At 43.7% G+C, this 129,670-nt stretch overlaps 5 protein-coding genes and 1 pseudogene across 8 annotated transcripts in view; 1 reads left to right on the forward strand and 5 right to left on the reverse strand.

Annotated features, from left to right (window-relative positions):
* Positions 1-13,781, reverse strand: part of LOC118580462 (aldose reductase-related protein 2-like) — a 14,531-nt gene extending 750 nt beyond the window's left edge. The window contains exons 1-9 of the mRNA XM_036182199.1: positions 13,713-13,781; positions 10,953-11,120; positions 9,548-9,664; positions 8,509-8,586; positions 3,722-3,844; positions 3,363-3,469; positions 2,813-2,894; positions 2,253-2,336; positions 923-1,005 (exon numbers count right to left, since the gene is read on the reverse strand). Coding sequence (XP_036038092.1) covers positions 923-1,005; positions 2,253-2,336; positions 2,813-2,894; positions 3,363-3,469; positions 3,722-3,844; positions 8,509-8,586; positions 9,548-9,664; positions 10,953-11,120; positions 13,713-13,778 — 908 coding nt within the window. The 5' untranslated portion in view covers positions 13,779-13,781. The remainder of the gene's footprint in view (positions 1-922; positions 1,006-2,252; positions 2,337-2,812; positions 2,895-3,362; positions 3,470-3,721; positions 3,845-8,508; positions 8,587-9,547; positions 9,665-10,952; positions 11,121-13,712) is intronic.
* Positions 13,782-33,340: 19,559 nt separating this feature from the next.
* On the reverse strand, positions 33,341-37,044 carry LOC118580411 (aldo-keto reductase family 1 member B7-like). The gene is made up of 6 exons (XM_036182106.1): positions 36,840-37,044; positions 36,473-36,579; positions 36,031-36,112; positions 35,410-35,493; positions 34,740-34,822; positions 33,341-33,581 (listed from the first exon to the last, which is right to left on the reverse strand). Exons 1-6 carry the CDS (start codon positions 36,957-36,959, stop codon positions 33,539-33,541), a joined length of 519 nt encoding a protein of 172 aa, XP_036037999.1. The 5' UTR covers positions 36,960-37,044; the 3' UTR covers positions 33,341-33,538.
* A 4-nt stretch (positions 37,045-37,048) lies between these two features.
* Positions 37,049-66,846, reverse strand: LOC118580013. The gene is made up of 10 exons (XM_036181851.1): positions 66,777-66,846; positions 66,500-66,656; positions 64,433-64,618; positions 60,688-60,716; positions 54,597-54,666; positions 49,403-49,460; positions 42,805-42,972; positions 40,500-40,616; positions 39,082-39,159; positions 37,049-37,147 (listed from the first exon to the last, which is right to left on the reverse strand). Exons 1-10 carry the CDS (start codon positions 66,844-66,846, stop codon positions 37,052-37,054), a joined length of 1,029 nt encoding a protein of 342 aa, XP_036037744.1. The 3' UTR covers positions 37,049-37,051.
* A 2,165-nt stretch (positions 66,847-69,011) lies between these two features.
* On the reverse strand, positions 69,012-77,505 carry LOC118580607 (aldo-keto reductase family 1 member B7-like). Of its 4 annotated transcripts, none has more exons than XM_036182433.1 (10): positions 77,336-77,505; positions 74,661-74,828; positions 73,665-73,781; positions 72,976-73,053; positions 71,644-71,766; positions 71,274-71,380; positions 70,766-70,847; positions 70,248-70,331; positions 69,611-69,693; positions 69,012-69,295 (listed from the first exon to the last, which is right to left on the reverse strand). In XM_036182433.1, the coding sequence occupies exons 1-10, from the start codon at positions 77,438-77,440 to the stop codon at positions 69,253-69,255; spliced, it is 990 nt and encodes a 329-aa protein (XP_036038326.1). In that variant the 5' UTR covers positions 77,441-77,505; the 3' UTR covers positions 69,012-69,252. The 4 variants fall into 4 exon arrangements, with proteins under 4 accessions (XP_036038326.1, XP_036038328.1, XP_036038329.1 ...); XM_036182434.1 differs by having other exon boundaries at positions 69,233-69,295; positions 69,585-69,693; XM_036182435.1 differs by lacking the exon at positions 73,665-73,781.
* A 10,968-nt stretch (positions 77,506-88,473) lies between these two features.
* On the forward strand, positions 88,474-90,890 carry LOC118580014 (annotated as a pseudogene).
* A 10,403-nt stretch (positions 90,891-101,293) lies between these two features.
* Positions 101,294-116,366, reverse strand: LOC118580608 (aldose reductase-related protein 2). Its single transcript, XM_036182437.1, has 10 exons — positions 116,217-116,366; positions 114,180-114,347; positions 112,949-113,065; positions 112,164-112,241; positions 107,383-107,505; positions 107,011-107,117; positions 106,335-106,416; positions 105,290-105,373; positions 104,663-104,745; positions 101,294-101,633 (listed from the first exon to the last, which is right to left on the reverse strand). Exons 1-10 carry the CDS (start codon positions 116,280-116,282, stop codon positions 101,591-101,593), a joined length of 951 nt encoding a protein of 316 aa, XP_036038330.1. The 5' UTR covers positions 116,283-116,366; the 3' UTR covers positions 101,294-101,590.
* Between the last annotated feature and the right edge of the window lie 13,304 nt (positions 116,367-129,670).

The raw sequence follows: 129,670 nt of genomic DNA on the forward strand, positions 1-129,670 counted from the left end.
ATTGTTTTGTTATTGTTTTTGTTTTGTTAACAAATTCAATTCGCTCTGTTTTCCTATTCCTTCATAATGTGAAGTAGTTCCAATGACTGTAATCTCTTCCCTAGATTATCCTACTAGTCTCCCTGAAATTTCTAAGTGCAAAGAGTCAGTTTTCTCATTCCAACCTATGAGATATGCAAACCTCTACACAAAATCCTCTCCTGGCTTCTCAGCTCCTGAGGAGCTAGGGTCAAAGTCCTTCCCATGCTCTGGACCATCTGTGTGCCTTTAGCCCAAGGTTGTCTCTAACCTTATTTCTTCCTACAATATCCTTTGCCTATTTGGTTCTGGTTTCATTGGCCTCCTACTCAAGTGCTCTACCCTCAGCCCATACATACCTAGTATATTTGCATCTACTTGGCACTTGCTCTCAGCACCAAAAATCCTACTCTATTTATCGGCAAAACTGCCCCTTGGGTCATCACATATGAAGAAAGCATCCGTCCTAGCAGGACCTATTAATCCTCATGCCTTTTGCCCTACTTTATTTTTCTCTATATCACTTGTTACTCTCTAACATATGTGTGTGGTATTATTTCAACTATCTCTTTATATAATATAAGACTATGGGAACAGGAAGTCCATATAATGTGATATCTCAGACACCTAGAACATGCCTGGCACAGAGCATATTACCAGGAAATTATTGAGAAGATGAGCACCTCTGTCTCCTACAGTGGAATGGCGTGCCTTTTCTCTATGTGCAAAGTTGGGAAACAGATACCAACTAACAATACCTTTCCTCAAGTTTTAATTTTTCACAACTGCCTGAAAGTAGTATTTGAAGACAAAAGTCATCCCCCATGCCTTATTATTTCTTGAGCTAACCCTATACAACTTTAGTAAAACTCCTGATCATCCTCCGAAACTCAGCACCACTTACATAGGCAAGGAACAGACCCTCCAGTTCCTATTGAAGCTGAGAATGGTGGCCATCTCTTCATTACTCAACTTGAAGTCAAACACCTAGAGAAGCAAGAGTTCCAAGAGCATCATTAGCAAGTGAAGTGCTGGTGAGACCCGAGGTTCTAGTGTTTCTCCTATTAGGTCCACACTGCATACAAATTATTCTCTAAATTAATATTGGATTGTTTATGGGGCTTAGTACTTCAAAAGGAGGGAGACTGGGTTTTCAGAAATGCTTAGTGGACAAAGGCTGTGGTCTTTGAGGGACAACTGCACAGTAATCTTCCAGGAGACATTTCTTCAAATTTAGCCCATTCCTCTTCTCCTGCATGCAGGTGGGTTGTGTAGGCCAGAACAGTCTGTGCATGGCTAGGACAGTCTATGGCCCATGATTCAAGTGCACAATGGTAATCAGTTTTATTTGCAGTGCTAAAAGGTACAATTGTCCCTGCCCCAATGGTGATTCATCTCCATTCTGTTGTCTTAGTCAATGTTCTATTGTTGTGAAGGGACACCATGACCATGGCTGCTCTTCTTTTGTTGTTGTTGTTGTTTTATTTTGGTTTTTTGGTTTTTTTCAAGACGGGGTTTCTCTGTGTAGTTTTGGTGCCTGTCCTGGATCTTGCTCTGTAGACCAACCTGGCCTTGAACTCACAGAGATCCACCTGGCTCTGCCTCCCGAGTGCTGGGATTAAAGGCGTGTGCCACCACCATCACCCAGCTATGGCCACTCTTAATAATTTAATTGGGGCTGGCTGTGAACAGAAAGTCCAAGAATCTAGTAGTTGCTCAGTCCAAAGGGCTGGATGTCTCTTCTGGTCTTCAGTATGTGCTGGACTCCCAAAGAAGAAAGCTCCACTGCCAGTGAAGGAATGGATATGCCAGCAAAGTGAAGGCAAGCAGGCAAAGAAAGCAAGCTTCCTTCTTCCATGTCCTTATATAGGCTTCCAACAGGAAGGGTGGCCCAGATTAGTGCCTTGCCACCTCAAGATCCAAATCAAAGGCACGTGTCTTCCTGTCTCAAAGATCTGGACTAAAAGTGGATTCACCCACTTCAAAGCAAGTAAAAATAATCTCTCACAGGTGTGCCCTCCATTTCGGAACTGTAGTTCATTCTGATGTAGTCAAGCTGACAACCAAGAATAGCCTTCACAACTATTGAGACCAGCTTCCTGGGACAAGAGTTCACAAGAAGGACAGGAGAAGGAAGGACACATTGGCAAAACGGGTGGAAGGAGAAGCTTAAGGACAGGGCCCCCTGTCTTCTACATGGCCAAGGGACAGCAGATGACCATCTCAGATCTTACCTGAATGTTCTCCTGCATGCGGGAGGGTGTCACCGACTTGGGGATCACAGCCACATTCCTCTGGATGTGGAAGCGAATCAGAACCTGTGCACATTGAAGGGATAACAGGTGTCCCCTTACAGCCTCTCCAAGTGTAAGGGGAAGGTATGTGTAGCTACTTACAGCTTTAGCCATGACAGCTAAAAATTAACTAAGGATTTCACCATTAGGAACATGTGACAGCTCTACTCTCATGCCCTTGATCCTGGAAACAAAACCACAATTTCCCTGGTCAGGAATGGGGAGACTAGCGGACCAAGAATCGAGGCCCTGTACAGTTGGAACCCAAACCCAAAGGCATGCTTTCGTGGTACAGCCTAGGGACTTGGCAAGAAGCTGATGGCCACAGGCAGTCCTCACTTCACTGAGACCAGCAGTATCTCCTGGAGATCCCAACAGACCCACATTTTCCATTCCTTCTTCTCCAAGGGATTAAAAGCAGGCGACACCATAAAATAAGACTAGCAAGAAGGATTGCTGGAGAATAGGGAAAATACCCAACAATGACAACAGTATTTTACCTGGGCCGGGGTTTTCTTATGCTTTGCAGCAATCTTCTTAATTTGGGGGTCCTCTAGGAGTGAAGGGTCCCCTGGCTTAGCCCTAAGTGCAGAAAGTGCTGGAGTGAATAATAATCACAGTGGATATCACTGCCAGGACAGTGTCAAAGATGAACATCACAGCCTTTCCCATCTACAAGGGAACCAGGAGGACCTGAAACCTTTTTAATCTTTCCCATGGACCTGTCCAAAGGATCAGGAGCTTTACCAACTTAAGCTTTACCTGGTACTGGCTGGCAGAAATGGAGCATTGCCGGGATTAGATATGCAGGCTCTCTCTCCTGTTTCACTGTCTCTCCTTCTTCTCTCTCTCTCCCTCTCTTCCTCTTCCTCTCTCTCTCCCTCCCCTTTCCCCTACCCCACCACACAAAATATGTGCCCCTCCTGTGGCCAAACACATTGCTATAGACACATTTTTTTCAGGGGACTTAGAAATTTATAGCTGTATTAACCAATTATGAAACATGAACTTTGAGTGATAAAAGAAAGAGCCACCACTCAGAAACCTCACCAAGGTCTCTCTGGGGAGCCCAGGGGGCTGTAGGCCGTGACAGTGATGCCCTTGGAGTGGCAGTACTGGATCAGTTTCTCCTGGGTGAGGTATGGGTGACACTCGACCTGCAACGGAAAACACCTGTCACTAGGGAAGTGGGTCAGGTTTGATTGGCTCAGAAGGACTTTTCTGCAGGAGAAACGACAAACAAAGACCAAATGCAACCCACTGATAGATGTGCTACAGACCAGACCAGAGACCTGCCTCCCACCTCCCTGAGCATCCTGAACACAGACCCCTGAAAGACAGCTCGGTCCATTGGCCCTCAAATGTCGAAGCAGTCACGAAGTAAGACACTTTCACCAATGAGAATTTACCTGGTTGGTCACTGGCTTGTGTTTCAGCCCAGGCTTGTTCAGGAGCCTTTCAATCTGCAAGTGGTTGAAATTGGAGATGCCCAGGGCTTTCACCAGACCCTGGTCCACTAGTTCCTCCATGCCCTGTACAGTAAGGAAGACAGTTTAGAGGGTTGTAGGAGGATACAGGGATGCTGGCTCAGCTTTACAATGATACAGGATACTGGTAACTGCAATGAATCCACCATTACAAGTTTAGCAAAAGCACTAAAAGCGAGTTTCAATCCAGACCATGGTGCACTCTGGCTATTTCAAACTCCATTACTCTAGCTCAAATAATGTGAAATATGTGAAATATGTGAAGGGTTTGCATGCTTTCTGCTCTCTATTCATCCAAACCTAGGCCATTCGTGAAGGAGGCTCTAGTCTGGAATGGCATCACTTCTATGAGATAGCTTTTTAAATTAGTTGTTTTCTGCTAGTGAGGATTATTAAAGCTAGGGCCTCTCACATACTAGATGGACACTACCATTGAGCTACATTGCTGGTCCATTTCTAAATTTCGTGATTGAAGGGACCTCTGGCCAGCTCGAGCATGGTGAGCATGGCGAGCATGGCTCTGGCAGGCCTTGCCTTCTCCTTTCCCTCTTCCTTGCTAAAAAATATATTTCATTTTTAAAGCTAGCCACCAAGGTCTATTCCCTTATTGGGCCAGTTCCTCTTCCTGAGGTTGACTACGAAAGTCCAGCTATCAAAGTATTGAAATCCAGCAATCAAAAGCCCCCTTTGGCTCACCTAATTAACATGTCCAAACAAAATTAAACACCTCATCCTAACACAGGGTTTCCCCTTTTATCTTTATAAACTGCCATTTCCCTATGTGCTACATCTGTCTCCTCTGTACCCACAGGTGCAATCCTGTGTGTGTGTGTGTGTGTGTGTGTGTGTGTGTGTGTGTGTGTGTGTGTTGCCCACCTCTGGGACAAATAGCCCTGTCCCCTCTCCCTTATTCCCTTCTCCTGAACCCTCTATCTCCTGTCTTTGTCTCTTATTCCCTGCCCTCTGTCCCTCTGTGGCAAATAAATCGTTTTTGTGCCTGGAACTTTGTCTTGGGGGTCCTAAACTGATACTTTCTCTTTCAGTGATAGTGTCTCTCTACCCAAACTAGCCTTGACCTTGGTGATGGCTAGTTTGTGTCAACTTGACACAAACCAGAGTAATTTGGGAAAAGGGACTGAATGAAAAGACCTCCTCAATAAGATTCACCTATGGGCAAGTCTCTAGGGCATTTTCTTAATTACTAATTGAAGTGGGAGGGTCCAGCTCATTGTTGATGGTCTATTGGTGGTGGTGTGAGACCTGGGCTGAGCAAGCCAGTAAGAGCGCTCCGCTGCATGGCCTGTGTATGAGTTCCTGCCTCCAGGTTCCTGCCCTTAGCAATGGCATGTGGCCTGAGAGTTGTAAATGCTCCTGGTGTTTTCATCCCCACAATAGAAACCCTAAGCTAACTTACTCTGCAGTTCAGCCAGGATTTGAACTCGTGATCCTCCTGCCCCTGTCTCCAGCTTGTCTAGGGTTATATTCCTGAACCATCAGGACCAGCTGTTGGTCTAGGTTCTACGATCTTTGACAACAGTTTGGTGTGCAATGGGGAATACCATGCAGATGTATGGACCCTGGTAGGAGAACCTGACCTAGAGCTGAAGTGGGGTTGAAATTTGTCCCCTTGACCTCTTGTCCTACAAAAACTGCCCCAACCTCAAAGACCTAGAGTTTATTATTTTTTGCCTATAAAGAGCTTGTAGCACCCACAAATTGAACATACATTTATATTCCGTTTATTGTACATTCTTGTTGGGAGTTTCTAGAATGTAAAAGTAATCAATGTGCTTTTTGCTTGAGATTGCCGGGGGAGATATTAGGAATAGAGTACAAACTGGGTATAGAAAAATAACATGAAGAAAGATGGTAAAATCAGGAACAGATTGGGGAGACAGAGAAGCAAGGGCTTAGAGGTAGGGATGAACAAGGTGTGTTCAGCTGACACTGTCTATTGTTTCTCAATCTTGGACCCTCTAAAGATTCTAGACTCTATACCCAGGTCTTCTTGCTGATTTCCTTTAGGATGCAGCATGGACATTAGCATGTTCAAAATGCATTCTGCAGATCTGAATGTACCAGGTCGAGAAGCCCTAGAGTGAGTGGGGAATGAGGAGGACTTCACCAGACAAGACAGTTTAGCACTGGTGCTATCTGAAGGTCCCAGCATCTTCCCAGTGGGAAATAAGACTCTGTGACCCGGGTCAGGTTTGGTTTGGGTGTATGACCCATCTTTTCTTCTTTACACTCACTTCTCCTCCTCTGTTATAGATTGTGGCCAGTGAACTTTCTATTAGATTGGTTGTGGATCCATAAACTACCCTATCCAGACATATTCAATCCTGCCAAGATCAAATCAGAGCAGTAAGATATCTTTCATGTCTGTTAAGTTTTTATTTAGGAATCATTCTTGGATTTATTTGCAAGACAGCAAATTAGCCCCAGTATAAGAAAGATACTATGGCAGAATTGCCATCTTAGTATGACATCATTATAAGAGCTGTGGTGAAAATGTCATGGAATGAACTTCAGACACACTAGTGTCCATATCACACAATAAAATATTATGAGGGTACTGAGGAGGCCATCTTTTAATCCAGTAATATATACAGTCACCATCTTATCTAATTAGTACCCTCAACTCACTGCAAAATGAACAATGAAATCAGGCTACCCGTGAGTCTCAGTGTACACACTACAACATTGTTGATTCTGTGTGCATAAGCTATTCTATTACTTGTTAAGCGTCACTCACATGAGGTAATACGATAGAGTTTCCTTATTGTTACAGTTTGGGGGTAATTTTTTTTCTTTCACATCTAACACCAGAAGCCTCATCCAGTCTTGAAGACCCTTCATATGAACCCAGTGTTAAAAGAGTGTTTGGTTTGTTTAAACCCAGGGCCTTGTGCTTGCTCTACAAGCATTCTACCAAAGATAAAATCATAGCCTCCAGTCCCCCATCCCTCCACATTTCTTGTAACAGTTGTTCTGCTATGAGAGGGCAAATTTAATGATTCACTTGCTGAGAATAATTCCTTTAAATGCATTTCCATATGTTGTGTTAACTTTTCTTGGGGAGATGAAACAGATGAATAAACATCTGTTCACCCTAGATGGGGTACCAACAACAAATGGACTGAGCAATAATGCTACCCATCTAGTTCCTGAAACAGTGAGTCTAATTGGATTACTTAAGGAACATGGTCAACTTAGGAGTGATTATACCCACAGAGAGAAAGATTTTCTTTCCCCAGCAGTTTGTGAGGTAATATCATCAGAGATCTGGCTGTAAGGCATTTTCTTATTTAGTGATCAATGAGATTGGGTCCAGCCCATTGTTGGTGGTGTCTCCTTGAGCTAGTGGTCCTGGGTTCTATAAGAAAGCAGGCTGAGCAAGCCATGCAGAGTAAGCCAGTAAACAGCACCCCTTTGTGGCCTCTGCATCAGCACCTGCCTCCAGGTTCCTGCCCTACTTGAGTTCCTGTCCTGACTTCCTTTGCTGATGAACAGTGATGTGGAAGTGAAAGCCAACCAAAGTTGTTTTGGTCATAGTGTTTCATCAAAGCAATAATAACCCTAACTCATACAATGGTAAAAGTTATTAGATAATAACAACCATACTTTAATTCATTTTTAACATGATTATACAAGTCAAGGCCTCAATTGATCTAAAAAGTAAGCCACGTGTGTTCTCTGATGTCTGCATGTATATTCATAGCCAAGCAGGATGCTCAAAGTCTCAGTACCTGAATTTGAGTCACACAGATCTGGATCCTGTGGTCCTGATTATGCCACATGTTTTCTTTATGATTTGACAACTTCCCAGTCTCCTAGGAGAGAGACTATCTTCTGTACATGGGAAGCAACATTCCTTTTAGAGAGCTAATGACCAATGGGCTCTTTGAGTAAATTTCTGGATGTTAGCTATTTTAATCCTTGCCACACCCTAAGGATATGCATTATTATTATATACTATGATTTTTTTTTTTTTTAACAACAAGGACAGAGGCTTACAGGAGTTAAATTTTTACTCTAGGTTTGTACCTTGGCCCCCTGTTTTGGGTAGCTGTTGCCTTGCTTACTGACCTTGATGTTGATGTCCTCCCTATGCTGATCCCCTGTGGGGTTTCCTCCCTCCTGAATGCTTGCAGGAGGTTTCTTGTTTGTGTATCCTGCATATTGGATGTTAACAGCTAGGATGCAAGAATGTAAAACATCTGTCCCTCCAGGTTTCTCCCACTGTGCTGTAAGCCTGTATGTATTTAAGGCCTCCTCCCTCCTTCAAAAAAACGGCATTCAGCATTCTGCTGAGGTGAATGACAGCTGTTCTTGTCTCTGTTTTTTTGGTCCACAGCCCCTGGCTCGGACATGGTGAATGGGTAGCGCGGGCATTGCCGCTACACAGGTTGCCCGATTATTATGAGCCCCCAGTGAATCCCTCTGTTTCCTGTACAGCATGTTTATATCAAATTGTGATACATTATATTTCCTGCCTCACTTAGATCTCAATCTTATACTGAAAAAATGTAAATAGTGTCATACAGAACCCCAGTCCATCTGGTGGCAAGTAAAGTGTAATGAGAGAACTGGAGAACCCAGTGATGAGATCATATACAAGGCACGGGGGCTGTTATCCCAGGGTGGAGTCAATGGGTATCTGACAGTTTTTTTCTCTTTGAGCACACTTTAAAGAAACCAGAACTTACCTCCCAAGCATCCAAGAATGTGTATTTACTGGTGAGAATATTGCCTTTGTCATCTATGGGTAAAAACTCCTTCCCAGGCTGTAATGCAAAACAATAAACCCACTGGAGTCTGCTTGGAGATAACCATTCCTGTGGAGAGATGGCTCAGGACAGAGAAGAACTCCCCACCCCCACCCCCACCACCTGCACAGCATCTGCTCAAGCTCTGGAGAACACACTTCAAGACAGCCAAAGGACCATCTCTGCTCTGTTACCACAACACATAAATCCTTTATTTCTGATGCTGCTGGGTTGGCTTTACAATCTGCTCTTAGTATATTGCAGAAGCCATCATTATCAGCATGAAAATTAACCCAATTTCAGGGTAATTAGGCAAACACTAAATAGGAAGGGTATAGCTGCAGCCAGCCACCATCACCATAGCTGGTCTTGAGGGGAAAAGGCTAAGCATTCCATTTCCTCCAAGCTCTTGAGAGCAGACAGGAGGAGGCTCCTGGCACTGAGTGACAGTTTTCCAGGGTTGGCTGCCTCCCAGCTTCAACAGGCTGCCAACCCATGAGCACACTGGACTAGCAGGAGTGTTGAGCCCTAGGAACATTATTCCAGACTATCCTATAAGATTCCCTAGGAAAAGACCCCTGGGCCTAGAATCAATGGGAAGGGGACAGGACGGTCATATTTATCTGGGCTGGCCAGAATCACAGTTTCTCTAAAACAGAATTAAAGCAAGACCTGAGCATGTGCCATTCCCAAGCACCGCATGTTGACCCAGACAGACTCCCCTCCGGGTCAAAGTCCTTCTGCTCTGGGCAACAGTTCTGGCCTTGGCGTGCTCTCTCTCTCTGTCTGTCTCTGTCTGTCTCCGTCTCTGTTTCTCTCTCTGTCTCTGTCTCTCTCCTCCTCCATTTGTGCCCATGCTCCTCCTCTGCCCCCACCTCCACCCTCACCCTGGCTATCTCTCCTGCCCCCAGCTCAGCGGCAGCTGCTATTTTTTAACATTTGCTCAGCGGATACAGATGAGGCAAAGAGCAGCTCAGACCTGGAATCCCTGTGGCCAATGCACTAGATACAGGTCCAGATAATCCAGTTTCAGATCCGTGAGGGTTTTCTGAAAGGCTTTCTTCACCAGGCTTTTCTCAAAAAAGGTGGGCCACAGCTGCAGGTGACAAGGGAGTGGGGCGGGGTTAGGATTGGGAGGAGAAAGAGCCAACTCCACAGTTGCCCTCTCTGCTTTGAGTTTTGCAGCAGAGCTAACCCCAGGACAGGCCATTCATATATAGTAAAGTTGGTTAAGAAAGGCAACACATGCACGCCTTTAATCCCAGCACTCGGGAGGCAGAGCCAGGCGGATCTCTGTGAGTTCGAGCCCAGCCTGGTCTACAGAGTGAGATCCAGGAAAGGCGCAAAGCTACACGGAGAAATCCTGTCTCGAAAAACCAAAAAAAAAAAAAAGGGGGGGGGGGGGGGGGGGATTTAGCTCAGTGGTAGAGCGCTTGCCCCCTCAGCTCTGGGGGGAAAAAAAAAAGGCTACACAGTGGGCCACCAACACTCAGCAGTGTTGTGTGTGTGTGTGTGTGTGTGTGTGTGTGTGTGTGTGTGTGTGTGTGTTCTTCCATACCCTTGGTGTTCTGTTTCTTAAATCATTTTGTACATTTGGCCTCCAGTTAAATATGTTTGTTCCTGTGTTATCCCTTAACTTGGCCGCCAGCTCCCAGAGGGCAGGCATTGTGACTAGCCCTTAAATATCAAGCATTCTGATGCTACTGAGAAGTTGTCCCATTTTGTATCCCCACAGCCTGAAGCGTGTCCGGCTCAAGTAATGAAATACAAGTTTATCCAGATGTGGCCACTCCCCACAGTGGGTCTATGCATTACACCAGATACTGTTTCCAAGCACCTGGAACTAGACTGTTTGGGAGAGCTATGTCCAATACAGAGCCTAGGACCCCTCACACACCCACTCCTTTATTTTGAATAATATATTACAGTTCACCTTTTACTGAACTGAAATAAAGAGATCCCCATTTAACAATAAATAATGCTCCCACCATTTTCAAAGTGCCCATGTCTGAAAAAAACCTCAGGGCTGGCCCTGTTAAACACAGCACTAGACAGTGTGTTCTGAAATGCACCCTGAATGCACCCCTAGCCTCTGCCTACCACTTAGCGGATGGAGCCTAATTAAGAGAAGACCGAGAGGCCACAGATACCAGGAGGCTCACTGGAGCCATTCCCACCACAGGAAAAACCGCAAGGGCTGGAGGCCTGCAGCATCTTCTTACAATACTGACTTGGAGTGTGAATATTTACCTCCAGGGGTAACAAAAATCAAGGAAGAAGGAGGTTAGGAGAAATACAGCCACATAAGGAAGATGCACAGAGCTCTTGATGTGCTCCAGATCTTCCACCTGCCTTGACTGCATTCGCCAAATGTACCATTGTACCTTGCTGACGATGAAGAGGTCCTCCCGCTTCACAGCCTTCTCCTGGATCTTCTCTCGGATCCCTTCTCCTATCTCATTCTCATTCTCGTACAGATAGGCACAGTCAATGTGGCGATACCCAGCGTCAATGGCGGCCTTCACAGCTTCCTTGACTTTGCCTGGGGGAGACTGAAAGGCAAGAGAAAGGCCCATCAGATGCACTCGAGGCCCCCCCTTAAAGGCTCCATATGGACCAGATTCTCAAAACTATAGCCTTCTGGGGTCCCATTTCCAAGTGGACACTGGGGAGAAAAACATATACTTGGAAAACTTTCAAAGGAAAAGAAAATGTGAATTAATTTTTGTTTCACTGATTTTTTAGGTTTGCATAGGAAGTGAGGGGTTTCATCATGGCACCTTATGTCATTTGTAATGATTATCATCCACATCCTAGTCTACTAATAAATTATTACTTTTTCTCTAATCTAGGCTGATGTTGAAAGGTCTCTAGTTTCTGGGAGTGACAGGTGGCTCCCATTGCAACTTCCTGAACTCTGAAGTGACAAAGAGGAATTTTCAGACCCCAGACAGTTATAAGGACCTCAAAATGATCATCATAAGCTAAATCTGAACTCTACCATATATCAGTATTAGGCTGAACAGATTTCTCAATCTCTCTAAACATCAACTGACACATAAGAAGAGTAACAGCAGTGCCTTACGTTGTTTGCTTGCTGTAAAGATTTTATTACATCACCTGACTGTAAGCTGGGTGGTGGCGCATGCCTTTAATCCCAGCACTTGGGAGGCAGAGCCAGGAGGATCTCTGTGAGTTCAAGGCCAGCCTGGTCTACAGAGTGAGTTCCAGGAAAGGCTCCAAAACTACACAGAGAAACCTAGTCATGAAGAGAGAGAGAGAGAGACAGACAGACAGACAGACAGACATCATCTGACAGTAAGATCCATTGGAGAATCACTGTTTCATAAAAAAAAAAAAAAAAAAAAAGTAGAAAGACTTGAAAATGGACATGCTTTTTCATGGATTAAAACAGAAGAAGAAACTAGAACAAGGTCGTGTGAATACCATGGTCTGATCTCACCTAGCATCTGGAAACAAGGTTGGAAAAATAAAAACTCTCTGCAGAGTATAGTGGTGCATGCCTGAGTCCCAGCTCAAGGGAGGCAGAGACGAGAAGAGCATGAATTTGAGGCCTGCCTGTGTGGCACATCTCTCTCTCTCTCTCTCTCTCTCTCACACACACACACACACACACACACACACACACACCAGAACCCCCAAATATGATGTATGTTGGCTCATGGTAATGAATGATATTAGCATGTGGAAGGTTGGAAGATGGAGAGTTCAAGGCCAGTCTCAACCACATCATGAGTTGGAAACCAGCCTGAGCTCTGTGAGACCCTGTCTCAAAACAACAAATGAAACTTGAACAAATAAAAAACATTTCATAGACAAATCTAGAAATTCTTTCTGTAGTCATCAAATGTAGAGAAGCATATATAGCAGAGACAAACAGCTATACCATCATGGAGACAAGGAATTGCTGCCAGCTACTCAGAGGCACTGGGGTCCAGGCCCAAGCCCCACTCTCCTCACACACATTGATGAGCACCTTGTCCTCACCAGCAGACCCAGGTTCCTCCTGAAAATGACTCCTTTACAGTCTCTACATCGCTGTTGGGATTCTGAAAGTTCGTCTCAGTTGATATTTCCAGGTGAGTAGATTCCCTGGAGATCTGCAAGTGATTATTACTGTTCTGATGATGTGAAATTTCTGATTTGGAGCAAATCTTGCTATTCCAATAATATTTCAACCCAGTGTTGAAAGAAAAAGAGGTTCTACTTGTGTGAAAAGGAAAAGAAAAACAGAAGGCCCTCTGGAGATGAGCCATGAGGGACAGGAGAGCAGAAGGGCTTTAAAACCAGCTCCCAACAAGCATGATGGCTCCCACCTCTAATCCTAGCACTGGGGAGGCTGAGGCAGAGGATTGCTCCAAGTTCAAGGCCACTCTATTTCAAGGAACCATAACCAAAGACAGCTCCTGGGAGCAAACCAGCTACTGTCATGTTATCACTGAGGGGAAAGGCAAAGGAGGCAGAATTAGTAGATGGAACAGTGTCAGACCTGTCTCAAGAAAACCTACGAAATCCGCTTCCCTGGGCATTTGACTAGGCACCAGGACATTTTGCCAGGAGAGATTAACATAGCCAGGCAGAACCTGTGTGGCCAGCCCAGGCTTTCTATGGTTCTGGTGCTCTGCCTTTACTGTATACCAGAGCCAGGTGGAGTCTTGGTGAAGGGCAGGGGCCAGTTGGGTAGCCTGGGCTGGAGGTTCTGAGACTGCCTTTCCCACAGGCTCCAGGCCAGATGCTGCAGATGGACTCCTTCCCCATGGGCAGCAAAGGGAGCTGGTCATTCAGCAGTTTTTACCCCCTCTTTCAACCACCCATCCAGAAACAAAGTAACAGCAAAGATTTAGAACATGTGGGAAGTTGCTGAGTCCCAAGAAAAAAACTTTCTAAGAGAGTAATTGCCCAGAAACCATTTTCTGTTTTACATATAGCATCAATTTGATACTTGCTGTAGAAACTATCATCATTTCTATGAAATCTACTCCAGAAGCTTTGAATCCTAGAGCATCCCTGAGAAAGGAAAGCCAACTGGGTCCTGGCTCTGGAGTTCAAAACCCTGGGCAGATGCTGTGCAAAGAAGAAGAAATTCCAAAACGGCCCTCGAAGGCTCAAGCTTACACACTCACCTGCCAGGTGCCCAGGCCCACAATGGGCATCTTGGCTTTGGTACTGAGCTCCACGAAGGTGGCCATGGTTGCTGCGCAAATGGTTCTAAGTGAGCAGATACACACCTGTGCCCTGGTTAAGGAGGCAGGCAGTGGTTTTATGTCCTGGATCAGGAGGCCAGCTCTTACAGTATGGGCAGGCAGCCACAAGCCAGGGTCTGGCACAGCAACAGAAATTTTATTTTGGTCTTTTGTCAGATTGAGTAATGTGGATGAAGATTAAACACTACCAAATGCCAGGCTCCCTGATACAGAATGCATGAATTAGTTTTTGAGTGGTACTTACAAGTTTGCAAGCCAAAATAGCATATGCTGTAAGATCTTCCAGGAAGAACTGGTTAGATTATTTGAGAAAGGACATTGCCACAAGAGGAGGCATGCTGTAGTGAACTATGTGGTCATTAAGAAGGCTACAGGAAGCTCCCAGAGACAAAATGAGGAAGCCTACACAAATTATTTTGCAACAAACTATATTGGGACACATAGATCAATAAAAAGAGGCTGTCTGTCTGAGATCAAACAGACAGTTGGACAAGTGTCCTTGCAGAAAGACTTCTTATGTAAGGTTATGGTAACCTTCACACTGGCCTATGATTCCAGCAGTGTGCATAATTTAATTTGTACTTGTCTAATTGCTCTAAGATTGTAGTAACAGTTCTCAGAGTGAGAAATTACCTGCTAACCATTTGGCCAGGACTGTTCAATACTAAAATTATTTTAATACCTACTTTAAAAATCTTTGGTTATTATAAGATGTTATGTATTCAATACAGAAAGGATGACAAATAAAGATGACTGGGTGTGAGACTATAAATCACTTTTATTACCATCACTCAAGATGCCCTTGCACAGTGCTGTCTTCCTCTAATCTTTGCATATGTGTATGTGTGCTCTCGTCTATCTGCCTATGTTGTACATGTGCAACAGATGTTCTACATGTTCATAAAGGGTCATTTTTAAACTTCTATCATCCCAAACATTTAATGATAATAAAAGGTTTAATTTTATAATTATTTATGCTATTGTTCTGAAAATTCTTAGATGCTTGCTTTCTAATATGAATAAACAATACTTCAAGGTATATGAAGCCACCTAGTTTCTGCAGATTCTCCCAGGCTCTGCTTCCCATCTCACCATAGGAGTACCAAGATTACAGATGTCTTGGCTCTCATGGTCTGGAGATTTGAATTTAGCTGGTCACATTTGTACAGCAAGATTTATCCACAGGGCCAATCTCTCTCGCTCCCAGTAGTAGTATACATATATATGATTTTTTTGAAACTGATGAAAGATCAGCTAATAAGCAAAATGGTGATGATTATTCTGATTGAATTAAAGATGATGATGATGATGATGGTGATGGTGATGATGGTTGTGATGGTGATGATGATGATGATGATGATGATGATGGGTTTTGCTTCCATTCAGGATCTAAAGATAAGAAACTTTGTTCTTATTGTTAATTTTGAGAGCTTGATCCAAGGATGGACATAATTTAAATATTTTAATAAAATTTTGTAACTCATAAAAACACTCTTATATTATCTTTGGGATTGACAGAATATATTTCATTTACTTAAAATAAGAAAAAGGAGAGGGAGGTATGGATTTAAGCGAGGTGACCCCATTCATATCCATGATGGAAAAAGAGCACATGCAGACTGCCAGGAATGGATTCCCATTTCACAAACCATGAGCAAGCATTGTGAGTGCTTTCCAGCCTGTCCCATCTTTGCCCAAGCAGAGCAGAGCCTCTCTCCTGGGCATCCTACATCTCGAAGAGCATCAGCCTTCTTTGTTTCATTTGGTCCTATCCTTTGGTAGCCCATCTTCCCCCTATCTAGCCATTCCCTGTGTTTAGCTCCTCTACTCTTAGTCTCCCATCCAAATTAGAAAACACCATGTTATGTGTTCCTATTTGCTGCAGGAAGACATTTTTCTGATGATGGCAGAGCAAGGAACAATTTACGAGTTTAGCAGAATGTCATTAGGAGTCATTTTATTGCTATGTTCCTTGCAGGACAGTAATATTTGGTTTGTCTCTATCTAAGCTCAGGTTCTTGGCCACCAAGCAGTGTTGGGTATAGGTTCCATCCCACGAAGTGGGCCTTAAGTCAAATCAGATCAGAAACTTTCTGTGACAATTGCACCAGTGCATCTTGCTGGCAGGCCACCACTGTAGATCAAAGGGTTGGTAGCTGGTCATGTTTACCTTCCTCCTTGGTAGAGTACACAGTGCCTTCTAGTTACCATGAACTTTAGTCCATAAGGGTGAAGGCTCTAGGCAGGCACATCAGCTCAACTTCTCTTTGTTCAATGAGTTGTACAGGTGCTATCTTCAGGAATGGGGCCTTACAACAATGTGCAGAGAGTGAGATAACTTGGAACACTCAGCCCTAAATGGGATGCCTCCATCAAATCCCTACCCTTAGGGCTCAGGGAACCCTGCAGAAGAGGAGGCAGGAAGAGTGTAAGAGCCAAGGGGATGGAGAACACCAAGGGAATAAAGCCTTCTAAACACAGCAGACTAATGCACCTATGAACTAACTCACAGAGACTACAGCAGCATGCACAGGGCCTGGGATAGGTCTATATCAGATGGGGTCCTAGAGCTGAGAGAAGTGGAGACAGGTCCCCATTCATAACCCAGAAACTAGTTCCGATTGATAACCATTTGCAAAAGAAAAATCAGTTTTCTCCAAGGGAGTCTCACTGGGGAAGCAAACCACTCTAAAAGGCAGGCCACATGCCCAGCACTAGATGACCAACACAAACTCAAGAGCATCTTTGGAGGTAGTTCTTTGTCTCACATGATGTTTCAGGGCATTTTTTATACCTTACAGATCCTTTGCATATATACAATGGCTTCCAGTTTTGTGTTTTTATGGGATTCTTGTGTGTGCAAACGTGTGTCTGTGTCTGTATGTGTTTCTTGTGCTTTTTCTCTGGCTCGTTTCCTTCTTATTCTGTTTATTATTATTCCTTAGATGCCTGTTTGTTTTCTAATAAGTGATGGAAAGTGTGGATCCAGATGGAAGGGAAGATGGGGAGGAACTCAGAGGAGTCAAGAGAGGGGAGACTGTAATCAGAATATATTGTATGAAAAAACTATTTTCAATAAAAGAAAAAAAGAAGAAATCTATTTGTGGCTTTTCAAATACTGAACTATCTCTACTTTTCTACTTAGAAATTATTTTTAGTATACTCCTGGAATTAACTTCAAATGTTTTTCAAAATTTTTAACATTTCTATTCATAAGTAATATTAGACTTTTGGTTTTTTGTTCAACTTGGTATTATTTTAACCTCATAAAATGATCTGGATAGCTAGCTGTTAAGCTTTCATCCTGTTAGTAAAATATTAATAGGAATTGTGTGCTCTTAAGAGTTACAGAAACAAATTTTGTTTGTAATTTTCCCTAAAGTTAATTATTAATTTTTGCTTTGGTTAGTTTCAGGATTTGGGCCTATCTTGTATTATACATTTCTAAATTTTATTTTATTGGAAATTTTTTGGTTGTTGCCATCTTTTTTTGTTTGTTTTTTCAAGACAGGGTTTCTCTGTGTAGCCCTGGTTGTTCTAGAATCTGCTCTGTAGACCAGGCTGGTCTTGAACTTATCCTGATCCACCTGCCTTTGCCTCCCAAGTACTGGGATTAAATGCATGTGCCACTACCACCTGGCTATTATTGGAGTTATTGATATGGTCTTTTTAACAAAAACAGGTGGTCAATTTTGTGATGATCTATATGTAGTTAAATAGAGACCTTTCCTAAGTCTGGCACTTACCAAAATTTCATTTACACATGTCTATCAGATTGCTGCAACTATTGGTAGATGAGGAGTATTCTAAAGGATATTTGCGTCCTTCCCTTCAGCTGTCAAACTATTAAAACAATTGGCCATGAAGAAATGAAATTTCCCTAGAGATCCTATGCTGGGGGGAGGAAGAGCTGGAACCCTGGTGCCTGCCAGAGGAAACTGCCACCCAGGAAGAGCCCTAACAATTTACTGGACCACCTTCCAGGATAAGCTGAGGCTTGGACAATGACTAGTCATAATGGGCAGAACGACACCTTGACCAGGACTACTTGGCTATAAGTACCTCTTGCCTTCTGTTTAAACTTAAGCTTTTTTGGTTTTGTTTTGTTTTTCAAGACAAAGTTTCCCTGTGCAGGTTTGGAGCCTGTCCTGGAACTAGCTCTGTAGCACAGGCTGGCCTCGAACTCACAGAGATCCACCTGCCTCTGCCTCCTGAGTGCTGGGATTAAAGGGGTGTGCCACCACTGCCTGGCTAAACTTAAGCTTCTTATCAGTACCCCCAAAGACAAGCTGGGGCAAGGGGCAGTCACAGGACTCCTTTACTCCTCTTTCCAGTGTGGTCACTGTGAATAAATCTCCTCTCTCTGTTTTTCATGAAAAGCAAACATTCAAACAAACAAAAGCCCTGGTTTCTCCTTAGCCCCCATTCCTCCTCACAAAATTCTAATTTGCTCTTTCACTCTTCTGCAGTAGTCAACTTGCCCAAACTCCTCTAGCTGTTGGGTACTGTGGTCCCTCTCAATAAAATTCTAGCCATGGAGCAACGTGTGCTAAATTGGCTGGTGATGTGATTCACTGACACACAGCCCGGGCCACCTTAGGACTCTTATATGCTCTAAATGCTTTTGTCTCATGGGCTTTGCTACATACAGTGCTGCTCTAGAATGTCTCCTGTGGTGGTTGAGTAAGAATAGTGCCCATAGACTCATAGACTTCAAAGCTTATGCATTAGGGGGAAGTGTGTCACTAGGGGTGGACTTTGAGGTTTCATATGCTCAAGCCAGGCCCTCTTTTCCTGCAGCATGCTGATCTAGATATAGAATTCTGCTACTTCTCCAGCACCATGTCAGCCTGCATGGCACCATGCTTCCCATCATAATGATAATGAACTAAATCTCTGTGATAGTTTGAATGTAATTGGTTCATAGGGAGTAATACTATTAGGAGGTGTGGCCTTGTTGAAGTATTTGTGGCCTTGTTGGAGGAAGTGTGTCACTGTGGGGGTGGCCTTTGGGATCTCCTATGCTCAGGCTATGCTTAGTTCATATCATTTCCTGTTGCCTGCAGATAAATATTTGTTAACTCTTAGCTCATTTTCCAGGACCATAGCTGCCTGCATGCCACTATCTCCTACCGTGATGATAATGCACTAAATCTCTGAAACTGTAAGCCAGCCCCAATTAAATGGTTTCCTTTCTATAAGTTGCTGTGGTCACAGTGTCCATTCATAGCAATATAAACCCTAACTAAGACAGAAATTGGTACCAGGGACTGTGGTCTTGCTGTGATAGGCCTGACATTGCTTCTGTTTAAAGGAATATGGACCTTGGTATTGTGGATTAGAAAAACAGTTAAATGCTTTAAATGCTGCTTAATGGTCACTCCTAGTAGGAGCATGGAAGACAGTGGAGCTGAGCATCATTTGATGAACTATGGGGGCCTGGATCAAGAGGTTTCAGGGGAGAAAAATATTAATATGTGGCCTAGAGATCATTCTTGTAATATTTTGGTAAAGAATATGGCTGCTTTATGCACTTGTCCAAAGAGTCTGCCTGAAGCTAAAGTGAAGAGATTTGGATTAATTCCTGGGCAGGGGAAATTCCAAAACAGTCTAGTATAGATTTTGTCATGTGGTTACTAGTGTTCATGCTTATAAAGATTTATAATGAAAAGGAAAAAGCTGAACAAGGGAAAATACACAATGTACAATTTGAGGAGAAAAAGAACATCAGGAAGTGGAATGGAACTAAGTCCTGTGTTTAAGGAGAAAAACAAATTAAGAAATGGAAAAAAGGGAGTGGTGACCTCAGGGAAAGATCCTATCCAGCTAAGTTTTCAACTTGTAAAAAGGAATTAAATAAAATCTTAGAGCCAGGTATGGTTGTGCATGCCTTTAATCCCAGCACTGTGAGGGCAGAGGCTGGCAGATCTCTGAGTTTGAGCCCAGCATGATCTACAAAACAAGTTCCAGGACAGCCAAGCTTAGGTAGTGAAGGAAACCATGGAAAACAGAAAGGTGATAAAGAGGTAATTGAATGAGGAGGGCTATGTTCCAGCCCCAGCAAGCAACAGAACTTGGCAGCTTTGGCCACATGGTTATGGTTGTAGAGTCAAGGATAGAAAAAAGGGGCTATAGAATCTTCCTCCATGACTAAGGAAAGCTACTGAGGCAAAGCATGTGGAAGGGGTGTCTCTGCACAGAGGCCTAGAGAGGTCATTGCATGAAGCTGTGAAGGTGAAGCCTGAATTGCCTTAGAGAACCCAAAATGTTAGAGATGCCAGAGCCATGGGATACCTGCCAAGGAAAGCTGCTAACAGGGAAAGGAACCAGCCCAAGAGAAAGAAGTGTGTTGCAGTCAACAAAGCTGAAAGGAGTTGGAGATCTGAAGAGAGTTTTGACATCAGACATGGAGCTACAGAGTTTAGAGTTAGCCCTGCTGGTTTTCTGTCTTGCTTTGGTCCAATATTTCCCCATTATGTTCCCTTCCCTATGTTTTGGAATTGTAATGTCCATTCTGTGCCATTATATGTTGGAAGTATGTGATCTGCTTTTTTACTTTAATTTTATAGGGGATTACAGTTAATAATCTCAGAAGAGACTTTGAACGTTAGACTTTAAAACACTGTTGAGACTGTGACAGACTATGGAGACTTTTGAAATTGGACCAAATACATTTTGGATTATGATATGGTTATTAAGTTTATGGGTGCCAGGGAGTGGAATATGGTAGTTTAAACATAATTAGCCCCCATAAGCTCATAGGGAGTGGTACTATTAGGAGGTGTGGCTTTGTTGAAGTATTCATGGCCTTATTGGAGGAAGTGTGTCACTATGGGGTGGGCTTTGAGGTCTCCTATGCTAAAGTTATGCCTAGTTCAGTTCACTTCCTGTTGCCTGCATATCAATATGTATTAACTCTCAGCTCCTTCTCCAGCACCATGTCTGTTGGCCTGCCGCCATGTCCTACCATGATAACAGACTAAACTTCTGAAAGTGTAAGACACCCAATTAAATGTTTTCCTTTGTAAAAGTTGCTATGGTTATGGTGTCTCTTCACAGCAATGGAAACACTAAAATCTGAAACAGTAAGCCATCCCCAGTTAAATGTTTTCTTATATAAGAGTTGCCATGGTCATGGTATCTCTTCACAGCAAAAGAAACCTTAACTAAGACAGAAGTTGGTACCCAGGATTGATATTGCTGTGATAGGCCTGACCTTGCTTTGTTTGGTGGAATATGGACTTTGGGACTTAGGAATATAGTTGTCTAGGAATGTGACAGCCAGCCCAACCTGATGAAAGCATGTTACTACCTGTTCTTATCCCAGTCATTAGAGACACTTCCCCCAGAATGCTCAGACCTGTACAATAATTTACATGTAACTCCCTTGTGATGGCTAAAGAAACTCAGTAGGGTACCAGGCATCCCTTAAGGGCCATTGACCTTTGCTTTGGAATGTCTGTGAGATCCTAGTGGCCTACAGGTAAGATATGAATAGGATAATGGTGTTCCTGCTTTCTACTTTTGTAAACCTTGCTTATTGTTGTGATGCTGGGATGAGTGGTCTTTTTATTATTATACAGTGGGGAAGAGAAACAACTGAGGGGAGTAAAACAATTTCTTGCCCAGCTATGGATTCCATAAATAATTGTAATGTCCACCTTTGTTACCCACCTGAATAAACCCTTCCTTTAGTTCCCTTTAGCATGGCATGCTGTTTACTTCTAAGGTTGCCGTCCTTCTGTTTACAGCAAGAATAAATTCATTGCATCTAAATTTGAATTGAGTCTAAGTCTTTGGTCTTTCCCAGTGGATTTGAATGCCACAACAGCTGAGTACCTAGAAGGGCTTAATGGGCCATAGTAGTAGATGCATGGAAGACAGTGGTACTGAGGGTGATTTGAATTTGGGACCCCCAGCTCAAGAGGTTTCAGAAGAGAAGTAGATTAGTAGGTGGCCTAGAGACCATTCTTGTGATATTTTGGCAAAGAATGTGGCTGCTTTCTGTCCTTGTCAAAAAAAAAAAAAAATCTGCTTCAGGCTAAATTGAAAAGTTATTGATCAACAGTTTTGGCAAAGGAGATTTCCAGGCAGCCTGCTGTTGACTGTGTTGCCTGGTTATTTGTAGCTACTGTAATTAATGATGGAATGGAGCCATCTGAGCAAGAAAAAATACAAAATGAACAGTTTGAGGAGAAAAAGAGCACTAGGAAGTGTAATGGCATTAATTCTGGTGCTCAAAGACATTAAAAAAGTTTAAAGAAAAACCTGATGCTAAATGGAATGAAGAGAGTAGTGACCTCAGGGCAACACCCTGCCCAGCTAAGTTTCTAACTTGTGAAAAGGAATTAAAGAAAAGTTTAGGGCTGGGTATGGTGGGGCACACCTTTAATCCTAGCATGTAGAGTCATGTGGATCTCTGAGTTTGAGGCCAGTCTGGTCTACAGAGTGAGTTCCAGGTCAGTCAAGCTTAGGCAGTGAAGGAAACAATTGAAAACAGAAAGTTAGTGAAATATATTTGAACAAGGAGGTTATGTTCCAGCCTCAGCAAGTGGCAGAACTTGGCAATTTCAGCCACACCGTTCTGGCTTTAGAATCAAGGATAGAAGAAAGAGGTTACAGAATCTCCCTCTTGAGACTAAGGAAAGCCATTGAGGCCAAGTGTGTATCAGGGATGTCCATGCATAGAGGCCTAGAGAGATCTTTGTGTGAAGCTGCAAAGGTGAAGCCTATCCTCTCCTGCCTGGCTATTGACCATTCAGCTCTTTATTAAGCCAATCAGAAGGTGTCTTACACAGGTGAGATAAAACACAAACACATCATCACACAGTGTGAACAAATATCCCTCAACAACATCCTCTGAAGGCTTGTTGCATGACACTATTCCTATGTCTACTCACCCAAGGTAGGGAACCAACAACAGACCAAAGTACCAATACCACCAATGTCCAACTTGGTGAACCAATGAGTCTTATTGGGGTTATTTCCAGAAATGCGGGTAAGAGGGAACTTACAGGAGCAGAAATGACTCAAAGACAGCTATATCATTAAAAGCCCACTCCAGTAGGAGTGACAGCTCACAAAAGTGGGAACTGGAGCATGCTACACAGCTGCAGTCATCTTAACAGGTTGGAGAGTGTTCTTTGGAGAGTGGATCAGTTGTGCTAAGCCTCTTCCAGGTGGCTTGGCTGATGTCTGTCTCCACCAGACACTTAAACTGGTAGGGAGCTCAGCTTGTCTGAAAGTGTCTCTCAGCAATCCATAATAGCTTATATTGCTCGAGAGAGAGGGGAGCCTAGTGAATCTAGTCAGTTTCAGGGATTTCCTAAAGCTATTGAGTTGTTCCCTTCTTGAGATTAACAGCAGAATGGAATGTTTCCCCTGAGTATGCTCTGTTGTGTCCCACACACCCCTTTTCACAGCCTGCATCTTAACAAGCTTCCCTGGAAAACAGATGGTTTTATCTTGGAATATGCTGGGCCAGATGTTAAAGACTTTGTCTTTAGCTTTACTCTATTTTGGACAGCGATGGAAGAGGTAGTGTGTGGTGAAAAGTTCTAGGCAATATAGGGGTGTGCCCCTCAAAGAGATATTAAGTATCTCAGATAGGATTTCTATTGCTGTGAAGAGACACTAGGAGCACAACTTTTATAAAGGAAAACATTTAATTGAGAGGCTTGAAGTTCAGAGGTTTAGTCCATTATCCTCTTGGTGGGAAACATAGCGGCATGCAGGAAGACATGGTGCTGAAGAAGGAGCTGAGGATTCTGTATCTTAATCTACAGGCAATAGGTAGTGAAATGACGTGCGCTTTGGAAACCTCAAAGCCCACCCCCTAGAGACACACTCCTCCAACAAGCCACACCTACTCCAACAAGCCACACCTACTCCAACAAGCCACACCTACTCCAACAAGGCCATACTTCATAATAGGGCCATTCCCTATAGGCCTCTCAGGACCATTTTCTTTCAAACCACCACAATGGGCCTCTGGTCTTTTTTCTTCTCATTTGCTTCCTGACCTCCATGAGGTGAGGAACTTCATCTATCCCCTGTTCTTATAGTGATCTGCTTTGTCCACAAAGTTGAAATGATGGGCCAGTTGACCATGGATAGAAACTTCCAAGATAATGAGACAAAATAAAGCCTTTCATTTAAAAAAAAAAAAATATCTCAGATATTCTGTTACGGTAACCCCAAATGTGACAACATGTCCTCTCTCCTGCATTTGAAAAATTAGGTATATTTTAAGAGTGTATTAATGGAAAAACTGGTTTGTTGTGCACCTACCATTAGCATTTATGTTCAGGTTTTTCCCCTGAGTTTAAAATAAATTAAAATTTATATAATTTTTGCTGATTCCTAAGACTCCCCTGGACCTGAGACTCTGTACCCATTGGGCTTTGTAGAAATGTGGACTGTAAGCCTTGGCCATTCCTAGATGGCACAGCCCCTCCATTCTCCTCTCATTATTTTCTTGAGTCAAAAATCCCAATACATTGCCTGAATTGATGTGTAATTCCTGACCTCAGTCTATCTTCCCCACTTGGCCTTACAAGCCCTGAAATTACAGGCCTATGCTATTACAAGAACACTTGGCCAGGCTTCTCATGCATTTCTTACAATGAGAGGTGGTGGTGGTGGTGGTGGTGGTGGTGGTGGTAGTGGGTGTAAGAGAGAGACTTTGTTCTGAAAGGCTGTTTAGAGTTTACAGAAAGTATTCAGTATTGTCAAATAAAAGTCCACTGTTGGCATTAGCGATCACTCTCTATGTGTCTATCCTATGAGCACCGACAATTGTCTAATCATGTATGTCCACCCTCACAGTCTCACTGTCGAGAACTCCCTCTGCTCCCTTACTCATCTGTTCCTCTCTCCAGTTGATCCTTGACAACAACCATTCTGTTTCCTACTGGGAGTCTCATTCACCCAGTCCAACCTCAAGCTTACTATATAGTTGAGGATAACCTTGAACTCCTGATCCTCCTACCTCCACCCCTGGGGTACTGGGGTTAAAGGTATGTGCCATCACACTAAGTTTAGGCAGTGCTGGGGATCAAATCCAGGGCTTTGTGCATATGGAAGAGCAGGACTTGGAACTGAAGCATCAGGATTAATGTACAAAAGAAGCCAATCTGCAGAGAAAGCCTGGAAGTCCTTCCTTGTATTGAACAGAACACTCAGAGGAAAGCCCATGGTAAACAATTGGGAGAGGTGGGTACAATGCCAACGTTCTTTTAAAGGGATATACACCCTGTGGCCAATTTTTTCCTCTTTGCTCACTATCCTACTCCAGTGTTTGGAAGGGCTATTCTTTCTTAACAGAGTGTCTTTATTTCTGTTTCTAATTATGTGTCCCTGGTGGAGTTCTTTGTCTTGCATCACAAGAACTTGGAATCAGGTTCCCTCTGAAACCACATCCATGTCCTGGCACTAAGCATGTTTTTACTTTTTCTTTTCCTTTTCTTTATCCCTTTTTCAGATATTTCTTCAAAGCCTAAGCATGAACTCTGAACTTTCTGAATGTTCTGAAGCTCTGAACTTTCTCAGTGTTTCCCTGAAGACCCTTGCCCCTGAAAGCCCCCCCCCCCCCCCCCCACCACTTCCTACAGGTGCTTGATAAGCCAAAGGGCCAGTTTAAAAGGCATGGCTTTCTCCCTTCCTCCTCATCTCCCTCCTTCCAGCAGCTGCCAATACTTACAACTTCCCTGCCCTGATGTTTTTCTCTCTGACTCTAATAAAATTGTTCTTGAGTTTTCTTTTGAGTCAATCTTTTTGAAAAATAACTTTATTAATAAGTCTAAGAATCCAAATGGTAATACCAGATTCCCTGACAACACTTGGTAAAACACTCTACTAACTGAGCTACATTCCCAGGCTCTCACCTGTCCAGCCTTTTTTTTTTTTTTTACATTTCAAGCTGTAGCCAAGACATTCTTGGAATTCACTATGCAGCCAAAGTTGGCCTTGGTCCTCTGCCCCTCCTGCCTCCACCTTCTGTCTGGGAGTTTAGACACGAACCCTACCTCCTCCATTTCCTGTCTTTGTAATTTTTTTTCCCCAGAGTTCCCCACAGCTGGAATCAAAAAGTCTTTCTGGAATGGCATCCACAACTCAACCATGTCCTCCTCTTGCGCCGTTCTGCTTTCTTAGAATTCTTATTCCGGTATCTGCATACACCACAGCTCACTTGTCCATTTCCCTCTGGAAAGGCGTAGGCATTTCTTCCGGGTTTGTGGGCTCATGTGAATGAAGCCTTACAAGTTTTCTGTTGGTTCACCATGAGTCAGCAAATTCAGCATAGCTGACTTAGGAAACCTAGACTTTTTTAATATAGACAGGAACTCAGTCATTGGGGAAAGAAAAAAGTGCATGTATGAGGAGGGTCTCTTTTTTGGGGGGGGTCTCTTTTGCCAGTTTTACTGTGTGAAATGAGGTCCAGGGGAGATGGGAACAATAGTGTCTTAGTTTTAAAGGTTGTAATTCCAGATTCAGTTTAGGGGTGGACAAGACTTGATTGGAGTTTTCGATAACATTTGTAGCCAGTAACCCATGGTAAGGACATAGGCCTTCTTATGGTGAACAGTGTTTTGGGTTGACACACAGTGAGGTATTTCTATTTATTCCTATTTTATTTTGTTTCTCTATTAATTTATTTTATGTGTGTGGGCATTTTGCCTGCATGTATGTCTGTGCCTGGTGCGGAAGGAGGCCAGAGATGGAGTCAGATCCCCTGGAACTGGAATTACAAAGAGTTGGTGAACATGTGAACCACCATGTGGGTGCTAGGAACCAAACCCAACTTCTCCAGAAAACCATCCACAGCTATTAACTGTTGAGACATCTCCAGTTTCTTATTTTTTTTTAACTAATTCCACAGGTGTATATAATGTATTTGATGAGTTCACCTCTTTGTCACCTTCTCTTGTTTTCACACTCTCTTGCAGAATGTCTTTCTTCCCTATTGGTTCCCATTCTACTCTCACATTCTGTTTGTTTTGTTTTGTTTAGATTTATTTATTTGTTTTTTTTAGATAAATTATTATTTTTTAGAAGCATAAATATTTATTTGTAACAAAGGAGTTTGTGTACAGTGTTGAAAATCTACAACTTCTTGTTTTTTGTACTTCACCCTTTTAAACAAATATTTATAATCATTATTTTATACAGATATAAATATGTAAACACAATATCAAGTTCAGTGGTCCTTCAGCATTTTCCACTTAAATATTTTTTGTTTTTTTTTTTAACCGAAGCTGAGGACCGAACCCAGGGCCTTACGCTTGCTAGGCAAGTGCTCTACCACTGAGCTAAATCCCCAACCCTTGGTTTTTTTTTTTTTTTTTTTTTTTTTTTTTTTTTGTAAAACCAGGTTATAATTCTAAAGTCCAGAGTTATTTGAAAAATATTTTCTCGGGTTGGGGATTTAGCTCAAGGCCCTGGGTTCAATACTCAGCTCCAAACAAACAAAACCACAAACACAAACAAAAATATTTTCTATGTAGAAAATAGTAAAAATGATAACATATTTAATTTATGTATATAAGTTCTCTATCTGAATGTACACCTATGCACTAGAAAAGGGCATCAGATCCCACTATAGATGGCTGTGAGCCACCATGTGGTTGCTGGGAATTGAACTCAGGACCTCTGGAAGTACAGTCAATGTTCTTAACCGCTGAGTCATCTCTCTAGCCCCATTTTCTTAATTTTTGACCCACTGTGTTTGCCTAGATGAGCATGGGTGGGAGATGATTTTCCGAAAGATGGTCATCTTACCAGTAGATACAGCACTGCATAAAATGTCTCTCTCTTCTTTCTTTTGTTTTCTAGCCTTTCACATATTCTGGTTCATTTGTCAGTTGATTTTTGTTGAATCTCAACATAGATTTTAACCTCTTGACTGTATGATCATGCCATTCACGGGTGCTAAAAGGCACAATATTTTATAGCTACAGCTGGGAAACCTTAACACACATCTTTAATCCTTTGTTAAATGATTACCTCAACATTAATCATATACAAATATCTCATAATCAAGTGGCCACCAGACTGCAGTGCAAAGTCTCCTGAGTAGTGCCTGCATAGTGAGTGTGACATGATGGGGCAAGTAATCAGAACTCAGAAGTCCTTTGTGGTATACAGAGTAAAGACAAGATTTGTTCTGGGGCTGGAGAGATGGCTCAGAGGTTAAGAGCACTGGCTGCTCTTCCAAAGGTCCTGAGTTTGATTCCCAGCAACCACATGGTGGCTCCCAACCATCTGTAATGAGATCTGGTGCCCTCTTCTGGCCTGCAGTCATACATGCTGTATACATAATAAATACATTTTTTTTTTTTTTTTAAAGATTTGTTCTGGAACCAGGAAAACTGAGTCAGAGTAAAGACCTTTGTCAGGAACTTGGAGTTACTTATTTGCTGATGACTTTGTGGGGATGAAACTGGCTGGTCTGTCTGTCTCTGCTCAAGTTGGTGGCATCTGGTCTTGCTATCATCTTTGGGTGGAGTGGGATGAGAGGGGAGGCTGGAACCCCTCTTCTGAAGAGGTCTCCACTCACCTTGACTAAGCTTGTTCACAGGGTCACCAGGGGTAGCTTCCCAGTGACTCTGCTGGTGGTATATGTTTGCTGTTACATTATCTTGGCCAAAACAAATCACCAGGCCAAAAGGAGAGCTGAAGTGCAGAGAGACACCACTTTTTGATGGGAGGGAGTTACCGTTTAAAAAAAAAAAAAAAAAAGCCATGGTGGCTTTAAAGAAAAAATCCAGAAGGTTCAATAAGAACTTTGCTTTTGCTTAGATATTTTCTAATACCTAGCAATGCTAGCCTCATAAATCTCATCTTGGCTTGTATTTTTAAGAAATTTGTCTTTCTGACTTTCAGGTAAATATGTATAAATAATTAGCTTTACTTTGTTAGAAATACATGCTACGTTGAAAATAAAGAATTCAGATAAAGAATGAAATGAGAGTTGTGGTCTCATTTTATCCCTTTTAACATTCCCATTTCAACTTATCAAAGAAAAAAAAGATCATGTGGAAACAGACAGTAAAGAAGTTTCTCTATTGGGAGATACCATAGATATTAGTAGAGAGATAGCTAGATAGAGATAGATATATTATCATTTAAACTATTAACATTCTATTTTTAGAAGACACTATTTATAGCTGGAAGTTTTATACTGTGTCTTGCCTGGCCTGTAGCTGCTGAGACCCCAATAAACATACAAAGGCTTATATTAATTATAAACTGTATGGGCATTAGCTCAGGCTTATTACTGACTAGCTCTTACACTGAAATTAACCCATAATTCTTATTTTTGATTAGCCATGTGGCTTAGTACCTTTTCTCAGTTCTGCCTTGTTATCTTGCTTCCTCTGTGTCTGGCTGGTGACTCCTGACTCAGCCTTCCTCTTCCCAGAATTCTCCTTGTCTGCTTGTCCTGCCTATACTTCCTGCTAAGCTACTGGCCAATCAGCATTTTACTTATCAACCAATCAGAGCAACACACATTCATAGCATACAGAATGATATTCCATAGCAACTATTACCCCTTCATATATCTTTGTTTCTAATGAAACTACTTGTAGCCTAGTTAATTGTAAGTAAAGTTGGCTACTGTCAAGAAATATCCATCCAGGAGACAAGGAGCTAAATATGAGGGAACTGTGAAGACCACAGCTACACCTTGGTGGCTGAGATGTAGATAACACTCTGCAACGGTAAACCTAGAAGTTAATCATGGAAATGTGATAATCAAGAGAGCTCAGTATAATTGATGGCACCCAAGGAGCCTGCAAGGTCAAAGTGTAGTAACACCAGCCAAGTGATTAACAGCCAACACACAAGGTTAAAGATAGAGTCAGAGATGAATGGGGAGAGGCGTTGTGGGAGGGAGGCTTCAACCCTAACATGGCTAGCAGCACATGAACATTGCATAATCATCTCCCTGGTTGGATAAGGATGTCATGCATTCAGCACACAGACCCTCCATTGGCTTTGCCCATGGGAGTCCAGAGAGGATCTGTGCAGCTTCCCAGAGAATCAACCAATCCCAGTAGAGATTACCTGAGGATCTGTGCAGTTTCTGCTCTCTTTTTTGAGATCAGCTTCCTTACATGGAAGTCTGTCGAAATTAGTTGCAGAAGAAGAAATGATACATGAAAGGACAATTGTGCCTCACATCTGTTTCTATACATTGCCCTATAAAAACCCTGGATAAATGATATCCATGTCCTTTTTTCCATTGGAAACCCTTCTTCTCTCAGGAGTTTTAGTTTTCCTTAATTTTTAGTTTTCCTTGATTTCTCAATGTTCTGTAATGATTCTTTCAGAATTTTAAAGAGATTTATTTGTTTTCTGTGTGTGAATGTTTGCCCACATGTATGTCTGCTTGACTATGTGTGTGCAGTGCCAGAGGGGGACAGAAAAGGGTATGGATCACCAGGAGAAGAGTTACAGATGGTTATTACAGCTGCCATGTGAGTGCAGGGAATCAAGCCAAGGTCCTCTGGAAGAGCAGCTGGTGTTCTTCACTGCTGAGTCGTCACTCCAGTCTCCGGTAAAGCCTCCCTCCACTTGGTTCACTCCCAGGACATCCCCATCTTCACTCTCATTGCCCTACAACAACAAACGTGGAGTCACTGTTACAAATGGAACCTTGATGCTGTGAGGATCAGGTGACTTAGAACTCTGGGTCATCCTCATTTGGGTAAGATGGGGCTTGTCATTCACCAAAACCCCTGCACCAAGACCATAACTCAATAAATAAATAATAAAATAAAGTATAAAACACATATTTTGGCTCATGGTTCCAGATTTTTCCATCCGTGGATTCCTGAGTCAGCTGCCAGAGTGAAGCAGAATACTGTGGTTGTACAGCAGGAATAGAAAGCTGTTTCATAGCCGGGCGGTGGTGGCGCACGCCTGTAATCCCAGCACTCGGGAGGCAGAGGCAGGCGGATCTTTGTGAATTCAAGGCCAGCCCCTTGGCTGCTGGAGGTCAGCAGCGAACCCTAAAGACAGACTGAAGCCAACCTCCAGCTTCTCTCTGCAGGCTCCCATGACACCCCAGCTTCACATGTAAGCTGTCTCTCCAAGGCACAAAACTCCAGTAAAGTCCCCAGACAGGCAATTACTCACTTAAGAGGCACCAGATTGCTGGGAACCCATGTGCTCTCCTGTCTCCTTGTTCCCTCTAGGTTGGTGTCAGGAACTCCACAGAGAATCTGTATTCTCAATTGCTGGATGCCACCCACTGACTAAGTAAAGGGTCCCACGGGGCAGGGGACACCCCTCAAAACCTCCACATAGCACAACTGAATTAAAATGATAGTAGGTCATGGCATGTCAGAGTGGGATATGAAAAGAAAGATGGCACTTCATGAAAATAATAATTTTAAAACTAAAGCCATCCTTTATTACCTGACAGCCGAGGAACACAGGAAAGCTAGTTATTAGGGGAACTAAGGAAAACCCACTTTAAGCCACTTGTGAGATATTTGCTGTTACTTGAGATTTTCTCTTGCAGGGGTCTCTGGATTTGGACTGGGCAATAGCTAGTTACACACAGAGAAGCTATCTATGAGTTCTCCTCTTTTCACATGAGCCTTCTTTCTTGGAGAATGCATGAAGTAAAGGAGAATGTACCAGAACTACATTCTACCACTTTCCACAGGTAGGGCGAGTTTAGCATGATAACCTGAGGTCTTTGGATAAGGCAAAGTTGTTGACATTAGGGCTACCATGGAAACTGGTTTACTAGTCACTTTCTCATGCATGGACACGCCTATCCATGCACATCCACTCCAAATGAATGGCTTAGTGTCTTACAGTCTAGGACAGACACATTGCACACAGCAGCACAGGAAGTGGAGCAGGAAGGAGTGAGTCTCGGCTCTGTCAGTGTCTGTTGCAAACTTGCTATGAGCTTTGTAGTGAAATATCTGCTGGTTTGACTGTTTGCAGGGAGGCAAGGATGTGGAAAGGATTATTTTTCTGAGATCAATCTTTACCACTTGGAATTACCATTTTGTCGTTAATATATGAAATGAATGTGTACCATAGAAGCAGGTAGGCTTCTCCACACCAAACAGTAGGAAGTGCCCATTCTGCTGTTAGTGGGATGTGAGAGCTGGCAGGCTGAGATTGTTCTGAGTGTTTCCCATGATGCTCTATTGGGTTCACTCAAGTCTGGCCCATCTAGCTCTCCAGCACTGCTGGAGTTCTGCCCCGTCCTAGAAAGCCACAATTCTGTCTGTCGTCTGTCCTGTACTTGTGTTTTTGTAAAAACATCACGTGGGCCCTCTCACCCCCAATGTCTGCTGCTTGTCTTGAATATCCTGGTCACAAACAGAGATAGGTAACTAAAGGCTATTAAGGCTACTAACGGTGGCTCAAGATAATTTGACTCTAGACTTTTAACATTCTGATCTTTCAACATCATGGGGATTCAAATCGCTTAATCAGCTTTGCAGAAGATTCAGCTGAATATGTGACTCTTTCCAGGAACTTTTGTTCATACTGGTCACCACTTAGTTCTTAGTGGCCTCCCTCCCTCCCTCCCTCCCTCCCTCCCTCCCTTCCTTCCTTCCTTCCTTCCTTTTCTCTTTAAAGCACTCAAACCAAATGGTACAAGATGTGAGCTGTGTTAGGCTTGTAAGACACCAAGGATGCCACTCTTTCTCTCAATGAACAGAAACACCTTTGTGGATTTCCCAGGCTAGGTGCCAGCACCTGCAACTCAGGCATGATGGCATATTACAGACAGAGTGAGAAAACCACAAGACAAAGAATTGAGAAAGTCACAGGGAAGAGTGGAGGGGAGGAGCCAGGAGAAGGATTGGGAAGAGGAGGGCATCAAATTGCCTTGAGAGCTCCCTGAAAACACCTTTCCTTGAAAGTTGATTTAGGCACCTACTACCTGGGGCCTTCATCAAGTTCTTGGCTCCCTGATGCCTTGATTTCCTCTTCTGTAAAATGGGAATTGTGAGATTTTTGGATGCAGCGAGTTTACTCATTAAAAGCACTTCAAACTGTGTTGGACACTTCGGTGGCTGCTGGTGAGTTTTGTCAACTAGACACAAAGGGGACTCACCTAGGAAGAGGGAACCTCAATCAGATGGTCTGTGCACATATCTGTAGTGTAGGGCATTTTCTTGGTTAATGATTGATTGGTATAGGAGGGCCCAGGCCTCATCCACGGGCAGGTGGTGCTGGGTTTATAAGAAAGCAAGCTGAATAAACCATGGAGCAAGCCAGTGAGCAGCGCTCCTCCATGGTCTGTGCTTCAGTTCCTGCCTCCCACTTCCTGCTTCTGTTTCTGCCATGACTTCCATATATAATAGACTGTGCCTGGATTATGTCAGACAAATGAACCCTTTCCTTTACAAGTTGCTTTTGGTCATGGTGGTTATCATAGCAATAGACGGCACACCACAAGACTTAATAATATTACCCTTTATTTATTTATTTATTTTAAATATTCAGTGTTACCAGAGTCCCCGGTGTTTAACAAAGATTTGGTCAGATCTTCCTAGTGGAAACTATTGTCCTTTGTTTCTCTGAGTCACATTTCCCTGTGACAGTCTGCTCCTGGTTGAGCATAAGGATTTAAATTCAGCATTGCGTGATCAGGACCTACATCAAGGTTGATGTTGGACACACTTGGCTAAAATAGGACTCAGGAGTCACTGTCACACAATGAAGATGGAATCCACTAGGCAATCTCATCAAGTGAATCAGCTTCAGTATTCTTCGTGGAAAGGATAGTCCTTTTCATTAATTGCACTGCAACAACAAAGATGGAGAAGGAAATAGTCCACAGAAGCAAAGATGTGATAGGAGGCATTCTCATATGGTATAGTCAGCTATCTCTGTGCTCTTCAGTCTCCTCCCCAACTTGACACAGGACACGTGGGGAGGGCATACAACATGACCGTCCCCTTAAAGTATTAGAAGAGTATTAAGGAAGGAGGGTCTGCTAACAATTAATGACATGGTCACCAGTAGATTGTCATAATGAGGGATCATAAGCAAGATGATACACAGCTGAGGGCCTCAGAACTATTGTCTCAAATTCTCACAAAGGGGGAAGTCCTATTGAAATTGACAGATGGTTCATTAATATTAAATAAGATATAAATATTATCAAAGAGCTTAAAGTGTCTGCTCTGTCTAAACTAGTATTCAGTGAATGTTTGTTGTAATCAATACTGTTATCTCACTTTGTAGATAAGAAAGCGACTTTGTGACATTACCCAGACTACCCCAGCCTCATCTCTAGGTATCACGTGGTATTAGGACCCAGTTAGGTTCACTTCCAAGTCCACCAAATCCACTAGCTCCACAATCCTCCCAGTTAATACCCACTGGCATAGTAAACACATCTCAAAACCTCAACTTTCCTAAAATGATAATTCTGGACTTGAGCAAAAACAAAACAAAGAAATAAAAACATATTGAGCTGTTAAATGCTTTTGACAAATTTAATTGACTATGTGTTCCCATTTATCTAGATTTTGATCTTCCTCATTTCTTCCCTGACACCATGGTCCAGGTCCAATGACTATCACCTCTCCCATGGGTTATTATAATAGTCTCTCAATGCATAATCTAGACCATTCCTGGCCATAGCACAATGAAGTAAGTTACTGAGTGAATGAGGGAGGAATAAGAACTTTTGACTCCCACATAATAGTGACAACTCCTTCCTTTAAAATCCTAGCTCTGTGTGTAAGATTCAGAAAATGAGCATCAAATAACAACGTCTCTACTCCTGGTGATTCCCCTGGACTCAGACGTTAATTTTTCAGAAGAGCCTCGAAATAGTATTTGAAGACAAAAGTCATCCCCCAATCCCTCATGCCTTTGGTTCCTTCCCACTAACCCTTTACAACCTTTAGGTAAAGGCCTGCTCAGCCTCCTACTTAACCAGGTGCCACTTACGCAAACACACCACAGGCCCTCCAGTTTTTGTTGAAGCTGAGAATAGTGGCCATCTCCTCATCACTCAACTGGAAATCAAAGACCTAGAAAGTTCCAAAAACATCCTTAGCCAGGAAAGTGTTGGTGAGATGTGAGGTTCTAGGCATTTCCCCTAATATGTCCATGGCAAATACATTATTCTCTAAATTGAGATTAAATTATAGAATTTAGCGTTCTGAGCAGGAAGAGATTTGGCTGGTCGGTGTGCTAAGTGCGCACAATGACTATGATTCCTGAAGGTCACTTTAGAAGGACAGTTTTTCAATCCAGCACAGCTGTCTACAAGACGCGGGTGAGAGGACAAAGACAGCGCACAGTTGGCTAGGACGATGATCGGCCCGTGATCTAGGAGCTCGGTGGTTTGCAGTGGTCTGCTCAGTGGTGTAAGGCACAGCTGTGATCAGTCCTGACATGGCTTTGCTGGTACCTGCCCCAGTCCTTCTATGACCCACTAGTGACCATGCAGCCCTGTTGAGGTCAGCTCTGTGGCCTACGAGTTGATAAAGTGCTTGGAACAAGGGAAGACACACTGGCAATGAAGGAATGGGATGAGACGGTGAAGGACAGGGGCCCTCCTTCTCTCCCATCATCTGTCCCACTGAAAAATATCAGCTAATCAACCACATCTTACCTGAAAGTTCTCACGTATGCGCGAGGGTGTCACAGACTTGGGAATCACCACCACATTCCTTTGGATATGGAACCGAATTAGAACCTGTGCATGAGGAAGAGAAGGCATGTGTCCATTTATCCACAAGAACTCCTCCTTCTGGTGAAATGACAACAATTAATGTTAACAAGTCACTTCACTACTAGGGACATTTTCCGGTTCCCTCCCTATGTCCCTTGATCCAGGAAACAACATTATGATTTTCCTAGTTAGGAATGAGGAGGATAGGGGATTGGGGATTTAGCTCAGTGGTAGAGCACTTGCCTAGCAAGCACAAGGCCCTGGGTTCGATCCTCAGCTTAAAAAAAAAAAAAAAAAAAAAGGAATGAGGAGGATAGCCTGTGGTCATAAGGCTGAGACCCTATACAACTGGCACCTGAGCCGCAAACTCAAGGGCTTGGCAGGAAGTTGATGGACAGAGGCAGTCCTTGCTTCAAAGATACTGGTTTTGTTTTCTGAAACTTCCGATGGGCTTACAATTCCCACTTGTCCCTCTCCAAGGGATTAAAAGCAAGCAACACAGTTAAGTACATGACTACATGAATGGATTGCCGGGGAAAAGGAAAAAAGGCTCTGATTTACCTGAGCTGTTGTTTTCTTGTGCTTGGCAGCAATCTCCTTGATCTTGGGAATCTCCAGTACTACCGGGTCATCTGGCTTGGCACTAGAGGAAGAAAGATGGCTGGAGTGAAGACCACCATGGCTATCTGCCAGTGAGCATCAGTTCCAAGTCAGTGCCAAAGCTGAACATTGCAACCTTTTCCCTCTGCAAGGCAGGAGGCATGACCTGAAATGTTTGTGTCTTTCCCCTGGGTTCATACGTACGTCTAATGCTTAGTAATTTGAGACCACCCCAGAACTGGATGGCAGAAATGGGGTGTTTTGGGGGACCTGACATACTACCATTTAAAAAACACTTTGTCATCAATACATTTTCCCATGTGACTTGAAAATTTGTAGTATTAGCCAATTATGGAATCCTAATTTTAAGAGTAATAAACGAGCTACCACTCTGAAGCCTTACTAAGGTCTGTCTGGGGAGCCCAGCGGGCTGTATGCTGTGATGCCAATGCCCTTGGAGTGACAAAACTGGATCAGTTTCTCCTGGGTGAGGTATGGATGGCACTCAATCTGCAAGAGAAAACATCCCCATCATCAGAGGAGCAGTCCTGCTTTCTGGGTGGTCAAAAGCACTTTTCCACATAAGGAAAGACAAAGACCAAATGCAACTCATGGGTAGATGTGCTACAAACTGGACCCAGAAATCTGCCTCCCACCTCCCTGAGCATCCTGAACACAGACCTCAGAGATGAGACTCAGGAGATAGTACGGAAATTGCCTCCCAGTGTGGAAGCAGTCACAGAGCGGACCCTTCACCAAAGAGAATTTACCTGATTCATCACTGGCTTGTGTTTCAGCCCAGGCTTGCTCAGGAGTCTTTCAATCTGCACGTGGTTGAAGTTAGAGACGCCCAGGGCTTTCACCAGCCCCTGGTCCACCAGTTCCTCCATGCCCTGTTACAGTAAGGAAGACTGTTTGATGGCTGTAGGAGGATTCAGGGATGCTGGGTTTGCTTAGTCCTTGGATAGGAGGAATGGCTCCTTCATGGCAAGGTCAAGTGAAGCCCTAAAGAGGATTTCCGTCTAGACTGTGGTGTCCCCATGGCCGGTTCCAGCTGTTCTACCCATCCCCAGCACAGCTGTAACCAAGAAGGAAAAGTAAAGATCTTATTTGCTGTCTGCTCTTATGCCAGAGTGACCCAAACAGAGTGACATGAGTTATCCAGGAAATGGCCTAACATGTGAGGAAAAGAATTATTTTTATGATCTCTTTTGTTTTATTTTTTTATTTTTTTTTTATTTTGTGGTATAAGGAACTGAAGCCATGGTGCTGTGGGATGTTCTGTATGTCAAATGTGTTGCCCTGATTGGTTAAAATAAATAAAGTGCTGATTGGCCAGTAGCCAGGCAGGAAGGATAGGGTGGGCGGGACAAGGAAGAGGAGAAGGCTGGGAACAGGAAGGCTGGGGGAGAGACACTGCCAGCCGCGGCCATGAGAAGCAACATGTAAAGACACTGGTAAGCCACAAGCCATGTGGCAAAGTACAGACTAACAGAAATGGGTTACTTTAAGATAGAAGAAGTAGATAACAAGAAGCCTGCCATGGCCATACAGTTTGTAAGCAATATAAGTTTCTGTGTGTTTACTTGGTTGGGTCTGAGCGACTGTGGGACTGGCGGGTAAGAGAGATTTGGGCCAGGCAGGAAAACTCTAACTACACCATGGCCTCTCCTGTGTTAGACAGGCCATCTACCCTTGAGCTTCAAATCTCTAATTCCACCCCCTTTTCACTTTTCAGTTTTGAGATAGGATCTCTGTAAGCCTCTAACGTAGCTGTGATTATAAATGTGCAGTAAGAAATGCCTTGACGATATATGGGCCCTGACAAGGTACCCAGCCTGGACTTGATGGCCTGACATCTGTCCCAGTGGCCTTTTATCCAACCCAAATTACATCAACCTAAGGACATGAGGTTTATTTATTACCTAAATACAATGAGCTTGTTCTGAACTTTTCCTAAAATAATTATCCAGCTGATACTGGCAGCTATACATTTAAAATGAATATATAATTCATTCATTCTAAGTTCCTGTTTATAATCTGCTTCAGGAATGTAAACATGTACACTGAGCTTCCTGCTTGGGATTCTTCCAGCCCAGTTCAAGAGCTCGGGATCCAGTCACTGAGCCATCACCGCAGTACTGGGAACCTCAGCTTATTTGGCAGTTCAGATAGCATCAGGATGAGGAAGATAGGAAGAAATCATCTGATCCCAGGAGAGACATTAGGAAGAGAGTTTAAATTGGGGCCAAAAATGAAACGGCACATGAAGAAAGGTGGTAAAATCGTGAAGAGATTGGGGGAAGGAGGAGCAAGGGCTTAGAGGCTGGGACAAGCAGGGTGTGTTCAGGTGACACATGGTGTCTCATCTTTGCCTACAACTTGGAAAACTCTGAAAGCTCTACAAGAAATACATGACTAGTTTCCAAACTCTGGCTTCTGAGGATTTCTCTGGAATGCAACATGGGCATTAAGATGTTCTGAACTCCTCTGGAGATTTAGTGTACAGAATTGAAAACCAAAGCATGGGTGTGGACAGATTTTTCTAGGCAGGGCAGCTGAATATTGATGAGACAAGAAAGTCTAGTGGGTAGTGAGATATTGTGAATATTCTTCTGTGTCCTGGGTCAGGTTTGGGTCGGTTGTATGATCCATCTTGCCCTCCTTATATTCATTTCTCTTTCGAATTCAGTCCTGTTGGTTTCTATCAGAGCCTCTGACTGGCAGCAAGACAAGGACCAGGGAAATGTCTCGGTTGGTAAAGGTCCTTGGTTACAAGCTTGACAGTCTCTCTCTATCTCTGGAACCTACATCTTAGAAGGAAAGCAACCCACTTCTGTCCTCTGACTTCCACAAGTGCTTCCACACACATCACTTTAAAGTGGGGAGGGAGAACTGGAGAATAATAATCCTGAAGTTATATACAGAGCATCCGAGCCTCAGGGTGGAGTTTCAAGGGGCTCTGACAGGAGATTTTAACCCTGAGCACTCTTGAAACAAGTTAGAACCTACCTCCCAGGCATCCAGGAATGTGGATTTACTCATGAGAAGTTTGCCATTATTGTCTGTGGGGAGTACCTCACTCCCAGCCTGTAAATAAAAACAAAAGGCTCAACTGGAATCTGCATTTAGATACCTGGTCCTGTGAAGAGATGTCTCAGAATGATGCACTAAGAAATACCCATGCTGCCAGGCGTTGGTGGCACATGCCTTTAATCCCAGCACTGGGGAGGCAGAGCCAGGTAGATCTCTGTGAGTTCGAGGCCAGCTTGGGCTACCAAGTGAGTTCCAGGAAAGGCGCAAAGCTACACAAAAACCAAAAAAAGAAAAAGAAAAAAAAAAAGAAAGAAAGAAAGAAAGAAAGAAAAAACAAAACAAGAAATATCCATACCTGCACAACATTTGGTCAAACTCTGGAGAGCTCACATAAAAACTGTAATCCTCAATCAAATTTCTGTCTCAGTCCGCCATAGGATGTGAGCCCTCTATTTCTGGCAATACTGGATAGGCTCCAGATACATTAGTGTACTATAGAAGCCATTATTATCATCCCGTAAATTAACCAATATGAAGTTGGAGGAATTTCAATGTCAAGGTCACTAGGTTCTATCAGAAGGGTGTGGTTATCTGGGGAAGTGAGTAGCCAGCTTCTGCCTTTGCCACCTTCAGAAGGCTTGAGTATTGGAGACTAGGCCACTATCATCACCACAGCTATACCTGAGGGCAACAGAATGAGAACTCACAACCCTCCAATTCTTGAGAGCAGAGCCCCAGACACTATAGAGTAGTTCTTCAGGTTTGACTAACTGCTAATATCACCACACTTGGAGGTCACTCCCTGGGCATACTGTGATTTCTAGGGACTTATGCAAGATTATCCCAAGATGTCCTACCCAGGGCACTCACTCCTGGGCATGGATTCAAGAGGAAGGTGACTGGTCATTTTGAGCTCATCTGAGCTGGCCGAAATTACTGTTTCTTTCAAACACAGTTGCATAAAACCAAGCATGAGGCTCACCAAGTACCACCTGCTGTCTCAGCCTCACGCTACAATGGGGTCTTTTTTTTTGCTCTGTACATGATCTTCTGGGGACCGGAGAGATGGCTCAGAAGATAAGAGCATTTGTTAACTCTTGCAGGGGACCTGAGTTTGGTCCCCAGCACCCATGTGGTGGTTCACAACCATCCATAACTCCAGGTCCCAGGGATCCCAAGCTCTCTTCTGACCTCTATAGGCGCCCAGCATGCATGTGGTACACATTCATACATGCAGACAAAACATCCATATACTCATAATAAACACTCATGATAAAATTAAGTTTTTAAAAAAGATCTCCTGCTTCACCCCTCCCCAGAGTCACAGTCTTGGCACAGTAGCTACATTGTAGCATCTCCCAGAAAGTAGAGATGAGGCAAAGAGCAGCTCAGACCTGGAATCCCTGTGGCCAATGCACTAGATACAGGTCCAGATAGTCCAGTTTCAGATCCGTGAGGGTTTTCTGAAAGGCTTTCTTCACCAGACTTTTCTCAAAGAAGGTGGGCCACAGCTGCAGGGTGACAAGGGGGCATTAGGACTAGGGAGAGAAAGGGCCACTCCATAGTCACCTTCCCCGCTTTGAGATTTGTAAACCCCAAGACAGGCCATTCATTTATAATAAAATCAGTTAAGTAATGCAACCCAGTAGTGAATAGAAAAAAAAAGAAAAAGAAAGAAATGAAAAAGGAAAGTAAAGGACATGACTGCTCTTTCTTAAGAGAAAGTTTATTGTAGATAAAGGGGGAGCATAGGTAGAGGCAGGGGCGTCTGGAGTAGTCCAGAACGGACATGACCAGACTGAGCTGGGCCATGGGAGGTGGTGAGGGAAAGGGGGAATATGGTCCAGCAGCCTGGAGGCCAAAGATACAAAAGGGGCAGGTAACCAAAATGTCTGGATTATATAGGGAAGAGCCTCTGGGGAACGGGCAGCCCAGTCCCTGGGCTGGAGAGTTCAGCATAGAGGGTGCGGTATGCTAATCATACCCTGTAACAAGTAGGGACCTAGGGATGCTGGGAGAACCTGGTAGTTAGGCCCCTTTTGATATATTAAATATCAAGCACCTCAGCTGTTTGTCTGGGATTTGAAACTTATCAAGTAGGTCATCAGCTCCCATCAAGTCAAGGTCATTTCCTAAGGGATCTTCTATGCTCTTGATATTCTGTTTGTTTCTTTGGTCATTAAACACAGTTGGCCATTGGCTAAAATGTGTATTCTTATGTTATGCCCTGCCTTGGCTCTCATTTCTCAGAGGGCAGGAGTTGTTGTTTGCTCTTAAAATTCAAGCATTAGGATACAATTAGAAGCAGCTGGTCCTTTTAGTACTTCCTTGTCCCCAGGCTGGCCAGGCCCTGTGATGAATGGCAATGAGTACATATTAGTGTGGCCACTCCAAGAGTGGGTGTTTGTGTGTGTGGAAATCTGCCTAGAGCTATAAAGGAGGCAGGGGAAAAGGTCTAGCAGACATACAAGGGCATAGGATCAGCTGTTAAGCTCTTGAAGCCAGCCATACCCAGATACTTCTACCTGCCTTGAAGTTAAATCCACTAATGGAGGCTTTTAAGGGCCAGCCTTCAAGACCTCCTCTCAGGGTCCAAAGGAGACACTATAGTAAGTGAGGGAAAGACTAACGGCGAAGGAATGAATCCACTCACACTATGATCCTTCTGTGCCTGTCTCTTTATTCTTTTGCTCTTCTCCTAATTTTATTGGCCTAATTGTCTATATATATATATATATATATATATATATATATATATATATATATATATATATATATATATATTAGCTCTAATTCTCTATTCTAATCTTTCTGCTTCTTCTCATCTAGCCTAATTATTCTTCTTTCACAGGAGGTTCTAAACAAAAGGAAGAGTTACGAGAGTTAACTCTCATTGGTCAAAAGCACATTCCTAGGATAAGCAACAAGGAGCTGAGCCATTTACCATGGCAACACACATTTTTGAGGTTTTGGGAGTAAGAGAGGGGGCCATAGTGCCCAAATGAGACAAACTTTGAGACATACGTCTATTGTCAGCAGACTTGGCAATCAAAGAATTGGCATGCTTTTCTTAGATGCTTTGTGTTAGTAATCTTGGTAGACACCTGTGACTCTGACCTTTGCATAACTGTAAAGTTTTAAACTCATGGTCTGTTTACAAATGCCTTTAGTCTAGTTTGAATTTGCTCTGAGGTAAAAATGAGCTAAATGTGTGCAGTTTGTGTTAGACTGAGGTGAGATTGTTATTTTTGTTAGTGTGAGTAAAAGGAACAAGGCAGTCTTTAAGTGTCTCAGTCTCATGGAACAATAGATCTAGTTATGAAGCATATCCTAGTATATTTTCTACATATCAAAATTGTACAGTTAAATGAAAAGTCATCTTCCTGACCATCCACAGATATAAGTGTGCCTATAAGGTTGAGATGCAATTATGTGATTATATATAGACATTTCATAAAAATGTTTGGTAATGAGAAGAAGATATCTTTGTTGTAATTGCACAAGAAATCTACAAGAAACAGCCAATTCATTCAAAAGGCAATAATTTCAAAATGCTCTGTGTTTTGCTTTAATCCTCCATCAGAATCCTTGATTCTTGTGGGTTGACCTTGTAAATGACAGTTGAATTCTCACTGCATAAGCCTATGACCTGTAATAGCTCATGGTAAGGGCCTGGCCATCCACCATGGGCCACTGTACCTTGCTGACGATGAAGAGGTCCTCCCGCTTCACAGCCTTCTCCTGGATCTTCTCTCGGAGGGCTTCTCCTATCTCATTCTCATTCTTATAGACATAGGCACAGTCAATGTGGCGATACCCAGCGTCAATGGCGGCCTTCACAGCTTCCTTGACTTTGCCTGGGGGAGACTGAAAGGCAAGAGAAAGGCCCATCAGATGCACTCGAGGCCCCCCCTTAAAGGCTCCCCATAGACCAGATTCTCAAAACCATAGCCTTGCTGGGATCTTTAATCCAAGTAGACGTGGGAGAGGAAAACGTACATTGGGAAACTTTTCAAAGCAAAAGAAAAAATGAATTAAATTTTTTATTTCCTTCAATTTGGGGGTTATCCTATAAGTGATGGGCTTTATCATGGCATCTTAATACACATGTCATTGTAATATTATCACCCATGTCCTAGTCTAGTCAACAATTAGTTGTCCTTTAATTCAGGTTGATCTTGAAGTCTCTCCAGTATCTGAGAGTAAAAAGATGGCTCTCCTTGCAACTTGCTGAAGGTCAGTCTGAAAACAAGGTTTCCAGACTTCGGAGAGAAGGATCTCAAAATGGTCATTACCAGCTAATTTGCTCTGCCATGGTGGAGTATGAGGCTGAGCAGATTCCTCAATTTCTCTGAACCTTGACAACAAATTATAACAACAATAACAGCTCTGCCTCATGAGATGTGTGTGTTGCTTGTTTGCCACAAGAATGTGAAGTTTTCAGCACATCACCTGCACTTAGTAAGGCTCGGTGGATGCAATATGTGCTCAATGTTTCAGAAAAGGAACACACAGGGAACTATAATAACTGATTTTTCCTCACACACAACAATAAGAAAAAGAAGAGAAAAGAACATGTGAAATGTCACCTTGTGATCTAACCTAGCCAAGCCAGACATCAGTGTAGGAAAAGTAGCACTGAGCGCTCATCTACCTGCAGAGTATAGGGCGACATGCCTGTGATCCCATCATGAGAGGCACAGAGGCAGCAGGGTCCTGACCCTGAGGCCAGCCCAGGGCACATTACCATCTCACTCCAAAAAAAAGAACATCTGCTGGATGTGGAAGCCCATGTTTGTAATATTATTTGGGAGGTGGAGGGTAAGAGAATCATGAGTTCGAGGCCGGTCTCAGCTACATAATGAGCAAGAGGCCAACCTGGGATACGTAACACACTCTCAAACAATAAAAATAACACTTTATCTCTCACAAAACCTAAAAATTCTTTTTAAAGTATCAAACTTTGAGAAGCACATTACGCAGAGAAGAACAGCTATACCATCACATGAACAAGGAATTGCCAGAAACTCAAAAGCTCTGGGGTCCGGCCCAAGGCCCCATCCTCCTGCATGTCCACTGATGAGCGTGGAGTCCTTACAGCAGCACCATCTTGTAGGTGGAAGATTCTGTCCCATCAGCTGCTCCCAAACAACCACATAGGAAGGTTTTATTAATAGTAAGTTACTAATAATAAGCTTGGCCGATATCTTAGGCTTGTCTCCAGGCAGCTCTTACAACTTAAATTAACAAATTTCTCTTTTTCTTTCTTCCAGCATTCTCTCTGCCTCGAAATTTCTGCCTAGCCATCTGCCAATGAGCTTTTTATTAACAGTAACAGCAATACATCGTCACAGTGTGCAGAAATATTGTCCCACAGCACCATCTCCTTACCTTGAAAACAACTCCTTTACAATATTTACATCTGCTTTTGAAATTCTGAAAGTTGAACTGTTGTGAATTTATCCAGGGTGAGTAGATTCCCTGGAGATTTATGGTTGTTTGTTACCTTAATGGAATGTGAAATTTCTAATTTGGTTGCAAATCTCACTGTTCTAGGAAGATTTCAATCCAACACCAAAACAAAGAGGGATCCTACCCTCTGTGCAAAGAAGGAAAGAGAAACTGAGGAGGAAGACTGGAGATGAGTCTCTGAGACAGGAGAGGAGGGTTCCCAAAGAGCTCATGATCTAGGAATGAAGGTTTACACCTGTAATCCCAGTGTTCATGAAGCTGAGGCAGGAGGATTACTCCAAGTTCCTCAAGGCCAGTCAGACTGAGACCCTGTCTTAAGAAATCAAACTGTAAATTGAAAACAGTCCTGTAAACAAGCTGGCTATTGTCATGTTACCACTGAGCAGAAAGGCAGAGTTAGAAGATGGAACAATGCCAGACTTGTCCCAAGAGAGACTGGGAAATCTGCTTCACTGAGCACTGAAATCTGAGCACTGGGATGGGCCATGGAGCAACTTGCCAGGAGAGATTAACACACCAGGGCAGACCTGAGCTGACTCCAGCCCAGGTTCTGTAGCCCTCATGCTGCTCAGAGTTTACTGTGTCAGGGAACCACAGGGAGTCTCAGTAAAGGGTTGGGGTTCAGTAGCCTGGGCTGGGGTCTGAGACTCTGCCTTTCCCCCAGACCCCCAGGCCACTGAGATGCTAGCATAGAGCCTTACATCATGAGCAGGAGAGGGAGAAGGGTCATTCAGAACTCTCTCCTCTCTCCCAGTCACTCAGCCAGTAGCAACCCAACAGAGAGTCTGAGAAGGAGAAGCTTCTAAGAAAACAATGGCTCTGAAAACAGTTTTCTTCCCAAGTATACAAAGCAGGGAAGCTAGCCTCATTTCAGAGAAAGGCTCGTCTTGGAACTTTGCAACCCAAAGAAGCCCCAAATGAAAGGACACGTGGGGCCATCTCTGGGCTTCCTTCATTGTATAGCAGATGCTGGGCAATGAGGGAAAATGCCAAGGTCCCCCCTCAAGAGAGAAGCAGGTGGCCCAAGACTGCACACTCACCTTCCAGGTACCCAGGCCCACAATGGGTATCTTGGCTTTGGTACTGAGCTCCACGAAGGTGGCCATGGTTGCTGAAAGACTTTTTTGAGAGAGCAGATGAATGCCTGCTTCCTCTATAAGGAGACTGGAGGAGTTTTTATGCTCTGGATAAGGAGGCGGGCTCTTACTGCATTGGCAAGCAGCCACAGTCAAGGGGTGGGACACTCAAATAGGATATTCATTCAGATCTTTGTAGGACTGATTACCGTGAACAAAGATTAAACTTTGTCCTTTGCAAAGTCTCCCTGGCGCAGCATGCATGATTTACTGTGGAATGCAGCTCAGAGGTTTGTGAACCCAAACAACATGGGTGGAAGGTCCTCCAGGATGAATTGGCAAGTTTATTAGGAAAGAGGAACTGCCACGGGAGTGGATATAACTCTAGTGAATTGAGTGGGTGTTCCAACCATTTGAGGCAAGGAAAAATGTCAAGGCAAATTGAGATATCTTACAGTAACTATTTTGAAACAACTGTCATGGGCCACAAAAGAATGTCTGTTCTAGAGTAAAGTGACAGATGATGTTGTGGAAAGATTACTTTTAGTGTTAGGTCATAGTGGCCTTTGTGCCAGGCTCTTGTTCTGCAAATGCCAGTAATTTAATTTGTATTCTTGCAATTCTGCCATATTGTTAAGCAAAAATTTCTGTAAGTGAAAATTGAGAATCAATCTACCTCAAGCTCCAGCTATACCACTCCTGGGCATATACCTTGTGGTATACTCCATCCTCTACAAGGACACTTGCTCAATTATATTCCCTGCAGCTTCATTCATAATAGCCAGAAATTGGAAATAATCTAGATGTCCCTCAACTGAAGAATGGATCAAAAAAATGTGGTGCACAAGGGATTATTACTCAGCTATTAAAAATAACGACATCATGAAATTTTCAGGCAAATGGATGGAACTAGAAAAAATTATCCTGAGTGAAGTAACTCAGACCCAGAAAGACAAACATGATATGTACTCAGTTATAAGTGGACTTAGCTGCTAAGTAAAGGATAATCATGCTACAATCCACAGACCCAGAGAGGCTAAGCAATTAGGAGGGCTCAAGGGTAGACACACGGATCTTCCTGGGAAGGGGAAATAGAATAGGTTTTGTGGGTGTATTGGGGGTGAGGGAGGATGAGAACATGAGGGATCAGGCCTGTTGGGGTGGGAGGTGATGGAAGGAGAGAGTACTGGGAGAGATGACTGGAATTGGGGGGCATGTGGAAACCTATTGCAACAGAAACTCTCTGAGATATTTGAGAGTAACCCTAGTGAAGACACCTAGTAATGGGGGGGACGGGGCCTCAACTGGCCATCTTCTACAACCAGGCAAGTCTTCGAGCAGTGAAACTGGGATACCAACACAGCTACAAAACCTATAATCTGTCCTGCCGCCAAGACGTGCTGGGGTAATGGTGGCACAGAACTTGTGGGAGTGGTCAACCAAGGACTGGTCCAACTTGAGTCCCACACCAGGAGAGGGGACCCATGTCTGACACTGCTTGGATGGCCAGAAACCAGAGGCTGGACAGCTCGGAGACCAATGATAGAATGAAACACAACTGGGGAAAAATTCTATGAAATGAGAAGTAATGATATTCTGCTATACTCATAGGTCAGTGTTGTTTTAAAAAATGATAAGCGATGCTGGTTACTGTGCAGAAAGGTCATGAGGCACGAGCCACGACAAAACCCAGTATCAGAGCTTTATTAGGAGGAAGGGAGAGACAAAAGAACCAGGCCTGGGGAAGAAGCACATGCAGAGAGAAGAGGGAGGGGGGGAGAGCAGAGGAGAGAGAGGAGGAGTCAGTGTCCAGCTTTTAAGAATTCCTGTGCACATGCGCAGGTAGGCTTACAGAGGTATGCCACACATGCGCTGATTGTGTGACCTTTGCGTGCATCTGCGCAATCACGTAGCACACAATAACATAAGACACAAGACACTCCCCCACCCTAACCCCCTGCACGTACTCTGACTACTCAAGGTTCAGCCAGTTGTTTACTGTCTGGGACCCTTTACCAACTTAGAGCTATATGCATGGGTCAATGTGAATGTGCTAGGCCAGCCAGCCTCCATGGCAGCTCAAGGACAAAGCCTGGCACTTGTCCAGGCATGCTCAAAAATGATAACTGTAACCCCCAACCAGTAAATTCAAAGGTTACACACCCTCACCCAATCATATGATGTACCACCCTGCTTGTAGTTTTTCCCTTAAAAAACCCCTCACCCTGAGAGTTCAGGGTCATCCTCCTCCACCTGCTATGTCAAGTGTTGGACATGGACCAAGCCCAGGCTTGCTTGTTATCAATAAACCCCTGTGTGTTTTACATCAGATATCAGCTCTGCGGTTCTCTTGCTCGGGGTCTCGCAACAAGACCAGGTTGCTGTAATTCTCCAACATCACATCAATATACAAAGCACTTTGAGCAGAGTCCAGGCATCCCCACTCCTCTTTTGAGAAGTCCACAGCTACACCCCAGAATGTCAACAGCCCCCAGCACATGTATACTGGAGAATCAGTCATTTCTTTCTGTTTCTCTTCTCTGAGTTTCTCCTTCAAGGACAATGAATTGATGGCTTGTTGCCCTGAATCCTTCACTACTGTCTCCTCCATCTCCATTTTCCAGGCCTGTTTGTTCTGCTCCACAGGTGAGCAGGTCTGATGATTATCAGTGAGCTCTGAGAGGTTTCAGGGCCACAGGGTTTCAGTTCTGACATTGCCACTGCTGCTGACTGGTGACTTTCCCAGGCCACTCCACAGGGTGGCTGTGGGTAGTTTTAGCTTCCTGCAAGATCCTCGGCGCCCCCTGCCCCTGTGCAGAACAAGACCCCTTGCTGTGTCCTCCAAACCCAAGTCTATACCACACCACGTGTTTTCCCAGGTGCAGGCCCCTGAGCTCTGTCTGGGAATGGGCCCTTGGCAATCCTGGCTTTGAGTCCTTAGTCCCACTTCCCTGGCCTCACCCACAAGGTATAACAAGAATTTCAATCCTGAGCATCCTCAAATGGACTTATCAGGGAGAAATGTCCTAAATCATAAAGGAGAGGCATCCCTTTCCACGTGAGAGGGGCCAATAGGGTGAGGGGAGGCTTCCGGGCACACTGGTGTAGCTTTCACAATAAAAGTAGACAAAGCAGGGAGCTCTGTAGTGTCACTTAGGCCGCAGACAGGGAGAGGCAAGTGGTTAGAGCAGGTAGAGGAGAAAACAGCTGGAGAGGTGCACTAGGAGAGGCTTTGGAAAGTGAGGGTTCCAACAGAAGAGCAAGTGTCTTAGTAAGTACAATTGCCCAGGTGGTGGGGCCCTGAAGGGTGTAGCAAAAGAATGCCCATATGGTAGGTAGGTGCCCCAAAGCAGGGCGATGCCCCCATAGTGGGCACCACAAAGTGGGTAGCAGGCTCCGGAAGCCAGAGAAAGGACACTTCCTGAGAAGTCGAGGAGAGATGGATGGTTAGATAAGGTGGAAAGTAGAACAGAAAGGCTTTAGAATCAAATTTGGTGGGTGGCCAAAGCCAGCAGAAACAAATGGTCCATACATATCTTAAGAGAGTCAGATTAGTAGCATGGTTCAGAGTGGCCAAGTTCCTTGGGAGGGAACTCATTTTTGCCACTCCTGGTTTTCAGTGCCATATGAATGAAAAAAGAAAAAAAAAAAGGAAGAGAGAGGGGGGAGGGAGGGAGGGAGGGAGGGAGGGACGGAGGGAGGAAACAAATTTGTTTGACCTGTCTGCACTGGATGCCTTGATCACTTACCGATGGGAGGTTCACAGGCTGGAGGTACGTCAGGGTGTATGCTTGCCCCTGATTGGACCTGATGGAAAATGCAATGAATTATCAGTTTTCCTTCTTAAGTTGCTACAAACTGTGATTTGAGTCATTTCCCTGGAACCTGGGTATGGACCTGGCCAGAGCCCACCCACCTGGCCAGTATTTAATTAAAGCTTACTTTAAATTTGGCTTAAACTGTGGTAGTGGTCTATTTCTCAACCAGCGGGATTAACACTTCCTGTGCTGAGTTGTTTGTTTGTTTGTTTGTTTGTTTTTCTGGTTTGCTCTTGTGCATGTCTTCTACATGCAGGCACAGCCACTGTGAATTGACTTGTGTTAATGCCCTGTTATGCCCAGAAAATGCTTTTCCTATAATCATTTACTTCCTTATGGTTCTTATAACATTTATGCCCCTACTCCTTGACAATCTCTGAGCCTTAAAAGAGGGGTGTGATACAGAAGTCCCACCTGGAGATGAGCATTCTGCATTGTGGTGATGTATTGTGTCCCCCAATAAAATTTATCTGAGGATCAGAGGAAAAAGCCAGCCACTATAAATAAACATAGGAGTCAGGCAGTGGTAGCACAAGCCCTTAATCCTATCATTCAGGAGGCAGGGATCTATCTGGATCTCTGTGAGTTCAAGGTCACACTGGGGAACAGAGCAGTATGTAGTGACACTCGACTTTAATCCCAGCACTAACCATAGAGGTCTGGGGGTCTATACAGACAGACAGAAAGTGACAGAGCTGGGCAGGAAGAGGAAGTGATGTAGTTGGGCTAAGAGAGCAAATGAGTGAGCAGAACAGAAAGGAATATAGGTGTGGGTATACAGGAAGTAAGTCTCTTTGGAGACTGAGGTGTCGGTGAGGTGAGGTTAGCTTGTGGCTTTTACTATTTCCCTGATCTCTCAGGTAAATTTTATTGGGGGACACAATACATCACCACACTGCATTTTCATTCTCTGCACATTGTCCAGTTTTGAATCTGTGTATGGAAGCATCTCTGCTGAGGACTGATAGGTGTCCTAAGCTATGGGTATAATGACAAGACTGTAGGAGTTGACTTCTGGTTGTATTTCTTCCTCATAATTATTTCTTTCTCAGTATGTCCCAACCATTGAAAACAAAAAGCACTTCCAGAAAGGCATCCACACCTTATTACTGTAAACTTCGAATCCCCCTGTGCTTTTTAGTGACTTGATGACTCATTGCTATTTTCTCAGTGTTACTGTTCCACTGTCTGCATGTACCACCGTTTGCTCGTTCACTTATCTCTGGAAAGGCAAAGCAGTTTCCTCTGTAGTGTGGCCTTTGAATAATATACTTTCTCTGCTGGTTCACCATGAGTCAGCAAATTCCTCAGAGTGGCATGTCAGAAAGCTAGTCTCCCTTAATGTAAAGAGGAACTAAGCTTTCTGGGTGGAAGAAAAAGAGAGGGCCTCTTCTGCCTGTTGGCTGTTGCCTGTGAGAGATGAGATCTAGAGGAGAAAGGAACAGCAGATCTTGATTTTAAGGACTGCCAAGTTTTGATTCAGTTTAGTGACTGACAAATCCTGACCTGACTGAAGTCAGCTACAACATGAAGGTCGGATAAGAAGAGAGGTGGGATGCGTTAGATTTAGAGGCTGGAAATGGCTTGGATGGAATGAAGCCTGGTGGACAGAGGCTGTCATTCAGGATGTGTTTCCTGGGTCACACAGGAGTGTGGGGTAGATAGGTCTCACTGAAAAGGTTGGATGTGACATGGGAGGGTACTGAGGTTTGGGAGAGAGGGAGGAAGGTTCCTGGCCCAAGCCTAGAGCTCCTTTGGAGTGAAGACAGAAGGCCAGACTAGAATGGTGTATGGATGTGGGACCCAGGCTAAATCTGCTGGGTTGTGGGAAAGGCTAGCCGGTGGAGGAGGCTGTGGTAGTCTGGATACCACATGGGATGGTAAATGCAGTGAAGAACACATGGGGCTCACTTAGGACTGCGTGCATTTGTCGGATTTATTGTAGTCCTAAATTAATCATTGTTTTTGGAAAGTTAGAATGAACAGCTAAAATATCTGCTTTGGAAGGACTGAAAAGCTGTTTATAACATCTAGCGAAGTATTAGTTATCTGCCATGCCAACACAATTCCCCATTAGGTAGCTTGCTGTGCATTATAGTGAATTTGGGAAAGAGATGACAATTCAGAAACTTGTGAATGCATTTTTTCTCTAACCACAATTCTTTTTGTTTGTTCTCTCTTTCATTTATTTATTTATAAAATATGGATCTTGCTGTGTGTTCCAATCTGGCCTGGAAATTGCTATGTTCTTGGCTTGGCAACTAAAGATCCTCCAAACTCAGTCTTTTTCATAAATGCTGGGATTATTAGTGTGTGCTACCCCTCCATTCAATGTCAATTGAATTCAATGCCAAAACTGATAGTCCCCAAATGAGAGCCAATGAGACTGCTAAATGATAGTATTGTTCTGTCTTATCATTTGCTCAATAGGATTAGAAATGATATTAAAGAAATCCTGGCATGTCCAGATTGCTACCAAAAAACACGGGGTAATGCCTCCTCTGGAAAGGAAAGGTGTAGACTAGAATTATTAAATTAAAGAAAGATAAATTTGTTGAGAGACAGAGTGAACAAGTGGGTGTGGCATCTAACAGGACTTTCGTGCCTTGCAGAGGCTTGGAGCAAGAAAACAGCTTCAATTCAAATAACTCTTAGGACACAATTGCTGGGAGCAGCTTTTCAAGAACTCAGAAGTGAGCTGCATCATGTTCAAACTGATAAGCTCATCAAGGACTTTGCTTAGAAAGCTACTCATGGGCATGCTTCCCCATCCAATGTAGAGAGCACTGATCCATGGTGTTCTGAGTAAGCATTGTGTGGCCTGACCCGAGAATAATAAGAATGACCCTGGCTATAACAGCAGAAGGTTATCTTTTGCTTTTGCCAAAAATCAAAAGGCGTTCTTTTATGCATGATGGCTAATACCTATGATGCCATGTACTTAGAAGGCTGACGCAGCAAATTAAAAAGCCAAGGTCATCATTGGCTACTATGGAATGCAAGGCCAGCCTGAGTTATAGTCCCTTACTCAAAAGAGTAAAGTTCAAGGACCCTCCGGGGTGCAGAGAAAGTCAGCTGAAGGCCAAGCATGGCTGTGTGGTGAAAACTTGTCTCAAAAATTTAAAAATCATTTTAGAAAAGTTGAAGAAGCTCAGCCTTGAAGGACTTGCCTGGCAAGGGAATACTGCATAACAGTTTCCTCCTCCAAGACTACACATTCCATCCTTCAAGGAAACTCCTTAAGCAAGAAGGTCTAAACAAACAAACAAAAAACAACAACTCAAAATAGCTTCAGGTAGTCCCCTGAAACTGATCAGATTCACTAGACCCTTCCCCACCCGAGTAAGCAATCAGAACAGTTGCCAAGAAGACTCCCAGAGAAGCCATGCTGCAAAGAAGTTCCTTAGACCAGAACAGCTGCCTAGAAAAAGCAGAAGCCAGCTGAGCTGCCTGGAGGCGGTTTAGGCCAGTTGAGGACACTCTTAACATGTTGGGCTGCCTGCAGACTGTGAAGTGAGCTCCAGGTTCCCAGCTTTGTGAGCTGTCACCCATTCTGAGGTGAGCTTTGGTGATGCAGCTGTCTTTGAGTTATTTCTGCTCCTGCAAGTAACTCCTCACCCATACTCTTGAAAGTAAACCCAATAAAACTCATTGGTTCGCCTAATTGGTCTTTGGTGGTATCCGTACCTTGGTCTTTTGTGAGTTCCCTAAATGGGGTTGAATAGGGGTGTGTGTGTGTGTGTGTGTGTGTGTGTGTTACATCTCCCCAGGAAAAGTTTTGTCACAACAGGAAAGGTCCTAACTTTCATCCCTAGAACTGAAAAGAAGTTACCGCTTTCTGAGTCCCATCCGTCAGTATATTATGTGTTTAAAAAGAAAAGAAGAAGGAAAAAAAAGCTGTGTGAGATGTCAATGGTGAGGTGAAGGTAGGACACTTGGGTCCTAACATAGGACATTAGTTATTATAAGCTGGAGGATCAATGCTGCTGAGAATCAGAAGACCATTACATGTAAGATTTTCACATAAAACAAAGCTCAGTCAGAGTGGCATTAGTCTGCATTTTGACAAAACTCTTAATGTATGTTTTTTCTTAATTTAATAAATTTACCTTTGTCCACATGTGGGGATATGTTCACATAAATGCAAGTGCCTGAAGGAACCAGAGCTGGAGTTACAGGTGATTGTGAGTTGCCTGGTATGGGTGCTAGGAATTGAACTTCAGTCTTTTGGAAGAGCACTTTGTATTAACTTCTGAATATATGGTTCAATTAAAGACTGCTGGAAGTTGGATCCCCTACCTCCATTTATTCTTAATTTTTTTTTTTTTTGAGAATTTCACCCAAGTACTGTATTTATATCCTTCTTACCCCTCCTTTCTCCCCTCTCCAATTCCTCCCATCCCCCATTTCCTCTCATCTCAAATCATGGTCTTTTTTCATACACACACACACACACACACACACACACACACACACACACACACACAACTTACTACATCCATTTAGTGTTGCTCATATATATGTGTGTTTAGGACTGACCACTTGGGACTGGATAATCTATTAGAGGGCTCTACCCTGGAGATACTGATTCTCTCTTTCTCAGAAACCATTGATTTTCTGTAGCATTTCATCATTCAAGCTTGCATGCTGACGGTTGGCGTCATTATGCAGGTCTTGTTTAGACAACCTTGTTGTTGAAATTTCATGGGCACGGCTTCCATGCCATGTCTAGAAAATGCTATCATGCAGCAGATATCCTGTTCCTCTGACTCTTAACAATCTTTCCACCTCATCCTCTGAGGTCTTCCCCGAGGTTGGCTATAGAGGTTGAGTTGTAGAGTTATCAACTGGGGGTTGTTGCCCGGCTGCCAGTGGTTCTCTGCAGTTTGATCATTGTGGATCTCTGTAATAGTTCCAACCTGCTGCAAAAAGAAGCTTCTTTGATGAAGGTGAGAGCCAGGCTTACCAGAGGAGGCTGGTTTCGGAGCTCTGGGACCAGAGGAAGACTGGGATGATACTAATGAGGTTCTGGTAAGCTCATCAGATAAGGCTGGTAGGCAAGCTGTGCCTCTTCCTATTTTAAACAACAGTAGTGGTGTGTCGCTGTGGATAGCCAGGAACTTACTTGGTAGACCAGGTGGACTTGAACTTGAGGCATTCCTCTTGGCTCTGACTACAAACTCCTTTATTCACTTCTGGGAAAATAAGAATAGGAGAAGATGCTACCATAGCTCCAGAAAACAGGTTAAGCTTCATAAAGTCCCTGAAAGCACAATGCGGATCTCAGACATTGCAAGCCTTCAGAATCCAAGAACATCAACTCATTGTATCTAACTAAAAATGCTAGAAAGGTAAACCATGTGCTCTTACTCCTCATTCAGTGCAGGAATGAAAGAATCGTACCCTAGAAGAAAGAATTGTAAATTCATGTAAATTCTTCAAACTTCAGAAAGGTTATTCTACTTCTGTCTAGAATGAAACTAGGATTTCTTAATCCTCAATCAGAAGTTCAAAAATCTTTATTGTTGTTATTGTTATCTGTGACAAGGTCTTTCTATGTATCCCAGAACTCACTTTGTACACCAGACCTCCAGAAGTTCAGTAATCTTGAAACTAATCCTTAAAATATGAGTATTTCAATATTAAATAATTAAAATATTAAACCTTTTAAAATTATTAAAACCAAGTCATCAAAGTTGACCTATCTATGAGGAAATTTAAATTTCAGATTGTCCAAAGAGTAGCTCCTTGATTCATAAATCAAGAAGCAAAAGGGGCCGAGCGGTGGTGGTGCACACCTTTAATCCCAGCACTTGGGAGGCAGAGCCAGGCAGATCTCTGTGAGTTCGAGGCCAGCCTGGTCTACAGAGCAAGATCTAGGACAGGAACCAAAACTACACAGAGAAACCCTGTCTCGAAAAAACAACAACAACAAAAAACAAACAAACAAACAAACAAAAAAAAAAAAAAACAAAAGAAGGAGGAGGAGGCAACAAAAGGGAATTTATTTTTGAGACAGGGTCTCTTTACATAGCCCTGGCTATCCTGAAACTTACTTCATAGACCAGACTGGCCTCTGCCTCCCAAGTGCTGGGATTAAAGGTGTGCACCACCACAACTGGCAGAATTTTAATTTATAAGTCATTTTTCACTTTTTTTCTCAGCTCCACATAAGTTTTTTTTTTGTGATTATACCAGCAACATTTTAGAAGAAATACAAAGTAGATCACAACAGAAAGACATAATACTCCAAGTGAACTAAAAATTATATATAAATTTAAATGTATGTGCCACCACAGCAGCAGCACCTTTATTGTTGTGTCCAGAGTCTAGATCCCCAAAAGATCACTAAGAGACCGAATCTGATGCAAAAAAACAAAAAGTCTTTCATACGAGTTAATTCAGGCCTCTTGGTCCGACCGGCTGATGCAGGAGAGGCCTAGAGCAGCACAGGGCGAGGGTTTTTATAGTGGCTAGACAATGGGCAGACTTGAGGGATTCCAGGATGGCCTAGTTACAGACCTGGAATTGGCTCAAGCCCTGGCTAAGAGTACCTAGACTGAGCTGATTGGCTCTCTTGGGTCTAGGGAATTGCAATATTTTAGTTTCATCGGAGAGACACCTGGAGTTGTTTGTCTGCTTCTGATTGACCCTTCCCTGTGGTGAGGTGTTCATGACTTCTGATTGACCCTCCCCATAGGGTGAGGTGTTCATGGCTCTCTCTCTGACTAGGGCAAAGGTCAGGGGCAGTTGAGATTAGGGGAGCATCCTGCTCAGGCCTTTTAGCTGCGGCTGCAATTCTGCTGAGGCCTGGGTCTCTTGTTATGAGAATGTATTTGCTAATATACATAACCAGGTGAATATTCTTATTCTCAAAAACGTGTTCTTATAATTAGTTATTAAATTTTTGAAAGATTGAGACTAATTTATTAATCATAAAAGTTAGCAACATTAAACTATTATTTTGGTCGGCTATATTTGCTTTTGTGGCACTATTTTACAAAAACCAAATATCAAAGCAAACCCACTCCTCTGTTTTACAGTGCTACTATGGTATTTATTTTTTTAAAACAAGTAGGTTTATGAGCTACTTCACAGATTGTACCTAGGTAACAGTTGTATTATTTGTTTAAAAAATATGAAACTAGGGCTGGAGAGATGGCTCAGAGGTTAAGAGCACTGACTGCTCTTCCAGAGGTCCTGAGTTCAATTCCCAGCAACCACATGGTGGCTCACAGCCATATGTAATGAGATCTGGTGCCCTCTTCTGTGTACATAATAAATAAATAAATCTTTTTTTAAAAATGAAACTATTGGATCATTTTCCCAAAGAACCGTGTTTTTTAAGTGTTATGCCTTTCCCTCTGTTGCTACTTATTATCCTGGCCAGTTTCTATGCATCTCTTGTATTCTTTGTTTTATTGAGACAGAGTCATGTGTAGTCCCTGGTGGCCTTGAACTGGCTGTATAACTTAAGACCTTCAAATCTTGATTCTCATGCTTCTACCTTCTAAATACTGGGATTACTGATGTGGATCTTACCTGGGTCTGTCTCCTATTTTTATATTATTTCTTTTTCAGCCTTCCAAGTATGTCCCAAAGCTAGAATAAAAAGTTGTTCATAAAAGATGTCCAGATCTTAACACTGTAAACTTAGAATCCCTCTGTGCCTCTTAGTGCCTTGGTGATTGGTCATTTCTAGTTTATTGAGATTATTGTTCCACTCTCTTTATGACTACCTAAGTGCACTACATTTAAATTTTATTTTATTTTTACTTAGGTGTGAGGCCAGAAGAGGGCATCCCAATCACCTGCAGCTGGAGTTTCAGGTTGTTGTGAGACTCCAGACATGGGTGCTGAGAACTGAATTCCAGTCTTCTGGAAGAACAGGAAGCACCCTTAACCACTGAGCCATCCCTCTAGCCCTGATTATACCATATTTTGCTTGTCCACTCTGGAAGGACATAGTTGTTTCTCCACATTTGTGGAGTTTTAACTAAAGTATTAAACTTTTTCTGTTGTTCACTATCAGTCAGCAAGTTTAGCGTAGATGAATGTTGGAAAGCTAGACTTCCTTGTTATAGACAGGAACTCAGTTACTGAGAGAAAGAAAACAAGGGGTTTTCCTGGCCTGTTGGGTGTTTCCTGTGTGAAAAGAGGTCCAGAGGAGAGGGAAAAAACCGAATTTTGATTTTAAGGATTGTAATTCTGGATTCAGTTTAGTGATGGGCAAGCCCTGACTGGATTTGAGTCAGTTATAACACTTGAGGAGTCAGTCCATGGAAGGGAAGTAGGTGTTGTCATGGTGAGGTATTATTTGGGGATGACACATAGGTGCTGTGTTTCTTTCTATTCTTTTGTGCTTCCTTTTGCCTTTTATACATTCTCATGTGTTAATAAGTTGACTCTGGTTAGATCTTGAAGCAAATTTTAATTCCCAGATGGTGTATGATTACTCTGTTTATGGAAGTATATTGACATGATGTTTTGTACCTAGAAGACCTCAACACCCATCATAATGTATTGTTAAATGATCTACTTCAACATTAATAATACACGTATATATTGTAATTGGTGGCACCAGAATACAATACAAAGTCCCTTAAATCTACTCCCTATGCACATTGGGTGGCATGACAGTGTAAATGTTATAATTTGGAAATCCTCTGTGAGTCACAAAGTAAAGACAGGTGTATTATTCTTGCTAATATTTGTTCTTTAGCCAAGAAATCTGAGTCAGCAAAAAAATACCTTATTAAGTAGTTGAGAGTAATCAGTTAGCAATTTCTGGGTAAGATGTCAGCTCATTGTAACAGCAGATATTTACTCAAGTGCTTATGGGTTCAAAGTTTAGGCTGGAATTGTTTGGTCCACATGGCATCAGTAAGGTTCCCTCTTAGGTTTGGCATGGACTTATTCACAGTCATAAAATAATAGCATTCCAGTGACCTATTCCTACTCATGAGATATGTGCACTGTCACTTCTGCCACATTCTCTTGGTAAAAGAGTTGCCAAAGCAGCATAAAGCTGAGAATTAGAAAAATTAGATTCCACTTCTTGATGGGATGCATTGTAAATAAGCTATTGCTACTTTTAATCAACCTCAGAGTGTTTAATAAAGTCTTTGCTTATATACTTCTGGCTTCATGGTTTATACTTCTAAGAAACTTGTCTTTCTACTTTTTTTTTATTCTGATGAATACATGTGCATAATAAAATTTACTTGATTAAAAGTGTAAACAAAGTCGAGAAGAAAAAATTCAATGAAAAAGATTGAGCTAGGTGTTATGTATTTATAACTTTTCTTATTGCCATAACAAAATATCTGGCAGGAACATCTGAAGGAAAGAAGGGCTTAGTTTGGCTCACAATTTGAAGGAATACAGTCTACCATGCAGGGAAGACATGAGACAGTAATATGTGTTAGTTGATCACATTGCATGCAGACTCAAGGAGCAGATAGAAATGAATGTTTGTACTCAGCTAGCTAAGACCCCAACTCATCAAATGATGTCATCCACAGTTAGAGTGGGTAATCCCGCCCTAATTAACCTAATCTAGATAATTTCTCACAGGCATGCCAGAAGTTTGTCTCTTCATTTATCCTAGATACTGTAGTTAATAATATTACCTATTATAGGCTGTGATTGTATTTTATGTTAACACCCTGACTTCAGGGAGTGGAGCTATAGCTCAGCTGGTTGTAATGAGTCTTTTCTGTGTCCCACCAGCCAGCTCCCAATTAATGACACAGAGACTTCCTATTTAATTATGAAAGCTCAGCCTATAGCTTAGGTTTGTTCTAACTAGCTCTTATAACTTAGCCCATTTATATTAATCTATATTTGTATTTGGCAAATTCAGAGAAAGTACTGTATTATCTATCTTATCTTAGTAAGCCTAGAGTTTTATACCTAAACCACTTTTGATTATCCTAAAAAATACTTTTGCATTACCACCCTAAAAAATACTTTTTTGGACCTTAAAACATCTTAAATAAAGAGCTTAAGCTTTTATGTTTCTCAACCTTATAAACTTAACATCTCTTAAGTAAATTACTTTTCTGAATTTTCTGAATTATAATTACCTATTCTTCAACCCCATCAAAGATCTTAGAAAGATATAATATTACCTGAGTGAACAGGAAGTGCAGAGTAAACAACTATAGAAATAACAGAGATAGCTGACTGCCTGGACAGTCACTCAAGGTTACTTTGCAACACTGGGCATTCATTTTCAGCCTACAGGCTGACTGACTTTTCTGTGAAACAGAAATTTTGAAGGACTGTCCTACCTCGTCTTGGCAAAGTTTGGCAGTCACCTTCTTTTGTGTCTTGCTTGTCCAATTTGGACAGCATACTGTCAGCAGCTGAGGCAAAGGCAGTATCTAGCCCAGTTGTCTAGCTTTGCCACATTGAAAGCAAAATTCTGTATGGAGGTTCTTTGATGCCCATCATCCTTTTCTGAAGGAAATTGGGGCTGCCAGAAGCATGTGTGTCTCACTATATGCCTTATGTTATTAAAACATTTTAAATGCCATATTCTTTGGGTTTTTTAAAGTATTTGAAGAGCATCTATCTATTTAAAATATATCTCTGTTTGACTTTGAAAACATACCTAACATGACTATAAGTTTGTTTGCTATAGATGACTAAATACTAACCTGTCTTTCTTTATCCTAAATAGCTTTCAAGGGCTAAAACTTTACATTTTTCAATGAGCCACATAGGTACAATACCTTAAACAAGAGAAGAGACATATACAGTTTAATAAAAATAACCTCAAATTTGTATCAATACATAAAAATCCATACCAATGTAAAAAAATTGAGAGTAGTGGTTGTTCAAAAATAGACTCAACAATCCACCCTTTTATCTCATCATTTCTATACAACATTTCTTCTTTTTCCCTTCAGAAGGAGTTCCCTGAATCTAATCTCCTTTGTTAAGCTTTTTTTCCTGACCATGACCAATAATAACTTGTAACCAACTCCCCTAAATGATGGCAAACATCCATAACCGACCAAATGACTCAAAATAACCCACCCCATCTCTTGAGAATGTCGACATCATGTTCTCTAGACTGATTCCTATTGTCTGGGCATGATGATGTCTTTAAGGAACCCTGACAAAATTGGGATAATGGTCAAGTGCTGGGAGAGCTAGCTTTATTATTTTTCTTTAGTCTCTGTGTGATAGAAAAGTGTAGAGCTTACCTAATGTCTTGGCTAGATAGTCTGTGAGGCTGGACCATCTCAGCTAGCAGGTTTGAAGTTGTTCTGGATGCAGAACTTTGATGAAAGTACAACAAAGGCATTCTGAGAGGCTGGATCACCTGGGCTACTTATCTTCATTGGTGTCTGGCCTTTTTTTTTTCTGAAAACACATAAACTTTTAAAGGTAACATGTATGTCTGCATTAACACAAGTATGGAATGTGTGGTGTGTTCAAGACCACTAAAGATGATTTTCTGTCTTATGTTTGTATGGGTAAAAGACATCTGGCAACTTTATAAATCCCTTTGGGCTATATAGCCAAACTATAAATCTCCATCCATGCCATATAAAAGGATGGCATGTAATAATAAGTCATGAGGACTCTGTAGCCAACAAGATTTACTATGTTTCATCTAGTCTCAGAGCTGTCCCCATAATAAATGGATCAGAATAGAGTGGAGGATTCTGGGGGAAGGAAGTGACACCAGGTGCAAAGCATGCTGGGCTCAGGTGGGCCCACTCAAGGCAGTTCAGTGGCATGTGATATAGCGATGCATTCCTGGGCCGTTCTCCTCGGTTGTTGCAAATAAGCAGCTGGCCCCAAACCCCGCAGAGACTATGGTCTACAGAGAGTAGATCTAGCCAGCTGGTAACCATGAGTGAATGGACAAAGAAAAGCCCCTTAGAATGGGAAGAATACGTTTATAAAGAAGTCAGAGTGATAGCCAGTGAGAAGGAAGAGTATAAAGGATGGCGTTTAACTACAGACCCAGTCTCTGCCAAACAGGTTTCTCTGTGTAGCTTTTGGATCCTGTCCTGGAACTCACTCTGTAGACCAGGCGGGCCTCGAACTCAGAGATAAGCCTGGCTCTCAGGAGGTTTTTTTTTTTTTTTAAACAAACAAACCAACAAACAAAAAAACGTTTAGATGTTTAGGATCTCAGTGAGTGCTGTGGACATTGTCCTCGTGAACTTCCTTGAAGATGTGTCACTTGTCTTGGTCCTTCTTAGTTTTTTTCTTCATGTCTGTAGCCAACATTTTCAGGCCTCCCTCAAATCAAATCTGATCTTCATTAATTTAGCAGAGAACTATAACCTTTTGTTTCCTGTGGAAACAAAGGCATAAGCTCTCCTGAAACCAAAACATCCCTAAAGAATATAGTCTGGTTTGATTTAGCAGTTCCTTTTATAATCCAATGTCTCTCAGCAGCAGCCATTTGCTCATCATCATTCACAAAATTCAAAGTCAACAAAGCATCATACAGGATCCAGGTGCCCTGTGTATTTCCTATCTTTATGTGGCTTCTTTCTTTTATATCACATTACTCTCTCTTTAAAGACTTTATTATTTTTAAACTACTTTTTCCTATGACTGTATATACCCAGTTTTTACTGCACACTTGCTGTCTTCTCTGACCATGTGAGCCAAGCCTTAAACCCACATGTGGCTCCAAACATGGAGCTGGCTGGCTCAAGCCCACAGGCAGCAGCTGGAGCCATGTCTCTGAACACTGTGGTCTGTCTGAGAGACTGGGGACTAGGAAGCCATGTCTGGCTCCATGTTTGTGTGTTTGGAACTTTTCTTTTTAAGCTTTCTCAGACCCTACGTGGAAATATGTGCCCCCATATTGGATGCCATATGTAAGGAGTCTTTCTCAGTCACACCAGCCATCTTCCAAATAATGACACAGAGAGTCTTATTAATTATGAAAGTTCAGCCTATAGCTTAGGCTTATTCCTAACTAGTTCTTATAACATAAATTAACCCATTTCTACTAGTCTATGTCCTTGCCACATGGCTTAACCTCTCTTTCATCTTGTACCTCCTGTTTCCTCTCCATGTCTCTTGGCTTCTCCTGTATGCCTAGATTCCTCTTTTTTTCCTCTGCCCAGAAGTCCCACCTATTTCTCCTGCCTAGCTGTTGGCCATTCAGCTTTTTATTACACCAATCACGGCAACACATTTTCACACAGTGTACAAATAGTCTGCAACAGCCGGTAGAGTATTTGCTTAGCAAACCCCCTCCTCTGCTTTGTAATGCTGCCACAGGATGTATGTTCATGCATTTTCTCTCTGATTTCAGGCATTTGGTTCTCTGATCTCAGCAGGAGTGATGAAGAGAAGTGGAAGGTGTCTGTTGGTGTACTCAGGGTGCTGGCGTAGCTGGAAGGAATGTATGTAGACCTTCCTTCTCAAGGCCAGGCTTTCCTGCCCCATTATTCCAGCCCCATAAGGTAACGGTTTCCCAAGGCTTCTACTCATCCTCTCTTTTCTTTCCTCTATGCTAATCCTGGGAGTTATCTCTCTTATTTACATTTCCTGGAGCAGGTTCTGATTTACTCAAATCAGCATCGATAGGATTCTTGACTACAGAAGTCTCCTGGAACTTCTGAAAACAAATAGTGTCTATATCAGAATCCACATATAAAAGAGTAGATATTCACTGAAATCAGGCTCCAAGTGGTGATTGGGTAAATGGTACTGTAGTTTGTTAGATATTTTGCACTGGTGGTATGACATGCTTCCCTTATTAGCTTGGATAAGGTAGTGAGGGAATTTTAAATACATAGTTTGTGACAATAGTTTGGCTATGAGGAAGCACAGAAGGTGGCATCATTATTATCTGTGATGTTATTATATAGGGTTCAGATATCCTGAGGTGAAATGAGGTGAAATTTTTAGCCCCATGGCATACATTGTTTTTTTGTTCCATTTATCTCTGGACAGGTAAATGAACTCATTAAGGTTTGACTGACCTTGGATACTGTGTTGGTTAGTTTCTGTTGTTGAAATACCTATCAGAAAGCAACTTAAGAGAGTGTATAGGTTTTCTGGCTTGCAGTGTGGGAGAGCGTAGTCCATTGTGGTGGGGAGGGCCTGTTGGAGGAATAGAAGGCTTTGTGCTCATATCCGAACAGATCAGGAAACAGGAAGAAATAAGAAATAAATTCTGGAATTCAGCTGGGCTTTTCCTTCCCCTCTTTCATTGAGCCACCTCTTAGGAATGTGCCCCCACCATTGGGGTAGGTCTCCCTCCCTCAGTTACTGCTACCAGGAGACACTTCCATGAAGGCACTCAGGTGTGCCTCAGTAATGTCCTAGATATTTCCTTATTCTAATCATGTTGATGATAAAAATGGACCATAACAGATATGGACATAGCCATTGCACCCAGGCATATCAAAAAGAGAAAAACGTCAGAATGGTCCTCTAGGAGAAGCTGAAGGAGTGTGCTGAGAAGCACTAGGAGCTCTTCGAACTAGCCAGGTATGGAGGATATCCGGGTATATCATGATCCTGCAAGATGTTAGTCATGCTAATTGAAATTCAACTGTATCCACTAATTGGAGACATTTATTAAGAAACCAAATGAGAATAGCAGAGTCGTAAAGCAGCTAGATTTAGTATTGAGGGCTTTCCTGCTTTGCTGAAGGCTAGGATAGCCTGTTCCATGCTTTCACTGCACACAGAATTGAGATGCACAGGAAGAAAGTAGAGGCAAGCACATTTCCCAAGGACTCACCAGGAATGGAGTTCCTGGTCATTGGTGGTGTTGGAACACTAGCCAGACTGTGATGCTGGAACACCACACGGTGGTCTCTAACCACAACTAGACTTGAGAGCCACTGGCTGACCCAGGCTGCAGCTCCTGAGCCAGCTCCATCCTCTCTTCTGCAGCCCAAAGCCCCCAACTGTATTCGTCCTGGCAGTTAGACATGGCCTTGGCTGCCAGCCCAGCCTCACCCCATGCTGAAGCAGCACAGGCCTCCACTGGGGCAGAGCAAACCCCTCAGCTCCTCAGAGCTAGGAGAGCATGCAGCTGTGAGTGTGTGGCTCCTTATCTGGCGAATTCTTAAGGGGTGATGGTGCCGGCTGATAATTATGAGGCCTGTGTTTGCACGCTTGTCCCAGAACTTGGCTTCCAGCTTCCTGGGAGAATGAGTGAAGTGACAAGTCTCCAGAGCCTGAGAGCTACCACAGAGACACTGGCTTTCCAGTGCTGTTCATTCATAAACCGATGAAGCCAAGCTCAGACAGAGGCTGTGCCTTAGTAATGGAGTCAGAGAAGGAGCATGAAGGTTCATTTTCGTGAGGTTACTTTTCCCTGTCAGAGATCAGGCAAAAGTGATGGTTTCTGTTCTTGTGTTTCTAAGGTTTTTTGTGTGTTGTGGTGTGGTGTTGTGTGTGTTTCCTGGTTTGTTTTTGTTTTTGCCTATTCGTTTGCTTTCCAAAGACACAGAGAGAAGGGTGTAGAGTTGGGTGGGTGGGAGGTGGAATGAATCCCGAAGACATTGGAGGAAAGGAAACTACTATTAGAATATACTGTATAAAAAATTTCAATTAAAAAATGAAAGAATTGGTCACTGAAGGGACCCAGCGCCTTTAGAAACTGCTACAATTTGTCATTAGAAAAAGAGCCTGTCTCTAGAGCTGCAGCATCTCTGCGGCAGGTAGAAGGGGGAACTTACTTTGGACAATGTAGAAATATTAATATTTAGAGGAGTCATGACTTCCAGCTTACAGGTCCCTCCTCCTGTCTCTGTACTTGAGAGAGGACACTTGACAGGCAGTGTGTTCTGAAGACCACGTGAGTAATGTACATGGCACATTTGTACGTGTGTGTATTAGAGAGAGAGACAGAGACAGACTGTGTGTGTGTGTGTGTGTGTGTGTGTGTGTGTGTATGTGTGTGTGTGACTAGGTTACCTGCTGAGGGCTGTGGGAGTATACAGCAGGTGACAACTAGTGTTTGACAGGTCGGCCCACCAGATGAATAACTCCCTGATGGGGAGCCCACCTGGCAAAGCCATGGGGTCACTGGCTGTGGAAACTGATTGTTTTCTGTCTGTAACTTTCTTGGGCGCCACTGTTACGTCTCCCTAATAAGAACAGCTGTGGGGTGCTTTCCACAGCCCAAGTGTAGTGTGTTTTACATCTCTGGGCAAACATTTAGCTGTGGATTTCTGTTTAAGCTGTATAATTCTGATGAACAGAAATATTCCAGAATATTCTTCTTTACTGACACAGGAAAGTAACAGTATTCTCAGGCTCAAAGACAGCCGTTTACACATTTTGCAAAGACATTAGAACTAGTCCAAAACAGACTAAGCTGCCCCTACAGAATACACACAAAGACTAATTCCCAGGTGTTGTTTATGGCTAAATAAAGGCCAGGCACAGTTTACATCAAGACACAGTCCTTGCAGTAGCTCCCTTTCTGCACTTAGCCTAACTGCTCAAAGTTCAGCCAGTTTTTAACGTCTGGAACCACTCACCTACTCAGAGCTACATGCATGGGTCAATGTGACATTACTAGCCTATATGTGACTTAACTTGTGAGAATGGGTAGGGCCCTGAAAATGTAACTTATAGTTGTCCAGAGTTTGGCTGAGGGTGGTGTGGAGAGAGATGGCTGTGCAGAACTATGTGAGAGCTGCTGCAGTGTGTGTGTGTGTGTGTGTGTGTGTGTGTGTGTGTGTGTGTGTGTGAGAGAGAGAGAGAGACAGAGAGAGAGAGACAGAGAGAGAGAGACAGAGAGAGGAAGATGAAGAAGACATGACAGAAGTGTGAGGGAATGAGTGGGTGAAAGAGTGAGTGAGTAATGTAGAAGAAAGATGTGTAGACATGTGTAAACAGGTGTAACTGTGTATAGAGATGTATGGCTATATGTAGGTAAAGATACATGTACGTATAGAATGTAGCAGTGTGGAGATGCGTAGTAATGCAGAGACAGGAAGAGTTAGAGACATTCTTAAGATGAAGGAAAAGAGCAAGTTAACATCAGAAAGTGTGTGTGTTTTCTTATTTTACCAGTCAGATAGAACCTTATTTCGAGTCCTCACCACCTTCATGGGTTTTCTTGCATTGCCCTGGAGGTGGCCTTGGAGCAGGCTCTCCATAGGCCCTCGACAGTTGCTGGAGCCAGCCTGGATCTCTTTGCGATCTTCTTGCTTCAGACTCCTCAGCGCTAGACAGAAATACCCGCAACATCAGGCCAGCTCATTATTACAAGTGTTGTTTTACAGTTAACACCAGAAGGAGAGGTTCTTAGAGCACAGGGTAGCCTTGTGGATATTTTTGTTTTCACAAATCAGCTTCTCTCTAAGATTCCATAGCTCTTGTCTTGGTGGGAGAGTGTAATGGTGAGAGCGGGTCATGAATCCAATGACTAGTGTCAGAACACCATGGGAAGGCAGAGGGAAAAGTGAGTCCAGCAGCACACAGCAGAGAGCCACGGGGACTCCAGCAATCACCAGGGTCAGGGAGAGTCCAGGCTGAAAACATCAAAGCCTCAAAAGCGAGCTCTGCCCTTCTGAAACCTTGGTGGAAGAACTGGGGTAGCAAGGAAAAGATTAAGAGGTCATTCCAAGGTCAGCAGCAGCAGGAAGAGACCACCCCTCCCTGTTGTAGAATATGATTTTTAAGATGTGTTATATTCATTTATGTTGTGGAATATTTGTTTAATGATGCATGTGTTTAACACTTTGAAGCTGTGTTACTATGCCTTTCTAAAAATGACCTGAATGGCCAATAGCTATGCAGAAGAAAAAGGATGGGTGGGGCTGCCAGGCAGAGAGAACAAATAGGAGAAAAAGGGAAGGTGGAGTGAGAGAAGGAGAGGAGAGCAGGATATCAGGCGCCAGCCACACAGCCACACAGCCACACAGCCACACAGCCACACAGCTACACAGCTACACAGCCACACAGCCAGCCACAGAATAAAAAGTAAAGCAAGATATATAGAATAGAGAAAGACAAAAGCCCAAAGGCAAAGGGTAGATGGGATAATTTAGGTTAAGGAAAGCTGGCTAGAAACAAGCCAAGCTAAGGCCGGGCATGTAGGGATCCACAGAGGCTCTCCAGTGAAACCTTACTCAGGGTCAGAGAATCTGGGCTTACTTTACCCAGCAGGGCTGCATAATGGGATGATTTGGCCATTGGCGTGGTTACCAGGTATTTTGAAGGGTCTACACTTGGCTGTATGTTGTGCTTTGATCTTGAAAATGGGAGGTCTTTTGCCTCTTGCCCCTTGGCATTATATAAAAAGGTGACTGGATATTGATCCAGGGCATTCCTGAAGCTATCCTGTGTCTGTCTTTCTCTGTGTCTCTGCCTATATTTCTCTCTAATACTTCCCCATTCTTCTCTCCTCCCCCCAAGAACCCTTTGAAAGGTGGGAGCTGGACTCCCACAGGGCATTCATAAGAATAAGCCTCTGTGTGATTTATTATTTGGGAGCTGGGTGGTGGGTCCCCCAAAGAGTAAAGAGTGAAAACAACCAACAACTCTTCTAGGAGGAAGGGAATGCCCTAACCCCAGAAACGGTGTCAACTGGTAGGAGTCAGATCAATGTGGAGGCTTCAAGGAAGAGCTGGGATTACGTGGACAGCTACTAATGCCTTTTTCTCTTTCTGCAGATTTTCAGCCTCCTAACAGAACCTCACTAAACAATCACAGAGGAAGCCATCTGACTGGGACATTTGGATAGCAGGTGTCAACCCACCCCCATCCCCATGGGCCCTAGGGAAGAGCAGAGCAGGAAATTTATATGAGCATAAGGAGGGCCATGAGCATCAGAGAATGAGATGACTCAGTCATCTTCAATGGACACTCATTATGGGGAACAAGGGTGAGGGCAGTGTAGAGTGGTCCTCCACTGTCCTGACTACTACTTGGTTCTTTAATAAATTTCTTTTGTTGTTGTTGTTTTGTTGGGGGTTTTTTGTTTTTTGTTTGTTTGTTTGTTTTTCAAGACAGGGTTTCTCTGCGTAGCTTTGCGCCTTTCTTGCATCTCGCTCTGTAGCCCAGGCTGGCCTCGAACTCACAAAAATCCGCCTTGCTTGGAGTCAGAGGGCGGAGCTAGCCACTAGCTGACCAAAATTAACCATATAGGTTTGGAGGACTGTCGACAGAGAGGAGACAGGAAGTAGTAAGGCAGGGCTGAGAGAGGATCTCAGCCCTTTTGGACAGAGGAATGGAAGAGGTATGAGGAGACTGGTTGCTGCTCTCTGCTTCTCTGATCTTTCAGGTTCTTTCCCGATATCTGACTCCCAACTTTTTTATTGATGAAGATTAATTAGATTAATGCTTAGGGAGAAGGCTTGGGAAGAGGAGGGTCTCAAAGTGTTTTGAGCTCTCTCAGAGAGCTTCCCTTAAAACTTGCTTCAGCCCCATATTTTGGGGCCCTGAGCAATATGAATGATGAAAAGTTGGACCTGTTGAGTTCATTGTTCAAAAAGCACTTCTGACAGTGTTGAAAATGTTTGTGACTATTGATATTGTTATTATTTTATCTTTATATCCTCAGGATTACCAGTATTCCTAGGGTTGGACAGACATTTATTTGGCCAGATTAAATTAGTGAAAACCATTGTCCTTTGCTGAGTCACATTTTTCTGTGACAGTCTGCTTCTAGTTGGGCATGAGAATTTAGATGCAGAATTGCCTTATCATGGCTGGCTTGGTGTGATATCTGGTAGGCTTAGCAAAAAGAGTAGTCCTGAGGAGTGGCTTGCATGTCATCGAAGAGGGGCCACTGGGCAAGCTCATCAGGTGATTCAGCTTCAATATTCCATGTGGAAAGGAAAGTCCTCAATATGACTTGCCCTGCAGCAACAAGCATGAAGAAGACATTGTTCCATAGAAGCAACAGGTATGATCTAAGGGAGAATAAGAACTCTGGCTCCCACAGAGGAGTGACAACTCCTTCCTGCGTGGGTAAGCTTCAGAAAATGAGCATCAAATAACAATGTCTCTACTCCTGGTGATTCCCCAGGACTCAGACATTAATTTTTCACAGCTGCCAGAAAATAGTATTTGAAGCCATCCCCAATCCTACATGCCTTTGGTTCCTTCCCACTAACCCTTTACAGCCTGAGATAAAGGCCTGACCAACCTTCTACTTAACCAGGTGCCACTTACGCACGCAGGACACAGGCCCTCCAGTTTCTGTTCAAGCTGAGAATGGTGGCCATCTCCTCATCACTCAACTGGAAGTCAAAGACCTAGAAAGTTCCAAAAACATCCTTAGCCAGGAAAGTGTTGTTGGGAATCTAAGGTTGTAGGTATTTCTCCCATTATATACACAATGCATCCAAAGTATTCTCTAAATGATGGCTGGATTATTTAGAAGTATTAGTATTACACAAGGAGGGTCTGTAGGTGTGCACAGTGTGTGCAGTGACTGAAATCCTTGAGGGACCTGTCAGAGACATGGTTTTTTCAATCTATTCCATCCCCTTTGAAAAAAGGGTGAGTAGACCAAGACAGTCCACAGTTGACCAGGACAGTATGTGGCCTGTGATCTAAGTGCTCAATGGTAAGCAAGAATCTTCTCAGTGCGACAAACCACGTGTTCTCAGACCTGACAGGTCTTTGCTAGTGCCTGCCTCCAACCCATCTGTGGCCCACGTATCTGCTGCAGCTCTGCTGAGGCCCAGCTTCCTAGCCTAAGTGTCGATCAAGTAGCTAGTTGGAAGGGAAGACGCGCTGGCCCTGAAGGAGTGGGATTAAAGCCCCACTCCATTGAGGAATAGCAGATGTCCAGCCCACATCTTACCTGAATGTTCTCCTGTATGCGGGAGGGTGTCACAGACTTGGGGATCACAGCCACATTCCTTTGGACATGGAACCGAATCAGGACCTGTGCACAAAGAGAGGACAACAGGTGTCCACTTACCTACAGGGAACCCTCCTAGTGCGATAAATAAGAAAATGTATCTGTGTTTCTCTGTGGCTTCCGCTGTTGTTAGAGACACTTGCCAGTCCTCGTCTTATAGCCCCTGATGCTGGAAGCAGCACTGCAGTTTCCCTAGTAGGGAGGAGGAGGGAAGCCTGTGGTCATAAGGCTGAGACTGTGTCCAGGTAGCCAGGTTTTTGAGGCTGAGCCTAGGGACTTGACAGGAAGATGATGAACAGAGGCAGTCTCTCTCTGATGCCAGTGGGACTACCAGGAGATGCCAACAGACTGACATTCTCATTTCTTCCCCTCTAACGGATTAAAAGAAGGCAATACAAATACAACACGTGACTACAAGAACGGATTGCTAGGTAACAGGGGGAAATACTCTATTTTACCTGGGCTGCAGTTTTCTTGTGCTTTGCAGCAATTTCTTTAATCTTGGGAATCTGCAGTACTACAGGGTCCTCTGGATTGACACTAGGGGCAGAAAGATGGCTGGAGTGAAGATCACCATGGCTAGCACATGCCCATGAATATTACAGCCAGGACAGTGTCAAGGTTGAGAGCAACGGCCTTCTCCTTCTGAGAGACAGACAAAAAAAAAAAAAAAAAAAAGGAGAGCTTTGTGTCTCTCCCAGAAGCCCATCTATGGGACCAGGAACCTTAGCAATTGAAAAGTATGACCCAACACTTCGAGATGGAAATAGCATATTCTCTGGGCATCAGCCAGGACTACTGTTGGGTTTTCCCGAACATTATTACAGCTGCATTCCCTCTTGGGTGGCCCAACACATTGCCACAGAGAGACACAGTTTTTTTCCTGGTGCCTTAGAAATTACCAACCAATTATTAAACACTGTTTTAAGAGTGTTAAAAGAAAGAGCCACTGCTCTGAAGCCTTACTTAGGTCTCTCTGGGGAGCCCAGGGGGCTGTAGGCTGTGACAGTGATGCCCTTGGAGTGGCAGTACTGGATCAGTTTCTCCTGGGTGAGGTATGGGTGACACTCGACCTGCAACGGAAAACACCTGTCACTCAGGAAGTGGGTCAGGTTTCTGATTGGTTCAGAAGGACTTTTCTGCAGGAGAAATGACAAATAAAGACCAAATGCAACCCACTGATAGATGTGCTACAGACCAGACCAGAGATCTGCCTCCCACCTCCCTGAGCATCCTGAACACTGACCTCAGAGATGAGACTCGGGAGATAGTATGGAAATTGCCTCCCAGTGTGGAAGCAGTCACAGAGCAGGACCATTCACCAAAGAGAATTTACCTGGTTGGTCACTGGCTTGTGTTTCAGCCCAGGCTTGCTCAGGAGTCTTTCAATCTGCACGTGGTTGAAGTTGGAGACGCCCAGGGCTTTCACCAGCCCCTGGTCCACCAGTTCCTCCATGACCTATTACAGTAAGGAAGACTGTTTGATGGCTGTAGGAGGATTCAGGGATGCTGGGTTTGCTTAGTCCTTGGATAGGAGGAATGGCTCCTACATGGCAAGGTCCAGTGAAGCCCTAAAGGGGATTTCCATCTAGACTGTGGTGTCCCCATGGCCGGTTCCAGCTGTTCTACCCATCCCCAGCACAGCTGTAACCAAGAAGGAAAAGTGAAGTTCCAGCCTCTCGTCATGATTTTACCGCCTTCGTTCACATTCCTTTTCCAGGCCCAGTTTAAACTCTCCCTTTGGGGTTGGGGATTTAGCTCAGTGGTAGAGTGCTTGCCTAGCAAGCGCAAGGCCCTGGGTTCGATCCTCAGCTCCAAATAAAAAAATTAAAAAAAAAAAAAACTCTCCCTTTAAGGTCTCGGCTAGGGTCAGACAATTCCTTCCTTCCCTCTCTGACTGTTATGCTATTGGAACAGTGAAATAAGCTGAGGCTGATGACAGAAAACTTCGCATGAACTGGGCTGAAAGACTCTCAAGCAGGAGGCACATTGTATATGTCATAGTCTAGCAACTACTGGACAGGAACTTACAATGAAAGAATTACAACTTCATGTTCACTTTGTGGCTGCTTGCTATAGGGTTGGATAATTATCTTTGGGAAAGTTCAGAACAAGATCACTGTGGATAATAAAAGAATAAACCCCAACTCCTTGGGTTGATTTCATTTGGGGATGGCCAGGTAGTCAGTGGGACAGATTTCAGCCCTCGTTCAGCACCTAGGCAGGTACTCCTACCAGGATCCACATATCTTCAAGACCTTCCTCACAGCACAACAAGCTGTGTTTGGCATGGAAGAGAGGAATTACAACAGCAGATGGGCCTAGGTGTAAGCTGATAATCACAGCTACGTTGCGGGTGGAGGCAAGAGGTTCACAGTTCCCTGGATGGCAGAGTAAGGTCAAAATCAGTCTGTGTGACTTAGAGAGACCAAAGTTAGTTTCCAGAAACTCATATAGGTGAAGCAGAGAACCTCCTTCCACAAGTGTTTTCTGACCTCCACAAGCATATCTTCCCCCAAATCAAATCAATGAATAGAAAAGAGAGAGGAAACTTGTAAATCATAGTGTTAAAGTTAGACACAGGGCACTTGGGCATTTTCATGCCAGCATGGAGTGTCAAGGGGCCCTGATGGAAGTTTTGAGCATACTTGGAGAAGCTGGAACGTACCTCCCAAGCATCCAAGAATGTGGATTTACCAGCAAGAATGTTGCCTTTATCATCTGTTGGGAAAAGTCCATTTCCAGACTGTAAACACAAAACAAAAAGCTCATTAGGACCTACATCAGGATGTCTGGCTCTGAGAAGCAATGTTTGAGGACAATGGCTTACCAAAGGGAAATGCCTGCACAGCCATTTGTCACACTCTGGGGAGCACATGTCAGACAGCAAACTTCAATACAGTCTCTGTAGTGATCCACGGTGGGATGTAGCCCCTCTGTGTCTGACCCCGGTGGACACTGTTTACCATCTGCCCTTAGTATATTGTCACTATGGAAGCTAACCCAACATACCCAAACCATAGACACTTGAGGGGCATTTTGGCTTCAAGGTTATTAGACAAAGGTTACATCAATATGCCTGTAAATTAATAAATATGGGTTAATTTAAGTTGTAAGAGCTAGTTAGTAATAAGCCTAAGCTATTGGCCAAACCTTTTTGATATAATAAGTCTCTGTGTGATTATTTGGGAGTTGGCTGGTGGGACAGAAAGGCCCACCTACATGCTTTATAGACCACTGGCTCTCTGCTATGCACAAAACTACTGATACAGCCCACCCCCTCCCCCAGCTCAGGTGCAGCTGCTATTTTCTGGCATTTGCTCAGCAGCTACAGATGAGGCAAAGAGCAGCTCAAACCTGGAATCCCTGTGGCCAGTGGATCAGATAGAGGTCCAAATAGTCCAGTTTCAGATCCGTAAGGGTTTTCTGAAAGCATTTCTTCACCAGGCTTTTCTCAAAGAAGGTGGGCCACAGCTGCAGGTTGACAAGGGAGTGGGACCATTCATATATAATGAGGTTGGTTAAGAAAGGCAGCACAGTAGGTCACCAACACTCAGCAAGTCAAGGTCTTGTATATGTGTTCTTCCATACTCTTGGTGTTCTGTTTCATTTAGCACATTTGACCACTGACTAGAAGTTGAAATTCCTGTGTTATTCTCTTTCTTGGCTGTCAGCTCTCAGAGGGCAGAAATTGTGTCTGATCTTTAAAGTTCAACTATCCTGATGTCGCTGGGAACAGATGACCCTTTCAGTACTCTCTTATCCCCAAGTCAGTCATACCACTCCAACAGTGGGTCTATCTGTCACACCAGTTACAATTTCCTGGAACAAGAGTGCCTTAGCATGCTGTGTCCAGTCCAGGACCAAAGCTCTTCAAATACCTAACACTCAACACCTCTGTTTTATAACAATTTGTAATCCATACGTTTTACTGATTTGAAATGAAAGGAGGATCTTTCATGACAATAAAAGATGCCCCCACCATTTCTAAAACACACACCTCTGAGAACATCAAGGCCAGAGCCATTCAGACCACAGTAGTGTTAAGCAGTAAGGTTCAGGGGCCATCCCAAGCATACCCCTTACTGCCACTTGGGGAGTAGACCCCACTGACTGAAAACAGGGAGGCCAAGAACACCAGAACGTTCAATGGAGTCATCTCTACTATAGGAGAACCAATACAGTAGGGGACCAGCATCAGCATTTTCTTACTAGTACTGATTTAGTGTGGATGTACATCCAGAGATATGATGAAGAAAGGGGCTGGGAGAATACAGCAGAGGGGAATGTCAGATAAAGCTCTTGATGCTTCCACTTGCCTGGAAGTCATGTCCACCAAGTGGGCCATTGTACCTTGCTGACGATGAAGAGGTCCTCCCGCTTCACAGCCTTCTCCTGGATCTTCTCTTGGATGGCTTCTCCTATCTCATTCTCATTCTTATAGACATAGGCACAGTCAATGTGGCGATACCCAGCATCAATGGCGGCCTTCACAGCTTCCTTGACTTGATCTAGGGAAGACTGAAAGGAAATAGAAGAGACCATTAGAAGCCATTCTTCCAAGTCTACTTCTAACAAGCTCCACATAGACCAGATTCTCAAAACCACAGCCTTACTGAAATCTACTTCAAGTACACAGAGGGTGGGGCATGGGGTAGGGGTCTGGAAAACCTACTTTGGAAAAGTCTTTAAAAGAATGATGAATTGTTTTATTAATTTTTATGGTTAACATATAATATAATTGGCCTCATTTATTGGTCTTCATTCATATGTGTTATTATAAACTGTAAATTGATTTTGTGATTATCACCCATGCCCTGTCTTGGTCAAAAAATGAGCTCTTCTCTAATCTAGGCTGATCTTGAAGGGTCTCCAGTTGCTAGGAGTGATGGATGGCAACTTGCTGAATGCAAAACTCAAATCTAAAGTGTCCCAGAGGAATTTTCAGACCCCAGACAGTTATAAGCACTTAAACTATAGTCATTATGAGTTAATATGAACTCTACCATGGAACATTTGAGGCTGAGCAGATTGCAGTTTCTTTAAACCTTGACAGCAAAATACCAGCCAAGACAGTCTGCCTGATGAGGTCTTTGTACTCCTTGCTTGCCACAATGAATGTAAAGATTCTAGTATATCCCCTGTCACTTAGTGAGGCACTGTATAGGATTGCATATCCATGCACAATATAACCACTGTCTCAGGGGGGAAAAAACCCAATAGGAAACTATATAGCAATGGATTTTCGTTTCTGCCAATAGGAAAAAGAAATAAAACAAAAGAACATTTGAAATACCATCTTCTGATCTCAACTAGCCAAGACGATGTTGGACTAGGAAAATTAACACTTAAAATTCACTTCTCAGAACAAGCAAGATGGTTCATTGGGTAAAGGGGCTTGCTGCCAAATCTTAGGATCTGAGTTCAGTCCTCAGACTCAAACAGTAGAAGGAGAGAACTGACTCATACAAATAATCCTTTTGAAGGCCACATGCACACCATGGCATAAAGATACTTGAGTATGTATATGTACATGTTTGCATGCACACAACCATACTAATAAACAAATAAAACATGTAAAAGAAAAAAAGTTAAGCCAGGCATACATGCTTTTAATCCCAGCAGTATAGAGGTAGAGGCAGGCTGATCTCTGTGATTTTGAGGCCAGTCTGTTCTACATAACAAGTTCCATGCTAGCCATGGCTACACAGTGAAACCCTGCCTCAAAAAACAAAACTCAAATCTCACTACTAGCCATGTATCATAGTGTAATCCTGAACCCAACTCAAGGAAGACAAAGGCAGGAAGATAGTGAGGTTGGGGACTGAAGGACAGCCTGGAACTCATTGTTGTCTGACTAAAAATAAAAGTCAAGAAACCCTCAGAGTCTGGGTGTGGTAGCCTATGCTTGTAATTTCAAGCTTTTGGGAGGTAGAGGTGGAGGGGGCACTCAGGAGATTAAGGCCACTCTCAGCCACTTAATGAGCTCTATGGCTGCCTGAGCTACATGAACCTGTCTCAGACAACAAGTAAACCCACCTCTCAAAAGTCTAGAAGTTCTTTATGTAATTGTCAAACATCAAGAAGTTTATAAAACAGACAACAGCTATACCATCATGGAGACAAGGAATTGCTGCCAGCCACTCAGAGGCACTGGGGTCCAGGCCCAAGCCCCACTCTCCTCACACACATTGATGAGCACATTGTCCTCACCAGCAGCCCCAGGTTCCTCCTGAAAACGACTCCTTTACAGTCTCTACATCGCTGTCGGAATTTTGAAAGTTCGTCCCAGCTGATATTTCCAGGTGAGTAGATTCCCTGGAGATCTGCAGGTGATTATTACTGTTTTGATGTATACGAAATTTCTGATTTGGAGCAGTCTGCTTCACTAGGCACTGGGGTGGGCCTTGGAACAACTAGCTAGGAGAGAGGGCCACAGCTAAGGTGGACCTGAGTTGACTCCCAGCCCAGGCTCTCTGTCATCCGGATACTGCTCAGACTTTAATGTGTGGGGACACATGGGGGTCCTTGTAAAGTGCAGGTGCCAATTCAGTAGCCTGGGAGGGGTCTGAGACTCTCCCTTTTCCCCACAGGCTCCCAGGCCTCTAGGACGCTCCAAATGGAATCCTTCCCTTGGGCAGCAAGGGAAGCGGGGTCATTTTGGAGCTCAGTGGTCTGTCTTGAAATAACTCAGACAGAAATAAATACACAGTTCAAACCTGTAAATTGTAAAGTAATTTAGAGGAAAAGCTTACATAAAGAGAAACTGCCTGGAGCTGATTGTTCATTGTTCACTGTGGAGTCCAGGGACAGCGGGATACCTGACACTTGTTTGGGAAGCTATCATCCTGCTGAGAAAAGCCAGTCTGAGCTTTGGGGGCTGAAGCGGTGCAGAAGCTGAAAGCAAATTGGGTCTTGGCTCCAGTGTTCCAACCCCCATCCCCCAGCAGAGGCTGCGCAAAGAGGAGGAAATGCCAAGAACCCTTTCTCACTTGAAAAAAGCAGTTGTTCAAAGATTGCACACCTACCTGCCAGGTGCCCAGGCCCACGATGGGCATCTTGGCTTTGGTACTGAGCTCCACGAAGGTGGCCATAGTTGCTGCAGAAACGCTTCTGAGACAGCCCATAGGCATCTCTGGCCTAAATTAGGAAGCTGTCAAAGGTTTTGTGTCCTTGAGGAGGCAGGCTCTTCCTACTGGCTAGCAGCCACAGCCTAGGGGCGGGCATTGGAACAGGAAGTCCATTTCAGTGTTTACGTGACTAATTAAACACTCCAGATTGCAAAGTCTCCCTGCTGCAGACGCGAAGGCTGCTGTCGGAGTGCCCAGGGAGGCTTGTGGACATAAATAACACGGAGTGAAAGATGAATTAGTAAGTTTACTTAAGAAGGGCCATTGCTGTGAGAGTGGACATACTCCAGTGAACGCTGTGGGTGTTCAAGACGTTTTCAGCTAGAGGAAAAAAAAACATTCAAAAACGAGGAGGCTTATGTCAATCATTTTGATACGTTAGTACGGAGAGCCCCCACTACTGCCAGACCAGCCACATCGGTTCCTTTTGAAACCACTGTCATTAGCCACAGTATTAATTACAAGGGATGTCAGCGTGAGATTAAACAGTCAATTGGCTGATGTCCTTGCAGAAAAATTATTTATGTGAACTTTTAGTGGCTTCTGTGCCAGGTGTGGCTCTGGAGATGCCTGTAATTTCATTTGTGTTCACACAACTGCTGTGAGGGTGTGGAGCGAACCGTCCTAAAAATAGAAATTACCCGCTGGTCATTTGGACGACCTTTTACTACTAAAGTTCTCCCCCTCCCTCCCTCTCTCCCTCCCCCTCCCTCTCTCCCTCCCTTCTTCCCTTTCCCATTTCATTCTTCTCTGCATTTCTTTCAGATCTGATGACTTGACCAGTTGTGTTCAGAATGAACTTCAAAACATTTTGCACCTACTTAATAAAAAACCCTTCATGATTTTAAAATGTTATATAGACACAGTATGGAGAATATGAAAAGTAAAAATGCTTATACATGTGGGAAAAAATAGGTTTGTCAAACTACTTAGGCTGGTGCTGCTCAATACTGTTTTCCTCCATCTTGCATTTGTTTTGAATTATAACGGTTGCTCTGCATATGTGAATGTGTCTGTTTTTATATACAAGTATATTTCTAAAGCTAATACAGTCAAACAAACTTTCTCCACGTTTGTAAAAAGTCATTTTGAGTTGCTTTTACACCAAACATTTTAATGGTTCTTGGAGGTTCGATTTTAGGGACATTTATTTTCACTATGTTTAGGTCTCCAGTTGGTTTCCAGTTAGTTTCTACTGGAATATATTTCAAAGTAAACCATTCTAAACAAAGCATTGAAACATTTTCCTTGGGCGAGATCTTCAGAAGCTGGAATTTATTTCAGTTTATCATGTGAGATCTAGATCCTAGTTAATCTTTTTTCCCAGTAGGGAATTTTCTCACTGTCATTTATAAAGTAACACAATCTCATTACTCTTGCTTGTATTTCAATAATCATTCTAAAGAATTCTCAACTTTCACTTAATGGTTGTATAAAACTAGTATTTGCTCCTTATAAAAGGAAAAAGAGGTACAAAATAGAAATCTCCAGTTTAGAGATGATTATTTCCAATAACATGGGGTTATGTCAGGGGATGCCCAGCTAAGTGTGGAGTTCCTAGATCACAGGGCAGCTGCAACTCATGTCTCAAAGTGAGCCTGGGAGGAAAACATCAAGACCAGGAAGTTCTGGAGCCTTGCTCATTGACAGTACATCAGAGAGAGAAACAACTACCCATTATCGATAACCAACAGTACCCCAAGCAGCAAATCTACCCAAGTGTCACATGGGTAAACTAATGAGGTTATTGGGGTTACTCTCAGGAGTATGGATGAGGGGTTACTCACAGAAGTATGGATGGGAGGTTACTCACAGGTGTATGGATGGGAGGTTACTCACAGGAATATGGGTAAGGGGTTACTCACAGGAATATGGGTAAGGGGTTACTCACAGGAATATGGGTAAGGGGTTACTCACAGGAGTATGGATTGGAGGTTACTCACAGGAGTATGGGTGAGGGGTTATTTACAGGAACATCAGTAGCTTTAAGGCAGCTGCATCACTCAAAAGCCCAGCTTAGCTTAGGTAACAACTCACAAAAACTGCATCCCTAGAACTGTGTGTGACTGGAAGTCAGTTGGACTGTTCAGAGTCTCCTTGAAGCTAGCCAAAGGCGAGTCTCTCCCAGGCAGGCTGGTCCACAAGCTCCCCTTCTCAGTGATGCTGGCTTACTGTTTCTGGAACCTTGGGGAGGGCCCTTATGATTGTTTCCACTTCCCCAGTTATGTGGAATCTTTTCTTCTGGAATCTCTCTGTCTCTCTCCGCCCTCCTGGAAGGGATGTTTTAATTAGGAGGGAATTGCCACAAAACTAAAGGTGTCTTCAGAGTGCTTATTTTGCATTACTTGTCACCTTCAGGTGAAATGGAGTCACTGGTCAGCCTGTGTGGCCAGAGATTTCACAATGACATGGATACCATCAGATTGTCTGCATACAAAGCTCACTACATCTGAGACCAGAAACAGGTCAAGGGAAGTCAATCTTCAAAGAGAAGACACAGCCAAGCCCCAACTCACATGGGGACATTGTACACATGCTCCCCCACACCCCCTGAAATCCCATTGACACTTGGAGATAAAAAAATCCTACATGCAGCAGATTTTTATCTAGAAGCCAATGGGAGTCAAAAGGAAATACAGAAGGCAAAGAACTAAGTTGAGGAAGCCACAGTTGTATCAAAGATGCTGCAGACTGCTTCATCTTGGCTCTCATAATAGCCTACAGAGTTATAGGTCAGGAGCCATAACCTCGGGTTACTAACAGCTTTGATAACACCTACTTCAACAGCTGATCTGATGGACCATATCTCTGAACTTAACACACCGCTAGCCTCCAACTGAATGGGATAACTGGGCTGGGATCCTTTAAGGGGGCTTCTCTTGGGTTCCAGGCTTGTCTCCCTCACCCCCCATCCCTCCCCTACAGCTATTACAAACTACTTACTGCTCAGTTGGATACCCGTGGCAGGACCAATCAGGAAGAAAAGGAAGGCAGAAGTCTGGAAGGGGGAAGGACTTGGAAGCCTACAGGACATCCAATGCAGAGCCCTTGGCAGATTCCCAGCCCTGGAACCCCCCAACTCCTTAGTGGGAACAACGTTTGTCATTCTGTTCTTTGTTGCTCTGTATGTGGCTGGTCCTCCTGCTTATCTCTAAATGTCACTTTGAGACAGTGACTGCTTCTGCCTTCTCTGCATCTGAGGCCATCCAGATCTGCACTTGTCATTTCATGTTGAAGGACAGCCATCCCTGCATTCCTGCATCAGCTGCCCTCCTCTTTTCCAGTGTCCTTTCACTTCCCAGGGGTGTTCGCCTTCTCTCTGTGGGTCTGTTGAGGGATACTTGCACACTGTGTGAAGGTGTAGTGCTGTGATTGTAATAAAGAGCAGAATGGCCAATAGTTAGGCAGGAGATATAAGCAGGACTTGCTGGCAGAGAGAGGAAGAAGGAAGAGACACTTTAGAGAGACTCAAGGAAACATGGAGGAAGCAAGATGTGTGGTACATGACAGAATGTAGATTAATGAAATGGATTAATTTAAGTTATGAGAGCTAGTTAAAAACAAGCCTAAGCTAAGGCTGAGCTTTCATATTAATAAGAAGTTTCCATGTTGTTATTTGGGAGCTGCCTGGTGAGACACAGAAAGACTCACTACACAGGTCTTCTTTAGGAGATAAAATTCTTTGTTCTTCCCATAAAACCAATTTAATAGTAGTCTAGCTCAACACCCTCCATCCCAAGCCCTCTGTAACACTGGCGGCAGATAATCCAGGATAGACCCCTCACCACTGGGACTTGAAGAACACTGCTTAAGGTCCATATAACTAACTGAAAATGTCTTGTTGGAGGATGGCTGTGGTGCCCCCAAACAACTTGGTAGATCAAGAGGACATCCTGGCCACAATTGGCATAGCCAACTCCCTCAATCACCACCACCACCCCTTTATTTTCTTAGCAGATTAGGAACAATAGAGGGCCTAATCTTTGGGGGGAACAAATGGATTTGATCTCATACAGCTAAATGGAGATCACTCCCTATAATAGGGTAATCAGGGCAGGTTTTATACTGCCACTCCCAAGCTAAGTGGTATTACCTGCCACCCTCTAGGAAATGTGCACCCATGGCCGAGGAAGAGCTCTTATTCTAGTCCTAAAATGTTCAATCAACCTTTTCATCTCTGTCTTTTTTTAGAGCTGAGGACTGAACCCAGGGCCTTGCGCTTGCTAGGCAAGCACTTTACCACTGAGCTAAATCCCCAACCCCAAATAAGATTGCTCAGGACTTAATCTTTCTAGCTGTTTTCATACTTTAAAGTAATAGAGGTACTCTTCCAATGGATTTTTTGTTTTGTTTTGTTTTGTTTTGTTGAGACAGGACTTCTCTGTGTAGCTTTGTGCCTTTCCTGGGACTCGCTTTGTGGACCAGGCTGGCCTCGAACTCACAGAGATCCGCCTGGCTCTGCCTCCTGAGTGCTGGGATTAAAGGTGCACGCCACCACTGCCTGGCTCATTCTGTCTTAGTTAGGGTTTCTATTGTTGTGAAGAGACACCATGACCATGGCAACCCTTTATAAAGGAAAAACATTTAGTTAGGGTGGCTTACATTTTCATAGGTTTAGTTGATTATCATCATGGCTGGGAGCATGTCAACTGGGAATATGGCAATGTGGAGGCAGACATAGTGCTGGAGAATTCTGATAAGTATTTTGAATCCCCAGTTGTGGGTTTATCCACCTATGCAATAAGCCAAATCAAGTCAAATTAATAAGATCATGTTTAATCTGAGTGAAGCATTCCCTGGTGATCTTGAGGGAAGAGGAGAAATCATGTGGCAGGTCTCTGGATTGAAGCTTAAATACCCTGTAGGCTCAGTCTTGAGTAGCTCTGGGGGAAGAGCTGTCACTTAGTGGGCTTTATGGGGGGCGGGATTTGGAGAGGAAAAAGTGAGCTGAGGTGGATCTCTCCAGCTAAAAAAATTCTACATCTTGATCCAAAGGCAACAGGAAGTATATTCAGATACTGATGGTATCTTGAGCATAGGAGACCTCAAAGCCTGACCTTACAGTGACATACTTCCTCCAGCAAGGCCACACCTCCTAATAGTGCCACTCCCTTTGGGGGCTATTTTTCTTTCAAACCACCATAGTCTCCATTATGTTTAGGCAACTTTCTTTGTGGGTAAGGTCCATGAAAGATATGCATTCTTTCATCAAACAACTAGTACCCCATTTGGATTCTCCCAACAGCCCTTTCTGCTATCCCCTTTTCTCTTGGCTCAGTCTATATCACTAGTATCCCATTTTCTGAGGTTTTTCCATCTTAGCTACCACTTGACCACTTGGCTACCACCAGACTTACTCTTTTTCAACACAACCAAGGCAAAGATTCAGAGGAGCTAGTTGATGGTGGCACACACCTTTAATCCCAGCACTCAGAAGGCAGAGGCAGGCATATCTCTGTGAGTGCAAGGCCAATCTGGTCTACAGAGTGGGTTCTAGGATAGCCAGGGCTACACAGAGAAACTGTGTTTGGAAAAAACAAACAAACAAAAGATGCAGAGAGGGTATCATCATTACAGTAGCTGATAGAGTCCTGGCGGATATTCACCAGAGCCACCCTGGACCCATCATGTTTGATGGTCTCTGGAAATATGGGCATTTTCTTTCCCAGTTGGACATTTCAGGGACCAAAGGAAACTTGCCTCAATCTTCCTCCAGACAGATTCCTACTGACTTAGGGTCTCAGTATCTAGCCCTGGCTCTCTTGGAACAAAGTATGTAGACCATGCTGGCTTCAAACTCTCTGAGATCTGTCGGCCTCTGCCTTCTAAGTGCTGGGATTAAAGGTGTGCACCACCATGCCCAGCTTTAATCTTTTGTTTTAAGCAGCAATGCTACAAGAGATATTAGACTGTAAGAGGAACTGCTGGGGACCAGGTACTTGGGATTTCAGGGGCACAAAGGGGAGGAAATTGGGTGGTGTTAGGAGTGGAGCTGTGGGTAGGAGGGGAGTCCCTACTAAGTCTGGTGTCTCTTCAGGACAGACTAAACCGACTGCTGCCTGCTATAGGCTAGAACTTCCCCTCCAGATAGTGCAGGGAAGGCCATGGGGAAAGGACAACCTCCACCTAAGACTTCTCCATCTTTCCTCCTCTATCTCACTGCAGATGGGATAAATTGATTCCAAGATTTTTCAAAGGTCTCTACTCAGCTGCCTCCTGAAACACTGGACAGCATAGGATGCCCAAACCTTAAGTGACAAGTCTATCAAGATAATGAGAAAAGCTCCCCACCCTGGGGAGTCTAAATTATAATACCCAACTGCAAAAAGAAAGGAAAATGGTCAGAGGTACATTGTGTACAATCTGTCTCTTGGATTGCCCTGAGTTAACCAGGATAGGCAAATAGAAAAATTAGACCCTGTTGTACTAGGCCTCGTATACCGAATGAGTCTTTCTCGTTTAGAAACCAAAGATCTTTCCTACCACACCCCTACCAACTGTTTTGTTTTTTGTAACCTCTGATTCTCCTCCTTTCATTCCTGAAGATCCCAGACTATACCCACCTTACCTTCTTTGAAGACATGTTCTTTCTACCCTGGGGACTCTCTAAACTTCTAGATGCCATTTAGAGGAACGAAGGATATTTGGTCTGCAGGGGTAGACTTAGCCTCTTATACAACCAGCTCTCTTTATAGGAAGGAGGGTACTTAGTAAGCTTCCTCGGGTTACATGCCTTCATTTGCACACATACAAACTGATTATGGATACAGGGTTTTGAGCAGTTGGTCACCCCAGGACTAGGCAATGAGAATCTTGGGTTAGATACTGTTAAAAGTAAATGCTTCTGACAGCTTGATCCTGCTTGATCATGGGTGCAGACTGTCATGCACCTGTGACCTTATAAAATATAAAGAGGTCAGAGGGTGACCCTTTAGGATCAAGTGTTCTGTCTCTTGAAGGGAAGAAAATTCTTTCTACCTTTTGTCAGTCCCCATTCCCAACATGTAGTCCAGAAAGTAAGATTCATTTGGACAACTCTAGGCAGGTCAGAGAGAAGACGGGTGCCTTGGGTGCAGGCACTTGTCACTGGACTCTGCAACATGCTCTCTGTCCAGTGTGAGCCACGGGTTTATAGAGAAGCATTTGGGGTATAGAGTATATTGGCGAGTTGTCACAGGCTGTTCAAATTCACTGAGAAGCTGGCTCTGGAGATGAGATTTGGCCTCCCCACTTCAGACCCAAGCATGTTTGTTTGAAAATGTCCTCAAAAGCCCTGTCCTGGACCAGGCTAGTTCTCAGACTTCCCGGCAAGGAAAGAAGAGTACAACTAAATGTCCTAAGAACAAAGGCATGATGCCCTTAAAGAATAAATTATTTCCGATAAAAGCTGCTATTGTTTATCCCATGACATGAAGATGTTTGTAGTAAAACTGGAAAATGTGATATTCATTTGTGGAGAAGATAGAGAGAACTTCCTACCTGGAAATCTCTCAACTAGGAACTCAAGAATAATAGTTGTAATAAGATTTTCTTTCTTGTTTTCTGAGAAGGGTTGTAAACGTAGATTTGAAAATGGTTTCCTGTGTGTCTGCTACTTCTCTCTATTTGCTACTTAGACCCACAACTAAGAGCATGGCCAGGGTAGATCATTCTCTGAACTGTGCAAATTATAAAATAGTGCAAAAAGGCCTGGAGACAGCAGCTGGGGGATTAAACCACAAAAAGTCATGAGATGGAAAAGAAACAGGCATAACAACCTCTTAGTCTCTACTTGGAGCTCAGGGAGAAAACAAAACAATATAAAAAAGATCACAAAGATAAAGGATCCTAGCTGGGAAGTGGTGGTGTGTGAGATGAAATGCTAAATTGTCTTTTTAATTAAAAACAAAACAAAACAAAACCTGGAGTCAGATATTGGGGTGAAAAACTGAGAGATCAGAGAAATAGGACAAGCCACATACAACCTCACCACCTCACTGACACTTCAGTCTCTAAAGAGACCTACTTCCTGTATGCCTATATACCTTTCTGTTCTGCCACCTTATTTCCTCTCTCCACCCAGCTGTATCACTTCCTCTTCCTGCCCAGCTCTGTCACTTCCCGTCTGTCTGTACAGACCTCCAGATTTTTATGGTTAACTAGTGTTGGAATTTAAGTTGTGTGCCACCATGTCTGGATCTGTTCTCAGTGTGGCCTTGAACTCACAGAGATCTGGATGGATCTCTGCCTCTGGAATACTAGAATTAAAGGCATGTGTTACCACTGCCTGAGCTCTATGTTTACTATAGTGGCTGGCTTTTCCTCTGATTCTCAGATAAACTTTATTTGGGTGCACAGTATATTGGAGGACACAATATATCACCACAGTGCTGTATGACTTTAATCCCAGCATTTGGAAGGCAGACACAGGCAGATCTTAGTGAGCTCAAGGCTAGCTTGATCTACAGAGCAAGTTCCAGAGCAGGCTCCAAAGCTACTGAGAAACCTTGTCTCAAACAAAACAAAACAAAACAAAACAAAACAAAACAAAACAAAACAAAACAAAAGATAAAGGATCCTAAAGGGGTATAAGGTCTCTCAGGAAAAAGGCCCCACTATGCCAGTCTCGGGGTACATACTTGGGGATAATTAAAGGGGAAAACAGTCTTTCTAGGTCAGCTAGAAGCCAGATAATGTAACAGCAACAACTCATTTGCTTATGAATTTATGGGCTGGAGGTGGTTTGGGTTAGAATTAGTTAATAAGGCTTGGCTCTGTTTACTTGGTGTCAACTTGGCTTTTGTCATTTTGCTTCTTTTGGGTGCACTGGGATATGAGGGAAGGTTGAGACTCCTCTTCCTAAGGGGTCTGCTCTCATCCTCCAAGACTCGCTCACATGGTCACAAGCAATAGCGTTCTAGTGTTTCTACCAGTGGGAAGTATGCAGTATTACTTCTGCTACATTTTCCTGGTCAACACAAGCTACCAGACCAGCACAAAGGTTGAGGACTAGATAGAGAGAGACCGTTCTTATAATTGGAAAGAAGCTGAGGTTACTTTTTTTTTTTTTTGGAGCTGAGGATTGAACCCTGGGCCTTATGCTTGCTTGGCAAGTGCTCTACCACTGAGCTGAGCTAAATCCTCAACCCCCTGAGGTTACTTTTAAGCAACCTCAAAAGGTTTACTAAGAGCTTTGATAGGCATTTTCTACCCTCACTGACTCACTAATATATTCCTGGTTTGTGCTTTTAAGAATCATATCCTGGGTTGGGGATTTAGCTCAGTGGTAGAGCGCTCGCCTAGCAAGCTCAAGGCCCTGGGTTTGATCCTCAGCTCAAAAAAAAAAAAGAATCATATCCTTTTTTCTGATCTGATCACAATATATGCATAATACGATCTATAAAAAAAAATTTAAAGAAAATAGGGCTGGAGAGATGGCTCAGGGGTTAAGAGCACCGTCTGCTCTTCCAGAGGTCTCTAATTCAATTCCCAGCAACCACACGGTGGCTCACAACCATCCGTAATGAGATCTGACACCCTCTTCTGTGTACATAATAAATAAATAAATCTTTAAAAAAAATTTAAAGAAAATAGATGGGCTTGCTATGTGAGCATATTTTATCTCCTTTAACATTCTTACCTCTGTTTATTCAAGAGTGAATAGAAGCAAGAAACTAATGTCCAAATAAGAAGGAAAATAATCTTATCATTGGAGAACATATTATACATTTTGTCTTTCATCTATCAATATTATATTAACCTTGTCAATATTATTCATGAAAATCTTAATATTATATGAACACTATGTGGCCTGAACTGCAATCATGAAGATGTAAGAATGACATTTGGTTTAATATAGAGAGTCATCCCTTGCCGACCCTGCCTGACTGCTCCCTCCTGTCATACCAGCTACTGGTAGGATGTTTGAAACCTGTCTTAGTCAGTGTTCTATTGCTGTGAAGAGACACCGTGACCAAGGCAGCTCTTGTGAAAGAAAATATCTAATGGAGAGCTTGCTTACAGTTTGGGAGGGTTAGTCCATAATCACCATGGCAGAAAGTAGACAGGCATGGTGCTGGAGCATTAGCTGAGAGTTTTATGTACTGATCCACCAGCAGCAGGCAGAGAGAGAGAGAGACTGGGCATGGTGTAGGCTTCTGAAACCTCAGAACCCACTCCCAGTGACACATTTCCTCCAACAAGGCCACACCTCCTAATCTTTCTAATCCTTCTCAAACAGTTCTGCTCCTTGATGACTAAGCATTCAAATATAAGTGCCTATGGGGGACCATTTTCATTCAAACCACCATATTTGTATTATATATAAATATATATCTGTAACACACCAATGAGGAGGTAGGGAATGATTAAGTTATCAGGATCACATATAATTATGTATAACTTGGTAAGTCTACATGGTGAGGTAAAAATGTCACCATTTTCCAAAATAAAAGTCCAGTGGGAAAAGTGACATTTTCACTATTTTGCTTTCTGTTGCTGAGATGAACACCATGACCAAGAGCAAGCTGGGGAGAGGAAAGCATTTGCTTGACTTATAGATCCTGCTCGCAAGGATCTCAAGCAGGAGCTCAAGCAGAGAGTATGGAGGAGTGCTGCTTGCTAGCTTGCTCCCAGTGGCTTACACAGCCTGCTCTCTTAAATAACCTGGGACCGCCTGCACAGGGGTGGCACTGCCCCACCATGGGCTGACCCCTCCCACACCAATCATTAATAGGTCTGCCTAGGCGGGGCTAGTGGGGCCATTTCTCAGTTGAAGTTCACTCTGCCCAGCTGTTCCTGGCTTGTATCAACTGGGGGAAAAGAAATCTAACCAAGATAAGAGCTGGAGGAAAATGCGGTTCTAGCCTATTTACAAAATGGTTTGGACCTGGCAGTGGTGGCCCAGGCCTTTAATCCCAGCCCTTTGCCTGAAGAAGCATCATGTAGATACATTTCAAGCCTCTGAATTTTAAAAACATCAACTCAGAGCAGCCCTGTGTCTTCCGCAGAGTGAGGGAGTGTATGTGTTGGGGCTGAGCCAGCATGGGAAAGTGAACATGACCATGAGCTGCAGTGACTTCTGGGTCTCGACCGAAGCTGAAATGGGCATGAAGAGCCATGACATTGTTTCCTGCAGTTGGAACCTGAAACACCGTGGCTGTAATAGTTTTAAGAGAATTAGCGAAGCACAAACTTTCAGCTTAGGAATGTACTAAAACCACCCAGGGCTGTTAGTTGATGAACGCTGGCTGATTACCCAGCATTGGAAACACCCTCTTCTAGACAGGTGGTAGTCAAGTCTGTAGGAAACCAGGTGGGTGTTGGCAGAGTCAGATATTACACTGTTGCAAATGAGGAAGGACAGTAATTTGCATTAAAGCCTCACAGACTGGGAAGAACTTCCTTTCAAAATCTGAAAAATAAGCGTGATTACCATAAGCACAAGCACGTTTTGTGGCTTTATTTCTCTCATTTCTCTGCTGTAGTGAGCTTTCTTGTCGGGACTGCCAGCCCCCAAATAATGACACAGAGACGTCCTATTAATTATGAAAGCTTGGCCGTTAGCTTAGGCTTGTTCCCAACTAGCTCTTACAACTTGAATTAATCTGTTTCTATTCATCTACATTCTGCCATGTGGCTTTTTACCTCTCTTCCATTCAGTATGTCCAAGTCTCTCCATGTCTTGCTGGTGTCTCTCACACACCCAGACGCTAATTCTCTGAGTTCCTCTCTCTGCTTGAAAGTCCCGCCTAAGCTCTCCTGTCTAGCTATTGGCCATTCAGGTTTTATTAAAGAAATCACAGTGACACATCTTCACACAATGTACAAATATCCCACAACACTCGACCGTGAAGGAACTTGCCTATATGAAGGCACTATATGAGAGGAAATGTCCAGTTCCAAAGCTAATTGATTATTAATTGCTGCGCAGTGATCATGGAACTCACACATGGATATACCCTGTGTCAGAGACATCATGTTGAAGACTCCACAACAATATATGATGAAACTATGGGACTAGTAATCTAACTCGGCAATCATGGGCCGATTCACAGAGATTTCAGTGGATTCAGCCTATTACTGGATTGTAACACGAATCTTAAAAAGTCTTATTAACAAAAACAAACCAGGAGCCAGGTATTGGTGTGAATGCTGGAAGATCAGAGAGACAGAGCATGCCACAGCTAACCTCACCTGGCCAACTTCTCAGCCGTTCCTGTTTCCTCAAACTGGAAGCCTCTGAGTCCTCATCCAGAATTGATCTCAGGGGAACTGCTGCTCAAAAGCCTAAAAGCTTCGCCTGCTCTAGTTCATGGCCCTCACACCTTATATACCTTTTTGCTCCCTGCCATTACTTCCTGGGACTAAAGGTGTGTGTCACTATGCCTGGCTGTTTCCAGTGTGTCTTTGAACTCACAGAGATCCAGACGGATCTCTGCCTCTGGAGTGCTAGGATTAAAGGCGTGTGCTAACACTGCCTAACCTCTATTTTTAATATGGCTGTTTTGTTCTCTGGCCCCCAGATAAGTTTATTGGGGTGCACAATATATCAACCACAATTGGATAAAGATGACCATACCACCATGATTGATTTTCCACAAATGGTTTCCACTTCTCACTTGAATGCTGAATAGTATTTTAACAGATTTGTTAAATGCTTTAGAGAGTTCTTCAGGAAACATTTTGGCTATGAAAGTGAGTTCCGCCCAACCTTTAGGGATATCGGGAGGGAGGGCACACTCCTGATGTTGAGGTCTCTGCCATTGGTGACACAAAGGAGATGTGGGCAGATGATGAAGTGTGACATCCAGTGAACCAGATGACAAAATGACTGAATCAGAAGAGGAATCTGACTTCTCACTGTCTAATGAAAAGATGTCAGAAAAAGCATAGGTTTGGAGGCCAGAGGAAGAGAATGAACAGAAGCCAGACGATGGATCGGACAGCGACTGTTACTGCTCATCTGTAAACCTCAAGCAAACAGAGGAAGACAGTTTATCAGAGGGAAGTGCTGATGCACATGGTTTTGAAATGCCTTAATTAAAGCAAGCTTTAGAAGAAATGAAAGGGCGGGTTTCTGGCTGTAGAGCCATGACTGGGTTTTCTGAGGAGTGGAGTAAAACTGAACAATGACACTAAGCAAGATGGCTAGACAGGTGAAGGGGAGGCCTGCTGCCTCTGGAGAGTATGAGGATGAACACCCTCATCTCACTGCCTTGTTGCCATTGAGCAAGGAGTTCAAGCCGCCAGAGGGGAAGTATGAAGGGTGTTAATCACCATAGAAGAAAGTTGAGTGTTACAGTTCCTCCAGAACTGGTAAAGCAGAAGGTGAAAGGTTAGCTGACAAACCAGTAAAAATCACGGCCAGAAGCTGACTGGAAAAAGGAGAAGCAAATGTGTTTCTAAGCAGTGGAGGGAAAACATGCAAAATACTGAATCAAGTTTGGGAGCAGCCAGCTTTGGGGGAGTCTAATATATTCCTAATATATAGTTTTTAAGTAACTATAATTCTATTTTTAGCCACATTTGGTCTTTTATGGACCAAAATCACCATGTACAGAGATAAGCCTCTTTAATCTATAAAATAAAAGCATCAGCTGAATGTACCTAACTGAAACATTGTGTGATACTATGTGAATAAGTCATTCATATTCTCGCCCACCCCCCTCTCCTTTTCTCCCTCCCTCTATTCCTCTCTCCATCCCCCTCCCTCCTTTCTCAATGCAGACCTAAGAGAATTCATCAAAATCCAAAAAGATTATTCTATTTTTGTTTGGGTTCAAAACTAAGATTTCTTAACCTTCAGCTAGAAGTTCAATAATACTGAGAGCATGCCAGGCAGGCACTCTACTGCTGCATTATACTCACAGCCCTCCTTTTCTTTACCTTTGAGAAGGTCTTGCTAAGTTACTAGCTGTCAGGAGCCATTATTGTGAGTTATTGTAGGCCACAGGATTATGCAGTTAGAATTTAGCTGTCATTTACAAGGTCAATCCATCAGAATCTTTGATTTGAGGATTAAATTAAAATGCAGAGCACTTTGGAATTATTGCCTCTTTGAATGAATTGGTTGTTTCTTGATGTAGATTTTTGGTGCAATTACAGCTATGATATCTTCCCATTGCCATGCATCTTCATGTAATATGTATATGTAATCTCATGATTTTATCTCAATCTTATGGGCATGCATATACCAATGGATGGTCAGGATGATGACTTCTCATTAACTGTACAATTTGGATATATAGAAGATATATCCAAATGCTTCATAACCAGATCTATTGTCCCACAATACCCTAGACGCCTGCCTTATTCCTACTGGTCAGACCAACAAAAGTAACAATCTCACCTCAGTCTAACACAAACTGCACACATTTAGCTCATTTTTACCTCAGGGCAAGTTCAAACTAGACCAAAGACCTTTGTAAATGGGTCATAAGTTTAAAACTTTACAGTTAGGCACAAGGTTAGAGTCATAGGTGTCTACCAAGGTTGCTACACAAAGCAGCGTAGGAAAAGCCTGCCAGTTCTTCACTTGCCAAGTCTGCTGATAAAGAGCTGTGTCTCAGAGTTTGTCGCACTGGGCATTGCACCCCCTTCATCTGGTCCTGAGATCTAGCAACCTCATGTTGCCATGGTAAATGGCTCTGCTCTTATTGCTTACCCTAGGAATATGTTTTGGCCAATGAGAGGTAACTCTTGTAACTTTTGCTATTGCTTCAAGCCTCCTATAAAAGAAGAATGATTAGTCTAGATGAGAAGAAGCAGGAAGATGAGAACAGAGAATTAGAGCTGAGAAATTACAGACAAATAGGCCAAGAAAACAACAGAAGAATAAAGAGACATGCAACAAAGTATAATAGGAGCAGATTCATTCCTTTGCCCTCAGATTCCTAGTTTTCCTCACTTTCTGTAGCATCTCTTTTTGAACCCTAAAAAGAAGACTTTGAAGCTCATCCTTAAAGGTCATCACTAACTAGAGCTGGCCTGGAGCTCACTTGTTAGCCCCTAGGGCCCTGAACTTGCAATCTGTCTGCCTCAGCCTCCTGCACAGTAAGGATTAGAGGCCTCTGTAGCACTTCACTGCTAATGCGTGTAGCCAAACCTTGGAGCTATCCTGGTTTCACGGCTTCCTTCTTAGACTAGACATCATGGATAGGTAAGGTCACCAAGGACCACAAGGTGGCGACAGAGTCAAATGTCCAACTTGACACTTTAAAGGTCCCCAAGTATAAACAGGAAGCCAGTGCAAATAACGGATTACAAAGACGGACAGACTGGGAGTGGTGACTAATGCTGAAATACCCAGAGTGGAGCAGAAGAGGCAGGGCATCTCAGCAACCTAAAGGCCCTGATCTATCTCGAGTTATAAGCCAGCCAGAGCCAAATGGCAAAATCTGGCTCAAAACAGATAAAGGAAAATGAGAAGTACTTGTCCCTACAGTCTCAGCACCTGGTGAGGGGTGATGGGTAGATAGGGAGAGATAAGTGACCATCTTGAGCCTGGGAAAATGTACCGTGGGTGGCAAGGGGTGGCAGGGAGCCAAGAACAAAAGGAAAACCAGAAAGCCATGAGACCAATAAGCTGAGATCAAGATACCAAACCCCTTTACGTGTAAGTCAGTGAAGCGGGGGGGTGGGGGTGGGCGCTGTCTGGTCATTGTAACCGTTCACACATATCCATAAGGGAGGGCTTCCCTCCACTCTGACACAGTTCTTGCCCAGCGTCTCTGAAGGACCTTTTAACTTAAGAACCACTTTTTTGGTACCAAGCCTCCATCCAGCACCCTTTGCTCTTGGCTACATGGCTAATCCCCCATGGTTGAAGTCAACCTTACCTCCAGCCAGGTGTTCTACAGAAAGCTACTGAAGCCTGTGCATTTGAATCAACTCTAAAATCCTCACATATTAATCAAGGCTGTACAACACTCCCCGTCTTTTCTGTCTGGCTCCCCATGACCTCACAGGGGCAGTTCATCTTCTCTGCTCCCCAAAACCTCTTTATCAGACTTCAGCAACCTGTGCACACAGATGACTGCCTCTCCTCTTTGCAGGGCTGGGGCCGTCTGCCCTGCCCGCTCTAAAGCCACTACTGCAGACAGAGCAATCTGGGCTCCAACCTCTGGGCATTGACAGAGTTGGATAGGGAAGACATCCACCCTTTTCCAATGGGGAATAACCAAAAAGTCTCATTCTCCGGATCTGTTTACTCCTGTGGAAGTTTTTCCTAAATCCTAGGAAGAGGTGTGGGAAAGCAGTTCCTACAGAGTTCCCCTAAGAAGATGGTCCTTTCACAATATTCACAGTGGAGCTCACAAACACAAACTGTAGTTATCTATTCCTTTACATTTCAGCTAACAGAATCCTATCCCAAAGACTCATGATTCATATAGTCAGACATTTCATATATATTTGCTGACTGTGGAACCAAGACATACAGCCACTGTATACTTGACAAGTTCAGAGGTAAGATCAGGGGTGGTTTTTATGGCACATGCCACACACTGACAAAAGGGAATCATGCAAGTCAATTTGCCAGGTCTTCCTTTAGCACTATATAGAGAAAAGCCACTCACTGGCTAGTGGGCATATGCCTGTGGGCTCCCCTGTCCTGGTCAGTGAGACAGTAATCAACTTGGGCTTCATTACTCTTAATCTTCTGATATTTAAGTAGTCTGGAATTTTTTTTAAATTGTCTGTTTGTTTTTAAATATTTTCTTTCATGTACTTATTTATTTGTGTGTATGTATGCTCACATGGATGTGCATGCCACAGCTGGTATGTGGTCATGGGACAACCTGTAGGAATTATTCTCTCCTCTCCCGTGTGGGTCTCAGGAATTGAACTCAGGTCCTCCAACCTGACTTCCAACACCCTTACCAACCGTGCTATCTCATTGGCCTTGTTGGTTTGTTTTTGAGACAAGGTCTTACTCTATTAGCCCTGTCAGCCTGGTATTCACTATATAGTCTAGGTGGCCTCAAAATTGTGGCAACCCTGCCTCAGCCCGCTAAGTATTGGGATTCTCATTCTGTGCCAACACTTCTAGCTCAGTTTTCAAAGGCTTCCCACCTACCGGTAACATAATGTAAAGCTAGCAGATGCACATATCTCACCAGCATGGTGGATAATCTCAAAAGAGTGCTATAATTTAGAATTTTATCATAGTGATCAGTTTTTTTTTTCTGAGGTAGATTACAATGGATTATCTCCAAGGTTATTCCTGACTAGAGTAGCAAAATGAGAATTTTGAAAATGAAGTTTAAATTTGCAACACTGCACACTGGGCCTTGGTATCAAAACAATCCTATCAATGTGTTAAGATTCTGTAAGGCTCCGCTTTTTGTGGCTCTTTAAAGCCACCAGAATTAACTTAAAGACACTGTCTCAGTCAGGGTTTCTGAGCAAGTTGGAGAGGAAATGGTTTATTAGGTTTACACTTCAGCATTGCTGTTCATCACTGAAGGAAATCATGACAGGAACTCAAACAGGGCAGGAACCTGGGGGCAGAAACTGATGTAGAGGCCATGAAACGAAGCTGCTTACTGGCTTGCTTACCATGTCTTGCTCAGCTTACCTTCTTATAGAACCCGGGACCAGCAGCCCAGCGCTGGCACCACCCATCATGGGCTGGACCCTCCCCTTCTGATAACTAATTGAGAAAATGCTTTACAGCTGGATCTCATGGAGGCATTTCCTCAACAGAGGCTCCTTCCTCTGATGACTCTATCTTATGTCAATGTGACACACAAAATGAGCCAGTACAAATACCAACATCTTTTTGGGGGGTGGGGAGGTTCGAGACAGGGTTTCTCTGGCTTTGTAGACCAGGCTGGCTTCAAACTACAGGGATCTGCCTACCTCTGCCTCCCCAAGTGCTGGGATTAAAGGTGTGTGCCACCACTGCCCCAAAGACACCAACATCTTTAATTGCTTTAATTGAATTCAATACTTTAATCTGTCAGCTTCATGTTAAATTAGTAAGATAGCCCACTAACAAATTAAAGCAATACAATTGAAACTAATGGGATTCAATTGCTTCCATTAACTATACTTATTTCTCAAAAAATACACTAAGGGAACATAAGCACATGCCATGATAAGTTTTTAGACCCCAATAGACTCTCTACCAATGCAGCAATCCAAATCAGACCAAATCAGACTGAATTAGAAAAAGCCCTGGTTTAATGAGTAAAGCATTCTCGTGTGATTCTCCAGCCCCCCAGAGAGGAGATGGGAAAGAACGACCAAAAACCCATGTGTCTGTTTTCTGGGGTGCAGTTTTAGATACCCTGTGGGAGTGGTCTTGAGAGTCTCTGGGGAGGAGCCGTGTTTGTTGGGACTTTCTGAGTGGCGGGGTCTGGACAGAGAGGAGGGGCTTCCATCAGATCTTTCCAGACTCTGGGTATATGGATACCAGGGTGCCAGGGGCTGGGGTGGAGCTTCCACCAGAACATGCCAGTGTGGTGATGTGAATGGGATGCCCTCCATATCTCAATCATTTGAATACTTGGACTCCAAGGGTGGTGCACTCTGGGGAGGTTTAAATGGCACAGCCTTGCTGAAGGAAGTGTAGCGCAGGTTCGGGATAAAAATCCTAGCCCCCTGCTGCCTCAGCCCTAACAATGTGGACCTCTACGCCCAAATGAAGTATTCTTTAAGTTGCTTTGGTCACGATGTCTTATCGCAGCAACAGAAAAGCGACCAATGTGGCCCGCTGGATTCTGTTTGCTGGTTTCTGTGTCGCTCACTGCACACGGCACTGAGATGTGTAGAAGGAAAGTGGAAGGAAGTGAGGAACCTGCCTGACTCCATTTTGAAGGCAGGAGCCATTATGCTATATTTTTTTAAAATAAATTTCTATTTACTGGGAAAGCTGAGTTTCTCTCTGTTTCCTGGAACCTGACCTTCTCCAACCCATGACCTTGATTTGTTTGTGAGACTACCCTGATTCTCCCTGGCCCTCCCTGACCCCTCCCTGACCCCTCCCTAATCACATGGTGGGTGACCACATGATGTTATTTTAAAGATTTGTGTGTGTGTGTGTTTCCTTATTGCCCCATTGCCTCCCTTCTGCAAAACTGCTTGTGATTTTACTCCTAAAAAGGGGGCCAAGAGACGGATTCGGGGCTGCTCTCTTTAACCCGGCTTAGGAGGCAGTCGCTGACCAGCTCTTGAGTGCACCCCAATAAAAACCACACTTTCTTCAATTTTGGCTCCAATTGTGGTAATGGTCTTCTTCTCGCCATTAGGATTAACAAAGCACACGAGAGAGGCTGCTATAAACATAGGATTTCCTAAGGACTCTCTTAGCCAGACTGATATTGAAGACCTGGGAGAATTTGGTAACATCTTAATCCCCGACTCCAGGCTGGCTGACCCAGGCTGCAGCTCCTGAACAGTTTCATTCCCTCTTTTGCAGCCTAAAGCCCACAACTATACTACTCCTTGCAGTTAGCTGCCAGCCTCTGCTGCCAGCCCAGGCTCACCCCATGCGAAAGCAGCGCAGACATCCACTGGGGCAGAGCAAACCCTTCAGCTCCTCAGAGCTAGAAGAGCATGCAGCTGAGTGTGAAGCTCCTTGTCTGGTGAATTCTTTTTGTTGTTGTTGTTTGTTTTGTTTTTTCGAGACAGGGTTTCTCTGTAGCTTTTGGAGGCTGTCCTGGAACTTGCTTTGTAGACCAAGATGGCCTCGAACTCACAGAGATCCACCTGCCTCTGCCTTCCGAGTGCTGGGATTACAGGTGTGCACCACTACCACCCAGCTGGTGAATTCTTAAGGGGTGATGGTGCCGGCTGATAATTATGAGGCCTGTGTTTACATGCTTGTCCCAGAACTTGGCTTCCAGCTTCCTGGGAGAATGGAGTGAAGTGACAAGACTCCAGAGCCTGAGAGCTACCACAGAGACACTGGCTTTCCAGTGCTGTTCATTCATAAACAGATGAAGCCAAGCTCAGACAGAGGCTGCACTTTAGTGACAGAATCAGGGGAGATGGAGCAGGAAGGCTCCTTTTCCTGAGGTCACTTTTCCCTGTCAGCTCAGGCAAAAGTGAAAGAAATGGTCATTGAGGGGACCTAGGGCCTATAGGAACTGCTGCAATTCATCCTTAGAGATAGAGCCTGTCTCTAGAGCTGCAGCATCTCTGAGGCAGGCAGAAGGAGAACTTACTTTGGAAGATATAGAAACACTAATATTTAGGGGAGTTGTAACTTCCAACTTTCAAGTCCCTCCTGTGTCTGTACTTGTGAGGGGACCCTTGTCAGGCCATGTGTTTTGAAGACCATGTGAGTGATGTGCTTGGCACCTTTGTAGATGTGTGTGTATTAGAGGGAGAGAGAGACAGAGGCAGAGAGTCACTAGGTTGTCAGAGCCTGGATCTTGCTGCAACTTCCTGCCTCCGACTCCTATGTCTACAAGTAAATACCTGCAACATCACGCCAGCTCATTATTACTAAATATTATTTTGCAGTTCACACTCAGAAAAGCGGTCCTTAGAGAATGGGCTAGTCTTGTGGATAATTTGATTCCTGTCGGTTCTCCTGTGAGACTACTACAGTCCTTGCCTTGGCAGGGAACAATGGCTCTCACAGACAGGAAACTAAAGCCACACAGAATCAGAACGACATCACAGGGCATAGCAAGGCTGGTAGGAGATCTCAGCCAAGTGCTCAGTGATGAAGGTGGCTTTTGGAAGTGGTAGTGCAGAGATCCACCCATTCCAAAGTCGATCAGATTTGTCTATCCTAAAGCTACTTCTTCCTTTAGTGATTAAGTAGGTAAGAATTGTCAAGCAGTGGTGGTGGCTCACGCCTTTAATCCCAGCACTCGGGAGGCAGAGGCAGAGGATCTTTGAGTTCAAGGCCAGCCTGGTCTACAAATGAAGTTACAGGGCTCTACAAGAAAAAAAAATAATAAGTAACTAATAAGTGAAAAGGCAAATGTGTATTTACTAGTTTAAACTTTACTGATGTTCCTTGAGTGGATTAATGCTAATATGGTTGTCACAACGTGGCTTTTCCAATTCGATCATCTCTTGTGCGTGAATCAGGTGACAATATGTTTGAGGAAGTTTTCTTCATTGTTTATTCATTCCCATGTATTCTCCTGAATTTCATTTCATTCTCTGGACTGTTGCTGACTAATGTCAGTGTTTGAGTGTATGCTCTGTTTGAGCTGGCATCTGGGTCCTAGGGGCAGGGCTCATCATCCGCTGATCTTAAACTTGAAGCCATCATCCTTCCTTGGCTTCTCAACACTCTGGTTTCTTCTCCTGAGAAATGGCACACACGTGTCTCTATTGCACAAATATTCACGTCTGTATTGCTGTTTCAGTGTATTGAAAATCAGGAGTTCTTCCTCATTTTTGCCCAATTCTAAAGGGTATATTTTAGTTTATGTAACTTTTCGTAGCTTTAGACTTTTCTTTTGATAGGAAATCTGGCTCAGAGCTCACTACATGATTTGCTCACAGCTGGAAAATGCAAAAGCAAGCAGGAAAAATGTGCTGCTGATGGTATAAAAGCATGACCTTCTCTATTCTGCGGTCATCTCTTTCGTTGTTTGTGGACTTTGTTTTTGTTTGCTGTTAATTATCACTTTAAGTGAAGAAGCATTTAGATGTTTAATTATTAGTATCCTCTTATTTTGCAATGCCTATTTAAAGTATAAGCATAAAATATTTAACTCAAGCACAGGGCCACACACTGTAAAACTCTTACTTTGGAGCACACACTTGAAATGAGTATTGTTCTCAACAGAGCAGAGGAAATACTGCACAGAATTAGCAAGAGTGTTTTCATCTCGATTCTAGATATGCACCGTCTACTAACAAGCCCTGCTATTGAGTATTGATGAGTCTGGATTACTGAAACAAAAAGGCATTATGGCTTACTCTATCATTTCTCTTGTTCTCTGTCACATTCCACATAAGTGATTGTCTCACGAACAGAAGTGATGCAAATAAGTCATACCATCCCTAATGATTTCCTATCTAAAACTCAGCAGGTTTGAGACAATTACATCAATCAAAACCCTTATTTCATCAAATTTTGTATATATTTGTATATATTCATCAAATTTTCATATGTTGTATGAGTATAATCTCATCATATTCACAGTTCTGCCTACACTCAAGGGAAGGGATCATACAGAGAAGGTTATTGAGGGTCATAGATTCTGACTACCACATCTGTCTTGGGGCAAACGTTGCTGGAAAGTAGCCAACATTTAACAGTCTACACTGTACATAGAACACTAGAGTCTAGAGAGCCAGAAGAATGACGAAAGCAGACAAGCTAATGAAAAAAATGAAGTGTAAATGTTTTCAGATGATCTAAAGAGATGGTAACAAATGAAAATAATAGTAAGCTGTCTTTTAAATGTCCACACTATAGTCTCAGAAATACTAAGTACTCAAATAAAGGTATAATAATGTTCCAGACATTGCCTGAATAGGAAGCCAAAAGCCCATGCCTGCCCAGACCTCGGAATATGACCTTATTTGAATAAAGGGCCTTTGCAAACAGAGTAAGTTACATTAAGATATATTTCCAGGTGTGATGGTACACACCTTTAATCCCAGCACTCAGAAGGCAGAGGAAGAGGAATCTCTTTGAGTTTGAGGTCAGTCTGGTCGATGTAGTTCTTGGACAGCCAAGGCTACTTAGTGAGACCCTGTCTCAAAAAAACAAATAATATTGACAATGATGGTGATGGCATGCTTGGGGAGGGTGGGTCATGAACCCAATGGCTGGTTTCTCTATACAAGCATCATGAAAAGTGAGAGAAGTCAGCACTTCTGAAGAAGGAAGTATAAGGCCAGCAGCCAGCAAAAGTAGGCGAGAGTGTCAATGAGGGCAACACCAGAGCCTCAAAAGGAAGAACCACCCCTCTGAGAAGTTGATGGAGTACCGCATTAGGGAAGGGACAAGGTGGTGTATTCTAATCTTCTAATCCCAGAAGCTTCATGAACTGGTAGGAGACAGAACCAAGGTCAAGGCTGTGAGAAAGAACTGGTTTCCCATAGCAAACGAGATGTCCACGACAAACAGCATCTGAAAACCACATTTTGCTTCTTGAGCCCTACCACTCCCTAAAGATAGTCCCCACTAAGCAGTCCCAGGGGAAGCCATCTGATGAGGAACTCTGAAGTATAGGTGTCCACCCACCGTCACCACCATGCACAGGACCAGAAGCAAGCAGACCTCTGAGCAGTAGATGAGACACTGACTGTGGGGAGCAGGGCTAGGGTGAGCTAGAGAGGTTTTCCACCCTACGGTTACCACTTAGGTTTTAAATGCTTTGCTCTTTTCAAAACACTTGGAGCAAATGTGACCCAATGCGAGCATCTTTAAGTTTGTAAGATGGGTGGCCAGGTGCCTTTATGTTCTTCTCTATGCCTTTCTCAATGACTGCAATGTTTCCAAGAAGAAATACTATAGAAAAGGAGCATGTCCCAGATAAATGGCAATAGATTTTTCATGTTCAGACTCCCCATTTACCCAGGTATGTCCTTTGTGGGTTTCAGACTCTTTCCCCACCAGCACTGACTCTTAGGTCTGATGGAGTATTAAAGACTCACTGACTCTTAGGCATAATGGGGCATTAAAGGCAAGGTTGGGGAGTGACCAGAAGAAAGTGCCAAGAAAGTCACAGGGAAATAGAAGAGGTAAGAAGACTTAGCAGAGGAGGGCATCAAATTGTCTTGTGTTCTCTGTGAGAGCACCTTCCTTTGAAACTTGGTTTTAGCCACTCACTTCTCAGGGACCTCAAGCAAGCAAACTCATGTTTGTCCCATTTTGTTCCATTTTGTCCCGTGTGAAGGATAGGAGTTGGCCCCAACAAGTTCACTCATTCAAAAATCACCTCAAAACGTGTTGGATATGTTTGTGACTGTTAGGATTTTTATTGTTTTATCTTTATATCCTCCAATGTTACCCGATTTTCTGGGGTTTTGATGAACATTCAGTCAGTTTAAATCAGTGAAAGAAATGCCCATTCGCTTCTCAGTGTCACATTTCCTTGCACGACAGTCTACCCCTGGGTTCAGCATGAGGATTTAAGAACAGCATTGCCTAGAGTACAATGTCAGGCAGGCTTGGCTCAAATGGGAGCCCAGGAATGAGTGAAGTGTGTGTCAGCAAGGAGGGAAGCCTCATCAGATGGTTCAGCTTCAATATTCCTCATTGTACGGATATTCTTCCATGTTTACTGTCCTGCAGCAACAAGCACGGAGAAAACATTAGTGCCATCTAGTGTTTTTGTTTGTTTGTTTGTTTTTAGGCAGGTCCCATGTATCCCAGTCTGGCTCTGAACTCTATGCCATAGAGAACAACTTTGAACTTACGATCCTCCTGCCACCACCACCAGAAGACTGTGATAGAGGCATGTGCCCCCGGGCCTGGTTTTATTTTTTTTAATTATTTCTTTTATATATTGAGATTATAATATGATCATATCACTTCCCTCCTCCTTTTCCTCTCTCCAAAACCTCCCATATGCCTCCCCTTGATCTCTTAGGAATGTGTATTTGGTATACATAAACATACATGTATGTAACAACAATTAATGAAGAAAGAGGCCATGGATTTGGAAGAGACCTGGTTTTATGTACTACTGGGGATCCAACTCAAGTGTTCACGCATACCAGATAAACACTCTCTCAACTGAGCCACCTCCCCAGTCCAGGCATTCTTACATGGAAACATAAAAATGTACTTTCTATGTGCTTTCTCAGCCTCTCCTCACCCCATTCCCTGGAAGACTGTTGCGGAATATTATTTTAAGGTGTGTTACTTTTGTTTATGTTGCATTTATTTAACTCTGTGAAGCTGTGTTACTGATGGTCTAATAAAGAACTGAACGGCCAATAGCAAGGCAGGAGAAAGGATAAGTGGGGCTGGCAGGCAGAGAGGATAAGTAGAAGGAAAAATCTTGGAGGAAGGAGATGGAGGAGGACTTCAGGGCCAGCCACCCATCCACACAGCCACCCATCCACCCAGCTACACAGCCAGACACAAATTAAGAAGGAAAAAAAAAAGGTATACAGGAATAGAGAAAGATAAAAGTCCCTGAGGCCAAAGGTAGATGGGATAATTTAAGTTAAAGAAAGCTGGCTAGAAATAAGCCAAGCTAAGGCCAGGCATTTATAATTAAGAATAAGCTTCCATGTTTGTTTATTTGGGAGCTGTGTGGTGGACCCCTCAAAAGAGAAAAAAACAACTAACAACAAACTATGACACATAAGTGGCTCCAGTACCATGATCTTCCCTCAAACTGATGAGCAGAGCATTTGAAAAGAGGGTAGAGAAGTATGCAGTGGCCAGGGTCTCAGAAATAGGCCCACTGCCAAGGCCCTCATGAATACTATTTGAGTTCATTCCATATAACAGAAAAGTGGGAAATCATGATGAAATTGATAGATTGGTTGTTGTATTATAGTTGTTGTATTAAACAAGGCAAGATTTATTTCTGATAAATCCTAAACTTGTGTTTAATGGATCTTTGTTGTATTTGGTATTATCATTCCTACTCTGTAAATAAGGAATCGGAATTGGCAAAGTTACAAATCTATCCAAGGCTTCATAGCTATCGAATGGCTGAAGTTTGGATTATAAGCCAGCCAGACTTATTCCTGAATGACCAATCTATTACCTCCACTCACTTATGTTAACTATCTCACATTACCTATTTGATAATCAAAAGGCATCACAATCATGTCTCAAGCCAAATCCTTCACTTCTAAATGACAATTCTGCTCTTGAATTGCCCGTGCAAAAACAAAACAAAGCAAGCAAAACCATATTTGTTAATATTTGGACAAATTCAGTTGGCTGTTTTCTATTGGAAGCCAGGTCAAATTATTGTCCTCTCTTCACTGGATTATTATAGTAGGCTCCCTGTGGTCTCTCAATGCAGAAGTCATCTTGGAATTTTTCAGAACATCACATCCTCTCCTGGCTTCTAAGTGCCTTCCATTCTAAAATCAAAGTCCTTCTCACGGTGTATACCAGCTGCATGCCCTTAGCTTTAAGGCTGAATGAATTCCTTTCTTCCCCCAACAGTCCTTGCTTATCTGCTGCAGCATCACTGGCCTCCTTATTCCAGCGCCCTAAATCCACTACCTCAGGGCATTTGCGCTCACTGCTGCAATTGCCAAGAAAGGTGTTTTCCTAATACCACATGCTGCATCTTTTGCTTCTCTCAGCTGTGACTTGATATATCAGCAAAACTGCCCCTGGGTCATGACAGGTAAAACATCTACTCCACCAGGATGCACCACTTCCCATACTTTTTACCAGTTTTACTTTCCTCTATGGCATTTGTTACTGGCTGACATACATACTTGAAGTTACTTCAGGTGGTGCTACAATACAAGCTTGGGAAACGTGACGTTTGTATAGTGTGCTGTGCCAAACTCCTAGGACATGCTGGCACATAGCATATTGCAGGTAAGTCATTAATGAATGAGTGAGTGGATAAGCGCTTCTGCCTCCAGAAAAGGAGCAGTGTGGTGGAATACTACTTGAAGATGTGTTGCATTCATTTATGCTGTGGAATATTTGTTTAATGATGCAAAGATGTGTTGCATTCTTTTATGTGGCATTTGTTTAACTCTGTAAAGCTGTGTTACTTTGCCTGCCCCAAACACCTGATCGGTCTAATAAAGGGCTGAACGGTCAATATCGAGGCAGGAGAAAGGTGGGGCTGGCAGGCAGAGATAATAAATAGGAGGAGAAATCTAGGGAAGAGATTGAGGAGTGAGAAGAGAGGAGAAGGGGAGGAGGACACCAGGGACCAACCATCCAGCCACACAGCCAGCCCTGGAGTAAGATGGGAAGAAAGATATATAGAATAAAGAAAGGTAAAAAGATCAGAGGTAAGACATAGTTAAAGAGAAATGGGATAATTTAAGTTAGAAAAACTGGCTAGAAACAAGCCAAGCTAAGACTGGGCATTCATAAGTAAGAATAAGTCTCCACATATTTATTTTGGATCTGGGTGGTGGGCCCCCAAAGAGTGAAAAATATCAACTACAGAACATCATGTTCTTTCTTAAAACTCTGGCTCCAGGTGTAAAGTTCACAGAATTAGCAGCAATTAGCAGTCACGACTTCCCATGTCTCAAACTTTGCTTTTGCACAGAAGATAGTATTTGAAGATAAAGCTATCCTGGATGTCTTCCAACCCTTCTAGTTAATCCTCTGCAGCTTCAGAAAGCTCATACATAACCCTACCCACTTACTCAGGCAGCAGGCAGGCCCTCCAGTTTCTGTTGAAGCTGAGGATAGTGGCCATCTCCTGGTCACTCAACTGGAAGTCAAAGACCTGGAAAGACAAGGGTCCCAAAGCTCCTTAGCAAGGAAAGGGCTGGCACCTGGGACTGTAAATAAGCTCACACTACATGCAAACCATTTCTAGTTTAAGACTGAGTTATTTCTAGGGTTCAGAGTCACAAAATCTCAGTTTGCACAGTGTCTAATTCTTGAAAGACACATGGGTCCTTCCAGAAGGACATTTCTTCAAGTTCAGTCCATTCAGCTAAAAGGTTGCTGTGAAGGCTGGGGCAGTCTGCACTTAGGCAGGATAGTCTAGGGCCCTTGATCTAAGTGCTCATGGGAAAGCAAAGGTCTTCTCTGTGCATAAGGTACACCTATGCTCAGAGCTGACAGGGCTTCTCCGGCCCCACCCTCAGCTCATTTGTGGCTCACTGTTGCCTCATCTCAGCTTTGTTGAGGCCAGCTCCCCAGCACGAGAGTTCACCTGATGATGAGAAGTTAGGACCGTCACTGATGCTACAGGATAGGATGAGAAGCCTACTGAGAGTCCTCCCATACATACATACATAGCAGAGGGTCAACTAGGATCTTACCTGAAAGTTCTCACGTATCCGTGCTGGTGTCACGGACTTGGGGATCACCACCACATTCCTCTGGATGTGGAATCTAATCAGAACCTGTGCACAAAAAGTGAGGCATGTGTTCACTAGAAGAGGAGAATTGTGGTTTAAATGAGAATGACCCCACAGGAGCATGTTTTAGAAAACCTGGTTCCCAGTTAGTGGAACAGTTCGGGAAGGATTAGGTGTGGCCTAGTTAGAGAAAGTATGTCACTGGGGCCGGGCTTAAGGTTTCAAGACTTATGTTGTCCCAGTGTGCTCTCATCTTCCTGCTTGTGGGTTGAGATGTGAGCCCTTAGCTCCTGCTCCAGCACCACACCTGCCAGACTGCTGCCATGCTCCCTGCCGTGATGGTGATGGGCTCCTATCCCTCTGGAACTGTAAGATCCAAATAAACCCCCCCCCCCTTTTTTTTTCTGTAAATTGCCTTGGTCATGGTACCTTTCACAGAAATAGAAAAGTAACTACCACAAGGACTATCTCTGCATCTCACTATGGCTGAAAGCAACACCAGGATTTCTCCACTTAGGAATGAGGACATGGCAGGGAGCTGATGAAGAGCGGTGCTTCTCACTGGACACCACCAGCTGGATTTCCCAAAGACACCAATAGACTTACATTTCCCACTTCTTCCTCTCTAAAGGATTAAAAGAAGGCAATATAAAGAATAAAGAAGCTGGGCGTTGGTGGCACACGCCTTTAATCCCAGCACTTGGGAGGCAGATGCCAGGCGGATCTCTGAGTTCAAGGACAGCCTGGTCTACAGAGCTGAGTCCCAGGAAAGGCACAAAGCTACACAGAGAAACCCTGTCTCAAAAACAAACAAAGAAACAAACAAAAACAAAAACCCAAAACACCACATACCTTTAATCCTAGCATTCAAGAGGCAGATCTCTATGAGTTTGAGTCCAGCCTGGTCTATAGAGTGAGTTCTAGGACAGTCAGGGATATACAGAGAAACTCTCAAAAAACAAAATCAAAGGGATTGCAGGATCAAAATGGGAGCAGCATATTTTACCTGGGCTGAGGTTTTCTTGTGCTTTGCAGCAATCTCTTTAATCTTGGGGTCCTCTAGTAGTGAAGGGTCTTCTGGCTTAGCCCTAAAGGCAGAAAGACAGCTGGAGTGAACAAATAACCAAGGTTGTTCCATGCATTGAATGAACCACTTCCATGACAGTACTGAGCACCACAGCCTTCTCCAACTGCAAAGCAGTCAGGGGAGCCACCTGAAAGCATTGTGTATTTCCTGGAGTCCCATCCATAGGCTCTGGAGCCTTAGGAATTTGTAAGCATGCTCTAGCACTAAATAGCAGAAATAGAGCACTCTTAAGAGGTAAGGCATCCTGTTGTTTTTTTGTTTTTTTTTAAATTGTGCCTCCCCTGCTAATAATCTGATTTGGGTATGTAAGATATATTGCTATAGACACATTTCTTTCCAGGTGCATAAGAAATTCATACCAGCCAGGTGGTGGTGGCATACACCTTTAATTCCAGCACTCGGGAGGCAGAGGCAGGTGGATCTCTGTGAGTTTGAGGCCAGCCCGGGCTACAGAGTGAGTTCCAGGACAGGCCTCAAAGCCACACAGAGAAACCCTGTCTCAAAAAACCAAAAAGAAATTCATACCAATACCAACCAATTATTAAACACTGTTTTAAGAGTGTTAAAAGAAAGAGCCACCACTCTGAAGCCTCACCAAGGTCTCTCTGGGGAGCCCAGGGGGCTGTAGGCTGTGACAGTGATGCCCTTGGAGTGGCAGTACTGGATCAGTTTCTCCTGGGTGAGGTATGGGTGACACTCGACCTGCAAGGGAAAACACCTGTCACTAGGGAAGTGGGCCTTCCTTCCTGAGTGGCTCAGAGGGAACTCCAGGCACCAGAAAATATCAACACACATTCCAAATGCAACCCACTGATAGATGTGCTACAGACCAGACCCAGAGACCTGCCTCCCACCTCCCTGAACATCCTGAACAGACCTCAGAGATGAGACTCAGGAGATAGTATGGAAATTGCCTCCCAGTGTGGAAGCAGTCACAGAGCAGGACCGTTCACTAGAGAGAATTTACCTGGTTGGTCACTGGCTTGTGTTTCAGCCCAGGCTTGTTCAGGAGTCTTTCAATCTGCACGTGGTTGAAGTTGGAGACGCCCAGGGCTTTCACCAGCCCTTCATCCACCAGTTCCTCCATGACCTATTACAGTAAGGAAGACTGTTTGATGGCTGTAGGAGGATTCAGGGATGCTGGGTTTGCTTAGTCCTTGGATAGGAGGAATGGATAAACAACCCTCCAAGTTCGGTAAGCTGCGACACTAGAAATGTCAGTCCCGACAGTGGATGCCCGTCAAGGGGCAAATGCTACTAGGAATGTATGCATGTGCCCTGTGCTCACCTCACCCAAATCTGCATAACCTGAGAAAATAGGCTCCCTGGCTTTTACCCTTCTTCTCCCCCTAGTGTGTGTGTGTGTGTGTGTGTGTGTGTGTGTGTGTGTGTGTGAGTGAGAGAGAGAGAGAGAGAGAGAGAGAGAGAGAGAGAGAGAGAGAGAGAGAGAGATTGGGGGCTGATGATGCTAGGGCCAGTCAGGCACTCAATTATTGAGCTACATCTCTAGCCCTTTTTCATTTTAAAAATTGAGACACGTCTCTTGTAGCTAGAGAGATTTTCTCCAGGTCCCACTATGCCCCAGCAGTCTGGTAGCCCACTTAATAAAATAAACACACAGAAGCTTATACTATTTAAACTGCTTGGCCATTAGCTCAGGCCTGCCATTGTCTAGCTCTTACTCTTATATTCAGCCCATTTCTATTAATCTATCCTTTGCCACGTGGCTCATGGAAGCTGTACTGCACATCCAGATTAGCCTTGAACTTCCTCTGCAGCCCAGATTAACCTCATCTTGTGATCCTCCGGCCTCTGCCTCCTGCACCTGGGTTACAGGGCTGTGTCATGAGAACCAGCTTCCTATCTGGGTTCTGACCCCCACTTTCAAACTATAGCTTGTTTTCCAGTGAGGAGACATGCAGACATTTCAGACCCTGGCAGGGCACCCAGCCTAGGGTTAGGTGGGTCTGAAATCTGGCCAATTGACTACTTGTCATAACCATGACTCTATGTTAACCCTAAGAATGGGTATTTCTAAAGATAATTTTGCCCAGAATGAACAATTCACAAATTTGTCAAGATATCATACCTGATAGTGGCAGCCACAAACTCAGCATGTAATTCATTTATTACAAGTCCCTGCCTAGGAGTTTGCAGAATATAAAAGTACACAGTATGTGTCTTTCAGTGAACCATCAGCCTTCACAATGAGGCTGTTTGGGCTCATTTGACAGTTGGTATAACCCTGAGCATCAGTGTGGAAAGGAAGGAATCCACATGGGTCCCAGAATGACGGGATAGCAGAGTTTAAATTGGACCTGAAAAAAATACCATAAGGAAGGGAATCCATGAACAGAGCACAAAAGAAGTCAGAAGCAAAGACTAACCATAGAAACTGTGAGAGCTGGGTACAATTTCTCAGCCTTTGTGCATCTTGGAACCCTCTGAAAGCTTAAAAAAAAATATTGCTGGGTGTGGTGGCACATACCTTTTATCCCAGCCAGGAGGCAGCCTGGTCTACAGAGCAGCCAAAGCTACACACACAGTGAGACCTTGCCTCAAAAAAAAAAAGTGTTGTGGTAACATTTCAGCCCCACTCCCAAGCTTCTTACTGACTTCCTCTGTGATATAGCATAGGACTTATGATGTTCAAAACTCCCTGGTGAACTTAGTGTACAGATTTGAGAGCCACCAGGGTGAGTGAAGAAGGACTTTGGTAGGCAGAGCTGTTTAGCGTTGATGAGACTAGGAGGTGGAACGAGATCATTTTAATGTGTTTGTGTCCTAAATTAACTTTGGTTTGCATGTATGATCCATCCTGCCTTCTTTACACTAATTTCCCCTACCCTCTTCTGGAGGTCAGTCAGTGAGGTTTCTAGTGGATTGGTGGTTGTTCCAAAGGAACTGCTCCATGCTGGCATGGTTAACCCTGCTGTTCTCTGATCAACACCTATAGCTAGTCTACATATGCTCTTAAAAGAGCATTAATTATTGGATTCAACCTTAGGACATAGCACTAGGCAAGTCAGCGATACCCTTATGTATCTAACTGTGACAGAATTGTCATAGGTAATTCAGTATAAGAACCAAAGCTTGGGTGGTCTCCACATCTCACTATGAAATATTACTAAGTTGTTTACATGGTCATATACGACAGTTATCATGTCAAGTTATTAATAATAACTGGTTTCAGTGCAAAAATGAATGCCACACAGACTATTCATTGTTGTTTGCTCCATGCATGTAGAATCAATCAAAGTAGGTGGCTCTTTCTTGTTGCTGGTCATTTTGGAGGCCTTTAATTTTTCCATTTCCCATCCAGGTCAGAAAGACTCAAGAAAATCTTCAAGACCTACTATAAAAATATAGACAGATTTTTGAATTTTATTTTCCTTCTGTGTTAGTGACCCAGGGCCTTGTGCTTAGGAGGTAAATTCTCACCAGTGAACTAAATCCACAATTTCTAGATTTCGCTCCAGACTTTCTTGTAACCAGCTTTCTGTTGCTAGCAGATATAATTATGATTTACTTGTTGAGAATAATTCCTTTCAAATATATCTCTAGGTGTTGCGTTATCTTTTCCAGGGGTGACACAAACATCTATTCAGCCCAGATGGGGTGCCAACAGCAGACCAAGCAACCCGAGTCCTTTGGGTCTACCACCCAAGTCTAAGCTGCTAAAACAACTCATTTAACTGGATTCTCACAGGACCAAGAGTGAGGGGCTACCTATAGGAGCAGGGGCAACTTTAGAGCTGCTACACCACCAAAGAAAACATCTTTCCAGCAACCATTAACCCCTTACTTGTCCACATGCAAGAGGAGGGGCCCTGTGTGCTAACTCTTGAGCTGCTCCTGAGCCCCGGTCTACCTCACCATCCTCGTGAACCCTCCTCCCAGCCCCATTTCACGAGGGAAGGTTAGTGGGCCCAGTCTTGTGAGTGTCTCGTGTTTACAGGAGATGGCTCTGATTAAAAGAACGTAATAGCTGTGCTTTGGCCAGAGCACAGCATTCCACAACACCAGAGCTGCTAGCCCTGCCATTATAAAACGTCAGCGGCTCTGCTTCCCTCTCCATCCCTTCCACTGTTACACACTGTGTTCTTTATATGATCCTGCCACCTCCAATGAAAGTTCAGAGTAGAAAAAAAAACAAAACAAAAAACTGTACTGGTGTCTAAACACTTTGGGATAAACTAACCATAGAAGAATTACATTTAATGTCATTATATCAGTTCCCTGCTCTTAGAAAAACCCATCTAAGTCATTCAGAAGTAGGGAGACACACCACAAATTCAAGGCTGCTGGACAAGCAACATATGAATTCTTGGAATCTCTGTCACTGCTTGTTTATGACTACCTTGTTCACTTTTTCCACTGTCAATGTTTGAAAGCATCCATGACTTATTTAGCTTTTGAACATTTATTTTGGACATCAAGTGTTGGTCTGGGTTCTCCAAAGGAACACAGCTGGTAGAGTGAATTGTTTGGGTTTTTAAAAACCAAGGTGTTCGTTATTTTCTCATGTTTAGATATATGCTCACTGTGTTGCTGAGCATTGTGTTAAAGATTTTGGTAACTGGACTTTTGAGTCAGATAGAACTGTGTCTAATCTTAATTGTGTCATACCCCTGTTGTGTAACTTCATGATGTCCCAATTCTCCTGGTTACTGGTTTCATCATTTGTACATAGGGAAAGTAACATTCCCTCACAGGGTTGGTGACTAATGAACTGTAATGAAGCTTTGGATGTTAGCTCTCTTCATCCTTATCACACCCTGAAGGATAAAGAGCAGTAGAGTGTATTATGTGAGTGTGTTCATGGTGTGTGTGCATGCTTATGCATGTGTTCCTGTGTGTGTGTGCAAGAATACATGCCATGGCAAGTGTGCGAAGGTCAACAGACAACCTCAGGTGTTGTTCCTTACCTTTCACCTTGTGTTGAGACAGGGTCTCTTTGTTTACATCTCTGTGTATACCGCACTAGTGGGCTGGAGATCTGGGGACTGTCTGTCTTTCCCTCCTATCTTGCCATATGAGCACAGGAATTACAGACATGTGCTTCCACACCTGGCTTTGTGTGCATTCTGGATCCTTCTGCTTGTGCAGCAAGCACTAACCACTAAGCCTTCTCACAGAAAGCCCATCTATAAGAATTAACTGGCTTGAAAGAGTTCAATCTTTCCCTAGGCTAGCTGGGTGTGGTGGTGCATGCTTTTAATCTCAGCAGAGGTAGCCAGATGTCTGAGTTCTAGGATAATCAGGGCTGCACAGAGAAACCCTGTCTTGAAAACCCAAAATAATAATAATAATAATAATAATAATAATAATAATAATAATAATTTCCCTTGGCTACTCAGCTAAACTGTACAAGTCAAGACAGCATCCCTGTACCAAGCACCTGCCCTTAGTGTCAATGCAGCATATGCTTACCACAAACTGAGGAACACTATATTTCTTGTCTCAAGAAAGATCCTAATACTCACCTCAAAAACAAATGATTTTAATCCCAGAACCTGGGAGGCAGAGGCCAGTGCATCTCAGTGAGCTCCAGGCTAGCCAGGGATACACTGTGGGGACATCTCAAAAAAACAAAGTAGATAATGCCAGATGAGTCCTAAGTCCAAGCATGGTAAGGAAGGAGCAGGAAGAACTTGAGGAAATGAGACAGAATTACACACAAGGCATGTGGGCCTTTTCATACCATAATGACAACATCTCCATTGGACAGTAGAGGCTGGAACCTACCTCCCAGGCATCCAAGAATGTTATTTTACTGGTGAGGACATTGCCTTGGTCATCTTTGGGGAATAACTCCTTTCCAGGCTGTAAATACAAAACAAAATGCCCATTGGCTGCACCTGCCCTATGAAGCAAGCTTCCAGGACAGTGAAATACCAAATACCCACACCTCCTTAGCATTTGATCAGCTTCAATACCATCTCTATCCCAACCTACTGTAGTGGGTAAATCCTAAATTACAGGAACTGCTGGACTGATTCCCAAATCTACTACTGTATGTCAAAGATGCTCTCAGGAATTTCCATCACTGTGGACCCACATAGACCTGGAGGAAATTTAAATTTAACATCACTAGGCACGGGATAGATCTGAATGGTATAGTTTGCTGAAGACTGTAACCAGATCCTGTCCTTGACTACTCTGGAAAAGCTTGGGTGGTTACCATCACCCTAGCTGTACACGAGTGAGGGGAGCTACTGAGAACTCACAGCCCTTCAACCCCTCAGCAGTAAGCAGAAGCAGGGCTCCGAGCACTGAGTAATGGGGTTTTGTTTGTTTTTTTTTTTTAGCATGGATTTAATACTTCCCAACATTGTCATACTTAGGCTTTGCTCTGGGAAGCCACTCCCTAGGCACGCTTTGCTTGGAAGGAGTGTTGAACCCTAAAATACAATGTGCAAGAATAGCCAAAGACATCTTTTGAGAGGGCATCACTGGACCTGGATCAAGAGGAAGTTGGCAGGCTTCTCCCCTGCCCCCCTTTCCCACAGCCCTATCTCAGCAGCTCAAACCTGAAGTCCCTGTGGCCAGTGGATAAGATAGAGGTCCAGATAGTCCAGTTTCAGATCTGTGAGGGTCTTCTGAAAGGCTTCCTTTAGCAGTTTCCTCTCAAAGCAGGTGGGCCACAACTGCAGAGTGCAACATGGAAGCATTAGGAATTGGAAAGAAGGGGCCACGCTAAGCTTACCCTCCCTGCTCTGAGATTTATAGTCTGATCTAACCTCAAGACAAGCTATTTATATTTAACCAAATTGGCTAATTAACATACATGATCTAATATGCAAGGTTCCTAGGGCTCAGTGAGTCAGGTTATTTCCTGTGTTCAGGGTGATTTATTTTCCCATGCTTACAGAATTCTGTGTATTTATTAGATCACTTAGCATTCTGATGATATTGGGGTTTAGTCCCATATCTCCAAGACACCAGACCCTAATGGTGAATTACAAGGAGTTTAAGTGGCCACTTTGTACAGTGAGTCTGTTTCTCACACCAGATGCTGTTTCCAAGTGGGTAGAGTGTCCCAGCTAGTTATACCCAAACAACAACCTCACACTCCACTCACCTCTCTCCTTTTTTAAAAACAGCATTTTATTCACCCTTTACTGGATTGAGATAAAAAGGTATTCCTATGTAACGATTAAAAAAAAAAAAAAGCTCTCTCTACATGACCACTGAGAACACAGTACCGAGCGGTATGGCTCAGGGCCTGTCCCTTTTTCAAAAGATTTATTTTATTTATTATTTATGTGTATGTGCCTATGTACACTTGTATGTGAGTGGGTACCTGTAGAGGCCAGAAGAGGATGTGGGATGCTTTGGGGCTTAAGTTACAGGAGCTGTGAGCCACCTCCTGTTGGTGCTAGGAACCAAATTGTATTCCTCTGCAGGAACAGTATGTGCACTCTTAACCCCTGAGCCATCTCTGCAGCCCCAGGACCCACCCTTGATGGCACCCTTAGCTTCTGACTAGGTAGAAGGATCCCACTGACAGAAAGCAAGATAGTACACGACAGTGAAGAGCACTGGAACCACAACGGAACCATCTTGTCATGAGAAAGCTAACATTGGAGGGTGGGCCAACAGCAGAACCTTCTCAGTACTGACTTCGAGTGTGGATCTCCATGCCCACAGATATAACAAGAGCAAGGAAGGAGTTTAGGAGAATGATGGATAGGCCTCTTGGTATGAACCAGATTCTCCCTACTGGCTTGGAAATCATGTTCACCAAGTGGGCCATTGTACCTTGCTGACAATGAAGAGGTCCTCCCGCTTCACAGCTTTCTCCTGGATCTTCTCTTGAAGGGCTTCTCCTATTTCATGCTCATTGTAATACGCATATGCGCAGTCAATATGGCGATATCCAACATCAATGGCCACCTTCACAGCTTCCTTGACTTGGCCTCGGGGAGACTAAAAGGCAACAGAAAAGGCCTTTGGATGCTCTTATGTCAAGACTTTCCTCACCAGACTCCACACAGCCCAGCTTCTGAAAACTACAGCATTGCTGAGGGACACTGGGGAAGAAACCCAACTTTTCAAAGGGGAAGAAAAAGTGGACCATAATGTTCACCACCAATGTTCTCTTCCTAGCTAAAAGTCAGTTCCTATCAAATCCACCAGCTCTTAATGGATCTCTTGTTTCTGAGGTGACAGATGGCTCCCACTGCAACTTGCTAAGAGCCAAACTTAACTCTGAAGTGACCCAGAGGAATTTCAGCCCCAGACCATGTGAAGAAGGTGAAGAATGATAAATTCAGACCCTGCCACACAGCAGTGTAAATGGATGAAATACCATAGATTTCTTTTTTAAACAAAAGCCAAACCACTGGGTGTGTTGGCCCATGTGTGTAATCCCAGCATTTAGGAAATAAGAAGCAGGGGGATTGTGAGTTTGAGGCCAGCCTGAGGTACTTAGTTGCCTTCAAAATAAAACATGAATACAAAAAAGCCTTCAACCAACCAAACAAATAAAACCAACCAACTAACCAAACAAAGATCCTTCCTCTCTCACCAACTCTAAAAATGCCTTGGTTAAGTATCAAACACAGAAAAGCACCACCGAGATCTTGTCTGCCTCCTTGGGACAAGAAATGGCCTACAGCCATTCAGAAGAACCTGGGCCCTCCCTCATACCATACCTGCCTGCCTTTCTACAGATAAGAACAGACTTGTTCAGGTCAATACCACCTCCTTATCTTTAAAACAACTCCCTTGTCCAGCTCTCCATCTAATTTTGAATTTCTGGGAGTTTCTTCTGGTAAGAGTGCCTGTCAGCTTGGTAGAAAGTGAAATTTCTATTATGGAGAAAATTCAAGTAAGATTTCAACCCAGTGCTGAAACAAGGCGGTGTCTTATCTGTGTCCCACAGGCCGATGAAAAGACAGTACAGCAGACAGAGGCAGTGGGCTAAGTCACCAGAACAGGAGACATAGGCTCCAAAAACAGCTCCTCAGAGAGGCTCACACCTGTAATAACATCTGGAGGCTGGGGATTGCAAGTTCAAGGCCAACCTAAGCTACAGGGTGAGTTCTAGGGCAACCTAAACTCCCTGTCTCCAGAAACCAAATAGAGAGCTCCCGGAAACGAGTTAGCCACTGTCATATTATCACCAGGGGAAGTGCAAAGGCAGGGTTGGGAGATGAGACAGTATCAGACTTGTCTCAACAGAGGCTAGGGAATCTGCTTCACTGGAAAAAGGGATGGGCCTGGGGACATTCTGCCAGGGGAGTAACACTGCCAGGCAGGCCCCGAGCCCAGGCTCTGTGGTCTTCGTGCTTAGAGTTTAATGTGCCCGGGAACCAGGTGGAGTCTTGGTAAAGGGCAGGGGCCAGTTCAGTAGCCTAGGCAGGGGTCTGAAACTCTGCCTTTCCCACAGGCTCCAGGCCAGATGCTGCAGACAGAGTCCTTCCCCATGGGCAGCAAGGAAAGCTGGGTCATGTGGAGCTCAGTGTTCTGTCTTTGAATTACTCAGCAAGAAAAAAACCCCAAACACAGTCAAGAACTATAAAAAGTTGGGTGTCTCATAAGTTCAGAGGAAAGCGTCCTAAGAAAGTAGTAACTGCCTGGAGCCTTTTGTTTTTAAAGTCCAGGGACAGCTGGAAACTTGACATTTGTTCAAGAAGTTATCATCACAGCTCAGAAAAACCTGTCTGAGCAAAAACTAAAAGCAACTTGGGTCCTGGCTCCAGGATTCCAAACCCTTAGCAGACACTGGGGAAAGAGAAGGAAATGCCAAGACTCTACTTGAAGACAGCAGGTCTCCCAAGAAGGCACACTTACCTGCCAGGTGCCCAGGCCCACGATGGGCATCTTGGCTTTGGTATTGAGCTCCACAAAGGTGGCCATGGAAGGTTGCTGCCAAAACACTTCCTGAGAGAGCCGAAATCTGTGTGCTGATACTGAGGCCAGTGGAGGCTTGATGTCCTGGACGAAGAGACCAAATCCTATTGCATGAGCAGGCAGCCACACCCAGGGACGTCACTGAACAGGAAGTTTATCTCAGTCTTCTGTAAGACTGAAAAGAGTGAATGAGGATTAATCATAACCCAACAGGAAGTCTCCCTTGTGCAGGGTGAATTACTCTGGGAGAGCTACTTAGAGGTTTTTATGAACCTAAACAACACGGGGCTAAAGGTCCTTCAAGATGCATTGCTGAATTTGCTTGAGATGCAATGTTTCGTGGAGAGCAGTGAAGCCTGTAGATATTCCAAGAGGTTAAAGCAAGCCAAAGTTTTCAGAAGCAAAATGAGGAGGCTTTCATCAATTACGTTGTGACGGCTGTCGGTTACAAAAATCAACAACGGAGGGGCTGGTCTGAAGTTAGAAGACAGACAGGCAGGGATTGATGCAGGGAGAGAGAGAGACAAAGTATGTGGGGGCAACAAGACACTTTGAGCAAGACTATGGTGTTTTAGAAGTGTCTGTTTTCTGTCTTTTTTTTTTTTTTTTTAAAGTTTTACTCATCTAATTGCTGGAAGATTATGAAAAACAAATTTCCCTTGTTAACCACCAGGTCAGGACCCTTTCTTTGATAATAGTCTCTCTCTCTTTTATTTGAGATTTGGTCAGTTATATTTATAATGACCTTCTAAACTTTTTGTGCTTACAATAAAAATAACAAATTGTTTTCGTAATTACAAAAATATGACAGATCACTGAGGAAAATGTGGACAAGGAAGACAATTATACAATGGGAGTATAAAGCACCTCTATTCCCGTCACTCAAGATGTCACTGCCCAGTGCTTCTTCCTCAGATCTTTCTCTCTGTGTGTATTAGCTTTTATGCACTGCACTCATGTTTTCAAAGTTGACGCCATAAGATAAGCTTAGCTACACATTTAGAGTAAATCATTTTAAAAGTGCTTTTATGCCAAACATTTTAATATTTTATTTGATTTTTGCCATCATTTATTCTGACATTCCCACTATTCTTGGATATCTGCTTGATTTCCAGCTAGTTTCTATTATGTATAAATAATATTTTAAAGTCTATCATTGCAGTGAGGCATTGGACACAGAGTTCTTGAGATAGATCTTTAGAAGTAGAAGTATTCATGCAAAGGAAGTTTGTTTTAATTATCTTGTGATGTCTGAGTCCAAACTGATATTTTTTTTCTAAGTGGGAATTTTCTCTTCTAACATTTATTGAATAATACATATTATTATCTTACCTCTATATTTATAATTCTCCAGTAACCATGTACAAATGTTCTTGACTTTTACTTTGTTGATATTATAAAACTAATACATGCCCTCTATAAAAGAGGAAAAAATATCAAAACAAACAAAAGACTTTTGCAGAGTTGTAAGAGAAGAAAAGTTGTTCATATTTCAAGTTTAGAGATAATTATCATTAATAACATTGGGGTATAACTAGAATGTCTGGATGACTGGAAAACTCCCAGATTGTAGAAACACTATACCCCATTTCCCAACATGAGCCTAGGACAGAAATATCAAACCCACAATGGAAGCCCTGACCCCAAGGATGCCCACAGTGACAGTGGCCAATAGCCTGGTGTGTGCCTAAGGCATCTTCAGTGTATCCCCAGAACAGGACAGAGAAGAGCTCAGTTGTCTGTGGAAGTGACTGAAAGGAGACATAACTCACTTCATAGTCAGTAAGGTTAAGGTTGCAATGTGTGTATAACTTAATATATTCAAGAGAGACAGAGCCAAGGTTGGGGCTCTCTGTCTAAGGATTTGATGGTGATATGGACATCTTAGTAAGGCTGATTACATCTGAGGACCCAGATTAACTCATAGGATGACCAACTTCAGGTGGATGTCACAGCCAAGCCCACTTCCCACTGAGACATTTTTTTTTTTTTTACATGTTACTCCACCTCATTGAAATCCCACTGACACCTGGGGAGATAAAATCCTAAATATAGTAGATTTGAATCCATATGTAAAGGGAAGTAAAAATGAAATACAAGGGGTCAGCAGTAAACTAAATTGAAGAAGCTCTATTTACTTATTCTAAAGATGCTGCAGGCTCCTTCATGTTGGCTAGAACATGGTAGATGGGTGAATGTGTAGGTCAAAAGCCAGAGTTCCTTGGGCTATCTGTAATCATCTTTACAGTCAACTTCTTTATCTGACCTAACATCCAGACTTCTAGATAAAATTCCAGGTATCTCAAAGCTTGATACACCTCTAGCATTCAGCTGTCAGCCTCAGAATGGACAAAGCCTCCACATGGTACACTCACAGAAGAGGATGCTCTACCTTACTGTAGTCCACACACCAGAAGCTTCTCCCGGGATCACTGGTAGTGTTGACTAGTGGATTTCTTCTTAGCCTTTCCTCCTCTCCTCTTCGCTGTTTCTTCTCTCCTTTCTCATACAGCCAGGGCTTGTCTCAGCCAAGCCACATAGCTGAGAATGACCTTGATCCAGATCTGGATCCTCCTGCCTCTACCTCCCAAGTACTGGAATTACAGGTTTGGATTGCAGAAGCATCCGTTTCCTGTCTTCCTAATTTCCAGTGAGTTCCAGGCTGGAGAGGTTATCTTACACCCATATTGGGCAGCTCATAACCATCTGTAACTCAAGTTCCAGGGGATCCAATATGTTCTTCTGGCCTTCTTGGGCATCTTCACTCATGTACACATATCTACACAAGTACACATAATTACAAAACAAATAAATGTAAGCCTTTCCAGACTGCCATTCCACAACATAACGATGCACACTCCAGGGACCCCTGTCCCATTGGTGACTTGGCATTCATGTGGCTCAGTGCTCTTGTGGCTTGACACTCATTTCTACTTTCCCAGGTTTACGATTCCATTGTCACAGGCACCACAGTTTGCTTATCCATTTCTAGAAGGGCATACAGGTTTCATCCATGTCAATTTTTCTGTTGGCTCACAATGAGTCGGCAATTTACCCATAGATGGATGACCATTGGAAGGCTAGCTAATATAAACAGCTAATACAAACAGGAACTTGGTCACTGGGGGAAGGAAAATAAGAGTGGCCTGTTGGGTGTTTCCAGAGGAGAGGGGACAGCAGAGTCTTGGTTGTGAAGATTGCCATTCTAGATTAAGTTCAAGTAGCATTGCAACAGTTCTGACCTGACTGGCCAGCTGTAACAGTAGCCCAGGAAAAATGACTTAGGCCACGTCATGATGTGACATCATTTTGGGTTGACAGAGCAAGGTGTTTCTCTGTGTGTGTGTGTGTGTGTGTGTGTGTGTGTGTGTTAGTTTTGTTTGCTTTTTTAAAAAGATTTTATTTATTTATTTATGTGTATAGATGTATGCCTGCATGTATGTCTGTGCACCACATGCATGCCTGGTGCCCTTGGATCCCCTGGAACTGGGGTTACTGATAGTGTAGCCACCATGTGAGTGCTGGGAATCAAGCCTAGGTCTTCTGGAAGAGTAGGCAGTGTTCTTACACACTGAGCCACCTCTCCAGCCCCATACTTTGAATCAACTATATATGGTTTAATAAAGACTTGCTTAGATACTTTCTAATTTTGTTAATTTACCAGTTTACTCCTGGCTTAATTTTTTTTGTTTTGTTTATTATTGTTCTGTATGTTTACACGAAAGTGCATGAATGTGGGTGTGTGCCATGGTGAACATACAGAGATCAGAGAACAATTTTCAGAAGTTGATTCTCCCCTTTAAGCTTGCACGACTTCTTATAGAAGAATTCTAGCCTGGCAGAACCAAGAAATCCCCATGTCTAAATGCTGGTGGCGGACTAGTGGCTTACTTCACATAACCCCGCCTCTCTGATGGAGTTAATGACAAATGACCTGGCAGGACTGAGAACTGGTTGGGGGTCCCTCCACGGGGATGTTGTGAGCAGCTGGGGACAACCAAAGTGGAAGAAACGGAGCAACAGACGATGCCATCAGACATTATTTATTATAGCCCTCATTTTCAGGCAACATTTGTCCTGGCTGTTTGCAGTAGCTTAGTCTGTTGGAGGGGGAGTGTTCTACTGCAACACATGCAGTAATGATGGAGCTATTCATGTATCTGCTAAATACACGAGTTTAATTGAGAAATGTGTCTCTCAAAGTTAGTAAGGCATTTAATAATGAAACTGCTCCCTCAGAAGATGCCTGCCCACTTTCCAAGTTGTCCCTTGTAATGATATCCAACCACAAGGCACTGCATGTGAAGAGTTTCTGCAACAATGCCCATATTACTCACACTTGTTCCTGGTTGGACCAGCCCCTCTACTCAATGCTAGGATGCAGTCAGTCCTGCCTTCTAGGTGTTCCTGCTGGAGCCAGGCTGAAGGACAGAAAGTAGTTTCTGTACTGAAAGTTCCCAGGGGTCCGGGGAAGGGTGTGTAGAGCTCCTGACCATCCCCTCTGTTAGTTATTTGGCAGCGCTCTTACCCTGCGAGGAAATGTCACGAAACACTACAGATCCACTAACAAGAGTTTTTATTAAGATAGGAAAGAAAGGGACAGATGTGAACAGACCTGTGAAAAACACATGTGGTCAAGAGAGAAAGTGGAGCCGGGAAAAATGGCTCCTGCTTATAAAGGGCGAGCTGTGCCTGCATACACACAAACCCATATGGCTAGTCCATGAATGTGCATAGATCACGTGGTTGCGCTGCGGGCTTTATACAACCACACAAAGCCACGGGGTCCTGGTCACGCAAGACGTTTAGACCTGGAAGTGGCTATTTTGAACTGGAAATAGCTAGGCGGAAGTGTCTAGGTCCGCCGGGCATGCCCAACCAACCGTGGGAGCATGTTGTGAAGTCAGATCACGCCCCTACACCCCCACATAAAGCACAGCACTGCTGTAGTGCTTCCAAGGTTCTGAGGGAGGGCAAAGAGAAGAGTTGTGTGTCTCAGGACAGGCCACTATCACAACAGCCAGCCTGGACAGGAGAGATTGGTTAGGGCAAGAGAGGCATTTGGTTAGAGGCACCCCCACGGGGGACATTTGGGGTCCTGTGTACAGCCAAGCAGACCCTGGTTACTTCTAGATAGACATAGCTTCTGGAGTTGTTTGTGGTAATGTGACCTCTCCTGCACCTGCAGGCTATTGAGGCCTTGGAATGTCAATTGCACGCTAGATTACAGTCTCTGTATGCAAAGTTGGATAAAAACTTGAATTTTATTAAGACGTTCTTCTCTAAAAAGAGAGTCAAAACTTATAGTCTTATTTATTTTTGAGGCATGGTCTCATATAGCCCAGGCTGGCCTCAAACTTGCTTTGAAGCAGTGGATGACTTTGAATTTCTGATGTTCCTACCTCTACCTCCTAAATCCTGGGAATAGACATGTACCACCACTCCGAGTTTTGTGCCACGCTATAGGTTGAACCTAGGACTTTATGCACGCTGGGAAAGCAGTCTGTCAAAGGAGCTATATTTCCAGCCCCAAGTCATATATTCCTTAGGAAAAGGCACAGAACAAAGTCTCAGGACAAAGTCCAAACCAAGTCATCAGCCCTGCCTGCCAGAACATTGTTAGTGCTGCCCTCTAGTGTGTGAGCCTTCTAGGAAAGAACTGGTTTTTAATAAGACACTGAAATATCAAAACAAAACCCCTCCAGAAATACTGTAAATATCCCCCAAATCATGGAAAAATAGTAAATCCAGGAACATTCTTAGCTGGAAAATCAGTGATTCATTCCATTTCCCATCAGGTCCAGTCAGGGGCAAGCATACATCCTGACCTACCTCCAGCCTGTGAACCTCCTACCCACATGTGATCAAGCACATTGGGTGCAGACAGGTCAAACAAACTTGTTTAGGGGAGTGAAAACATGAGGTTTGTTGTCTCCCATAAACAACAGCTTCCAGGATTTCAGGAACTATCTGTCCTTGGGCAAGGGGCTTGCAGATCAGAGGCATTTTTATTTCATAGATCTCTTGGGCACAGTAATTAAAACTTAAACTATAACCTTGGCTCTCACAGCTTCACACTTCCTAACACAGGGCAAAGCAGCTTTGACACTGAACCAGGAATCCCCAGCGCTGGGGTGTATGCCAAGATGTGGGGTTTCCTACTGTTGGTGTGGGTCTATGCTTTAGCCTCCCAAGCTTGTCTATAAAAATGGTGTTATCAAGGGACAAGGGGTTGCATATCAGAAAAGTTAGAATATTATTTCAACATACGTATTCTTTCTTGTCTAACTCGAGGATTAAAAAACAAAACATAACTCCAAAGAGATGGAAACACTTGCTGCTCAATACTAAAGATCACAAATGCCAAAGCAGATAAGGCTTGGTCTCCAGAGCTTTCTCTGCCATAGTAAGCTGTGACAAAACTCAGAGCCCGTGGACATCTAAAGGATTTTACAAAGGATCTCCCAGATTACAAGAGCAAGTCTTGTCTGTCCCTTTCCTTGCTTAGAACGGCCAGGGCAATCTCCCCAAGGTGACCTGAGTACTCCCGCTTCACCAGGATGGGGTGAGGGGTGTATTGTGTGCATGTAAGTTGTGAACAGCAGAGGGCAGCAGAGACCACATAGCTGGCTTTTCAAGCCCATACCATGAAACCCCTGGGGTACTCTTCCTGGGGACAGAAACTGAACTCTGTTCTATGCACATGAAATTAACCATTCAGAACACAATCTGGGACTCAAGGCCAGGCTCAGAGGTAAGACCAAAGCAATTTTCAGACACTGGCAAACGTCTTTGACTCCTCATCAGTTCCTGTTCTGTATGCCTTCTCTGCTTCTGCAAGCACAGTTGGAAGCTGGCAGCCTCATGCCATCCGTGAGCATGTCAGAAAAGCAAGGCAGAATCTGGATATTTATGACATTCCTAGATGATTCCTTCCGGTTCACAAAGAAGTTGAGGGTCTTGGCATGACCACCCTCCCCCCTAGAAGCCTGGCACCCACAAGCCTCTATTCTGATCCCCATCCTCTACCACCTCTGTACCCTGCAGCAACACAGGAGAATGTTCTGGTTGGTTTCAAGGTTTGTGCAGCGTTTACCCACCAGCCCCACAACTCCCCAGAGTTTTCTTGAGTGTGAGCAGCAGGCAATATTAGATAGACGGATTTATAGTGCGGAGATAAACAGATAGAAAATAAAGGATAGCCTCGAGAGGGCCTGGAACTTACCCCAACGGGCCCTGACTGGCTCTGCCCCAGGGTATTTATAGAGACGCCAAGGGGGTGGAGCAAAAGACCTCCTCCCCGAGCACAGCCAAGTGCAGACCATCTCAGACACCTGCACTCAGGCCCGTGGCCCTAATCATCCTCTATGCAGACCTTCTGGGTAAAGCCACAAGGAACCCGAAAACGGGCTTCCACAAGGGTTCAAGAGAGGAAGTCTGTTGGTGTGGGCTCCAGTGGGAAGACCTGACATTTGTTTTGCAGGGGACTCCCAAGCCCTCACAATGTGCTTCCAACCTTCAGCTATATGTGCCTTTGGGTGATGGCTGAGAAAATGAATCCTGCAGCAAGATGCCCATGTAAATATATTATATATTACCATCGCAGGCTAGAGCTAGTTTGTATAAATACATGAACATGTGACTTCTCTGAAGGAAACGGTTGTTCTCTTTATTGTATTTGTTAGCTAGCTGTTAGAAAGAGAGGAGAGAAACGTCAACACTTTCAGGTTGTAACATGAAGCCTGTTGGAACTTTTCTTTGAGTGCTCAAATCTCAGAGGAAGGACTTTTGCCCAGAAGGACATCTCTCCCTGTTTAGATCCTTGGGTTCTAGGAGAAATGTTGTTAGTTTGCTGTTGAAACGGGAAACAGACATCAAGCAGGTGTATCTTGGACAGGCATTGAATACTGTGAATCCCTTCTGGGGTCTGTATCCTGCAGCTAAGGGATCTGGAATATCGCCTGAGTTGTGGTGTAAGAGGCATCCCAGGGTCCTCTACTGGTTCTTGCCAGTGGCTTCGTGGGCCCTTTGGGAAGAAGGGCTTGCTTAGGAATGCCGGTGTATGACTTGGGCTGAGAAACAAGCAGCCTTGCAGTGGAGGAACCACAGCCCACCAGGAGAGGGCGCCACGGTTTCAGGAAACAAGTAACAGTGGCAGGATCTGCTGCAGGCACTCCACCAGGCTGTCCCTTTGCCCGTCGCCCCCCTCCCCCACCCCGTCCCCCCACCCCCCAACCCCAACCCAAGGCTTTATTCTTTTTCCTTTCCAGGCCAGAAGAGACATAACCCAGATAGAAAGCGACTGTGAACTCCAGAAACTGGATTTCTGGTATTCTCTTAGCTACCCCCTGCACATCGTAGTCCCAGGGCCTTCCTGCTCTGCATCTTCCACAGTGCTGTCTCCACTGCTCCCCTGCTACGCCCACAGCTGTGACACCTGTGTAGCTGTAGCAAGTATGCCGCTGCGCTGGGGCCCAGCAGCTGAAGGGTTGAGGTTGGAGCTTCCTGGAGCGTGGCCTCAGGCGGTTCCCCCACAATCAGCGATCGTCATGCAGCCTGAGGATCCCAGGAAGCCCTGGAGAACGAAATGGCCTTGACGACAGTCCTTGTTGGCACTAATCATGATCTTTCTCTGTATGTCTTATCTGTGTCTTCTCCAGTTAACAGCACAACCAGTACAGGTCGGCACCAACATGACTGACCCAGGTCACCTGTACCCGGAGCACCTCCATTTATCAGACCAGTGTATAAGGAAGCTCAAAAGACTTCCTCAAATGCATCTCTGGGGTCGTTCCTGTTTAGAGTAGAGCAGCGCGAGCTCTTGTCAGAAACAGCCAGAGAGCACAAAAATGAAAGTAAAAATAAAAATGTTATGAGGGAATAAACATAGCATGCCAGACCCTTCTAGAGAGAAAGAGTTAGAGAAAATTCCCCAGCACACACTTCCCGGGGGGTATACACAGTACTTCTTAGGAGGGAGCTGGTGGACAGCCCCTAGGTGGACCCCCGAAGGTGGAAGTTACCTAGAGCCGCTCCCATATACAGGAAGTTGTGATAAAATTGGGAACAGATGGGTAAATTATGAAGAATGGCTTGGAAAGCAAATGGGCATATGATAGTAAAATATAACCCAGACTGGCAAGAGTTTGGCTCCCCACAGATGTGGTCACTGGCGCGAGACAGATTTCACAAAATTCTGAGATCATGCCCTCAGACAATAACCACAATGTACTCCCGCTGCAGAAGTGATACACAAAAATAGATATGGATGTCTCTTGTTATTGTTTCTTGCTGATTCTGAGTAATTGTAAAAAATAATGGCCTGATGTAACCCCTTGCCAAGTTCCTCGATTGTAAAAGTATATAAGCATTGCCTATACAGAAGTAAAATTGCAGCAGCACATCAACATATATGTCTGTCTGTCATTCTCCTCGCCGATTCCTGACTTCTCCTTGAGCCTTCTCCCTGGTTCTCCCGCAGTGGTGGTCTCCCTCTGGGTGGTCTGCGGCACTCCCCAGGTCATTTCAGATGCCCCAAGCCCAGCAGGCCCCGTGGGGTCTTTACTCCCTTCTTGTAGTTCAGCCTTCCCCCAACAAAAACAAAACAACTTCCTGGAGAATCCAGTTTGGCAAAGAACTCTGTGAAGTCAGATTAGTAATCACTCCTTGTCCTTGGTATCTGTTCATCTTCCTTATCTGATTAGCCTATCACTCTTCACCATCTCCTGCAGGGGTCTTGTCTGAATACCCTCCCTCAAGAATCCTGTTAGATCAGTTGAGCCAAGGTCATCCTTACTGCTGGCGCCTCCTCAGTAATTCTCCATTCGCCAGCACTAAACTGCTCCTGGGCCAGCGGTTTCCATTCACTCACTGAATGCAGTGTTGAGGCCGCTCTCTCTGAATCGTGTGCATAGAGGCTGTCCAGCCTAGCTGATGTCCATGAATAGTAGCCACTGTTGCCTTCCCTGCCGGGCAAGGCCTTCCTACCATCTTGAGTTTGTCCCCTATGTCCGTTTCCACCTCTTTGAGCCCTCTCTCTGGGTGAAATCTGTGCATTAGGTGTCAATCCCGTCTCACCATTTAACTCGGACTTCCTGTCCTGTACCTTTTCCCATAAATCTGGAATTTTCCTGAGAGCAAGACCCAAGTGCAGTTGACTTAGCACAGTTTGCTGGGGAATCCATATTCTTCAATAGTATTCATTTGTGAGTGAATGAATTAGCACGGGTTGCTTGGGGAATCCATATTCTTCAATAGTTTTCATTTGTGAGTGAATGAATTAGCTAATAAGTGAACAGATATGGTTCCCATGGCAGGGGCAGCAGAAATGACTCCACGAGATAGATTCATATCATGTCAGAACAACTGGATTGTGACTTGGAGTAGAACACAAGAATTGTATTAGTCCAACCAAACCAAGGATCTTAGGAACTATTACAGATATTGTTCTTATACATAGTTCCTTTTAACGAGGATCTCAAGAAAGTGTTATGTATATATATATATAAAGGACCTGGTAAATACCAACCAACCAAGCTCAGACCCAGGGCCCTCTTCATGAAGTAACAAGCCATCTCCTGAACAAAGCCATGGTGGGACATTTTAGGAGCAACAGCTGCATATCCTAAACTTCTTCCCAGGGTGCTGTAGAAGGGGGAACTAACTGTCTCTGCTGGTGTCTGGTGAGCAGGGAGTTTCCTGAGATGGAGGGAAGCCAGGAACACAGCTTGGAAGGGGGTGTTTTCATGGCTGAGACCTCTCAAGTTGTCCTTCATTCTTGACCAATGAAACGAGCTGTAAGTCTTAGAAGTATTGCATGACCGGAAGGATTAAAAAGTAGCTTTGAGAAACTGAGTGCAAGTTCTTATAGTTTATGTTACAATAAAAAAAAAATGATAAGGAGGACTTTAGTGAGTACAGTTGTCCAGTGACCTGGACAGACTTAGTGATAACTTTGCACAGAGTGATGTTGGCTGGTAACTTAGAGACCCACAGATAGCCTCTCACTCTGTAATCCAGGCTATCTTTGTACATGTTTCAATCCTCCTGCCTCAACCTTCCAAGTGCTAGGATTATAGGCCCAATGCTATAATGCCCGGTTTAGAATACTGTTATCGAAAGGTCTACTCACATCTAGCTTTTAAAATATATGATTCTCAAGCCTGGTGTTGTGACTTACACCTGTAAGTCCACTACCTGGAGAACTGAAGCAGGAAAATTGCCTGCGAGTTTGAGGCCAGGCTGGGCTAGAAATCAGTGAGTCCTAGACTAGCTGGAACTGTATAGCAAGACCCTGTTCTGAAACATCAAACCCAACCAACCAAACAAAAACTAGATTTAGCTAGCTTCTTGGCTCAGTTGGATCATCTACTAATCAGTGGTTTTAGCCAAGTGTCATCTGTATTTCTTAACCAGAGAAGATTATGATCCTTAGAATGTTTGCAACAAAGCCAATGAGAGGACTCAGCAGGTAAAGGAGCTTGTGGCCAAACCCGACAACCTGAATTCAGTCCTCAGGATCCAATGGTGGAAGGAGAGAACCAATTCCTGCCAGTGCACTCCGGCCTCCACATGCAGGCCATGGGACCTGTGCACGCGCGCGCACACACACACACACACACACACACACACACACACACCACAATAAATGTTTTAAAAGGAATGTTTGCAACAAAGGGAAAATCTGTAGGTGAAGCCAGCAAAAGCGTACACAGCAACAAAGATGACAAACAGCAAAAGACTAAATTTCTCGAGGAAAATTGTTTCTAGGAATAGCTGTTCCTAGAAAGGCCAAGCATCCCTGTTATCTGGACCTTGGGGGAGCTTCCCGATCATAGGATTTTTAAAACAAGGGAAATCCCAGGAAAGCATAAAGTGGTCCCTTTACTTAGGATGTCAGATGCCCAAATACTACCATGTGGGGGAGAATAAAACATATGGGAGTGAGAACGAGATAGTTACAGAAATAACTTGAAATTGGATGAATGCAAGTCATAAATTATTAACATGAACCATTAAGTAGAGCTATATATAACCCAGTCTACTCTTTTGGAAAGTGCCTCTAAACAAGAACTCTGTAAGTCTCATAGAAACTTGGGGGTAAAAACTAAGAGAGAATTAGATGTGTTCTTCAGGGAGAGTAGTCCTGAAAGCCTGGACAGATATGCAGTGTGCATGATCACGGGCCGAAGGCAAATGGAAAGCTTTCACAGTTCATGCTATTCTTTTGGATCCTGCTTCCAGGTGAGAAGTGTGTTCATTACATTTCTAATTAACCCCACTACTTAGGGAAGACCCTGATGGGACCTCTACCAAGTGCCCTGTGGATCATGGGATTTTCCTGGCTTCATAAGTTGGAGCAGGATGTGAGCTCAGTTTGTTTCCTCTCCTGTTTGAGGACGTCATTTCTTCAGCATCGAGTGGCTTCCTCACATGAGGGTGCGGCGGTTCTCTGCTGAACAGTCTCAAAGACCCTGTGGAGGTTGTCTTAGTTACTCTTCCATTGCTGTGCAGACATCATGACCAAGGCAGCTCTTACAGTCTGAGTTGGGGCTTGCTTACAGTTTCAGAGGCTTAGTCTACTGTCATTGTGACAGGGAGCATCCAGGCACGGCGGCATGTAGGCGTGGTGCTGGAGAAGTAGTGAAGAGCCACATCCTAATCTTCAGGCAGCAGGAAGAGAGAGGTTCCTGGCCTGGTATATCTTTTGACACCTCAAAGCCCAGTCCCAGTGATGCATTTCCTCCAACAAAGCCACACCTACTAATCCTTCCAATCCTTTCGAAGAGTACCACTACCTCTCCCTGGTGACTAGGCATCCAATCATATGAGTCAATGTGGCCATTCTTACTCAGTCCACCACAAAGCCTCCAGAGTCCCTTCTTCTGGCAGCTCTCTCTCTCCACAGCTGTCTCCTGAGACCCCAGATTGCTAGCACCATTTGCTCTAATCAGAATCTATGAGGTTGTACCCAGTTCACACACTGCCATCTAGAGACTAATCCATAGCACACACCAGGGGGATAAGGAGCAAGGCTTCATTTCAGTTTCTCAGTTGTCACAGTCCTCATTGCCTGACACTCAGGGTCTTGAAAAGGAATTTTGAACATAGTGTGTGGCCATCTCCAGCTACTATCATCAGTCTACATGGGCCCAAAGCAGATACACTTGCCTTCTGTCACTTGTGACTTCGGCTGCACTTTCAAGAATAGGTTTTTAATTCATTGCCAGCAACCATGTCTATATCTGTCACAGCGTCATCATCTTCAACAGACACCCTTTCAAAGTGTTTTGGTATCCCAGCTCATTTGAAGAACTGCTGCATTCCACACCTGCTTCTGAACACTTCCAGCTCACTGTGACATTGCTATTCTTGCCTCATCATCCAAGAACACC

Source organism: Onychomys torridus, chromosome 3 (genome assembly GCF_903995425.1).
Source record: "Onychomys torridus chromosome 3, mOncTor1.1, whole genome shotgun sequence".
Classification (NCBI taxonomy): domain Eukaryota; kingdom Metazoa; phylum Chordata; class Mammalia; order Rodentia; family Cricetidae; genus Onychomys; species Onychomys torridus.

Coding starts and splice junctions, on each gene's coding strand:
- LOC118580013 (XM_036181851.1), bottom strand. CDS start 66,846: ATGACCCGCTCTCACCATTACACTCTCCCACCAAGACAAGAGCTATGG. Junction 54,667..60,687: donor CTATCTAGCCAAGACATTAG/GTAAGCTCTACA, acceptor TTATTTTCCCAG/AAGTGAATAAAGGAGTTTGT. Junction 40,617..42,804: donor ACCTCTTCATCGTCAGCAAG/GTACAGTGGCCC, acceptor GTCACCCTGCAG/CTGTGGCCCACCTTCTTTGA.
- LOC118580411 (XM_036182106.1), bottom strand. CDS start 36,959: ATGGAGGAACTGGTGGACCAGGGGCTGGTGAAAGCCCTGGGCGTCTCT. Junction 34,823..35,409: donor GCATACGTGAGAACTTTCAG/GTAAGATGTGGT, acceptor GGAACTTTCTAG/GTCTTTGATTTCCAGTTGAG. Junction 33,582..34,739: donor AGGGCCTGTGGTGTGTTTGC/GTAAGTGGCACC, acceptor TTGTTGTTGCAG/TGCAATTAATGAAAAGGACT.
- LOC118580608 (XM_036182437.1), bottom strand. CDS start 116,282: ATGGCCACCTTTGTGGAGCTCAATACCAAAGCCAAGATGCCCATCGTG. Junction 113,066..114,179: donor ACCTCTTCATTGTCAGCAAG/GTACAATGGCCC, acceptor TGCACTCTGCAG/TTGTGGCCCACCTGCTTTGA. Junction 104,746..105,289: donor GGATACGTGAGAACTTTCAG/GTAAGATCCTAG, acceptor TTGTCTTTCCAG/GTCTTTGACTTCCAGTTGAG.
- LOC118580607 (XM_036182433.1), bottom strand. CDS start 77,440: ATGCCTATGGGCTGTCTCAGAAGCGTTTCTGCAGCAACTATGGCCACC. Junction 71,381..71,643: donor ACAAGCCAGTGACCAACCAG/GTAAATTCTCTT, acceptor TTTCCGTTGCAG/GTCGAGTGTCACCCATACCT. Junction 70,332..70,765: donor ACAAGAAAACTGCAGCCCAG/GTAAAATAGAGT, acceptor CTTTGTGCACAG/GTCCTGATTCGGTTCCATGT.